Genomic DNA, 132,251 nt, shown 5'->3' with positions numbered 1-132,251 from the left:
CTGAGGCTGCATTGATTTTGTCCGGTTTTTATTGGAAATTAGATAATATTTAAATAGTGCCGAAACATTTCCCTTTAACAGCTCTATATAATATGGAAAGGTATTCTCCGCTGTGCTGGGTTATAGTGGCCCTTCTTCGTCAAACATAAATAATTCAATTTGATAAAAAAAACACCCTTTCTAGTTCTCACAACCGTGCAGTGCTTTCCTTTCCCCTCCCCCTTTTTCCATCAATTACAGGACTAAAAAAACTATAGGTCTTAGCTCAACTAAAAATACTAGGCTTCCCTTCTCCCCCCCCGCCCCGAGGAATTGCAGCTGTGTTAATTATCCCCTGGGAATTCAATCCTGGTGCGCATCCTCTTTTCAAGGCAAAGGGGAGCGCTACCAATTATTTAACCCCTCAGTAATGCGCTCGTGAAATGTCACCCCGAGTGCCAGCCTGGAAAACCATCTCAGCCTGACCCTCCGTCACGTGCCCCCCCTTACACTACGAGGCTGGGTGATGGCATTTGCTAATTAGCAGCCGCCCGGCGCTTTCGCCGCTCAGCGCCGGCAGCAAGGAGACCAGGTTATTTTTAGCAATCACCCTTGAGGTTGTTGGGTTTTGGGCTGTAAAGCTCAAAGGGGTTTTTTTTCCCCCCCTTTACCCTAAAATATCAGAGCCCCTTTGGCAAAGGAAGGTGCCGAGCACCTCTGCCGGACGCGGTGCCTGTGCCGCAAAAGACTTTCGGTGAGTGGCACGAGCAGGCACAAACCTTTCCGCTCAGTTTGCCTTAGATTTGGGGACGTGGGGGGCTCAAGTTCCTCCCTGCGTGTTTTTTTTTCTCTTTCTCATGTTACCCCTTTCTCTTAGAAGGCGTACGGCCGAACGCTTAAGGCAAAGCCATAACTTCTGGGTAGTGACGCTTCGAGGGTTGTACCCAAGAGGGTTTATCGCAACGTGAGCAGTGCCAGGGCTGGTCCCTCCCCATGTGAAAGCTGGTTTTGCCGCGTAACACCTCTTTTTTAATGCCCACCTCAAACTTTGATGCCCCAAAGCTGCAATCTAACCACCTGCCTGCATATGGCAACTATCAAAACCACCAGCCCTGCTCTACTTACACCTGGGAGGACTCAGGAGAGGAGAAGCAGCTAGGGATGAAGGAGATGGTGAAAAGAAACCTGCCCAACAAACCCTCTTCTGAAAAGCAGGGACAGTTTTCTTTTGCGAAGGTTGTGTGCAACGGGGAAGGGCGGGAAAGCAGCCCTCCCAAGGCACTTGCCCTGGAGATGCCACCGACCTTGACACCATCTCTCAGAAGACAAACCCAAGAGGCATCTCTTGAGTGCTCAGAAAAAAAAAATGATCTGTTTCTCCGATTAAAGTTTCAAAACTGCTGGGTTTGGCAGGGGATTGGGCTCCACCAGCTGTTTAATGGCACCAGGGCATCGTTTTCCTTTTCAGTTTGCCTGCCTCTGGTGAAAAAAAGAGGAGGAAAGGAGACACGTGAAATAACATCGCCCTATATAGCAGGGTGGCATGGAAGGACAGAGCAAATATCTTGTTTGACCGAAGCAGCTCATAGGACAGCACAAGTCGGTGAGGGCTCTGCGCACCCCAAAAAATGCTACCGGGGTCGTGCGGGCATTTTTGTTGGTGAGCTGAGGCGGGGGAAGGTTTAGCATCCCCGCAGCATGGGTTTGCTCTCGGTTTAGCCAGCGCTGCAGTCGATGCTCTCCCATGGCTGCCGGGGCAGGGGGGTGAAAGGTGGGTGACCCCCCCAACTTGCCAGATGCCCTGTGGCCAGTGGGTCCCACCATGGCATCCCTGGGGTGGGGGCTGTGGTCCCGGGGAGGAGGAGAGAGGGTGCGATTGCAGAGGAGGAGGAGGAAAGGGGAGGAGGAAGGCAGAAGGGTTTAGAGGCTCCTCGTAGGGTCTGTAATGCAGGACCCCCTCCCGGGATGGGAGACATCAGGGGTGTGATGTGCCACGTGTCAACACCACCGCTCATAGGCTGACCACCTAAAAAGGGACTTAGAAATGATGATAGTGGTGAGGATCCAGTGCTGGGTTCCCCAGGGCTCAAACCCCATCCTGTTCCCCAAACTCATGCAAGCTGAAGCAGATTCACCCCATTCCCTAGCTGGATCTCCACCAGGAGCATCACTGCCATCCCACAGGCTTTTCTTTGCTGAAATGCTCCGGGAGGTAGAAACAGAGGAGCTGGATGGCACCACGAGCTTCAACAAGCCCTTCGCTCGGTTTCATGCCGTCCTGTGCTGTTTTGTTCCTGAGCAAAATTAGCTTTTGACACCTGAAAGTGTAACCTATTTGTGGAAGAAAGGCATTTATGGATCGGAAGACGTGTTTCCCAAGTACACCCTAACTAGAAAGTTATGGAGATAATTGCTTGCCCTCTGGGATGCAGAAGAACAAACTCCACTCTCCCTCATTGGCCGTATCCATTTCTGGGGGATTGATTTATTCCTTACCAGTGGACACATCTGAACTTCGCTTGTCAGCATTAATTAGTGGGGACTCAGCCCGATTCATTACGGCTACGACCTCTCTTTGGCGCAGCTGCACTTTAACGAGAGAGCCATCTGGTTTGCCTGCTCGGCTCTGCCTTCATTCCTGCCCCCGCTTCCCATCACTCGCAGGGTACGGGTTGGAAACGCCGCCTCGGAAATTACAGGTTGCCGCCGCGGTGGGACGAGGCAGCCGGTTCTCGGGGCCCGGCCCCGGCACCTGGGCCATCCGTCACGCCGGCAGTGCCCGGCGGGGCGAGCTGTCAGCACATCGCCCCCGCCGCCACGTCCCCTGCCCTCCTTGAGCTGCGACGCCGAGGAGGTTCCCCGCTGAACGCGGGAGGGTGGCTCGGGTGGGCGACGCGGGGGGCGGATGGGGCTTTGGGCTGGCCCCAACATCCACCTGCGAGGGGCTTCGTTAGCGGGCGGAGGGGGATGCGTTGCCTGCCGGGGCGGCGTGGCACATCACCGGCGGGTCAGGGACATCCCCGATTTGGGAGCTTTATCTTGGCGATGGAGTGGGGATGGCTTTGCAAGCCTCAAATGAAATGCTGGCTCAGGGCAGGACCCCGCTTGAGGGGCTCAGGGACAGAGGCATCTCCTGGGTGGGTTGGAGAAGACGATGTAAGGATGGGGCAGGTTTTTGGGCCATGAGGTGGCCCCACGGTGTGCCCGCACGCGTAGCCCCTCCAACCCACCCCGATGGGAGAGGAGGGGTTGCTCCCTGCTGGTGTTTTTAGGCTAACATGGGTGGTGGGATGGGGGACCACCACGCCAGCACAGGCTTCCATCAGGCTTTGAAATGACACTGCCGAGATCCCAGATTTCAGGCTGGCCTGATGCATTTTAGCATTTCTCCCTGGCCATCGCTCCCTCCCAAAGGGCACTGCTGCGAGAGGCTTTTCGGGAGCTGAGTGCACCTTTAATTAGAGCAATTATGGGTGTAACTTAGCCAAACTTTGTGCTGAGCAGGGCTATTGGCTTTGCTGGCCAAAGGGCTCATTTGCATGATTTCCATCTCCTCCTGCTAATCCTCCAGTCTATTCACCACTCCAATTACTCCTAACGAGCTGACAGGATTGCACCCAACCTTTAACCTCTCGTCAAGCTTTCACTGGGGCTTGGCCCATCACGCTGTCTCTGGTCTTAATGGCTGATGACTAGAGTTTCCCTTGCTCTCCAAATAGTCTTTCTTGGTGTTTTTCCTCTTGTTTCAGCCCATTCTCTTTCTCCTCCCTCTTTTTTTTTCTTCCCGGAGTTTGATCTTGAGTTATTTTTACTTAGAAAGCAGAAGTCCCGCTCCATTAAGGAGCCCTTGGGTGGGCAGGCTTGGTGGCTTCTCTTCGTATGACTCAGGATACCAGGAGCTGGGACAAATAACAATGTGCCTGGGATTGAAAACCAGCACCTCTGGTCATCTTCTCTAAGAGCTTGTTGCCTTGAAATGTGGATGAAAACACTGCTGGAGGTGACTGAAGCAGCCTTATTTCATCCCAGACCTCAACTGCTTTCATCTGGGAGAAGAGGGGAAAGACCCAACTGGTCCAAGATCAACTCTCGACTCCAGGGAAGGACAGGGATGGAGATCCACAGCATGAGGGAGGAGGAGGGACTGCAGGTGGAGGAGGTCCTGTACCCCCTTCCGTGTCTGTCCCTGCCCCATGTGGCAGCTCCACGTGTGGCCGCTGCTCACAGGGCCTTTCCCTCTTCTCAAGAGCAGGTCAATGGGGCAGCAAGGACTTTGGAGAGACCCTCACACCCCCTTGTCCCACACACTCAGGACCTGCCTGCTCACTGCTGTCACCAAAACGATTTTTGCTTTCAGACCGCACTTTTGGAAGAAAACCTCTAGAAAAAGATCTACCCGGTGCTTGACCCAGCTGAGATGCTGTGACAGCCCGATGCGGATGCATCACCTCACCCTCAACACCTTGCTAGAGAAAATGGTGGAGGAGAACCAGCTGTGGAGGAGAACCAGCTGAGGACCCCAGGCTTCATGGCCTGCTTACCCCCTTGGCTTTGCTAATGGCCCCGTTGCAGCAGCTGAGGAGTTTCTCCTGCGGTGGGGGCAGCAGGTGGGCTGGGTTTCCCATTAGCAGGTGATCCACTGAGTCAGATAAAAGCCTCAGCCCCAGCATTCCTTGGGGTTTGTTGGCTGGCTGTAGGGTTTGGGCTGGTTTCTTGGGCAGTTGATGGACAAAGCAGCGCTCCGCGCCAATTATATCTGTGCAGAAGCTGTGACCCTTCAAGAGAAGGTGAGTTCCTTGTGTTAGCTTTTTTCATGATGTGGGTATCTGGCTCTCCCCTGTAGGTCCTCCTCGTTCCAGTTCCTTGCTCGCTGATGCTCATTTTTGGGCTTTGGTGCTGCTGTTGCCTGTGCTGTGAGTTGTCCTTCACCCTTTCCCAGTGTTTGCATTAATTCCTGCCTCGTGTTGCTGCCGGTTGCCTTTTCCCTGTTGGGGAAACTGAGGCAGGGGAGAAGCCTGAAGTAAGGGAGTTGGAGAAGGGGTTTAGGAAATGCCCTTTAATTTGCTCCTGGCTTGCGGCTGCCCTCCTGTGCGGCAAAGAGCTTTATTTCATGCCTCTCTTCCCCTTTGCTGCTGGGGGCACTTAGCTGTATTGATGAGGATGATTTTCTTGCTAGTTTGAGCAACTTAAAGCGTGAATATTTTTAAGGAGAGGAGCATCCTGCCTATGGGAAACTGCGCAGCGTTGGCCTTGCTTGCAGCTGCGTGGAGGAAATCAGGAAAGTGTTTAGCCTCCTTTAGGCGGAGGAATAGGAAAATAGGAAAGGGTGGGAAGTTTGGGTTTCCCATCCTTTGGCCTCAAGGCCACTGTTCAGGTGGGAGCAGAGCCTGGCAGTGCCCTGCCCTGGGATGGCACCTGGTTTGAGGGGTCCAGGAGCGGGGTGGGAGCCTTTCTCTGCTCCCATGCTGCCACAACCCCAATTATTTTCCCCTGCCTACCAAGAAAGGGGACTCCAGCTGAGGGCTGTAATGCTAAAGGCTGAGCGAGGCTGTGCTTGGTGCTTTTGCAGGAGCCAACTGCGCACAAAACGGGCTGGCGCTCGCTCTGCAAAAGAAACGGGGCCCCTCTTCTGCAGCGTTCTCCCAGGGCAGTGGCCTTTCAATGTGGAGCTCGGGAATTAGCCGGAGCCACGTAGGCACTGTGCCTTCGATTGCACCACAGCCAGGGACATCCCAGGGCAGCGAGCCGGGGGTCCGGCTGGAGAAACCCCCTCTCTTTTGAAGAGAACAGCCCCACGGATGTCGTGCAAAGCTGCACAAGAGCCCTAAATGATTTGGGGATTTTATGCAGCTTGTTATCTTAGGCTTGGCTTTTCTTTTTTTCTTTTTTGAAATCCCAGCAAGAAATAATCCTCTTTTTCTGGTCGGAATAGAAATGGCTTGATGCCACGAGGCAAATAATAAAAGGAAGCTCTACCCAGTGCTGTGATGATTTGCAAGGCTAGTGAGAGACTACATAAGGCGTTTTCAAATAGACTCCAATATTTTCAGTGCTTAAAGAGGGCCCAACTACGTGACACCTTTTTTGAAGCCCTGATTTACAATAGACCCAGGCTGAGTGCATTATAATTTGCTGCGCGAAGTTCCAAAGTCGCAGTACTTTCAATAATGAGGAGAGAAACCCTAATATGATGAGACTTTTTTTTGGCATTGTGCTTAATGAAAAGCTAAAAATGTGCTAATTTGTAAGTCCTGTTGTGGTAGTGGCATCGGAGGCTTTTGAAATGCATTACTGACTTAGGAAGTATTAAGAAAAAATGACATTCTGCTACTAGCAGAAAAGTCAATTATAACGTTTCCACACTTTAGAAAATTGCTGATGCAGGATGGGAGTTAATAGAACAGTCAGCTTCACTTTGTATTACCAGATTTGGGGGGTTTTGCTGAGAAATGTTGTTTGTGTGTGGGTTTTTTTTTAATTCCAATGGCAACTTAAACAATAAGCTACGACAGGCGCTGTGTGGTTGCGCCTCGTCTCTGGCCAGGGCGCGCTGGAAGGAGATGTATTCCCTTGGGCTGTTCCCACCTGGAGCGGGACTGTGTGCCAGCCTGGCGTGATGCAGACTGCCCAGGACTGGGGCAAATCATCATAAATAAAGATTTAGCAGCGTTTTGCAGTTGGGCTGGTCTCTCCCTGACAGTGGAGGAGCACATGCCAAAGCGCTGAGACCGGTGCAATCTGTTCCCAGTGCTTTGCAAAAGAGCCCTGACAATTTATGAAAAAAAATATAAACCAAGAGACTGGAGAAAATAGCTGTCCTTACCCACTGGGCTCTCGATGGAGCTTTTTTTGTCTCCTGGAGAAGAAAACAGCAGTAAACTTTTCCTAAGCTCCTGGGGAACGGAGGGGGTGGGAGCTCCGGGAGACACGCTGTAGTTGCCAGAGAGCTTCAGTGCTGGTTGTAAAAATCCCGGTGCTGGAGGAGTCGGCTTTCGGGAAGGCAGCGGCACTCCCAATAACCCTATCTCTAAATCGGTCCGGGCTAGCAAGGCAAAATAGCTCATGCAAAATTGGCAGGGATCAGAGACAAGGGCTGGCACTGCTTTTAACAGGAGTTACAGTGTCTGATTAAAGGGCTTTGGTCACAGCAGCATAACCTGAGCACTTGAAATAAGCCAGGGACCTAATAATACCCAAGGCACATTGCAAAAGCATGACTTCATGGCGGCTGCTGCCTTTTACCTAGCGAGGGCCGGTTTTCCTCCCTCCTTGCCGCGAGGATGCAGCCCTCCTGCCCGGCCGCGTGGGACTGGGGTTGCCCTCGCTCAGCTGCATCCCCGAGAGCTCGCTGCCGGGAGGGAGATGCGTCTCCTGCATGGATGCCCACAGGGATGGTGCCTGGGGTCTGCAAAGAGAACGGGGGCTCTTCCCTGGGGTGCTTGGTGGGTGCTGTAGAGCGGCACGGAGGTGATACCTTGTGACTTAAGGCTCTGCTTGGTTTTGGTTTCCTGTTCATCCTATTCCAAGTGCTATGGTAACCTGCTTGTGTTTCTCAGGCTTACTGATAGGGTTTAAATCAGTTGACAGATACCCTGCCTCATCTGAGATATCCACTACACACCTGAAATCCTGATTATGGCACTTTTTCTGTAGAGAACCTTGTGGCAAATTGGTAGCAGCTTATTTCCAACTGGAGCAGGAGGTTTGTCAGCTGCCACCTGAGTTTGTGCTCTGGGTGGTTTGGCTGATGCCCAGGTGGTGGGGATTGGGGGTTACTGGTATTTTGGGGAGGCAAAGGTGATGTGGGGGATTTGCACACCAGGGAGGTGGGTGAGGATGGCTCCCAGGTGCTTTCCCTGCCTTGGAGGGAGGCTGAGCACTGGGGCTGTGCTCCTTGCCCACCACCCCGGACCTTGCAAAGCTGGCACCGAAACCTGGGCTCCTGCTCCAAGTGTGGCCTCGGGGGCTATATTTAAATCACATTAAAATCCACAGGGCAGGGTTATGGCAAGACTTTCTTTCCCCTGGGAGAGCGAAGTCATGCTTTGCTCCCTCCTTCTCGGCTGCTCCTCCCCAAGGGTTTCAAGGAGGGGATCCCACTTGGTGTGGTTCAAGCAGAAAGATGGGGAGTGAGCACGAACGCTTTTAAGAAGTCATGTCATATGTAGTTCTCCTGGGTTTGGAGGAAGCAATTAAGCCAATTAATTTATTGGTAAATTATCTTATGATGAAGTACAAAATAACTGCAATGAAACGCTGACATTCACATTAATACCAAATTAGTTACTGTATTATGACTGTTCTTACAATGAATGCCCAGTAATTTAATAGTAATGGGACATTTAAATAATTTAGCCGATAATTCTCTAGATCACTTACATATATAAATGAGCATGACAGCTTCTTTTCTCAACTTTGCTGGTGCTGCTGGATTACCTCCCACCACCACACCAGGAGGCAAAGCAGCCTGGCACCCCTCTCCACCATGCCCCAAAACTCGCCTCTTGCTGGAAACCAAGTGGGGGACGGGGTGTAGTGAAGGGGATTTTCCTTCCTTGTGATATTTTGGGATTGCTGTGGCTGGAAAGCAGAGCCCAAATGCCCTGTGGCTGGGCTTAGCAAAACCACAACCTTCTTTCTTTTTTTTTTTTCCCCTCATGGCGATAGATCTCTGGGCGGATGTCCCTTACCCAGGCCCGGTAGAGCATCTCTAGCGGTGTTGCTTGCGAGAGCACTCTTCAGCCTCGCAGCTGGACGGGCATTGGAGATCCAGCCAGGGCCACTTAATTGAATAGTTCAGCCGTTGACACCGGAATTGCTGTGTGTTGGCTCTGCTTGATGCAACGGCTTCACTTTCAAGTAGCTGCGCTTTCTGTAATAATAATTATGAATAGCATTAAAATTGCTCCTCGTTCTTCCCATCCTCCTGAGAGGACTCTCTGAAGGAGAGCGAGGGCTTGGCAGCGACGCAGGGTGGAGTTTGTCTGCTTTTCTGCTCCTTCGTCACCCCCCGCACCCACGGAGCTGTTTGCAGATACACCAGCTGTGGCTTCCAGATCCCTGTGGGGAAAAAAAAAATGCAGTTTACACCGAAAGCGGCCACCGTTGCAAGCTACACCTAGAGGTTAAACTGCCCCAGTGCCTTTTTTCCCCATAAACTGGTGAATACTGGAGGAAAACCACAAGCTTCTGCCCTGCTGAGCAGACCTGGGATGGTGAGAGGTTCATGCATCCTTTCTGCATGGGGTCAGCGTTGTGCCCTAGAGATGGATGTTGCCAGTCAGCGTGTTACTTCGCTATTGAGATTGCACTGAACCTGCTGAAATATTAGTTAATGGGTTTGCTTATGTCCAACCTAAATGCGGTCTTTTCATCACATCATGTTCTGCTGTCAAACCTGTTGTGGAGAGGAGTATTCTACTGTCGGCAAGATTGAGGGCAGAATTATCCAAATTAGTTTCCTTGCAGATGAGAGTAGAGATGAGGTTTTTGACACAAGCCCTGCTACCTCTTTGGGGAGAGTCTGGCTCTTCTCACTGAGGATGAAGTTGAAGAGTACCTTTTTTTAATTTGGATGTGCTGCCAAATTCGCGAAGCCAGCAGCCTGCTGCAAGTAAGCCTCTGCAAAAAGAAAGACTAAAGAAAGGAAAGCCAAAGTTTGTAGCTGCTCTGTTGCAAGCAATGAAATCCAGGGGCTGGCAGCTCCTGTCTTGCGGGGTCCCTTGTGTGGGTCATGACGAGGCTCCAGCAGCCGGATTACTGCTGGGATGGCTGGGGGAAGGACTTGCGTGCATCAAATGTCCCGAGGCATTGCACAGAGGGGATCTAGCAAGCATTTTGTCTTCTGTTATTTGGATTCCCTGGGCAGGGCTGGAGATGCAGCCTCAAGGTTGGAAGGCTGAAATCCAGGGGAGCCCTGTACAGGACCGCAAAAAGTAGCCAAAGAGGACCACAAAAAGTAGCCAAAGAGGACCACAAGAAGCCTGAGTTGGGGCTTTTGAAATTAACTTTAACCAGAGCATCCAGTTCCTTCTGCTGTGCTCAATGATAGGAACACTGGAATAACTTTCTGTGCAGTTAGTTGCCTTGTTAGGAATCTTTCCGGGCTTTTGTTCAGGCTTTGCCATTTCCAGGAGCATATTTTTCTAGTGGATTTCTTCTTAGGAGCAGGAGAGGCTCAATACCATCCCCTTCTCGGCAAGCTTTGTGGAGCAGCTCCTCAAGCAGGTTTTTGGGTGGGCTTTGGTCTTTCTGCAGAGTTTCTGTGCTAAACCTTGGTGTGTACTGACCATCTGGGTAAGAGTGCATTTTTTGGCAAGTCACTTGCCGCTGTGTTTTTGGTGGAATGACTCTGTTCTAGTAGGGGAAGCTGGGGGAGTAAGGGGTTGGGGTAGTACAAAGACACAGAAATGTTTAAAATGTGATCATTCCCTTTTACATAGAAGATGTATCAGTAAGATCTTAATAAGTAGTGGGCAGCACTTATACTCAGAGTTGTAACTGGCAGAGTATACGTGATGCAGGTGTGATGTACTGTCCTCAGCCTGCCTTCCCCCCAAGGCAGGTGGGCCTGGTCTGTGCTGGAGGGAGGAAACCTGAGCAGCTTCCTACAGCAACCCAGCCCTCCTCGTACCTCCCACCCTGCCTACAGTGATGGTATAGAGAAGTCCTTCGGCGCCCTGGGGATGGTGTGCCTTGTGTTTCCAGCTAAATCACAGCAAGAGAGGGGTTGGAAGGGACCTCTGGAGAGCATCTAGTCCAACCCCCCCACCAGAGCAGGGTCACCCAGAGCAGGTTGCACAGGGATGTGTCCAGGCAAGTTCTGAGTATCTCCAGAGAAGGAGACTCCACAAGCTCTCTGTGCAGCTTGTTCCAGGGCTCTGCCACCCTCAAAGGAAAGAAGCTCCTCCTCGTGTTTAGGTGGAACTTCCTATGACCGAGTTTGTGCCCGTTACCTCTCGTCCTGTCACTGGGCACCACTGAAAAAAGACTGGCCCCATCCTCCTGGCACCCACCCCTGAAGTATTGATAAGCATTGATAAGATCCCCCCTCAGTCTTCTCTTCTCCAGACTCAAAAGACCCGAGTCCCTCAGCCTTGCCTCCTAAGAAAGATGTCCCAGTCCCCTAATCATCTTCATAGCCCTTTGCTGCACCCCCTCCAGCAGCTCCCTGTCTTTCTTGAACTGGGGAGCCCAGAACTGGACACAGTACTCCAGATGCCCCTCCCCAGGGCAGAGTAGAGGGGGAGGATAACCTCCCTCACCCTGCTAGCCACACTCTTCTTGATGCACCCCAAAATGCCGTTGGCCTTCTTGGCCCCAAGGGCACATTGCTGGCTCATGGCCATCCTGTTGTCCCCCAGGACTCCCAGGTCCCTTTCCACAGAGCTGCTCTCCAGCAGGTCAGCCCCTAACCTGCACTGATGCCTGGGGTTATTCCTCCCCAGGTGCAGTACCCTACACTCACCTTTGTTGAATTTCATAAGTTTCCTCTCTGCCCAACTCTCCAGCCTGTCCAGGTCATGCTGAATGGCAGCGCAGCCTTCCGCTGTGTCCACCACTCTTCCCAGTTTTGTCATCAGTAAACTTTCTGAGGGCACACTCTATCCCTTCATCCAGGTCATTGATGAATATATTGAACAGGACTGGACCCAGTTCTGACCCCTGGAGAACACCCCTTGTTACAGACCTCGAGACTTATAAATAGGTACAGTGAGTTACCTGCTGTCAAGTCAACATAGGTATGCTGCAGGTAGAGGTGAAAACAGGTATTTGTGGCTCTTATTTGTAGAAGACTCTGGTGAATGAGATCCTGCACTTGATGTAAAGGCAGTGCTGGCTCCATCACTGTCAAGTAGGATGTCCCAAAGATTTAGGGTGTTCTAACCACTGTTTGTAAATAACTTGCCCCCAAAATTGCTGATTTGTGAGCAAACAAGATTGATTGCCTGTCAACAGAAACACCATCAAATGCTGTTGTGGACTACTTGGCGTGTTGTGTTTCTGAGAAGGTTTAGTTCCCTGCACTTGCTATTTGTGATGGTTGGCTATTAGGCCTAATGCACCCTATTGAGTAGGAGACGCATCAAAGCACAAGACCAGGAAATCTCTGTCTCCAAGTGTCTTGGGTCCTTTTGTGCAGAAGACCTTCCTGCTTCACGTGTTGCTGCTCAAGCACGTAGAAATAGCCGCTGCGATCGCCCAGGCTGCATCTGTACAGGGCTTCACGTGTGAGGTCTGAACGTGATGGGGCAGACTTTCACCAGTGGGCTACTTAAGCAGAGCTTGCAGGACTGGATTTAGAAGAAGCTGAAGCAGTTCTAGGTGGATTGGGTTTAACACAGCATGAAACAACCTTTTAGAAAGCTCAGCAGGCCTCTACCAGAACATCATTACAGCTGCTGTTCTGCTATATATGGTTTTATAAGCAACAGGTATACTGCTATTTGTGCAAACAAGGTAATTGGGCGTTGTTTTCTTTTGCAAAATAGATTCTCGGGACATCCACCCAAACGAACACTGCTCGACTGCTTTGCTTTTGTTCTGCTTATTATGTTTTCTGCTAACGTCCACATATATGAATTTGCCCACGATGAGGCATCAAAAGGTGAAACAGTGCTGGTCCTCACGCGGCTGTGTAAATATTCAGCTTGTGGTGGATTGTGTTAAGTGTCTTATAATCAATCCCAATTAAAAAGCAGTCTTTATAGCTATAATAGTTTTATTGAGAACTGTAACACATTAGACCTACAGATATATAAAGCAGTTAGTTTTATAAAGCATATAGGATATTAAAGTAATGAAAGACATTAATGTGACATCAATTTTTAAGGAGAGTTACTTGCTGAAATAAATGAGTATAGCCTAAAAGTTGATGGCATGTTACAGTCCTGAGTAATGAACCCTTCTGCCCCCTAAAATCTCTTGGAATAAATAATGCTTGAGCAAGTCAGTGGTCATTAACTCTTCATCCTTGGAGAGCTACGTGTCACATTGATGTCTCATCCCATTCTGTAACTTTCTGAAATTTATTCAGGAAGGAATTATCTTTCCTGGAATAGCTATAACTTGGGGCGCATTATGCTGACGTGTCTGCTTTCCTACCGTCTCCCTCTTTTCAGTGAAGTAGGGGTGACCGGTACTGCCAGATGCAAAGTTCTCGAGGAAGTTAGTTTTTCCTTTTTCCTTTATTTCCTTCTTTTGTTTTTCCTTTTCCTGTGTTCTTGCTGTCTGCCAGTGCTCTGATGCATGCTTTACCCAGCGGTGTCTTGGCATACCAAGCCTAGAGAATCAAAAAGCATGGCTATGTTTTAGTAATACTTAAAATAAAAAAAGAAAGACCATTTAAGAAACTTTTTACTAGTACAATGGAGCATTCCTTAAAAAAATAATCTTAAAATCCTGGCTGGCTTGTGGAGAAGCAGAAATGAAATCCTCAGATCTCTTGAGTACATTATTATATCAAGAAGTATAGCAATTGCTTGCTTGAAGTGTGTCTCATTAACAGGAATACTTAGCTGGGCCATTTGTGTTGCTATAGTTATGGAAATGTTAGAACTTCTATGATCAACCCTATTTCTGAGGTATATAGCTCTTGTCAAAACTCCCTCTGGTCTGAAACTTGGCAATAGACAAAGCATATCCTTCTCATGGCTCTGCAAATCAATCCAGACAGTTTTTATTTCAATGAGAGAGCTTAAGAAGCAAAACAAACCCCGAACATTAAAAACCTGTTTATTGCTTTCAGATGCCTGTTCACGGGCCTGTGACTTGTAAATGATTTTGGTATAGTCGCTCTGCAAACTTGCCAAGCTCCTGGACTGTAATGTCAACCAGGCAGTTGTAGGCCATGTGAAAATAATGTAAAACGAAGGAAAGGGTAATGCTTTAAAGTTGGGAGTGTGTAGGAATTAGTCTTTCCCCATATGTACATACAGGAACCTTTATCAACAAAGTCCTGCCTATGCCGGAGATTAAAATGCCACTGGGTGTTGACGTGATTGATAGAACACCTTCCCTCTTGACCGTATTCATCCATGCGCTGCCCCAGGACTGAATGTCTTTCCTCTGACCGCAGACCGCTATTTAACGCCACAACCGTGTCTCCTCCGCCCTTCGCTTGGGGCCCCTGTTGTCTTCGAGCTTTCTACCGATGCGGCATTCTGTAAGGTCTGCCTTTTCCATACGATCCATCCAGAATGCTGCCTGGTAAGGCTACCCCTAGCAATTTGCCTTGTCTGGTTTCCCAGTATGTGTTGGAAATTTAAAGGGAGGTGAAACCCCTGCTGTTCTTCTCCTGGTCCCAGATGGTCCTTCTTGGTGTCATGCTGCTTAAAGGCTTTGACAGCCACCCTATTGGGATCTCTTGTCTTGCAGATTAAATACTGTCAGCAAGGAAATGAAGTCTCACAGCTGTCAAACGTGGCTGCTGGGCAGCCCTAGCACTCTGATCTCTGCTCTAATTGCCCGAATTAACTGAGCTTCCCTCCTTTAAGAACCCTGACTCCACTGATTAAAACATCATGCAACTTCTCAGGCATCTGCATCTAGGTGGTGTCATGGGAGGTGTTTGGGAGGAAGCCCTGGGCTTTCGATGCAGTGGCCTGGGCAATTGAATTTTGCTGTCCTAAAGGTGGTCTCTGGCCAAGCTACTCCTGTGTTGGGGTGAGCAGACACAGCTGGGACAACATGGGACAGGGAGAGGCCTGGAGATGGCTGTTTATGGTCCTTCACGTGAGTGGGATAAGAAAGACAAGATGGTGGTTGTGGCTACTGGCTCGGGGAGGAATTGACTTCCCCAGCAGTAGCTAGAAATCAAGCAATGTCTCTGGCCTTCCACATGTGATAGGTCAGCGAAATTCTGTTTTCCCCCCAGGTTTGTTGTCCTGGGTATGATGTTCTCCAGACCTTCAGTGGAAAATACCAACTATATCCTGGCCTGTATCAGAAACAGTGTGGCTAGCAGGAGTAGGGAGGGGATCGTGCCCCTGTACTTGGCGCTGGTGAGGCTGCACCTCGAATCCTGTGTTCAGTTTTGGGCCCCTCACTCCAAGAAGGACATTGAGGTGCTGGAGCGTGTCCAGAGAAGGGCGACGAAGCTGGTGAGGGGTCTGGAACACAAGTCTTCTGAGGAGTGGCTAAGGGAGCTGGGGTTGTTCAGTCTGGAGAAGAGGAGGCTGAGGGGAGACCTCATCGCTCTCTACAACTACCTGAAAGGGGGTTGTGGTGAGGTGGGTGTTGGTCTCTTCTCCCAAGTGACAAGTCTAGAGGAAATGGCCTCAAGTTGCACCAGGGGAGGTTCAGACTGGATATTAGGGAAAATTTCTTCCCTGAGAGAGTGGTGAAGCATTGGAATAAGCTGCCCAGGGAGGTGGTGGAGTCACCATCCCTGGAGGTGTTCAAGGAACGTGTGGCCGTGGCACTGTGGAACATGGTGGGGTTGGGTTGGTGGTTGGACTTGATGATCTTACAGGTCTTTTCCAACCATAGTGATTCTGTGAAATGGAAAGAATAACGAACGCCTGCTGGGAGCTCGGTAAGATTGAAAGCGCTGTTTGGTGGGTGCAGCCTGGGGAAGTCATCTCATTGCTTGGTCTGTGTTGCTGATAAAGGACTCTGCTACATGTGGCAGGAGGAGCTGTGTGACTCGATGTCTTCTCTTGGTCCCTTCCCATTTCTTTGTGCATATATTTCAATGCAGTAAATCTACCTGCTGTTGGCAAGGGATGACGGCCGCTTTTGACTCTTTGGCTAGTGGAACTGCTACGTGGGATTTACAAAGCCAACTCCTCAGATATGGTTAAAAGAAAAGTAGATTTATCACTAATGCACTAGCATCTGAACTAGGGATGTAAGTCACTGACAGTAAGCGGCTGATCAGAGTTAAAAATCTTCGCCTGTTAGAGGAATCATGTCTGCAGTTCCCTGGTATGGGCTTTCTTACATGTTATAAGCATTCTGTACCAGTCGCTGCCAGGCAGAGCTACTAGTGTGCTAGCTGGACTACCCTTTGCTTCTCTAGGACTACCGTTATTTCTGTGTAAGGATTTGTATCAATCACACTGGTGCAATAATTTATAACTTCAAAAATTTGAAAGTGTAATTGGGGCAGAAATCTGAGTAAATTGAATGAAGAAATCACATTATCGCAAATTTTGCATTATTTATATTCATTTTGGAACACTGGCAGAATATAAATGTCAAACAGGGAGATTCATGTTTCCAGTGAATAAAAATCAAAGATTCATCACAGAGCTAATCTTCACTTTGAATACTGCGTTTTAGCTGCCCCACTTCAAAAAGGACAAAGCAAAGCAACAGAAAAGGTCCAGCGATGGTAATGATTAGAGACTCAGGAAGAAGGGGCTTCTGTGTGAGAAGAGATGAAGATACCGGAGCTAATTAATGCACGAGGCCATTTTGACAGTCCTCTTCCCCTGTGCCATATTACAGGTGCCGGGGCAAGGTTCCATGACATTTAAGAGAAACAAATTTAAAACAGATAAAAGGAAATACTTTCTTAAGGGCTGTAATTAATGCAAGGAAATGATTGCCATGGGACGCTGAGGACAGTATCATTTTAGCTGTGTTCAAAATGAAGTGCTGCCTGCACACTTTGTGCTGTACAAAACAGGCACATTTATACTAAGTGGAATAATATTTTCAAGTTAAACTTGTACTAAATACTAGCTCTCGTGTTTCAGGGTACAAATGGATTACTACTTGGAGCTGGGAACGATAGGGATTTTTTTTTTTGCTGCAACACTGAACCATTAGCCTTTCCCTGAGGAAAGATATCGGTTTAGATAGGAAGCATGAGGAAAAAAGAGTAATTTGCCAAATATCACAAATGCTGCCTGTGTTGAGTGAGCCAAATGGCTCTAAATGGAAATTGGAAAGTATTCAACTAGGGCTGGGAGAAATATGCACTATCATTAGGTTAGCAGTGGAAGAAGACTTGGACGAAGTTGTTAGAAACTGCATCCTGTTTATTGTGCGAGGCGCGGCGGGGATTCCAAACCAGAGGGGATTCAAAGAGCAGAACGAAGAGGAAACCTTTTAGCCAGGAGAACTTGATGGTTTATAAGCAGGTCTGGCTAGAAGTTGGGGTTTATGGGACTGAGAAAGCTCTTTGGGGGTCTCCTGGCTTCAGTACAGAAGTCCTATCCTGCCTGGAGCCCCGGGTGTGGGCTGCCTGCACCTCCTTGGTACACAGCAGGGTTTTGCTGTTCGGTGGCCAAGGCTTTTACTAGCGTTTAGTAGGCTTGAAGTGCTTTAGTCAAGCGTTGTGCTATTTTCCTGGGGTGTCAGTGCTGCTAAGCTATAGTGTTGCACTCAAGGAGCTAGTTCAAGTCCAGTTCAGCTGTCCCTAAGCTGCACTGAAGTCACCACAGTAAATGCAATGTAGACCTGTACTTAAGCCTGATAAACTGTTCCCATCAATAGGAAAACCAAAAGCAATACAGTGAAAGCAGAATTAACCACTACATAAAGATAATCCTAGTCTAGGGAGAGAAAGAGTAATTATTACTGAGCTACATGTGGAAAAAGTAGTTGTTTGCAGGGTGATGCATGTATATTCGAGGTACGTGTAATGCACCTCGAATGCACTAGGTTTTGCCTTAAGGATTTTATGGCCCTGAGGGTGGGGAGAGGGATAGAGTTTGAGGCAGAAACTAATTTTTTTTGAACCCTGAAATGAAGAAAATTCTTGTTTGAAATAATTTTACATAAGGACTTAAAACTCGATCCCTATGTGGAACACCCTGCAGACCCTGCGTGTCCAGGTTTTTTGCCTTCTCAAGATAACACAGCTGGGCTTGCTGAACATATCAGCTCTGAAAGAAAAAGGATCAATGCGTTGCACTAATGGCACCTGCATAATTTACGCACGCGTGTAAAGGCCACCCTGTTCAACATGAGCTGGGTGCAGGCGGTAGGTTCAGCAAAGTAGTGTGCCAGGCATGTTGCCCGTGCAGAGCTGCTGCCTGTAATAATGACTGTTTGCCTGGCATGTCCAGCAGCCCACGCTGCCAAACATCCCAAAATGGGGGAAATGGGCGCTTGGTGCCATTGAGCCATACATCATCGTTCAAATAGTGATGTGCCAACCCATCAGCGGAATTAGCAGGTCTCTAGATCAAGTGTGCCCGGACAAGGACGTGGCAGGGGACGATGAAAGACAGCCAGTTAACATAGCTCTTAATGTCACCTTAAATGTTTCTTCCTCCTCTTTGTACACTGGGTCCTGTCTGGCCAGAGAAGTCACGAACTCGGCAGTCCTCAGTGGCTTCCTGGTCATCTGCAGGAGGCGTAGCTCGCTCAGGACAGCTTGCACCGCCTGGACGATGTGTCCCTGGGTGAAACCATCAGACACCTTTGCGAGGCAGCTTATGTTCAGCAAGTTGGTGATGGCTCCACCATTCTGCAGGATGATGTGTTTCCATAACACTGTTCATCAGGACCCAGAAAAAGAGAGAATGCCAAAGACATGCATTAAGGAAAGCAGGAGAAGAAATATTTTTGCATTTTGAAATTGAAACAGGAAAATGAGGGATATCAGTCAGGAAAGCCAAGATTCAAATTTTTTCTTGTTTGCTGTTCCTTTCGTCTACAGATTTGTAGCATGGAGGCCTTGAGGCACATCTGTTCTTAAACCGTTAGTGGTCATTTGCTGGCTGCCAGTCAGTACTTTTCAGAAAGCCATTGAGGGCACATAAAGTGCGGTTGGATACGTGTGTAAAAATGGAAAGAACCGCTTAAATATGCCTCTGTGTACACACGGAAAGAGAACCTGTCCAGAACGTTCTTATTTGGGTGTGTAGAGCTAAGCACCTATATTAACAGCCTGGTTTTATTTCTGTGACCCTGATCACAGGTTACTCCTGCTGACCTGAGGGCTGCTATGGGGACTCAATGTCTGGTTTGGAAGCCAAAGGCTTCCAGCTATGCAGGCACATGTTGCAAAGGCCAGGTGTAAATTTCTGTGATTGGCATTTTGCTCGTTAGTCAAATGGTGACCCTGTTTGTATCTTTTAGCTGTGAACCTCTGTGACAGGAAGGTGTTTTTAATGTTTGTGAAGCACCTGAGATTTTGCTTCCAAACAACCAACTTAATAGGAGTAATAAATATTTTATCCTGTGTAAAGTAACGGTCTGTCTCGGAGAAACTTAGGAAAACTTTCATGCCATCTCGCCATGCTTTCTTTGAAAGCCTTACATGAAAACATTTGGAAGAAATAAGTATTATGCATAGCAATTAAAAAGGTTCTTGAATGAGACAAACAATTTGCGGTTTGAGTATCATGTGTTTGAATGCTCATTCAGAGTATGAAAATGTTGGGGGGAAAGTTAATGGTACTGGATGTCAGGGCCGTTACGCCATGGAGGAAACCTGCCTTGCTCTTGCTTCGATTGTAGTGTCGATACTATGGGCTTGTGCCCATAACTATTGACAACTTTGTACTAAATTTTTCACTCGGGCGAATTGTGATCTTTCATTTGAATTATAAGTATGCTCAATAATTATTGGCCAAATCACTAATTCATAAAAGAGGAATTGACGCACACAACAGCGAGCACTACTTCTGCACAGCCATATATCGCGTGCTGCAGCTTCTGTTGCAGGCAGGATCATGCGTAATACGAGGTACTGACTTGCTGGGTGATTAAAAGGAAGAAATCGGTTCAGGATCATCAATCTCCCGGTTTAATGATTTCCATTGTATGTTGTTTTCCCATCATGAGTAGATTCTGGCTTGTAAGAAAATGGAGGATTGTGGCAGACAGGTAGCTTGTGCACTGTGGCTATGAATATCTCTTATGTCATGGCTTTTCTGTCAAAACAAGTTTCTTTAGTTCTCAAATGGGGTGTCAGGCACTGAAAACTGTCAATATTGGAAGATGAGTGCTCTGTACTGTAAAGATCACATTTCCATTGAACTTCAGGGAAGGTTGGAGCTAAAGGACAAGCCTGGCACTGTCTTAAATGGGACAATGTCAAAGAAGTAAAGCTGCAAGTTTAATCTGCTCTAAAATGCCAAGAGTTCACTTTTGGGGGCATTCTTAAGTTTGCAGTTGAAATCCCTTTGGCTGGCCCTTTTTTTGACTCCAAATTAGCGCTGAGAATCCCAGAATGTGATGGTTCAATCCCCAGAAGTGAACTAAATTCAGCTGCTATCACCTCCTTTCTCTAGGTCTTATTCATGTCCCTTATCTGTTAGCAATTCATCAGAGCTGTAACGTAACATGAAACACATGTTAGCTTGCTTAGAGACCATTTCCCATCCACACTATGAAAATTATTGAATGTGGGAGAGATTTACAACGTGCTAGGCAGTCAAAACCTGTCTTGAGCTTGCCCAAACCTGCATCATCTCAGTACCTTGGCTCCCTCCATGAAAGGCAGCACAAACTGGACTTCACAATACAGTTGCATGGTTTTTGTAATAAGGTGATTATGTAGAGCAATATTGTAGTCAAGGTACAATTGCGTAGCGGGGTCCCTGAACTGAATGTGGTTTCCTTTACCACTGTATTCTTCTGGGACATGATCCACCAGAGATTAGTGGCATGAGGGGAGTCTGTTTTCCTCGATACGGTGATCAATAGGGATACTGATGCTAGGAGCTGCTGGTAGAAGAAACGCACCCTTGAGAGTCCTAACTCGAAGTGTTTGGTGCCACCCTGAATAGCCCAAAACCTCTTTTTTCCCTGCATTATCTTTAGACTGAACCTAAACAGCCCTTCTGCTTATGAGTCACAACATCCAGACTCCTTAGTACCCAGAAAAGTGTATTAAACCACATGGTATCTGTGATAAAACCACAGGAAAAAAGATTATACTTCTGGGAACAAGAGTCCTTCCGCCAGCCAATTCTGAAGGATGTGGAGAAACTACCATTTTTCTTGCGGTAATTGATTTACATTATCGTGCTTAATTTGGAGCATTTCTTCCTAGTCATTGCTGAGCTATTGCAGGCTTCAAGGTGATTCAAATCTGAAAACAAACTTGCATGCTTGAAAGTTTGTCTTTGTGTTCTACCTGTGTAAGTTGGTCTAATAAAAATAAGCTTTTCGTGACAAGCTTTGCCTCTCGGTGTATGGGGTCCTCAGTGAATTTGTCGGACTTTGGGGAGGGCCTGTCTATCACTGCTTGATAGATTAGACATGCAAAATCCTGGATGCTTCTACAATTTCTCTCAGGATCTGTAAGTACAAAACTGGAATTTGATAGTGACAAAACTCAATTCTCCAGATGTGGTTCTGTTTACGGAGAGGCCCTGAAGCATATTGTTTAGAGTATGGAAACTGGATAGGAATAACAGAAATTTGGAATCCTTGTGTAAAAAGAAAAGCTTTAAATAGAGAGTGTGTATTGAAATAGGATCTTATCCTTCCTACAGTGAAAAAACAGCTTGGGATGAACTCGGTGCATGCTAAACAACTCACAAAGAAATGCTAATCACCGCAGAACAGTATTTTAAACCCTTCTCCCACCTTCCGCTTTTACTATCTGATCTTTGGGGTAGTCTGCGTTAGTATTACCTAAACTTTCAGGAATTGAAAATTTAGGCAATACTGAAATTAGCTGAAAAATCATACCTGGGGTACGAATTGAGGTTAAAGTCAGTTCTGAGGATAACCAGGCAAATAAGCATAGATTTCAAACAGTAGTAATCAACGGGATCACTTGAAATACTTGCCGAATCTTGAAGCGTAGTCAGGTCTAGGAATCAGGATAATTTTTTGGTAGACTTTGCAGAAAGGTTTAAGATTAGCATCGAAGGGACGGTTGGTGGTTCCCACTAGCAGCACTCTGTCCTGTGCTTTCAAAGCCTTAAGGAATTTGGGGAGAAACTTTTCCAGTCGTTTTGGGTTCATCTTCAGCGCATACATGTAAATACAAGGAAGAAAGAGTTGTTACTGATGCTGACAGTCTAGAGTTAATGAGGTGAAGTTGCAAACATGCTATGTACAACAGGATTTTGTGCTTTTTTTAGTAGTCTAGTTGCATTTAGTATAAGCAGAGTAGATGCTCAACCTAAGTGGAAAGCCTCTGGCTTCTGAAAGTCAGGTAAATGCTTGATTTCTGTTTATGTATTTGTGGGTTTGTGCCTTTTGTTATTGAATTTGCTGGTCCTGTTACTAAAAAGCAGGAAGGAAACAATTCATTTAAAGAAGGAAATCCTGATTTCCAGTTCAAGGAGAAATATTGCTTGGACCTGTGTACCTGATGAACCTTAACAGGTAGAAAAATGGCCAGGGTGTGTAACCTGGTGTGGAATCCTCCTGGCTCTTGGATCTACCAACTCCTACTTGTGGTTTAAATGTGAAAAATACAGTCCCTAATTTTTGCTGTGGTTTCTAGCTTGCTGAGGCTCTAACTTGAGAACGCAAGCTCTTTGAACTCAGGATTCATTCTTTGCAAGAATTTACTATTTGACTTCATAACAAATACTTAACTACTATTTACAGAACAGATGAGTATTGAGCAAAACCCGTTATCAGATAGTTATGTTTGATAATGTTCAAGTGAATATTGGTTGGAGAAGCTTAATCAAATTGCTGTGGTGTCACTCTACTGTTAATAAAGCTCTAAGTGAATAACTGGGTTAGGATAGTGTGTCTGAGAAGTCTAATGACTTGGAAGCCTCTTTTCAGACATTGATTGAGATTTAACATCCAAGTCACCACCACTTACTTGAAAACTCTACTGTCTAGATCACCTTGTGACTCTTTTTTAACTGTATAGTAGGCACCTCCCTGAGAAACTTGAGCTTCAATTTCAGATCAGCCTTCCTTAATGTCAATGAGGAAGAAACCATGTCCTGCAAGCCTTCTCAGTTGGAAGGCAATAATAAACACCTGTGAATCCCCACTGCACATACAATCTTTGCGATCCAATTTTTCTGTTTGCAGTTGCAGACAGCTGACAGAAAGGAGACAGAGCTCTGTTCTTTGAGTGAAAGCTATGGAGGAGGGGAAATTGGGAAATCGATAAGAAATCCCAAAAGTCTTGGGGTAGAGTCACACAGTTATTTTCTAGCTAAACTTGTCTTAATTAGAATACGTCTGTTTTCTCATTCTTTTTATTCTCATGGTCATCCTAGGCCTCTTCCTAAGTTTGCCATTTGCTTAATCATGATAATGAGTTGAGCACGTCTTCACACTAGGGCTTAGGTCCCACTTTGAAGCACGGGCATGTTGCTTGCCAGGATGATACACCCAGCTCATGTTTTTGCTCTTGGATGAACTATTCCTATGGCCGTCCCTGAATGTCAGCTGCAGTCTTTTCATCTCCTCCTTGTTGTGCCTATGCACCCAACGCTCCCAGGAGATCGGGATGCCTGCACTGGCTCCCAAAAGAACATGCCCTGTAAGCACAGTAGCTCTGCCCTGGTGCAAAGGAGAAATCTTGTTTTTTTTCCTCTTGCTCCGAAAAAAGGACGTTGCTCTGTCCATACCCAAACAGTATGTTTGCTGTCTGAGGGCATGACTTCAAATCACAAGCTCTTACCTAAACTTTGCCGTTCCCTGTTTGGGAAGCTTTTGGTAATAGATTTGACTTCTCTGATGATTAAACAAGCTGCTGTTATATATCCACCTTGGAAGTTTTAGCCAACCTTGTCTCCTTTGCTTTGTCGAGGAGATCTGGTCACAGCAATGACTGAAATGTGGTTTTTACTTTGTTTTTTAACACACTTTATGCTGACTAAATTATTCCCCATGACTTTTATATTTGCTGCTGCTCACAGGCTTCAAGCTTTCCTCCTCTTCACGTGTATTGGAAGGAAGTACAAATGTTCTCTAATGTGTTTTGAGACACCAATATCGCTAGAAAAGTGAGCATTACTGAATTGTTTTAGGTTTGGAGATGGGTGAGTGGTGGGATCCCTTCTCACTAACTGATAGAAGATAGTAGTTGCTTCAAGTGAAACATGGTGTTTTCTGGGCTTGCAGTATGTGTCTTCTGCTGGGAAACCCCTGACTCTATTAGGAGATGCGGAGAATTGTTAAAACAATTGTCTGACTGCTATTTCACCTCTTACTTGTGAAAATAAGTTCTAATTTATCCCCAGCATTTAGAACATCATTTTATTTGGGTGACAAATGATATTCATGGATTCCCGCTGATCTAGAGTTGGTTACAACAGCTGCTCATCACTCAGTTTGCAAGAACCTTAATTTTAAACTTTTAAATGATTGTACTAGTATCAGAGATCAAGCCAAACACTCCACTGTCAAGTTAAGCCTACTAAACAGACTGGCATTTATGTGTCAGCAGCTCCTGATATGCTTGTGGAACTAATGTGTGTCCATAGCACGCACATCTTGGGGATATGTCCTGAAAGCTAATAATATCTCCTCCACTTTCAAAGAGATGTGTCAGTAGCAAGAAGGGCTGTTGAAAAGGCAAGCTATGATTTCAGCCGTCATGTGGACCTGAGCTGGAGAAAAGTGGGGTGAGTTGTGAAAGCGACTCCTATTTGTTTAACTGTGAGAGGCTGAACTGCTTGCACATCGTCCTTGGCAATTGGGTTTACCATAATGTATTTGCTATTTGACTACTTTGCATCCTTGGGGGAAGGACTAGAGGGGAGACTACTTTTCCAGCAGGTATTTGAAGAATTTAAGGCTTCTTTTTAGCAGGTTCTCAGTCATGGTGCTAGAAATGTCACACTGGGATGAGCAAAGTGACTTCCACTCGCTTTGGCTGCTGAGGGCTGAGCTTAGCTCGTCTCCGAAATTCTAGTGCTCCCAAGGAAGGCTCCCCAGACTGCCAGTTACCACTGCCTGTCCCTCCTGTTTCATGCTCTCTGGCTTCAAATATTGGTTATTCTGTGAACTATCTTGGACATGAGTGATTTCAAGCCCGGAGCCATCTACTCCCCCCAGGAACATGAGACCTTTTGTTAAATACCTGCAGATCTACGGATGCGATTGTAGGGATGGAGGTGATACCCCTGATACTGAGGTGGGCATGGGGAGAAATTTCTCCTTATTGGTGGCTATTAAAACGGACAAAGATCATGAGCACTCCAGGCAATCTTTGCCCCCCGGTCTTAATTTTAGTCCCCATCTGCACTTGCTGTTAAGGTTTGAGGCCAAGAGAAAGGTTCCCTGTTGGTGTGGGGACCACTAGAGGGCATCAACCACTGCACACCCATCAGCTCATACAGCCCTCATCCAAGGTGACACTTCATCGGTCTTCCAGAATACAGGCTTGTGTCCATCCCACAACTTAAATTCACACGACTCACCTTAAGAAAAAAAGGTTTAATTTTTCACATGGAGCTGTAAAAGTAAAATATTTTGCGAGCAGCATGAATCTAATCAGGATTTTGGGTGAATTGCTCTCTGCTGCGGTGGTTGAGTTGCTGTGCCTATTGGGCAGTGTTTTAATTTTCTTTCTAGAGGGGAAGCTGCACAAGGGAGGAAGGAATGGAAGCAATGGCAATGGGACTCCTGGGAGCCCAAAGAAAATAATCTGTAAACATAACTATTTAACGTAGGCGCTTTGTTTTCACAGTGGAAATTTATCCTTGTTACTTTATTGTTCACTTTGGCTCCATCCAATTTCTCAAATTAATAGAGCTGAACAATATAAGCTCATCTTAACTTTTAGTTTCTTGCCTCATATTTTGAAATTCTCCATTACTCTCTTCTACTTTTCAGTGCACTGATGAGCAGTGACTGGACTGTTTTTAAATAAAGCAAGTATAGGTGTGTAGGAGAGAAATGTGACCTCTTGGGGGCTCTTAAGAAGTCACAAGACTCTCTTAAAAGAAAAAAAAAAGTCAGTGAGACAAGTTATTATCAAGCAAGCTTTGGCAGGTCTGGTCATACTGGTATGTGCTAAGCTAAGAAATACACTTGCTCCTTTGTGTGGGCTGTAATGCAACAGGAGAAATTATCTGCACTGAAATAAAAGGAGCAACTCACCTCTTCATTGGCCTTTGGCACTCCTTTAGAAAATATTTTTTCTGTGTCTCCAATCCACACGACTGAAGGCTGCAATTGCTTAGCCACCTAAGAGAAAATGGGGGAGAGAAGGCAAGAAGTTGATTAAAATGGCTACAATTTCATCCCTGGGTGCTTACAGTTATGCTTTTGAATCCATATTTCAGCAGTTAAAATTAGCCTGGTTAATTTTTTTCCAGAAATGTTAAGCACTCATGGACAGCCCTGGCTCTGCTCAGCAGTCTTGGCAAATCAAGCAGTTTCTAGTTAAGAGCCCAACCCAAATTGGATCATTTTGACTGCTATGCTTATCTTTCAGTTCTCAACCCAAATTCAGTTGCAGTTCTGGAAAAAGGAAGCCTGGACTTGGAGTTCAACGGCAAACGACAGACCACCAGCAGCTTTAGTCTGGCTGCCCTGCTCGTGGGGATCCCTCCCTGGTTTTCCAAGGGCAAAAAAGATGGGGAGACAGGCAAGACACAGGTATTGCATGAGAAATGAGGGTACTGATCTTTAAGCAAAACAGGCTGGTATGCAATCTTCTGGCTTACAAAATAGCATTTAATTTGTGGTTAGCCCAAGAATTAAAACGGAACCTGATAAATTTGAAGGCGGGGGGGTGCCTATACAAATGGGCTTTCTGGCTCCGAAGTCAGAGGCACTATACCTCTGGTTCACAGCAGGATGGCAGCAATGCTACAGGCTTTTTCACGTCTTGCACTCTCCCTATTGCTATAGAAACGCCAGTGGTTTAGACATTCTGCTGCCAAATTTTAATCACTTTCCAGTGGCTCTCGGAGCCGTGCTAGTTTGCTCAGCAACAAAAGTGATGGCTCGGAGTCAACGGGTAACAAGAGAAAGAGAGAGACAGCGGTCTTCTGTCCTGCTTCCCCCCCGCCCCAGTTGAAACCGCTGCTTCCAGGAAGGAAGCTTTACAAAATCGATAGGTTGTATACATCATAAGCTCAGTGTCTGACCGACAGCCAGCACAGGGAGAATTAAGTCATGAACATCTTTCTTCAAAGCACCGCAGTACATTTTTATGGGCGCATTTCAAAAGCACCAAGCGCGTGTGTGTGTGTCTGTACAGTAAAAATGGATTGAAGATGGGGAAAAGAATAATAGATGAGGGCTGTTAAACTTGTTTGCTGTGCTGCTGACGGGGTGAAGTGGAAACAATGCCGCCTTCGGTACGTGACGCTTAATTTGCGGTAACTCATCAGTCCTAGAACATGTCAAGTGGTACCTCCAAGTTCGGAATGGTTTCACCGAGGAAAACTGAGCTTTTCCCTTTGTTAGAAGGCAGGAACTCAAATGTTTAGTGTTACTAATGAGGATTTAAAAAATAAACACCATCTCATGAAAGATAATAGGGAAATCCTGCAGAAATTGATGTGTGGACCGAGGTGGTTGTGTGAATGTTCATCTGCATGTACAACTTCAGGGGTAACTTCTCAGTCCAGCAGTGCATTGAGTATACAAGCTGGAATGAAATGACCAATTAAAATTGTACAGCAACAGTATCGGCCATTTTAAGGCCAGATGCTTTTTTACCTATCCTATTTATCTCTTTTCAGAGGTATGTTTGGCATATTCCTAAGCCTGCACACACTCTGCAAGGTACACTTGACAGGGCAAGCTTGTGGCTTTCATTGCACTAGGCAACGAAAGCCACAAAAAGCTGCAGCGGCCTTAGACTCGGGGATTTTCTGCTGAGGATCCTACTAGTCAAAGGCTCAGACACCTGCAGAAAATGCAAGTCAATCGTACTGATTGGCACTCACGGGTGAATTCAGTTAGCTCCTGCATGTCTGTAAACAGACTTGGAGACAAGCGGTGAAAGAAGTGTAATGTGGTAGCGTGATTGTATAGCAGAGATGGGATAACTGGCATTCTTTGTAAAATTAAGCTTTGGGAAGAAAAATATAGGTGTAGTTTAAGTGGCTAAAAGAAACCTACAGCTTCTTAAAGAACCGCGTTTGCATTTCGTGCACCCACTGTGAAATCTGTTGTGACATGTGGAAGCTCTGACTCAGAGACCCTTACCAAACTCAGCACCGCTAATGAATGGATTACCAGCTGGGGCTTTCTGATGTTTCTGATGGTGACTTTTACCTTCTGAGACATAAGATAACAACCATTTTTCACTCCTGCTCTGTGTGTGCATGCAGAGGATGTCAGGAGGGAGATGAGGCAGTGGGAGTCTGTTCCCCTCGAAGCCTGCCTTTCCCCCGAGTGAAGTTTGGGCTGGTGGCGTGCTGTCTACTCAAGTTTACAGACCGTTTGCACGCAATACCACCCCAATAAGACTCTGTCACGGTGGGATCTGCTTGTGGTGCTTTCTCCCTGCTTCGCTCGTGTTTACAACCAAAGAAGTGCTGTGCGTTTGCTTCGTAAGGAGAACAGTCGTCTTCTGGTATTGTTGCTTTGCGAGGTAATGCAGCTGTATGAAGTCTGGGGAGCCGCGTAGCTGTTCTGCAACATATTCTCGATACCTCTGTGTCTGATGCTGCAGTGCGATGTGACGGGGGAATAAGGGTGGGGGAGGTTAGAGAGGCTATAAAAGCTGTTGGCAATGGTTGAACACTGCTCGTGTACTTCAAAAGGAACCATGTCTGCCCTTCTTCCAGTGGGGCCACCGCAGTCAGGGAGGTGCCAATCTTCCCCATTTGGCTCAGAGACAGCTTGTGTGGTTAGCAGCCCTCTAAAATGGAGCCTTAAGTTTTAAATCAGACTATGCTTTCGGTTTAACTCTTAAGGAAGAACGCTCACTGTTATCACACCTGTCATTTTTTTTGGTCCCCTTTATTTCCCCGCCAAGAAAGTGGAAATGCAATGAAGAACCTCAGCTCTGGCTCTTTCTTAAAGAGATACTTTCCTGTGCTTTCTGTTTTGAGAGGTAAATGTATAAAGCGGCCTGCGTGTATTTTTCTGGTGTTGATACACATTAATATGACCAAATACAACATACTGCATTTGGGCCTGGTTGTTTGTTTCTTTTTTTTTTTAAAGACAGATCAGACACCCAGAATCCATTGGCATCTAATTTAAATTGTTGGCAGATACGTAGCAGACTGTATATCCCCCGTGAAAGCGCTTCATTTGAATTATCTGTGGACAGTTTGAATCCATGGATAATTAAATGCGCTGTACATAATTAATTTGTAATTGAAATTTTATTAGCTGTGCTGCACTCCACAATTTGTCGGAGGTGCCAGCAGATGGCTCCTTAACCCTTCTAATACCGCCTGCGCCGCAAACCGCGCTCCCATGGGTCACCCAGGCTTGGTGTGCTCTCCAGGAAAAGGGGGGTAAAAAAAAAAGCCTTCTCATCCTGCTTGTCTATCGACATTTATCAAAGATCAAATGGCGTTTGTTTTTTTTTTTTTTGAAAGCCTTGGGTTAAACTTTTCAAACCTGAGACCTGGGGTTTAACAGTTAAATCGCTACGCTCGCAAATACAGAAACCTGATTCTCGCAGGGGACATGTGCGCAAGGCTCCTCCAAACTTTTGAAGGCTTTGGTGGCATTTTTTTTTTTAAAGACCCGAGACTATGATTTTTCTGGAAGCTCGATCTGTTGCTGAAAGCTACTCAATCCTCTGTAGTTTATATTCAAAGCAGCAAGATGCTGAAACCTGTGATTAGACCTTCTCTGTGGCAGCCTCACCAGGCAAATAATCCAGTGCTACAGTGATGATGCCGCTGTATTCTGGTTTGTTAGACAGAAAATAACTATAAATACTGTCTTCTGCCAGGATGCATTTCACTTTTTGACATTAGAGTAATCACAGAATCACTAAGGTTGGAAAAGACCTGCAAGAACACCAAGTCCAACACAGGTAAAGCTGCTTTGTCGCAGAAATAACACTGTATATTTGAGCACTGGTGGTATTTAACGCTCCAAGGGTCTAGGCTTCTAGCAGGCTGAGCTGCACCAAGAGAAAAGAATTGCTCTGGGATGCCTGGAAGAAAGGCTGGCTGTACTGTTCCCAAATTTCAAGTGTAATGGAAGAGTCCTGTGCGGCATGGAAATGCTAAATACACAGCGACTTCCGTCAATGTAGTAGGGTAAACTGTACCTGGTTCTTCAGACTGCCAGAAAAATGACCTGTCTGAAGGGACAACACAGCAGCGGTTGTGAATAAATTAACCGGACTCAGTGGAAAAAAATTAATGACAGACTTCAAAATTAGGTTGCCTCTAAACACTGGGATTATATAATTTAATCTTAAACAAACCCCATCGTCTTCCTTTTTGGTATAACGCTTTTAGAGTCACCTCTGACTTGCCAAATAGCGTAACCAAATAGCCTGATACCAGAGTCCCCTGACAGTGATGGTGTTGAAATATTTCTGCGGCTCGCTGCTCTGTAAAACTCCTTGTTCAGTAGAGACTGCTGCACAGCACACGCTGAGCTGTTGATACGCGTACACGACTTCTCCGCTGGTATTTCCTCCTGGCCACCTCTTTCCCCCAACCTTTTAGCCTGGTCAGCGTTGCACTAATAACATTTTCCCATGTGTGGCTTTTTGTACAATGTGCTTTCTGTGTGCTGCTGCGGCCCTGGTAAAGGACCCGAGAGGGGTTGTCTCGCTCTGGTAACGATTAACCTGATGGCTGCCTTATGGTTGCTAATGGAAGGCCAGTGCTTGTCACTTTTATTGCCCTGGAGTTAAGCCTTATGAACTACCTTGCGTTTTTACACCTCTGTGTTGCGGAGTCATGCATTCTACCCTCTCTACTCGATCCATTCTGGCTTTGCTTTTGTTTCTACGCATCCTTCGCTATCCTTCTTTGCATGCTTTATATAAGTTGTTGCACTGCAGCAGCGTTTTGTGCCTTGACGGGAACAGGGGAGAGCCAAGCCGTCGGGTGGTACAAGCTGGCAGAGAGCTCCGCTGAGTTCAGACTGGCTCAACACATGGAAAATGTGGCTTAACTGAAATATTCCAGCATGTGCTGGTTCATGCTTGAAGGATGAGTTTTGTTTTGGGGACTGCTGGGAAGTGCTTCTATATTAGAGACAGATCCTCGCTTTTTCACTCCGAAGCAGAGCTGACCTGGCAGGCTTTGCTGTGCCTTTATGGAGAACACAAGTGCTTGGGCTTGGTGTTTGCAGCTTCTTTCAATAATTTTCCTATTCAATATTAATCTTCCTTACATTTCCTTTGAATAGGCAGATTGAAATGCTGGTGTTTTCCTGGTCTGGTATGAGAAGTCATTTCCTCCGTATGACACTTAAAATGCCTGCTTTGAGTAACAATCAAGCCTGTCTTTTGGATCAGGGCTGGTATGTCTCTTGCAAGTCTCCTCCCTGAAATAAGGGAGGGGAAAAAAAGAATTTGGCTCTTGCATCTGAAACAAATTAAAGTTTCATTTCTTCCAATGCTATTCACTTGTTTAGGGTGTCTCCCACGAAACTACTGCCAGCAGCCAACGCTCAGTTATGGACAGAAAGTTTCCTAATGGTCATTTTATGCTCTCCAGAGTTTCCTTTCATTACAGAAACTCTGTTGTTTGCAGATATGATAGGTAATCGGAAGTGCAAGGTTATTTCACCTTCATTACAGAGCACCATTAATTCTTACTTACTAAATCTTGGTGTTTAACGACGGTTACGTGGATCCTAAGACAACAGAAAAACTGTCATGTTTCCTGTCGTTCGCTTACGACTGTAAATGGAAGGTCTGTGTTGTGCTTGACTAACTCTCTATAAAGGCACTTCGGGAAAGCTGGAGCAGAAAGCTTGCTTGACAACAGTCACAGCTGCTGTTTGCAAAAACATGACCAGAAGCGTCTGATTATGGAGAAGTGGTGAATCTTTTGGTGACCATCTGCATGCAAGGCACTTTAGCAAGGTGTACTACGGTGTGTCAGAGAGTAGACTGAGAGCTGTGAATATTAAATACTACGTGTCAGCTGCAAGATACCATTGGCTTTCATGGCTTGTATGTGTCACTCTATATTGTAGTCTTACAATAATCCAAGTGTGTTCACGCCAGTTTTCTTACCACGGTGAAAAATAAACTTTTTGGGACGAATACCAGTGTTCGGCTGCCTCCTGTCAAGGAATTTGCTTGCAATTCGTGTTGCCCTTGTGTTTGCTTCAGCTTGGGTAACAGCAGATTGCTGCAAATCAGGATAGAAAAGATTCCTTATCCTTTGGTTCCTTGTGAAGCTGTTTTCCTAACACATAAACAATTTCCCTTGTTGCAACTTGTGTCTGTTGCCTCGTGTCCTATTGCTGGGCAGAGTCTGGCTCTGTTCTCTGTACTAGGCTTGTCAATGCCTGTCTTGTAACTGGGTAGTCCCATACTGGACACAGTGTCCAGTTGTGGTCACGTAAGTGCCAAACAGAGGGGAATAATTAATTGCTTTAAGTGGTTGGCTATATTCTTGCTGATAGAGGCCAATGTGTGGCTGACTCTTCGCTGTACGGACGTGCTGTTGACTCGTGTTCAACGTGCTGTCCTTAAGAACCCCCAGTCCTTTCCCGCAAAGCTGCTGTCTAGTCGGTGGGCTACAGCCTGGACCTCTTTGTGCTGTTGCGTGGAGTTACTTCATCCTAGGTGCAGGTTTAGATGCTGGATTGGGAGTATTGGATGTTGTAAGGAAGCAGCAACTGATGGCAGGACAAATGCAGTGGCTGGCTGTGCAGGGGACTTAAGAGTTCCCAGAGAGGAAAATGAGACATATTTGGCATTCTCAAGACCAAAAAAAGAGGGGTTGTAACTGCAGGGGTGAAAAGCCTATGTGGATGGAGGATTGCTTTTAGCCTGGCTCTGAGAACCTACAGAATCATCAACCTACAGTTGATGGTTGGACTTGATGATATTACAGGTCTTTTCCAACCTTAGCGATTCTGTGAATCCGAGTCAAAATCATCGGCAGATTGGACAAATCAGTGACTCGGCCACGGGGACGGAAGGTGGCAAGGAGAGAGGTGAAACAAGTGAAGGAATTAGGAATGGAAGTTGGACATAGCTGATTTGAATGATGGTAAGACAGGCCGGTGCTATGTCAGTAAGAGTTTGTAGAGAAATGAGCGTGCAGAGGAAGTATCCTTTGGGAAGAGATACTCCGTACTCTGCCATTTGCTCTGTTATTAGAGGAGCAGTTTGAAGCAGTACTGCTGTTGCAGTTGGAAAAAGTCACCTTTTGATAAGTGTCTGGACAGCCCTTATTCCATGTGATTGTGTTCTTAAGTAATGTGGAAAAATGTAAGGGTTTTTATATACCTATAGCTAGACTTATTTACATATATACATAAAGTGTGTATATAAACTTACATGTTTAAGGTGTATAAATATACATGTTTTATGTATGTTCCAGTTATTGTATATATTATATATACGCCTGCATACAAAAAACCTTAATATCTTCAGCTGGAACCTTCTATAGGAGTAAAAAAAGGCTGCCCTCCTTTCTCCTGTGTTTAAAGGCCTTGTGCTCGAGCAGGGACTAGATGATAGAAAGGACAGTGTGTGTGCACCGTGCCCGCAGCCAGTCATGCGCTTTGCTATTGATGAGGGCAGAGAAACTAAGTGGAGAAGGATGAAATGTGCAGAGGAGAGGGAGTATTGCTCAGTCTAATGGCACTAGCTTGTGTCAGGGAGGGCTAGTCCCAGTGTTAGTGTTACAGCGTCAAAGGTGCATGATCACAGCACCGTTGCTTTTCCTTAGGCGCTGCTCTGACTAGCAAGAAATGGAGTCCTTGGGGATTGCTTTGCTTTTAACTGTGAAACCTGTCTTTTCTGGGCACGGAGGCACCTGTCACAAAACCTGCTATAATGGCGGATTTAATAAAATACATCTGATAAATCCCAGAGAAAGCCAATTTGAATTCAGTCTTTCAGTAGGCCTCCGGCACTGGAAAAACACTAGAAAAAGCCAAATACAGTATATGTGCTGTGTTTCTTCTTCCTAAGAGTATTTCGTCTGGAAATGTTTACCAGCTTCCTTCCTTAGCAGAAACACTGAGGACTTAAAATGTGGAAGAAATCCTGCCAGGATAGTGTCTTTTTTTCTGAAGCGGATTTGGGATATGTTCCTCGCAGTTCATATGCCTTCTTTCATTTCCAGACTTCTTGTACGTTTCTGTTAATGTAATCCTGAACTAGGATTCCCTCTTTTGAAAAGCTTGCTGATAATAGGTAAACAGAGAGCTGTATAGGGGAGAGCTGTTTTACAGCAACAGTCCCAGAGAGGAAATTTTTGACCACCCCCAGCCTAGTATTTGATTAAATGCTGCATGGCAAGCATTCCTGACTGATGTGCATATAAACAGAGAACAGAATTTTCTTTATTTATAATGCTTTTCAGATTCAAGGTAACACAAAGCTTGCACAAATGTTAATGTGAAAAATATGGCTACTACGAGTGATTTCTCAAGGGGCATTAAATCCTCTACAGTGGTACACACGCTGGCTGTCAACAAATAGGTTTGAAAACTTGAAAGCAGGGAGGGAATTTCAAATTGGATTGGCAGTCCTTTGGCCCTTGGGCAGCTTTGCCCTCGTACGACTGGTGTGTATCTTCCTCGCTATGGAGGAACCGCAATTCAACTCCCTGTTTGATCCACAGAAGATGTGATGAACTGAACCGACTTTGTAGCAAAGTACACGAAACACAGTACCTTGAGAACCATGTGAAGCATCATTTGCAGGCCATTGCTGCCTGGATATTTCCCAGCAATGTTGGAAGCAGATAAGTTGAAGAGGTTGGCTCCTGTTTCTGTGCAGATGGCATGGACCAACATTTTCTTTCCAACACCAGCGGGTCCAGCTAGTAACAAGGCTTTCACCAAAGGAGCTTTCTCATGGACTGTTTGGGAACCTGTAAAAAAACATATGGCACTATTATTGCTTCGTTTAAGTCTGCCATAAAGATAATGGAATGATTCTTCCTTTTTTCTTCACGGTAAATAATTTATAAAGTGAATTCAGTGTTTCCTTAAAGTGGCACAAGTGCTCTCGAGTTCAATTCTGTATAACCAGAGCTGTGACCGTAGCGTGCGTTTGAGATAACGTCCCTGTTTGTAGCAAAACTCAGCCACCCTTATTTGTACCTTCTGACGGGCAAACTTCAGCTCTCGCATCTATGTGAGCTAAAAGAACGGTAATTCATGGGTAAATTTTTGAGGACGGACACAAGATAAGAGCACTGAAATGGAACGTGCTGGTGGCTACGTGTACAAACGAGCCTGGGGCTCTGCACAGGGACAACTGCCTTCCCTTGGCTGTCAGGCAGAGGTAGAGTTAGAGATGTACCTGTGGCTTTAAGCTTTGCATTTGTTGTCAGAGCAGGTCCTCACTTTCTGCAATTGGACAAGGGTGTAGATTCCTGCTGCATGTAGGACTAGCAGAATTCCTTCCTCCTGCTGTTTGTAATGACACTTCCCAGCTTCCCCCTCTTTAGAGAAAACAAACTAATGAGACTATCTGTTGGAGCTGTGTTTCTCAGTGATTTTGAAACCAGATGTTACCACGCGTTTTATTTTCTCTCCTTTAACTTCTGCATGCACCTCCCTTTTTGGGTAATTTTTCCTCTTAAACGTTACTGTTGTTCAGTGAGCGCTGGAGACTCTGACTGTTTGTCACTTTAGGCTAGCTCTGCTCCAAAATCCTTCACTGCTGTTATCCCCTCTACGCGGGCCTGCTGAGGGTAGCTTTAGCGTATCTGCAGAGGAGCCAACGTTATTCCCCAGTCTGGAATACGGCGGTTGCACATTGCAGAGCAGGTACGATATATCTGCTAGGAGAAGGAGGATCCTTTTCCGTTCCCTTCATTTTATTCGGGTGAGCAAACGCCAGCGTTGCTATGCTTCACTTGCTCTGCTGGCAGTGATGACTGCTCAGCGTTTCTAAATCTGTCTCTATGGCCGCTCCAGGTAAATTCATTCTGGGCTGTACGAAATATGCTCCATCACCTGGGAAAGCCTGGCAGAAATGCCTGCGTTGTGAAAACAGAACCACAGAGAGAGATTTAGGCGGCTGATGGTGATAGAACTTGTCTTCCCTGCAGCTCTGTCACTGTATGAATTAGGTACAGGTGAACCTCCAGAGAGGGAAGTAGCAGAAAATGCCAAATGCTTTATCCATACCCACTGGTAACATCACTGCCTCAACACCTAAAAATGTCCTGTGTCAGTAGTGGTCGTTGTTACAAAGTCAGATTTGAAAAATCTGTGTGAGCATCCACTACTTCTGATAGACAACTGATCTCAAAGACCTTCAGACTATGGGACTCGTGGGGGAAATCAGCCCCAAAAGTGACGGGCTGCGGAGGGAGCCGATGGCTTAGCCTGGAAAAGGTCTCGGGGTTAAGGGGGACAGCTAGGTAAGAATGGTATTTAAAAACAAATCCAATCAGGCTGCCTATCTGCGTCCTAATGGTTCGACGTCCCAAATGACAATGGACTGAGTGCTGAGATGAATGCCGTTATTTCAGCACTGTGCAGGATGTAGTGAAGTTGTCAGCCACCCAGGCTTTATTAATATTTGGTCATTTCATACCAATCTATTACTATTACACATAGATTTATTATGAGGGGAGCAGCAGACTCCTCTGTGGTTAAAGATGAAGTATATCTTCTACTATTATTTCTCCTTTCAGCTGCTTATAATTTTCTCAATGCCATTTAAGCTGCAGCTTTCCTTGCCATCAGGTGACTCTTTTGAGAAAAACTTTTCCTTCTACACATACACAATTATATAATGATTAACTAGTTCTGAGACCAATTAAGTAAAATGTCATCCATAACATATCACCCAAAAGGCAAAACCATTCCTGTGCCTTTCTTTTGGCTCATGCAAGATCTTCCCCGCCCCCAACTCAGAGGCATTTTTCAAACTGCTATTGCAAATATATTCTGTTTGCTTAGCTAGTCCAGGGTCTCTTCTCCTTAGGTTTTTAGCCAATTGTATAAATGGTGGAAAATTTATGGGTTGTCTTTCCTCTTGCCTTTGGGGTGTCTTGGGGCTTGATTTCACCAGATTAGATGGTGTTAAGGCATAACCTTGGAGGAGTTGTATGTGAAATACCACATTGCAGTTGGTGCAGACAGGGATAACTGCTGAGCTCTCTCAGCTGACTGTGGTCAAACTTGCAGCCAACCCCCGGGGGTGCACCCAAAACCAGCTTGAGAGTGTTTTAGATGGCAAGAGCCTCATCTAGGTTGAAGGCAGGGGTGCTGCTAGCACCCTGTTTGTTAACCTGACTGTTCGTGGGGCAGAATGAGTGCTTTTCCTGAAACCCCAATGAAGTAGACTCCTGCACCGTTGCACCAAGCTTTCTACAACACATCGAGCCTGCTTTGGGGACAGGGCGTGCCAGGCAATGCCCGAGGAGAACAGCCATGGAGCATGTACGTACAGAATAGCCTGAGCACCGGTCTCTCTGGAAGGCGTGCAAAGGGGAGGGAAAAGCAGAAGCTCTGTGTCATCTCTGCTCCGGTTGCCAGAGTGGGAGGCAGGGAGACGTCAGCTATTTTGCCCTATAAAGGGGACGAGCAGACAATGACACAGCTTGGGGGAGGATATGCCTAGTTAAAATCTCCCCGAAATCCAATCAGGAATGGAACAGGATGCAAGCAGAGTATGAGTAGAAGCCCTTGAGACAGGCACTTCTTGCAATCACTAGAGTTTGGCTTAATGCCCTTCCCAAGTAAAATAGGGGATAGATTTTTATATTAAAAGCAAACAACCTGACCCAGCAAAGCCTTGTTGGATATTGGCTAAGTTTGGCATTAGAACTGCCAGGACATTTAAGAAGTGCTCTCTCTGATGTACAAAATGTATTCAGACTAATTCCTTAAGTGATTGCATTGTTTAGTACTGAGTAACATTAGCCAGCTTGTAAAAGGTAAATTGCAACCTTAGCCCTTCCCTTAACTTGATTAATTTTGATCACTGGAGCTTGTTTTAGCTATTATCTTTCCCAAGTGATTTCCTTTTATGTGCTGCCATTCACAAACTGTTAACATGCAAACAGAGATGGTATGGAAATGCAATACCTGACAATAGCATGTGCAAGCTCCTTTATGCACTATTAAAACGATACGGTCTTCACTCAGAAGGCTTAATTGAAAAACAATTATACTGCAAAATGCTTTAGATTACGATTAATCAAGCCCTGTCAAAGCCGGTAAAAACGCACGTTACTGACAGGAAGCAAAGCCGTTGTATTCTGCCCTTTAGTAATTTTTGCTGTGCTCTTACCTAATGGCAATATTCCATACAGTGCTATTAGCTGTCTGACATCTGCGAGAGAGGGCATCGGCTCTACATCTACCTGACGAAGTGTGGTCCCCAGATAGCTGTACTCGCCTGTAGGGAGGAAGCATGGGCTTAATAAACATGACACTGCATTGTTATAAAATGCGTAAGTTAAGTAATGAGAAACTACCCTAGAATACCAATATAAAGTGCTCTCGGCAAACCCAGTACCGTCAAGGGACAGGGATTCAAACAGGGCAATATTGTTGTGGAATGTGGCCCTGAGAAGTTTGAAAGGTGAACTGCAAAGGCAAATGAAGTTAAACACGCTGCGGACTTTTCCTTCTAGACTGGAAGGTGTTCAGCAGAGCAGTTGGTCTCGAGTAACCTTTTAAAGAAACTTTGTGGAGAAGAATCATTAGTAGCATCGTAAATCAGACTGCTGGCAAAGGATTTCTAGATTGGGGATTTTGCAGGGCTGCGATCCCAGTGAACCACGCTCTATCAAAAGGATTTCAAAAAGGGGGAAAAGATATTTTAACAAGCGCTTCCCCTGGCTGTATCGCATCTCAGCTTCTCACTGTTAGACATTTAAGCGTGTCACCTAATTTGGTGGGGCTCTTTGCTTTGCAGTTCACCATTTTGTTCAAAAATCCCTCCACAAAACAACCCAAGAAAACTGAAAATCCCTGACGTGAACTGAAACAATCTAATCTTGCCTTAGTTCTCGTTACTGAGCCATAATCGCATTGCTTACCCTGTCAAAGTCCATATACGAGACATGTTAGAGAACAAAGATCCAGACGGATGGGCCGTAAGCAACAAAACTAGTTGTGACAATGTAGTCAATGATTATTTTTTAGCGTAAAATACATGTCGTTATGGTGAATATTATTGAGAAATAATAGTATATTCGGTTTTATTGGAGATAAAAAGGGAGAGCACTAGAGTTCTCTGGAGCAGAGGTAAATTAGCAGTGGTTAAGAGAGAAAGTGGAGTTGTAATTTGGGGGCAAAAAGGCAGAGAAGCCCTGGTGCAACCCCCCCCTCCCCTCTGAAGAATAAAATTCATTTCAGGTTTTATCTCTTATTTAAGGAGAAATCAAAAGAACTGGATAGGAATTAATCTTCACAGATTTAATTAGAAGGCATCAAAGGGTTTAATTGCAACTGAACATAAATCACAGTGGATATTCTCTGACTAATTTAGATAAGGTCACCAAGAAAATTAGTTCAGTGATGTCGTTTTGTCATAGAGGGGGCACATTTCAGTGCCTTTACTCGCTGCGCAGCACAATTCCACCCTTTGTCCTTTTCCCAGGAACTGGGAGTAAGTGACCTTCCTTAGATTTCAGCCCTGTAAGAGCTGAGCAGATGAGGACTTATTTTTCTGCAGGCTTTGACTGTGTCCTTGGACCCTTAAAGGGAGGGTTTTTTTGGATTAAAAAAAAAACCCCGAAAACAACTAGGTCCAGATCCTAGGCCAACTTTAAATGCCTTCTGTATCTTGTTCTGGCAGCTCAAGAAGCATGACTGAGTTTTGAGTGGGGAAGAGCTGGCTTTTAGAGTCTGGGCTGCCTCCGTGCTGCTGAGTCTGCATGGGCCAGCGTCTGTGCCGGGACACGGTGGGGACCTGGCATGGGTCTAGGCAGTCAGAGGAATACGGCTAGGCTCTGCACTTCTGTGCCCGCTATCTTCTGCTGCTGGGAAGTGAGTACTGCTAGTGTAACTTGGAGCGGCCCTTGTGTTGCTCTAGGCTGCAGAGGAGCCAAGGCTTCAAACCTCAGGGATGAGGGAAGGTGGCCCAAAGCCATCTCGGACTCTTTCCAAGTTTGATGTTACCAGCTGTTAATTATTATCCACTGGCTAAGATGTGCTTTAAAAACATCCGTGGTAGGGAATGTTTGTTGGACAAAAGCGACCTTGAATGGTACTGGTTGGGTGAACGAAGGAATAATGAAAATCTCCCATTACTCTACTTCATGATCTTTAATGAGCATAAAATGGATGGAATAGTTGTTAATTCAGCCTTCAACAGAGCGGGCAAAGACTCTGAAGGCAATAATTGGTGCTTCTAAGAGCTTATACAAACGTGGCATTTAGAGGTGACGTACGAGAATCTAGCTTTCCTGGCTCAGATATGTGCTGTGCTAACAGCCAGTGGCATTGTGGCTTCTGGATGTCCGCAAATTCAAATAAAGGTGGTCTTTGAAACAACTGAATCTTGGGTTTTTTGCTGCTAAGGTTGCTGTGATTTTACTGTATGTCACCAAGTGCTTTTGGAGAAGGTGTTAGACCCCCCTGTGCAGCCTGCAAGTGGGTTTGTTTGGGTTTTTTTGCTCTTTGTAGAGCGTAGGCAAGCATGTCTAACTGCAGCTGCAGGTAACAGAAACTGGGCAAGAGGACTATGAAATGCAGAACTAGCAGAGACCCATCTTGCTCAACTCAAGGGCCAGATATGCCTCAAAGCACCGCTCAAAGTTCATGGGCAGTCAGGGAGGTGGAGTTAAGGGGGTGAGTCTTCTCTGCTGAATGAATAAATGCTGAAGGTATGATTTTTTTTTTTTGCTGTTCTCTGGGAAGTATTCTGGATGGATTATGACCCCTAGTCTGATAGACTTGCACTGTCTGGCCTGATGCCTGGCCAGTGCTCCTTAAAGGATGTCCTGGTTCCACCTCAAAGTGGCTTCTGATAGCCAAAAACATTCAAGGCTTCCACGTGTTAGTGCTTGGAGGTAAGCACCAGCTTTACAAACAGGTCCTGGTTTCAGTAGCAGAAGTGAAAGGTACTAAGCAACCTGCAGAAACAGACTTGATTTGCATAGGTGGCTTTAGATACTCAAGTTTGAAAGTCCTGAAAGTGTAATTACTCTTGAACTCATTCTTGACTGGAAATAGGGGTCAGTGAACATTGAATGGCTGAAGGTTTGGTTAGATTAAACACCACATTAGCTGTAAAATATGTACTTTACCAACATAATCGGAGAGATTGACGGTCTTGGCCTTTATTAGTAATCCTTCTTCCACTAGTTCTGTGTACAGAGAATCGATGGTCCTACGGACAAGAGACATCACTCAGAAATTCTAGGGCACTGTAAGTAAAACCTCAGTCCTTCAATAACTGAACGAGCTTGAGAGTTATTTATGTTTCCTCAGCTTTATAAATGTGCTTTGTAGCTCAGAGGTAAAGGTGATTAGCTCCATCAATATGAAATCAATAAGTACCGTTTTCTGCGTTATGGCAAGGAATCTTTTATTACCTCATGCACCGCATGGCTCCCTCTCACACCAATTCCATTACCCATTTCCAGGTGATGCAAGATCAGTTATGACTTGTGTAATAGACTCATTCATTAATATCAATTACTGGGAAATTATTTTTAAATTATACAATAATAGCAATCCTAACACTACTATACCTATTCACTTAGCTCTCCAATTAGTAGTAATTCATTAATTCTTCTTGGAATTTATTCTGTTTGTAATAGACAGCCTCATCTTGTCAGGAACATACTGGGAATGACTCGATCAGAGCAACCAGTGGTCCACCTTCTGCAGTGCTAGGGTCATGCTGGCCAAAGGAGGATTGGGGGAAAACCGTACAGTGGAAACGGGCATAACTTCTCCAGTGGAACGGTTCCTTTCTATGGCCATTACTGGCTGGGAACAGCTCCCAGGAATTGAGGATTTAATACACTTACATTTGTATCCGGTTTTCCATGCTGTGGATGTTCTCCATGCTCTCTCTTTTGGAGTTCTATCTAAGCATTAATTTCAATGACGCTTTTGGCACTAGGTTCTACATATTGATACTGCTTCAAGGATTACATGAAATGAATAAGCCTGTTGGAAATTCTTGTTGTATTGTTAGTATAAACAATACCGATTTGAACCTTTTTTAGGTCTTTCACTGTGTGCTTTTCACATCCTTTTCCTTCAATATCTGAGCTTTTTTTGTCTTTGTCACCTGTCTTAATTGGGATGTTCTGGTATGGCTACAATAAAAATATTTAATGGCAACTCTCAGCTGGCTAATAAAACTACATATATAACTTGAAGTCTGCAGCCTTTTTCCATTTCAGCTGGGAAGTTTTATGTTTTTGCAGTGTTAGTGGCACAATTAATATAGTAATAAGGGGAAGACAAAATGTAACGCACCTTCACCAACATTGATTTTGCCACTCTTGACTCTTGCTTTCATTCTCAGTGATTTTATTTTTTTAAATGTTGAGTATGCATCATAAAACAAGCAGAAGGTAGAATGGGACTAACCTGACAGTTCTGTTGGGAGCATGACTTCTACTTTTCCTGTCTTATTATTTTTACTGTGCAAGCTTAATGATGCATGCCCTGAGTCTCCTCCAAGTAAGTGTGATGTGATCAGTCTCTGTTGACTAAAGCCCCCTGTGTCCCCTCCACCGTGCCAAAACAGAGATGAACCTGAGCTTCTCTTAGTTATTTCTGAAATGCTTCCTCCTTCCCTGCTCAGCAGGGAAGAGCAAAGCATGGAGCCAAAATGCCACATAAACTCTGATTAAAAGCCAGCTACTAACAAGCTTGTGTTCTTAAATGGCTGTATGTTGTACTAAGTTTATATACAAATGAGGAGGTATGTGCAAGAGTAATTTTAAAAGCATAGAATATATGCATCCTTCTTAGACTTTGGCACTGTTCTTGTAAGAGAGGTCGTGCTCTGTTACAAGCTACGACACATTTATTTTAAATATTTGCTTGGAGAGGTTTTTATTTTAAAGCAGGTAAAGAGATCATTAACTGATTGTGTAGTGCTAGCCCCCAAATGATCTAGTCCAGGTCTTGCTGTGCATGCCTCGTACAAATGGATTTGTGGGGTGAATCCCGTGTGCTTCCTCCCGCAGTGATTGAGTGTGTTTGTCTTCACGCTGTTCTCCAGCCCTGCTCTCTTGGGAGCTGGGTCTGCTCCTGCCCTGCACTGCTGTTGGGTCAGCAGGTCCCAGCAGTGAGATCTCTACGTTTGGTGTCTGTTATGTGTACGGCTGAAAAATGGCCAGACTAGCAGTGAATGCCTCACGAGCTCACTGAAAATGTAATGTCAAAAGAAGAAATCCTCTCAAATCCTCCAAATAAAAAAAGGGTGCTTAAAAGAGCAAGGGTACAAGAGAAATGGCTAGGTCTGCCAGTACTCTTATTGATAAGTAAGGCTGATTTATGACATGTATGTTATAGCTCAGACATGAAGGGTGATTTATAGAGTACAGGGGCCTGTCTGCAGCCTCCCTTATCAGGCTTCAGCTGGGATGGAAAATCTGACAGTCAACAAAACAGCCAGGTGCTTCTGCACCTGCAGAGAGGATGGGAAAGAGGCAAACAGGGCCAATATCCTGCCTAAATGTTACAGGTGCTGAGCTTTGCATACTGGAATTAACCTGACTGAAGTTACTGGAAACTGGCCCTAGTGCTGTTGCAGAATGGGGGTCTTAATTTGTATGCGTTGTTGAAGGTCGGGGGGGGAAAACAAGGTCCGTGCTGTGTAGCATTAAAGCAGTGGTTTGTTGCCCTGTTATGTGTGGTGCTGCGAAGCCATCGGTCGGGGAGGGGCAGTGGGAAGGTTGTAGTGTTCTCTGGGAATGCAAAAAAGGTTTTGGCTAAAGTGTGTGTGCTTCAAGTTTGTAAAAGAGTTTTTTAATGATCTAGGCTTTTTATGGATATTTATAGCTGTTAATAAAGAGGTTTTATGTATTGTAGGGCTCCGGATGCTGGTAAGCATAGCAGTGTTGAGATGTTCCTTGTGTAATTAAAAACTAAAAGGGTTGATAGCATATCTAATGCAAAGAGGATGCAGTCTTGTGGTCTGAATCTCAGGTAAACAGGTCCTCTCTACCTGTCAGGAGTTAGATCTTCCTCCATCTCGGGTATCTTTTTCCTCATGGTTGTCTTTTTTTTCTGAGGACCATAAAAACAGGCAAGAATTAGTGACATTAATATATATATGAACTTGAATGCACTGAAGCAAAGCGAGGGCCAGAATAGCAAATGTTTCAGTGTTTGAATGTGGCCCTTGTTACTGAAGGAACCCAAAGGGAAAAACCGTATCCTTGAATGCCTTGAGGGAAGGAAGTCATGTCCCCATTTATAAAAGCACAGGAGATGTTCCCATTCAGTGTCTCACCAAGGCACGGCAGAGAAGCACCCTGGGCTCTGAGGAGCTGTGTCCAACCTATGAATCTCGGGCAGCTCCTGTGGCTGGTGCTCTTGAGTTGGACTCTGCATGAAGTAACCTGGTGGCTGTTGGTTCCTTCTAGAATATAGCTGCTCAGGGAACCTATATGCCTCACCTGCATCTGCCACCTCCCCAGTGAGTGCCCAGAGCATCGTACTTTAAAGCAATCGCTCCTGCTCCTTCTGGTAGAGGTTTCATACAAAATGAAGCCCAGGGTCATTTGCCCCAAGAGAAAACTCTTCTCTCCTTCCTTTTTGGAGCACGACTCTGGTTGAGTGGGTATGGCCCTTACCCAAGAGGGAAGCGGGAAGGAAAAGGGTGTGGGGTCCAAGTAGTTGCTCCAGAGGCTGTTCATGTGTGCTGTTTTGTTTTTTTTTTTTAACATATAAGCAGCTTCCCTGAGGTCATGCAGGGTGCTTGCAGCTGGACCAGGACCTGAAACCATCCCTCCTGAGTCTCTGGCTAGCCTCCTTATCCATCAGATATCCTTTCTGCCCTTTCTTTCCTAATGCCTGGGGGAAGAAGCTTGAAGAGGTCAGAAAAACATGACCCGCTCTTCTCTTGATATTTTCACCACACTTTCGCTGTGGGAAGATTTTATGACTTGTCTGACTAGTTTCTTTACGTACTGCAAAAAACCCATGGAAAACATAAATAAGAAAGATGTGAGTAAGCAATGCCAAGTCTGTCCATTAATTATGGCTCACAAGCCATAAATCTGGTTAGGGATAACTCGTAGTGGAGAGGGCATCATTAATCCATGTTAGTGCCCACCACTGGTGTCCATACTTGTAATTCTGAAGTGCTTTGCAGAAGTTTTCAGTGGAACTATTTACACAGCGACATTTGTGCACCATGGGACCTCTTCAATGGCCTAAATTTAGGCATATGCTTAAATGCTTAGTTGATCAAGACAGCTTATTCTTTCCAAAAGTTTATGTTCACTTTCCTGGGAATACAGTCATTTATTTTTTTTAAGAGCGAATACTTCTGTAGAGCTCTAGAGGCTATGTTGTTGAGTTGAAAAATCCTATCCAATTATCTGGAAAATGCTGGGGTTTTTATTCCAGAATGGATCAGCAGTGTTCAGAAATATATCAATTGTAAGTTTTCAAGGACAGTCGCAATGTAAATAACCTGTGGTTCCATCACCTGTTACTGTTTACAATGCAACAAAGAAAATCTAGATGAAAATGTAAATTAAACCCAGAACTACATGGATAAGCTAACTGGGAAAAGGTGATGTTTTTAAGTTTTTGGATTAGAATAATGCAAAGAAATCTGTTTCTGTAGAACTACACCTTAGGTTTCTTTATGTAAATAAGCCTGGCAGCAAATACTTGTTAGAATGAGCCAGTGGGGTTTCCTTTTAAAGAAAAGGAATGGGAAGAACAAAGCATATGCCATGCTGTTTTAACAACTGAGGAAATATTGAGACTGTCAGTGGTTTATTTCTGGTGTTCCTCCAGCTTTGCCTCTTTAACATTTCTTCCAACAAGCCAGAAATTGCATATCATGGGGTCTGACTGGGAAGAAAAGCTCATTTCTACCTATGTAAAGACACTAAGCATATGTTGAATTTATTGGCCAACTGGTGTTGTCCTCAAGGCAGTTTCACCAATAAAGTAACTCAAGAGCAAAACAAAAATGAACTATGCAGGGGAAAAATGTGTTTTTCTAATTACCATCAGCATTTATGGGAAATTTGGCAAACACTGCGATGTGATAAGGGGAAATATGAACTGTAGACAATGGCTTTCCTCCAAAATGTCTTATTGGGAACTGCTTTTATTTAGAAAATGATAATGTTTAATGAATGTGAACATGCTCATCATTTATAATGGAAATCTCCTTGTTTCTATCTCTGAAATGTCAGTCTAGCTTCTGTGTAGCCATCCGTTTACTCGGTTATTTTCTGCTTTGGTAAGTCGCATGGAGTGAACTGCATTGCCTGTTAGTTGGCGGATGACAGAAGACGGTCTTCCGTGCTCAGTGTGGTACCTTGTCTTACTGTGTGGGCTCAGGAAAATGTTTTGAGTAGCTCAGAGGTTGCCATGAGCAAACACGGACCTGATTTCAGACCAGATTCCAGAGCAGAGCATCTCTGGCACCGGCAAGGAGAGGGTAGCCAAAAATGTCTCGTGGAGGGAACTGCTCCACGTTGGAACTGCAGGATCTGTGTCACCTTTTGGCTGTGATGGCACAAGTCCTGCTGCCATCAGCTGTCCGCAGCTACTGCCACCAAGTGCGTGGAGAAGTAACGAGAGGAAAGTACTCCTGGGGTTTAAGGGAAATGACAGTGTATAAGTAGCAGTCTATGAAGTGTTTGAGTAGATTCCTTGGGTCATGTGTGATGCTTGGATGGGAAGCTGAGCGAGTGCAGATTTGCACCGTGTGCGCATCTGCTCTGGATTTAAGAAGTCTTTTCTGGCGATGCTGAGATATAAAGAGCAGCTTCTGATACTTGTACTGAAAAAGTCCTTAGACAAAGATGTTCCCGCTGACAATTAAGCCCTTGCTAACCAAGGGGCTCTGATCTGTAATCCCAGTTGGATTCAGCTACAGCATCCGAAGAGGTTACAGTCCCCACAGCTGGCTGAGAGCTGTGGGTGCTAATCTCTTAATCAGCTACAGAAAATACAACAGGGATTGTGAATCGCTGTCCTCACACCTAGCCTCTCCTCAATTCTGACCCAGCCTGTCTTCTGGCCTTTGCTCTTATCTCGTCTTTAGACTAATGTCAATATTCTTGTCACAGCCATTGTTATAGTTAACCTCTTGCGGTTTTCTTGGCTTCTGCCTGGCTGCATCAAAAAGGGATAACCAAAGCTGGGTTGAGATCCTAGGGAGGCCTCTTTCAGAAGCAATTCTTACACACTTAGGTTCCCATGTCTCTTCGTACTGTTTTTTTTTTTTTTTTCTGAATTCTGGCCATGCCTTTTGATTATGTGTGGGTATGTTCACTTATAATGGGTTGCTTTACCTGCAGTTGGATCGGAAGCAAATCCTTAGGGGAGCAGAGCAGGAAAAGCAGCACAATGGGCTTGATAAAAAGCAGTCTGATAAGCTTTCAAACATAACTTCCAGGTCAGTAACTGCAGAGACCTGATCTGTTGGCTCTTACGTTGGGTGCAAAGCCTGTTTAAAGAAGCCAGGTCTGCAGCTGTGTATTTGCAGAGCCTCAACAGAAACACCCTTGGCTGCTAAGCCCTCTGGCTGGATACCATGATTGGGTACACAGTATCCATCTAGAAGAAACGCTTGTAAAGCTGGTGGGTTTGTGTTGAGCCACCCAAATCAGAAGCTTGGGCTGTCAGCAGAAAGGGGTGGGCTCAGAAGAACAACATTTCTCTAAGAAAAGTTTGCGCTGGCATGAGGATGTCACCAACTTTTTAGAAATCAGTTACTTGGGAAAATGCTAGCCCTTTTCTCTTTCACTTCAGGTGCTTTGTAACAGGCTCCTCTAGACTGGGTGGGGACTTAAACCTTCTGACATCTCTTTGCCAGCCCTCCTAGACATCAATGTCCTATCCCTCACTAGGAGGCAATCTCCCTTCAAATCTTTCCTCAGTCTGTCTTTACACAGGTGCTTACAATCGCAGTTTGCTGAACCATGGCTGGGCAGATGACAAGCTGCCGCTGTGCGTGGTGAAGAAAAATGCGATTTGCAGCAGAGCTGAACAACATTCCTTTGTTTCTGTTGAATCCTCACCCCCTCTCCTGTGACAGTCATCAGATCAGGAGCTATCTGGAGCAATCGGAGCCCAGCAGTGTGTCTCTGAAGGAGGACACTTGTGCTCTATATGCTATCAATGCTGGACCGTAAGGACAAGTAATAGTGGGCCAGTCTGTGAGGTGAGATGCTTCCAACACGGATACAGGCATATGAGATCTGTGCCTCAAATGATAGCAGTGTGGCTTGTTGCATGTTAGGTGCAATCTAATTAGTTTAGGTATTTCCAGATCAGCCTACTGGTCTGGAGACCCATTTGTAATGAGAAGAGCAATTAGCCTTGCCACCCGAGATGATTTTTCCACAAAGGTGGCAAATGGGCTTTTTATCTTCAGGGGCAGTAAGACTAATTCTTGGCAGCGTTAGCGTGTCAGCTTTTAGCATTAAGTGGTATTTGAAGGTTTGGGAGTCAGTGATAAAGTTCAGCCTAGAAAGTACAGTACATGGAAATAAAGGAGTGGCCTACCGGTATGCCTGGAGCTGTTAAATTTTGTTTATTTAAGACTTGAGCCATCTGAAACATCGACTGGGAGGGAGCAATTAGCTTCCTTATGCTTCCCCTTTGGAGTCTAATTCCAAAATGTCCTTGCTGAATTCCCCACAAAAGGGACTTTCAAACAGGATTTCAAACTCAAATTATTGCCTGTGGGTCAGGCAGATTTATTTTTTTTTAATATGGATTTGACAGATTTCTTTTTTTAGAGTTGTAAACTACTTATCCTAAGGTGCACTTGAAAAGGCAAAGGACCTCTGCCCCTGGGTAGTGACTGTTCCCTGACAATAAAAAAAGCCCTAGTTCTATTGTGGTGTCTTCTGCAAAGGAAGTAGAAGAAGTCCCGTCTTACAACAGACGGGATGGCCGAATGTGGCGTTGTGAATTGGGGTAAGTGACCCTAGACAGAAAACTCCACTTTTCACTTAAAGAAATTACCCTTGGGGCCCATTCCCCATTGATAGAGTGCAGAGAAAGGTTTGTATTTTCTGAAGAATGTTGAATCATTTTGAGAATGTTTGTCTTTTGAGGAATATCCCTTTTGGGAGGAAATAAAAAAAGTTTTACATTGTGCTCCAGACGTGTTCATGGCTACAATGAGAATCCAAACCCATGGTTATTTCTCATTGTATGGTTCAGAGGGCAGATGTATGGGACCTGGGATGTGGTAACACAAGCCTTGAAAACTAGAGGAGTTTTGCTGCGTAACAAATTAATAAGCTGCTTCCAAAACTTTACAAACCATTTTATCTTCCTTGTACAGACCAGGTTTTCGTAAAGCAGATCTGAAGTCTGTGTGCACAGGTATGCACACACTGTGTTGGTTTATGGGCTGAGATATTTATGCAAATACTAATTAGAAAAAGCCTTTGCCAATGCTGACTGGACGTTTCAAATAGCTTTGCACAGGGAAAGATGTGTTTTGACTAAAACTGGATACCTCCTTCCATTCCCCACCCCTAAAATAGAACTGATTTTTTTTTTCAGAGAAAATCTTTAGGGAGCTTGTATTATTTAATTAGTACTTCTTTCCCCTCTCCCCCCGCCTCATTCTCTCAGGCTACTGGCACAACTTGGGAAAGCAAAATTTAAATAACGTCCCTCCACCCAAAATCATTCCAACATTATATTAAAGGGAAAAACCCAAAAACCCTAACATAAAGCTTTAGAATTCCAATGTGACGTTTTGAAGCAGTTTTGACCAGATGACCTAAATGCATCGGCCCATGACAACTTTGGAAAGATTGTTGCAATATTTTGTCTGTGTGTCTTAAGCCCTCCCTATTTTTGAAACAGATTTAGCAATCCAATTGGGATCGGTTTTCAGAGTCGCTCCAGTCTTGAATTATTAAATTGCCCCTGCACCTTTGTCAGGTGAAAGAGCATTTTTAAAGATAATTTGAGCAGAAGTACTGCAACAGCAAGTATTTGCATGCTAAAAGGATTATAGAAATGAAATACAACGTGAGATTAGGGGTTGGCTATTTGCCCTGAGGATTTTAAGTGGATCTGCTGATTGAATGGTAGGGTCTGTAAGCTTTGAGTTATTTTGCACTGACATGATCTATAGTTTAAATGCTTGGGTAAGGAATTCAGGGAACGACAAGCTGTGGAATTTTGCATATGGTAATGCTCTGAAACTAGATGTGAACGTGATGTGTGCTGTGTTTCAGGGGGTAACGCACGTTAAAATAATGTACGTATTTAACCTATTTTATATGCTTAAATAAACTTGGCTTAATCGTGAGCTCCCAAACCCTTCAACAGTAAGGAGTCCCATAGCTAAACAATGTGTACCTGGCTCTATGTGATCTATGTGTTGCTACAGATAAATCACAGAATCACTAAGGTTGGAAAACACCTGTAAGATGATCAAGTCCAACCATCAACTAACACCACCGTGCCCATTAAACCATGAAATGAAAGGTTACACCAAGACATTCAAAGTTAATTTTTTTTTTGGTGTACAGTTTTGAAACACGTTAACCAGTCCTCATTTGGAAGGCAAACAGCCAGCAACTGGAAAACTTACTGGCGCCCAGATCCATGCCTTCCTTAGAAGACTGTATTAATCTGAACCTGTCACCTTAAAGAGAGGGACTGCTTGGATTTTCCTGTTTGACTGGATCAGAGGATTTCAAGTGGGTGTGTATTCCTCTTGAAAATCTGATCTATCTTATAATGATTTATCTCTGGAATAGTTCAACTTGTCCTAAGCAATATTTATGAAGGTTGAGGAATAATAATAGCTAAAGGAAAAGGCCCTGAAAAAAAGCCACAGGTGAACAGATTTTTTTTTAAATGCTTCTGACTTAAGATTCAGAAAATGTTTAGAGTAGACATTTTGATACTGGTATCTGTGAGACTAGGGCTTGCACTGAATACCACTGTATCTGGGCAGAGAACTGACATTTACTCTGAACTGGCTGCTCTTACCTTTTCACTTTTTCTTCCTTTTTTCTGTTTGTCACTCTTCTCTCCATCCACAGCCAGTCTGAGATTTTCCAGTTTCTGTTGCATTAATTCATCAACCTATCCAGACAAACACAGTGGAATCTTTGAGTCTTCTGTTCTGCCACCACACCTCAGACAAATGTTCAGCTAAACAAGCGTTAAAGCAAAGAACAGATCGTAGGGACTCTGGAAGGAGGTGTAAGGTCTATGCCGGGGCCAGTTCTTACAGCTGTAGAGAAATATACACAGGCAATGCACATTATTAGTGTCCTCTTACAATAGTAAGCACACCTGCACTCTGATCTCTTCCTCCACTTCTTCCCGTTTCTCTTCTTTGATTAGCTCTGGGTCGTGATCCTGGAGAAAATCCCATCCCTCGTCTCTGTTCTGCCAAACGGCTGTTATCCAAGAGAAAGAAAGAAAAGGGCGGGGGGGAAAGTTACAGAAGCCATTGGTTTCTCCAACTGCTTCTGGAGGCAAAAAATAGGTAGTTGTAGGCAGCTTTTATTAAATTATTGGCTGTATGAAAGTAGCAGACTCCAGGGACCCTTACCAAGCTTGGAGCCCTGTTGTGTTAGGATCTGCAAATCTTGAGGTTAACTTCTTTTTTGCCTTGGGCTGTGAATTGGTATCAGATTTCAGGAGGATAATGGGATATGGAGGTTGTCGTTTTCTGGTTGTAAAGCTGAACGCTCTTCGAGAGCAGGTGGTACAGTATTGGCTGAACCATGTTGTACCTGACGTTGGCATTCTTTGTCTCTCTGCTTAACAGCATCGTGCTTAAATCTTTACCATGAAGAAGTCAAAGATGACTCCGGTCCTGTGGAGTGTGGTCTCTACGCGTGCCTCTTGGCTGGCATAAGGCAGGCTTGGGGACCGAGGTTTAATTTAAACCGGGAAGCTTTACTTGGTGTCTCCTGCTTAGTTACCTAATGCTAAGTTAAAGCTGCAAGTTAGCCTTTGTAGTAACTCATATGAGGCTGAAATAAGGGGCCGGAGCACTGGAATAGGCATAAAAGCCTGCGTGGAGAACATGGAAATGGGAGTGTAAGGGGACAGTGAGTCTGACAGAGCAATAACCTGCATCCAACCCACAAGCGATGTACGATCACGCAGAGTTTTAACTCTGTCTGGGGAGTTTTAAGCTTGATGTAGTAATTGAGAGGTAGGCGAAGTCTTTTCCAAAAAGCAGCAAGGCCCACCTGATACAGCACCGTTATTTCTTAGCGTTGTGCAAAGGCTAAGTAATAAGGAGACCAAACTCCAGGAAGAAAACAAGCTTGTGCAAACTGATGATTAAAAAACCCTGCCTGTTTATGATAAAGTAGCTAATGATCCCAAGGTGCAGCTCTTCATTTTTGTTGAGGCAAACTGCAATTTGCTCTTTAGAAAGAAAACTAAAGGAAGTCTGGCAAGCTCGGTGCCTATCCGAATTCTCCGCTATTAGCAAAAGCTACCCTTTTTTTAAGGGAAACACCTCTCTTCTTTCTACGTGTTTTTTTTTGAGCTAATTTAAAGGAGGACAATTAATATATTTCACTTCCTTGCATTTTAAGCCCTGTTAGTATCTTTATAAATGACAGCTAATCTCCAGCAGTATTCGCTAATTCAATTTCCAGATGATTTAAAATGACAGCTTTCCACTGTAAGACATCGGCTCCTTTATGAATCTGTTTTGTACATGGTGCTCTTTCCTGTACCCAATGCCATTTCCAAGGCACTATAAATTCAGGAAGGTTTTCACAGTACCCATAGGAGATCATTCAAGTTTTAGTCCAGTTAATATAATACCGGCTGCTATTTCCATCCCCTACGAATTTTCAGAGTCCAATTACGTGCAGAGTATTTGTGGCTTTACATGTAGGGAATAGTTTTTGCAGGTGAGTAGTCTTAATTTCGTAACTGAAAACGGTAGAGATGGAGAAGGACAGTGGACTTTTTTGGTAAGGAGGAGAGAAACTCAAAGGTATAGATGCTAATTTCTTTAAATTACTTGCGAGTCATCAGGTGGCATGATGAATGTCACGTAATATTTCAAGAGAGAAAGCTGATTTGCCCTAGTTAAAAGGTACCTCCTACAGGGTTGCCAGCCTGGAATTTCAGCCTTGGGGAAAGGGGATATTAATGGGAGTTATGTCAATTTTAAACCACGCTCCTGACTGGGTCAACAGGTTGCAAGTGCTATGTTTTCACAGGAGTACTAGGCTTTAGATACTTATTTTTCGTAGATGGATCCACAGATTTCTTTATCCTGTTTTTTTTTTCATAATTGTTTATTGTCATTTTGTAAATTGATTAGCAGTTAATATCCACCGCAGGAAAACCAGCAACAGCCCCCACAGCTTAGGCAGCTGCCTTTGATATTACCTGGCAACGAGTATTCAGAGTGCTGTATTAGCCCCTAGGTTAGAGGTCCCTAATTTTAGAAAAGAGATCAATAACTCATAGGTGTTAGATACTATGTTGTTCTTTTATAGATCAACAAAATGTTTCAAAGTTATTTTTAAAGTAAGGTCAGGAGGCTAAGGATGTTATGGTTTCACTGGCTGGTCAAAAGAGCCTGGTATTGTGTTACAGACAGGGTGATCCAGCTATGGGAGCTATTTTTGCGCGTGTGTGTATGCAGTGCAATTTATATAGCTTCTTCTAAAATAGTGCATGCTTATCTTTTGGATTATTTTATACGCATACCTCTCTAGCTCAGGACTCAGAAGACTGCCCAGTCCACTAACGTGACTGCCAACATCACCATCTCGGCAGCGTTAGTTTTCGCTCTGCAGACTGGTAGGCAATTCCACTATCCTTGAATTTCTGAGAACAGCTGGTGACTAATAATTGAAATATATTTATCTGAAGCCATTCTTAAAATGACTACTTTCAACCTGCTGGCAAAAGGATTTGAATCTTTTGATGCTTGGTTAAAAATACACAGTATCAGCACACCTTAAAATTTGGGCCACGGGGTATTTGGGTTGAACTCAAATATCCTCTGCAACACCGAGCCAGTCAAATGGTTTAGATAGGGCTTGGCAAAGGTAGTTAGCAACTAGCAAAATTGCCAAATACAGTTCTAGAAGAATAAAAGTCTTTATGAATTCCAGTGAAGTTTAGGTAGTAGTTCTAGCTTCATAGAGGAGGAAAAAAAAAATGGGGTGGAAAAATCTGTAAGCGAAATGCTTAGGTCTCTGGGAAAATGGAGCTACGTATTTTGAAATATTTAAGTAACCTAAGAACAAAGCAATCGGTTTCAGGGATGGGAAGACTTTCTTAATTGTAAGTGTTGAGAAGGGCGTGTGTGACAAAACAAAAATGTTTGTTTGGTCAGCTATCATTTAGGTAAACTTCAGACACACTCATAAGGGTCTTTAAATGATTCTATTGTAGGCATCTGATATAAACCTTTCTTAATCGAGCGCTTATACTTCAACGATGTCTTCAAGTTTTATGCACTAATAAATTTGAACTTCTGTGCAAATTGTGATGGTAACGGAGCTATTTCTACATAAGAATAGAAAGACATTCCCAGTGAGAAAGATTAATCTCAAAAGTCTTTTTGTTCTAAACAATTCTGCTACTGAAGTGAAAGCAGGCTAAAATTAAAAATACAAGAAACTGCTTACACTGTTTGGGTCAGAAGTTGGTTTAGATTTGATTCTGGAGGCCTTGATAAAAGGAACCTTATCCATGGCCAGATTGAAAGCAAAATTATTCTGAACCACCACCAGGTAGTATTGTGATAAAGTGTCCTGCAATAAAAAGCACTAAGTGCTTGTGAATGAGGCAGGGGATTGTGCTTCATGGAGGAATGAACAGCTGTTTACTAAAAATAAATATGGTGTCGAGTAGACTTGGTTCCCTAGGAGGGGGAAAAAACCCCAACCCACCTGAAGTTTAACTGCACAGCTATAGACTCTTACTGTGCCCAGGACAGAACTGCAGCTATTCTTTGAAGCTTGCAAGAGACCTCTTTCCACTCTGAGAATTCCTGGTTGTGCTCTGTGCAGAAAACGGTTCCTTCTTATGTGCCTTTAGAGCTCAGGGAGTAGCTGTCAGCTCTGGCGGGACGGGCTGGAGATGAGCATCCGTGTTTAACTCCAAATGCTGGGCTGGAGTCTTTATCTACCACAAAAGGATGCTGCCCATGCCTGACCTACCCGAGCACATTATTGCAGCGTACCTGCAAGTGCTGCCAGTGCGTAATGGGGAGATGGAGGTACTCGCGCTGACTGGCTTGAGGCATCCAATTCAGGTGCCTGAATAGGAACAGAGCCTCCACAGACAGTTAAAAGGCTGCTGAGCTGCCCTTGGGAGGGCTTGTGAGATATACAGTATGCTACACCCCCAACTCATCACTCATCTTCATGCAGAGTTAGAATGAGTAACCCCAAAATGTTATAGACTTGCAGAGCTCAAAGCAGGTATCTCGTTAGGAATGGCAGTACTGGTGTTCAGATACAGTTTGGCTGACAAATGTGTCCCCCATCCTCTCATAACCCCCCTGACTTGTCATTACTTGAGCTAGTTATGAAATCTGGGAGTCTATTCCTATTAAACTAACCTGTTGACTTCTGTGGTGTTTTATTCCTAACGCTGGTACCCACTGCCATGTTGGGAAGCACTGTTTAAAGCCCCTGTGTTGAGGTTTACAGCCAAACATGTTTTCTACAACCTGGAGAGGAGAGTTATTTGCACAAATTCAAGGAGTTTGTGAATTTGCAGTTCAGCAGGGTATTGAAACCTGTTTGACCGCAAAGCCTCAGCAGGGGATCCAAGAAGCCCTGTGGAAAGCATGATTACTATATCACCTATTCGTTAGCGGAGTGCCGGATGAGCATATTGCCAAGCCCACATAGCAACGCAAAACCCTCCTGCCGCCTTTTTGCTACTTCGCAACCGGTTGGGCCTCTATGCTTCTCCTTCATTGCTCCTGGGACTTGCTGGATGGGAAACACTGGTCTTGCTATCACTGGTTTTGCATTGCAAAGCGCCACATTACCCTGAGCGTGTAGAAAAGCACAAGTAATGTTCTTGGCCAGTTAAGGAAAGAAGCACAGATGAATTTGATCCTTATCTAAAACTCCTGCTGACTTCGGTGGGGTTTTGATGTAGCATTCAAGACTAGAGTCTGGGATGAACTCTTTAGCCAAAAAATTGCCTTATGATTTATAGTGCATAAGAAAATCCTAACTGTTAGAAGTCAGAGGTCGGGCAAAACTGTGGTGATGTATATTTAGCAAGTAAGTATGCTTCTGTCTCTCTAGCCAACCCAAACTGGGCAGAAAACTTGATGCCAGTAATTTGTCAACAGGAGGGAATAATGGATATCTTTCGTATGAGGAATTTTAGCAAACCACTAACTCTGCAGAGGGGGGAGCAGAAAATAGATTTTTAATAATGGTTTGAGAAGAGAATCTGCATGAAATACAGCAAAAAGAACCCCTGGAAGCTTTGATCAGGCACACTTTTGCAACGAAGGACTTCAATTGGGCTTGCCTGACCTCTCGAGTCCTATTGTGCTGTTCACTTATAGTTCATGGGCCAGGTGCTCCTTTCCATTTTAGACAAGTGCATGACTTCTGTGCTCACTTCCAGGCCCAGCACAAGTCATTGCTAACTCATTTGTATATCGAGAGTGCACGGTGAAGGCAAGTGTTTAAGAGATAGACAAAGGCATTGAGTGTAGAGGAGAGGATAGAAGAGATATGGAAAAGAGTAAGATGTCCTTCTGTGAAAACCATTTTTTAAATTTGAAAACCCCTACTTTTGGATGCTTTCTCAAAGTAAAAAAAAAACAGCCAGTCTCCTAGCTATTAGTTTGAGTTGTCTAAGTTGCACAGACTTTCAATGAAGCAAGTATATTCATAGACCAGCAGCATTTCTCATGCCCTTGCTTTGAAAAGATGATTGTCCTATTAAAACATGTAATAAAAAATAATTTGATTAGCTGTAGACTGTATAGGTGAATGAATCCGTGGATGTTTTCCATGAATGAGAGGAAGACAGGATAAAGAATTACAGGAATATGAAAACATCGATGCTGAAGCCTCATCTACAGTATAGTGCTTTTGAATTATTTGTTATTCGGATGTCATTTTTGTTGCCCTCAAAAGCCAAGAAAGCCCCTGCATGTACATCAAAGCCCTTTGGTTCTAGTTCAGTCACTCTCACTCATATAGGAATGTACCTTCCTGTAGGATTATCTTGATTTTGAGAGACTCCTACGAAGACCTGAGAGACTCCCTAAATACTGTTTTTACCTAATGTCCTCATTTCTATAATGTTCCATAGTTTGGGCAGCTGCGCTGTTTGACCTTCTAGGAATGACATTCAGGTTAAGCTGAATTAGAAGAATATTCCAGCTATAATTGTTATCTTTTTCCACTGACCTTTGTATTGACTGTTGCCTTCTTCCATTATTGAAAGGAAATTACTGGGAGCCATTTTCCAGTCCTCCTCTTCTTCCTAGATTGGGGGGGTGGGGTGAAAAGAAAAGTCAGAATATTAATATGTAGAAACTTTGAAAGTATGAAAAAATATCATAATTTTAATTGGGTTTTTAAAGATTTGTTTTAATGTGAGGAATAAGATGATGTTGTCTCATCAACAAAAACCTTCCTAGCAGGCTATAAGGAGGTTTTATCCCCTTGAGTGAAAAGAGGGGGTGTCTGTTCATCGGTTGACCTACTGAGGTCACAGGAATTAAATTTAGGCTTGTTTGAACATGTAATGTAGGTAGAAGACTTGGAACATGTAAGTGAAATTACCTTGCTATTTTTTCAGTTACTCTTATTGTAGGGCTGCTCCCTCCCCCCCGAAAAGGAATTCCCAACTTATGGGTAATTCAAAACTGTTGAAACCTCATTTTGATCTGTAATCAGAAAGAAAAATAGTGATCCTGGTGTACCTTGCAAAACAAAATATTTTGCTTCAACTTTATCAAAAGATTTTGATGTTTTCCTGTCTAAAGTAAACGACATTGACAGGTTCCTGAAATAGTTTGATTTCATTGAACCAGTATTTCTGACAGAAAAATTTGTCAGAAAGTTATGAAAGCTTCTTCATGTTGTGTTCAGTTGTAAATCCTCAAAGTGTTATAAGCTAATAGTTATCAGTGGGAAATTAGATCATTGTTTGGGGAGGTGGTGAATGTGGATTTATGCGAGAAAACACAAGTTTTATTGGGCTTTGCTAACCAGTGTGCAGTCTATAACCCACTGGTTATTGATAAGATATAAAGTGCAGCTCCTGGAATAATTAATATGAAACTAAAACCCTAAATATGCCCCCGCAATTAGGTGCCATTGCATACCTGCTATCAGCAGATACTGTTGCGGCCAGGTCATGTGAATTATTGAGTATCTGTTTTTAATTAAAGTGTTATTACAGTAGTTAAAGTTTGGGGCCAGAAGGACACACGAAACCTAAGTACATTTATCACTTCTACCCTAAGCTCTATAGACACATTTGGAAGAGATTCAGGAGTTTCTTGACTAAACATCAAGAACTGTTTGGGTAAAGTATAAACAAGAATTGGAGGATTTGACACCCAGAGCTCAAATTCCTGATTACTCTCACGTATTCTCAAATTTTTCTAGGGCGTGGCATTTTGAGAGTCATCCTTGGATCTTTTGCAGTCGACGCAATACATTCCTTTTAACATTCTCCCATGGCATTTTATAGAAAATGATTAAATCATGATGTACTAAGAGGAAATACTGATAATTGCTAGCTATTTAAAAAAAAGCCAGAAAAACCCCACCCCAGAACAGCCTAAAAATGGGCTATTCATTTTTAGCCTCTTAATAGCATAGGACACATTAACGTTTCTTTTATTGCTACAAATAAGCCAATAAATCATTTTAATTACTAGCTTAAATGATTTTATACACTGATGTAAATAATATTGTTTTGTCAGTTTCATTGATTTTAATCAAAACCACTGTGTGTCTAAAGGAGAGTTGCAGAACGCTGTATTCCCTCTTGCTTCTACTAACAGCGTAAGAGTCAATGTAATATAAAGAACTTCTTTTCCTTTGAAGTCAGTTGACGTATTTTTCTACGTTCGGTTGATTGATTCCATGCTTGCTCTGTGCTTAGTGTGCTACGGCACCTTGAACCAACAATATACATTTCAATCTAAGCAGGGATATGGAAATAACAGTTTGAATGTACTTCCGAAGCTCTCCAAAGCCTTGCCCACACTAGGTGATTCTTCCCCAAGAGCAGGAAAAATGTTGAATCAACTCCATTGTGCGCTTTTGCTATGGAGATTTTGCTAATGGGTTTCGCTAAGGACAAAATGTGTCTCGCTCTTAAACGTTTCTGGGTGAAATCTAGGGGTGCGCAGCCTTGTTCGTGTTCGGTGAGGCAGGCGGGTTGCAGGACGTTACTGGGTGAAGCAGCCCAGACTGGTCTAACAGGTGTTCTGATATTGAAAAGAGGGATCCTATGGTGCTGAAGTTTTATATATATATAAATGTATGTATTTTTTTTTTCTTAGGCACCCAATGGGAAATCAAATCAGCACCTTACAGAGAAAAGAAAACAAAGTTACTTTGATATCAAATACGCCTTTTTAAAGATTGCTATCAGGCTTTTCAGAAATATTTAAATTTCCTTCTGGGATCAAACTCTTGTTTTCTTTAAGAACTGAAGTTAAAAGCAGGGCTTTCTTCTGCCTGCATCACTATGACTTATAGCCTATACTTATTTTAATAAGAGTCCTGCTGTTAGAGCTCTTCCAAATACTTCTCAACTGGTCTTAATACTATTTTTTTTTTTTCCCCTGTCAGTATTATAACCTTGGAGAGAATGTTCCCTTTGTTCTTTCTCAATGAACCATAGAGAACCTGATGTAATGGCTCAGAATTTTACTTGCCGGGACTTGTGATGGCTGAAGAGATGAGAACGACATCAAGTTATAAAGCCCCAGAGCTCTATATTGGTACTTTCATCCCATTGCAAAACAACCTTGCAGAGGCTGTGAAGGGATTGAGGTTAATTTTTGGTATTGTTGGTCCTTACCTAGTGAAATGTGCAAAACCAACAAGGAATCAAACTTATCCCGTGAAAGTCAGGTTTTTAAGCAGATGAGTGAGCTGCTATCCAGTTTCGGAAGTTTGGGCTGGGTTTGGCATTTTCGGCGTGCCTGAACATTAATGTTTCACTTTGACTCAGACTGAAGTGTCTGGAACAGCCTTTTGCATCGCCTGTGCGAGCCCAGAGGCGTCACAGGGTTTTGTTCTGGGCCGGCTGAGTTGGGCAGGAGCGAGGACAAGGGCAAAGCCATTAGAGGACACCCTCGTGAACGTTCCCCACGGGAACTGGTCTGTCTGAGATGCTACAGGGTTCCATGACTGTGAAAGACAATGGTGTTTAAAGTCTCTAATTTTGAAAGCTTTTCTAAGCTATTGCCTTTGTACGTGTACTTCTATCTGAACTTTCCTGTCGAGTTCTGCAGTGTATGTGCTGATTTAAGGGGTTACACCATAAAGCGGTCCCACAGAGCTGAACTCGGCACTAGTACAAGTCGCCAGAAGTCATGTGGACAACTAACAACTGGGTATCGGTATTATTTGGCTTAGGTCTGCAGGCATTACACTTTCTCCCGTGTCGCTCCCCCAGGTTGGCTCTGCTCTGCCACTAAGATACAGTGAGGTGGCACCAGTAATCACCTTCCACTGCTTGCAGCATTATGCCTTTGCTGTGCTGTGACAGTGCACCCCGTGATAGCGTCACCCTGATGGCAAACAACTGCCTGAAGACATGTGTGACCAGAACTTAAAAAATTTCCTCTTTGCACAGGCACAACCACTACCCTTCCAAGTCGGCAATGCAAGATCAGGCTTAAAGAGCTTGCGAAACACGTTTATGTATGCTGCTCCTTCAGCCTCAGCCTGCTGTGCATCTTCATTTAGAAAGGAGAAAAAACACCCCAAGAAACCCAAACTTTGTTTTGTATGACCCAAATAGCATCTTTGCTGGTTGAAAACACTATCTAAATTACAAGTTAACACTAGGTATCTACCTCGCAACTAGATAGACTGATGCTTCCTAAGTTCATGTAGTTTAGGTTCCTGGCTAGCTGTTATGAGAGCTTTGGCCAGATTAATGGATGTTGTCCAAGAAAAGCATCTTTTTTGTTATATGGTTATTCTAGGGTTAGGACTTAAAATTAATTTGTGTAAAACTTGCGGTGAAGAGTAAGCTTTGCCCTCGAAAACTCACCCTTCTCCTCCACATACTTGGTGAGAGATTAATGACCCTTATTAAAAAAAATATATTGTTTCAACTTTGTTTATACTATGAAGTTTTTTTTGCTGCTTCAGCAAAAGCCTACAATTTCTGTTGCATAGCTTGCTTTTGAAGACGCCCTTTGGTCTGTTTCACAGGTGTTTTCCTCAGTGAAGTTGCTTCTGAAATAATTTGGAAGCATACCTTCTGTGAAACCAGCCCTTAGTATATCAAAGATTTCGGGGAGTATATCGTACATTAAGCGGTGTCCACTGTGACTTGAAGCGAAAAAGAGTTCATACCCTAAGAATGTGGCCTGAAAATGCATGACTGCAATTTACAGGCTTACAAAATATTGGCTTGCAGTACAAAAGACGCAGCTGGCCTATAGGGAACTCTACCTATAAATTAGTTTGAAATGCATGTAAGCTCTGATGCAGGTATCCGACTGAGACTAAGGTTCTCGTTCCCTAGTTCTTGCGTGAAGGGGTGGTGGTAACTAACTTCTCTGTACCCAATACGAAAAGTGGAAATGCTTGGTGAGATAGCTGGGCACCATTTTATCATCTGCACCAAAAAAAAAAGCAACAGTGCTTTGGAAAGTGTGCGCACACTGTCTCGGCAACAATGTCAGAAGCCATAAAGTGTATTTTTCCCCTCGTCTATGTCTCTGGCAGTGTGCACCTACATCAGCTCTTTGCACCGAGCTAAGTCACGGCCATGCGAATGGCCATTCCTAAAATACGAGAGCTAAAATTCAGTTCCCCAGAATCATCAAGGTAATTGAAAGGCTGAGAGGGACTGGCCTCAGCCAGTTCCTCTGTCTTCTGAACCGAAGCCTCAAGCCTCGGTGACAGCTCTAATGTAAATTAATAGCCTCTGCCCACACATGGCTGAATAAGCTGGACTTTGGCTCTGTTTTCATAAACTGTTTTTACTGCAGGAAGACTGACTTTCTTTCCAGCTCTCTGTGGGTTTTTTCCTTTCATTTTGTCCTTCCCTTCTTCTTTTTCTTTTTTCCCCTTTTGGGCTTTTTTCTGCAAAGCCATCTCCTTTTTGGCAGCCAGTTCTGCAGCAACCTGAAAGAGACAGAAAGGAATGTGAAGAGTTGGTCAAATATTTTCATGTGCAAGGTGTGTCAGACATGTGCTGTAGGAGTTATGAAACAGTGTGTATTTTTCCTCCCTTGCTTTGGGCTTGCCAATATTGGGGAAACATGATATCCAATACATTGCTTTGATAGCCCTCTATGAACTCTGGAGGGGCTGACCATTACAGAGAAATCCTTTTAATTTATGCTGGGGGCACTCCCACCTGCAGACTTCAGCGTAGGTGCTAACTCTCCCAATATATCATTGGGAAAGAGGAGATTTCTATGTCCTGAACCACGAGGGCTTTTATGGAGTAAGATCAATTCCTGAAACCACCCAGAAGCACGATATTCTAATGACATACGACTTAAAGGTCCCTCTGGACTTGGACTCAGGTTATGAATTTGTCCTAGTGTTTCTAAGGCAGATTGATTTTATAGAGATGGATTTTGAGAGATTGCCCTGAGGCATGTCTAATTTCAATATGTGGCTAAAGACTGAGATTGTTCTAGCGGGTGAGGGAGATTGGATAGAGATATTGTGACAACCTCTGACAGATATACACGGATAGCCCAGCATCTTTATCCCTGCAAGCTAGTAGCAGCTGATAACTGGGTACAGCTACATCAATTTCCGTAAGTTTAGTTCCTGGCCATTTATACTTTATTATCTGAAAAAGGCAGAGGGTGAAATTTGCTTTTTTTCTACCATTCTCTTGTTCCCAGGCACCTTTCACTGTGTTCTCTTGTCCCTGAGAGGAATTCTAAGATCATTTACTGCTGAGTGTAAATCAGAAAATCTGCGGCCATTGAAGTTTATTAATGGACCATTAATATTGGCAGTACCATGAAAGAGTAGAAAAATAAAAAATTTTCAATGGTAAGCCATGTTTCCTGCAACAGGAGAAATATTTGATTACTAAAGAATGCCTTTTAATGCATTGAAGATTGGACAGTGGAAGGGGGGGGGACAAGGGCTATACTTTGCAGCCAGTGAAATTTCATTAGTAGATTTCCCCAAGCATTTCAGTATCTTACATTTAATTAAATATGGTAATTTAAACCCCAAGCACCGTTCAGTCATATCTTGCGGGTGATAAGCAGTGAAGCATTTCATTCCCTGGGATAGATTAACAGATTGACTGGAGTTCAAAATGGGTTTTTAGTGTCCCAGCAGGCCTGTTGTATCCAAAACCAACAGAGCTACTCAAAGTGTATCCTTTTACTGTAGCGCTAGTACCCTGCCAGCAATCCAACCTCGCCACCTCCGCCTCCTCTGACTGCCTACCAAGGGGTAACCGTAACCCTTCCCAGCATCTCAGGGGTGGCTTTATCCAGCAGGATACCTGTAAGCACACATGCGATCGACAAAAGGTTTCAATTTTAAGCGGTGCTTCTGAGTTCTACCAGCGATATTTTAAGTATATCCAGACTCTGATCGGAATGATTTACTTTCATGTTTTTATACAGATGAATGATACTGAAAGGGGTTATGTAGAGTTTCTGTTCTCATGAGCCTGCTATAATTGACGGAATTGTTGAACTGTCCGTATTCTTCTGTCTTGCCTTCATCTGTTTGGTAAGGTGGCAAGAAAAATGCTTGTTTTACTATTTTCAGAACCGTAGCACAAGCTACGGTGCTAAGTCTTGAACTAACTGCTCGTATAGGGAATGGAAAAATGGTGCTTGCAGTTAGCACTGAGCAAAATGTACACTAACACCGGAAGCCACATCTAGAAACACGCACAGTGGCTGCAGGCAGAGGTTGCGCGCACCCAAATAACACCTGTACAGTTTCTCTCCTGGATGCCTTGGCAACATATAGGTAGTCTGAGATGCCAAGGAGTTTTGGTGAAATGCTCCAAAGCCATGCAGCTGGCAATGCTGTCTGCGTGCAGAGCCTGACTTTTCTGAAGTAGCTCTTTGCTTCCCAAAAGAGAATGACAGTGCAAATACAATTTTTCTTCTTCCGTGTCAGATGCACCTTCTCCATACTCCTTCAGTGCAGCTTCTCCAGCTCTGCTTTCACCTCTGCTCTAAGCAGCTCCGTAATTGCAGAGGACTGGGAGCTGGGGTGAAGCTGGCTGTATATCTAACCTTGAATGGTTTGTACTCTTCTATGCAGAACAATTTCCCCTTCAGCTACAAGAGGGTGCCTAAAGAATCTGACAAAAGAAGAGGAAAGAAAGGGAAGGGCAAGCAAAGGTTAGTTTGAGATACTAAGCAATTCACCCATGTTATAATACATTTTTTTTTTCCCCTGAAGAAAACTTCATAGTGGAAGTAAAAGCAGATGTCTTCCTAAATTATTTTAGACTGCCCTTTTCTTTGCTAGGTTGCCTCCTTTTGAAATGATGCTGAAAGCACTTAAAAAACTCTTAATATTGGGGAAGAGAATGCACATCAGTAAGAACAGATGAATTTTAGTCTCCTTTTTTTTTTTTCTCTAGTCTTGCTGTAGGACTCCTGTCATGCTAGTGATGACTCTTCTCCGGTAATGTTTTTTTCTGAGGCTGAAAAGACATTTTCCTCCAAACAGACATCACACAAAAGTCAAACTAACTTTTCTATTCGTACACCAGTTCAAGTGTGTTTCCAAACTCTTGCAGTGCAAATCCCCTTCTCTGGGAGAAAGAGGGGCACTAAACCGGAGTGCAGCCTATGAATGGAAACGCCTGATGCTGGTTTATGAGCCAAGCATATGAAACCCCCCAGCTGTCAGTAAGACTCACGTTCTATGTTTCTCAGCTGTAGAAAGCTTGGTGTTGGCTCAGGCAAGCTGATGCTTGAGGTAAATTTTCTTCTTCAAGAATAAGCCTTTCCTTCATCCCTTGGAAGAAGACCTTACTTGAACTTCTTGTCTTTATTAGTGTTGTGGGCATAAAAGAAATGCAGGGATAGATCGAGTTTGGGAATTCTGGATCTCCAGCTGCGGCGGATTCTGGCTTTAAAACCATTTTGAACAGAAATACTTTATACGCACGTAGGCTAGTGTTCCTGGAGAGAAAATGTGCTCTCTTTGAGTACTCTACAGGAAGAAACTATTTTGAAATCTAAGACAAAAAAAAAAGTTTCTTCAATAAAACAGGACTGTTTGAGATGGGAAGAGATCCCCGTGTCCCAGGGTAGCATGTCAAACACCAGACTGCCCGTTTGCATCGCTTGAATCACTTCGCAATATGGGTTGTGAAGTTTCCATCCTTGGAGATGCTCAAAAGCTGTCCGGAGGCAGTCTGGGCAACCGGCTCCAGGTGACCCTGCTTGAGCAGGGGGTTGGACCAGATGATCTCAAGAGGTCCCTTCCAACCTCAACCGTTCTGTGATTCATTCTGTTCTGTGATTGTACGTTAACATGCAGTATGCTGTAAACGTGCTTCCCCTTATCCTGCTCCCCTAGCTTGAGGATGTTTAATTACCACTGTTTCTATAGGCTGATTGTTTCTGTAAGGCGATATTAATTTTTGACAGTTGGAGGAGATGTTATTTTCATCATGGTGGGCCTGGGACTCTGTCCCATTGAGCTAGCTGAGGGCTGGTGTTCTGGATTTGTTCCCTCTCACAGGCAAATCCATTTGTGTAGCTTTTAATAATGTAGTGTTCTCCTGGCAGGGCATTTCTGAGCATTTACTTTTGGGTGTGCACCTACAAGCAAAGCTTAAGCTGTTAAAAACATCCCCAGTGATCTGTTTCTTGCAGGAATGAATTCAAAACGTTGGGTGGGATTTCATAGCTTTACGGGATCTTGCAAAACTTACAGCGGGCTTTAATAGTCACGCTTTTCAGCCTGTGATTGATATATGCTCTAGTCTTTTTTCCATCTGGCAGACGTCATCCAAACGTAGTTTAACTCACCGGCTAAACTCACTCGCTTGTGTTAGTTTCCTGGCAAGCACTTCAAAATGTTAGTCTCCACTGAATGTGTTTATGAAAAATCTGTTAGCTTTGCTCGGTGTAGGGTTGTTTTTTAGGGAAGGTGGGTGGTAGAGGTGAAAAGGGGTTGTTGATACTGCCTGGCTTTAGGCATACAACCTAGACTGCTGACTTCAGCCAACAGAGATCATGTCCATAGGCAGCGGAGAGCTGCTGGACTAGGAGCCTACCCGGTGAATGGCTTCGCTGCAGTGAATAGTCATCTGGAGGTGAACACATCTGCCCGTTGTGTAGCTTAACAGAGACCGAGTACCGCTTCATCCTCTTGCGTGGTTAACTTGAAATAATCAGAACATTTTAAGGCTTTGAGGTGCCCAGCTCCAGCTGATGGCACTGTGCGTTTAGCAGTTGCGAAAATCCAGCCTACTAATTTCTAAAAGGAGCATCCAGAACAGTGTGGAACAGAGGAAATAAAGGTGAATATAACTGTAAGCATCTACTTCTACTACTGAAAAATACAGTTGGTGTATTTGCTGTCAAGATAAAAGCGTATTTGCAAAATGCTGAATACTAGAAAGTACAGCTCTACATAGCCTCTTGAATCCTTCTCTGATGCCTTAAAGCGATTTGTGGTCTATTCATTTGGTAAAAGTGAGTAAGATATTATGCATGGGGGCGTGCATGTGAATATTGCAGTACTTGATTGCATTTTACTGTCCTTACCTGGGAAATAGTCAGGGATATTAATTAAGTATGAACTAACTACTGGGGATCTCTTGTACTGCCATTCATGATCAAACTGATTACTGGGATTCATGGGGATCTTTAGCTGTTGGTAATAATGAATACTAATTAGCAGCATAGTATTGCACGGAGTGCCAAGGGAGGATCAGGAGCGTATGTTTGCAGAGCAGCTAACACGTACTTCTTTTCTCACCCCTTCTCTAGATGCTGCTGGATCAGATACTGCGATTACAGTAACGTGGAAATGACTCTGTTCTCCATGCAGCAATTGAAGGCACAACCAAAATCTGGGTAAGTAAGTGTCTTTTTTCTGATAAGTTATTTAATATTGGAAATGAGGGGGAGTTGGGAGAGGGGGGAATGTGCCTGCTAAATGGCAGCTCTCTTGGCTTATTTTCATGGTGATGAGACTTAATGAACTACAGGAAGAGATCGTAATTTTGTTGGCAGTAGTATAAGGGCAAAGCTAAAAATTGTCACATTTGATGATTATCTTTGGAGCAAAACATAAAAAACCATTAGGGATAGACATCTGGAACAGACGCAGGGAGATTACACTGATGTCTCAGAATCTTAAATTTCTCTTGAAGAGTATGTGAAGTAGAGAAAAGCTGCTTTTCAGTCAAGAGACAGTACATGTTTTTCTGACTAAACCACCAAGTACTTTGCATCGGGATCTCTTTGGCATATCCTTTTGAAAGGTATTTGGAAAATGTCATGAAAGCAGTTTGTGCAGAAGGCCAGCTACATTACAAAGTCAAGTAAGGTCAGAGTTGTCAAAGGATAAAGAAATATAGAATGTATAATAATGCAGCAATGGTTCGTGAAGTGATTAATTTGTATTTTATTTTCCCCAAAGTGTCTTTACCTAAGTCTTATAAAATGCTTGCTTTTTAAATACAGTTCAGTCCTGACTTTTCATGGAGTTTAACTTGGGACTAACCAACCCATTCACAGAAGCTAATACATACAAGAGGCGAAATCTTGTCTCCCCTGAAGTCAAGGGCAAAACCCCCATTAACTTCAACGGGGCCAGGATTTCATTTACTATGTTGCCCAGTAGACCAGTGTGGAACAAAACCAGTTGCGTTTAGGGATTTTTAATATGCAGCTGACTCAGTCAAACAAAAGATGTTTTACTTGTCTGACATTCAGGTAAAATCACGAACGTACTGAACTTTCTTTTGCCAGCTGCGGTCCAGATATCTGTTGAGGTTACGTGACGTACATTCTGCTTTTGGGTGTGCTGGCTAAAAAGGGAGAAAAAACAGGCCCCAAAATATTTGGAAATCAGATAACTGCTAGTGAAAATTTGTTGGGAAAATAGCTGCGTTTTTTTCCTACAGGTTTTTTTAAATGCAGGGAAAAACAGGTAGTAAAACAATCTCTCTAGGTTTTTGGCTTCCTTTTTATATATATTTTTTTTCTGCAAAGAGAAAGCAGATGCCCAGGAAAGACAGCAAAATAGCTGAAGGTGGGAATTCAAAGCTGGGAGTAGGACAGGTGGAATATATTTCTCCAGAATCTATTACCATATCCAGTTTTGCTCAGTATAGATTCTTATAACGTTTTCTTTCTGAAGGGTGTTTATCCTTGTTGGTAGCAGGTCTAATTAGCTTAAAGTCCCCTGAAGGCTTCTCCAGCAATAAGCCATACTTGCTGGGTGGCTCAGAGCAGCCAACAAAGCCTTCTTGACTTTGGCATGTGTTTCTACTTTAGAAGCTGAAAACTTAACCGACGGGTCTCCTTCACCCTGTCTGGAACTGAACAACAGAGTGGCTTAGGTACAGAGGCCGGTGGGGTTGACCTTAGCGTACTCTGAACTTGGCTAAAACCAGGAGTATGTCCTGAGCTCAGTTTTAGTGAGGCACAGAGAGCTGTTTGTAGCTGACCTCTTGCATCAGATGCAGGCAGCGAATGAACACAACAGTCTGTCTCAACAGGGGAGGTTTAAGGACCACAGAGGTCAGTCCTTGACAGTTTAGTTTTCCTAGCCCACTAGTAGCCACCACGCCTGGTGCACTCGGGGGCCCAATTCCGCTCCTGTGTGCAGGGCTTCCTGTTTATAAATTCTCTCAACAGGCTCTTCATCCTGCTCAGATCATTGTGGAGGGTAGAACTGGCTCTGAGTGACAACCACTGGCCTTCACTGCTTCAACTGGCATTAATCACTTTCCCTATGTGACACCCAGATGATCAGGGGATGAGATTATCAGCCACTCCTATTAGCTAGAGAAGTCAGAAGAGGGATTTTACAAGGAAAACCATCTGAGTTCACTACAAGAATACATAAGATAAACTAAGATACTGCCTTCCCTTGAATGTGCCCATTGTTCGAGCCTGCTTATAGGAAGATCCTTGGCAGTAAATCAAGGCTTAGACCTACCTGCATAAGAAACCCTTCTCTGCTTAAACTAAATTAATTATTGCTAGACTGTGCTGATACTGAATGCGAATGCACTGGAACCAATTTCAGCCTCTGGGGTAGCTTTCCATGCCTATTTTTAAACCAAGGCTCTTTAAACTGTTTAATATGTATTTCTCCTAATAGCCAGCACCAGTCTAACTACACGGATTTTGCAACAGGAGAGCAACTCTGTAGCTGAGCTCCTTCCTCTTAGCTCCCTCAGACCTTTATCTTATGTGTAATGTGCACGCCTGAACACCTTCCGCCATCGCTAAGTGGCTGCACGTCCTGAAAGGGAATAAATTTTGGTACGTGAGTTTTGTGGTTTACCTTGGAAGAAAACAATCTTTTCACTTGCAGCAAAAAAGCTCTTCAACAATCATGTTACTGGAGTGCTAGAGGCCATTGTTATGAAAAATTACGTGCAGACATGTTTTGTGGAGATTCCTTCCCTAAACCCGTTAACCTTTTGTGTTAGAGGAGTGACAGTACCTGCTCTGGAGTTTTTTGAGAAAGAATAGCCTTTGAACCTCCTGCCTCTTCAGTAGGATAGTCAGGAAACTTGCCTATGATATGCCTGTGTGAGAAACAAAAGACAGAAAAGGAATTAAAAGCCATAATTTTTCATCTGGTTGACAAAGGCGTTAGATGGTGGGGAAGCATACCCTCCCTCACCTTCTATTCAAAACCAGTGTGCTGTATTCCCTCCTGGGATAGTAGCTTCTTGTCCAGTAAATTCATTAAAACATTTACTACCCCATGTCTCTTGTCCTGTGGCCCACCAAACATTGAAAGTTCTCAGGGAATTTCTTAGGACTGCACATTGCTTCACAGCTGAGAGACTTGGCTTAAAGTGTTCATGTTTACAGCTCTGCTCTCCGCTTTCAACATCTAGCTTTTTAAAAAAAACTCATTTATTTATATCAGTTTTTGCTCTACAAATTCCAGATCATATTTTCATGTGAGGATCTCGCCCTTAAAAATTTCCAATGTACTTGCACAATTAGGCAGTGATGGAAGCTGGGGAGGGGGCGATGAGGGGCTTTGTGGTAAGGTTTAATGGATAGCATGGAAAACATCGGGTGCTTCCAGACCTTTCAGAAAGAGATTAAAAGATATAAATAATAATTACAATCTAAAGGCCATTTATGTTGATAAGAATGTTCCACTTCTTACATTTCTGTAGCTTTTTGGGTGACATCAGTGAGACTTTCTGTTTGTTTGGTAATATCAGGAAGATTTTCTGTTCCAAAGAAAATTCTGACACTTCAGAAAAATCCTTGTGCTTCTTTCAAGCAGAATGGTAACGTTTTCCTCTAAATGAAATGAAATTTCCCTTGAGAAGAAAATGGCTCAGAAAGGTCAATGTGATTCATAAAAATGGCTTTCATTTCTTTAAAACAACTGGTACCTTAAGGGATTTTTCTAGTCTACTGTTAAGCAGTAGATTCAATTTTAAACTGAGAACCTTGGAACAGAGCATCGGTTATGTTTCTATAGTAGCATGTGTACGGTTTGGATTCCTAGCTAGTATTAATGTAATACAAATTACAATCACGGACAAGTGTTTTTTATTCTTTTGTAAGCTCTGACTTGCACGTTTAACAATTACTATTTCTATATGCAAACAGATGCAAAACTTTGATCACTGCATTCCTCGAAACCAGTTTGCATGAACAAAGGGATGTCATTGTTAGCATATTTTTTAAAAAAATAATCTAGTAAGAACGGGATTTTGGCCTCAGAAACCTGCATAGTCTAGTTTATTTAATGTTAGATCGTGTTTCATTTTTTACAAACAGCCAGAAAATAGCCCGATCTGACGTTTAATGCAGTCTTGTTTTAAATGGTGCCACAAGTCTGGCTTACAGCAACAAATTTCTCAAAATCTGATGTTAAGGCTGTTGCTACTTTACTAATGCCAGCTGGGAGGAAGGAAAGACAATATGCACTGTGGGTGAAGAATCAGTTTAGAGTCGACCGCCCATTGAATATGGTATCAGTGCCAGCTTTCAGTATTTATTAGCGTTACATGTGGTATTTGTGTTAGCTTTTTGCTTTTAAATCATTTACAGCTCTTGGAGATGGAAATATTTACCCTTTGGATATATATGATGAGTGTATGTCTGAGTGTTGTACAAATTCTATCAAATTCTCAAATTTGGAAGTGGGTTCCAGTTTGTTGATAATTTGTATTTTGTGTGATCCTTCTGCTTGCAGCTGGTGCAGCTGTTTGGGATGACATGGCTCATCTCATCTTTTTGTAGGAGCTACAGCAAGCACTTAGGTTGAAAAATAACTTGGGGTGAAGAGAAGTTAATACTGATCCTTTCACCCAGTGGAAGAAAAGCGTCAGCCATTTACTAACCAGTCAGCTGTCCGGGGACTGGGTCTTCGGTTGAGGGCAATGCAGAATGTAAGTTCCCATGGTCATCAGTGACCTGAGAGCGGACAGCTACCACACATTTCAGTCATGCTAATTCTTCAGGGACATCTGTTTTTCTTTCTGGGTTTCACCCTTTCCTGTGTACTGTTGTTCAGCATATCAATCGCTGTCTGATGGTCAGGGAGCAGTATTCTTAAGGCTCATTTCCCTATCTGACCTCTTGTGGGTTTTCCTCTTTCTCTTCTAGGTTTAAATGACTACAACTTCAATCTTGTAATGCCTGGAAAGCATGCACATTCATGACCCTTACGGACAAATTCCTCTCTTTATGAAACCCTCTGAGTTCAGAGGTTAAACCAGGGATTCATTTGGCCTGTAAATCTGCACAGAAAAATGCAGTCATTGATCTTCCTGGTCAAAAGTCCATTTGAAATGTAATGAATCTCAATTTTCACTCTCCGTTCACTTTTTGGCAGCATTCTACTCAGAACCATCACAATGGGTTGTCTCATGCATTTGTCATAAGATGCTAATTTGGATTCAACTGCACCTGAACTATTTTGTATAAGCTTGTTTTACAGTTGTTGATACTGACAAAACACCAGGATAAAATGAGCAGCCAGCACGCATTCGCTCTGCGAACAGCCAAGGATATTCCTGTGTCTTTGCTCCATCAGATAAGCTACAGGTCATCTATGGCTCAAGAGGGTCCCACCAGGCATATGTCCCACCTTGAACAGTGAACAGCTCTTGAATTAGGAGGATCTTCCAAACATGTAGAATGATTTTGAGCTTGCTTTACAATAATAATTGTTCAAATAATTTTAAACTGCCCTCCCCTTTTGAAACTGCCTAGAAACAATGAAGTAGTCATGCATTAGAGCCAGTTCTAAAGCAATAATACTTGAAAGAAAATTAATCCAGATGATGTAAGAACTTTCTCCAAACTCAAGCCTAGCATGCTGTTTAGTTTTGCTGGAAGTGTAGAGGAGAGCTTTATGGTGGAAATCCTTCTTGGTTCCACCTGTGCGGCTCTAATGGCGCAACCACACTGTAAACCAAGACTTACGGAAAGTGGAGCTGTAGAGGTTCCCATAGTCAGCAACTAGGCTGAAAATTGAACTGGGGAGTAGAAGAGCATTATACCTGCACCTGCATTGTTCGTTGACTCCAAGAGTTGAGTTGCAACTACAGTCACTATAAGGCTTTAGCCCATTAGAGATCACCGAGTGTGAATTTCAGACTGGTGTTTGTTAGATTGCTCTCTTGGTTGAGTGAAAAAAAGAAAAACTACTTGGTCTGCATTTCCTCTAATCTGCCTAGCATTTATTTTCGATATTCGTAGTACTTTGACAGCTTCTTTGCATGTCAGTCACTATAGCTGGCAGGTTACCCACAAAGTTCACACACCCTGATGCTTTCTCTGCGTGTCACTGAAAAGGCAGTGCTATGCAAAAACTAAACCGGTGGTCAGGAAAGTCTGAAAGTCTTGTTGCATGTTGATGGGGAGAGGAGACTGTAAAAAGCTTAAGCTCTTGGTAAGAAGAGTACTGGAGTGTGTAATATATTTGAGAGACATGGTACATGTCAGAAACACCTGGTTTTGAGGCAATGAATGTTACTTATTATTGTCTCAGCATTTGGGGGGGCAGGAGGGGGAAATCCAATTGTGCTTTTCCAGCATCTCATAAAAATGTGCAAATGCCAGAACTGGAAGAAGCAACTCTTATTTTCAACACGATTGCTTCAGTGGGAGTGTTGACAACGTGTTAAGGACTGCAAGCAAAAGCAGAAGCAAATTGTATCGTAACCATCAGATTTCACATGGAGGATGCAGTTCTAATAAAACTGCCTAAATGAACAAATGAAATTTGTAAAAAGTATGGCTGCTTGGTAGGACTGGACTCGGTGGCTGCAGAGAAATCAAATAAGGTGAGATGGAAGGGTAGGGCTGGGAATAAACCTCTACCTTGAGACAAACTTCAGCAGTACCCTAGGGAAGCCCTTATAGACTAAAGACCCCAAAGCCTCCTGGTTCCCAGTCTGCAGGCAAGGAGCTGAGGATGGTTCTTGTGGATGACCTGCTCCGCGTCGTGTATTTGCAGGCCACCGAACAGAAACTTGTGTTTGGGAGCCTTGCTTACACTGCTGCAAATCAAACTGAGGAGTGTCAAACAGAGTTCACAGCAGGCAAAGTATCTTTCTTTGGGTCAGAGCCACTGCTTTAACAGAACTACTTAAATGTTTCTATGCTGCGGAGGACATTGCTGAAGAAGGGATCTTTATAAACTGTGGTATGTGAGAAGAAATCCATTACTTTTCTGGAAAGCAGTGAAATCCTGTCAGTGGAAACATAGCATGGGTTTGGGAAACAGCTTTGCAGAAAAGCCATCTAACTGGAAAGAATGGGGACCCTAAATCTGAATCAAACCCGCTCAACCAGAAGAATGAGGGGATGAACAAAGATGGAGGATTGAAAAGAGATGTTCTTCCACTCTTGGCGAAGAAAAGGATCCAATAAGATTCTTGCACTGTTTCTGGAGTTACATTCTCTTCTCCGGTTCACTGTTACTGCTCTCACCTTTTCCAGACTTATTCCTCTTATAATAACTTAGCTCTGTCAAATGTAATTGAAAAAGAATGATCTTTTACGGTCTGCGTTGCAAACCCTTTTGTCTCCGATCATGTAGCATAGAGTTTTGGCTCTTCTGGGCTCAATTTTTGTTTTAGCGCACAACCTACATAAATGTCTAGGTTTTAACTAGGTTCAAATGGTTCTTTAACATCTCCAAATCATCACCAGACTTGGTATGAGTCGGTGTGATTGGCAGTCTCTGCTCAGCACCAAATGCTGCGGCACCTCAATTCTGAGCTGTCAAATAAACTCTTTGTCTGTGTGATGACCCTACGCTGTGCTCGTCTCATCTGCTGCTTCCTCCCCTCCTCACTTCAGGAGCATCATATTTTTTTTTTTAAGTGTTTTCTCTCTATTCCACGTTGCTCAGGGATGGTTATAGTTAAGGCTAAATATGGCTTTTGATTTATGAGAACACGCCATCGATTTAAACATTTTGTCTGGTAATAGACTCAACAAGTTACTACCTACTCTGTTCTCTGGCATGATTTTTACATGTGTTATTCTTTCTTTTTGGCCATGACTTCTCTAGCTAATTGTATAAAAGGCCTTGTCAGGAAAAATAAAAAATTGTTCTTTGGAGGAAAAAGAGTGTTTAGCTCTTTCCAGGGTAAGAAAGGATGTGGGCTGTGTGCAGAAAAGGCATGAATGATGGCTGTACGCTCTAGGCGGAGGGACGGCAGAGTGTTCTGCACAGAAAAGGAACAAAAACAAAGGCGGGGGGGAAACACTTAAAAGAAATAAACCCCTCGTCGTTTTCTAGTTCTTGCCTGTTTCTGTAATCCCACCTGATATGAGTTCTCTCAAACTACTTAACAGCAGGTTTATTTTAGGTGTCGTTAGGCATTTTCTTTCCTTTTGTGCATGCTTTCTTTAGCTCTTTGAAAATCAGTTCCAGGAAAAATAACCTATGTAAATATAGAATTACTTATAAAGCAAGATTAATTTCCACAGATTTCTTGTCATCTTTAATGGGTTTGGACAAGGGCATATTACAACTTAGGTTTTATCTAAGGTCCTGATCCTCCAAGCGTTTGCTTGTATGTGTGGCTGTTATGCATGGAAGTAATTCACTGGAGTGATTTGCAGGGAGAAGTGTTTGGAGGACTGGAAACTTTATTGTTCTGGACGAATATTAGGCTTTAAAAATTTAAGATCAAGTGTTGTGAGACCAACAATGTGCAAGAAGAAACATTCCCATGGAGGAATGAGTGTGAAAGGTTTGTGGGGAAAGGTGATCTCCTTTATTACAGTAACTACCATAATTAGAAACAATAGATGGTCTTTTGGGTACTCAGTGCCTGCCTTAGATCTGAAATGGTAGAAGTGAGCTTCAAAGCCAAGTAATAGTTGGGAACGGTTGTTGGAGGGGACAGACCTAAAAGTGGAATCTGGTAATTCTCTCTGATAGTTTTATTACACGTAGTATTATTGGCCAGGAAAGGTAGACCTTTGGCTGACCCAGTACAGTTGTTCTAAAGCTTCTTGAGTTCTAACAGTGAAATAGGCTGTTCTGCTTTGTCATAAAGTTATTTTACCTTTTCAAGGATCCTCCTGGTCTTTTAAGGATAGCAATAGGTAAGTAGTGTACTGGAAAAAAGGGAATCTCTGTTCCCCTTCAGACAGACTAGGGCATGAGCTTTCTCTGCCAGGACTCCTGCTTATTCTGCCTCCTGCTGTAAACTACAGGGGAAAAGGATTTTTTTGACCTACTGTTTACTTCAAAATTCTGACAAAAAATTATTCCTGGTTTAAAATGGCAATAGGTTTTCTCCTCAAAATGAATCAGAGGCATGGGAAGGTAGCGCTGCAAATTACTGCTAAGTTTTTTTTGAATAGAAATAAAAGGCAATATGGGCATGAATAACACCAAGGAGAAACAATAAGGTTTATTTTACAGTTCCAATAATAGCTTAAAAAAATATGGAGAAATCAGAACAAAAATTTGGCAATATCAACACTCAGAAAATGTTCTGGTGCTGCTGATTTTGCATGTCCCTCTCCACCCCTAAGAAAAGATTGCAAAACATTTTCTCAGAGCTCAAGCCTGAATTAAATCAGCCCTGGGAGAAGTCGCATCCTGACCTAAGTAACTGAACTCTTTTGGAAGAGTTAGTTGCATCCAGCCCATACTGAAAGTTTAGACAAACCTAGAGGAGTATTAAATTGACCCACTGTGACACACAAATGGAAATAAGATTGAAGGGACTGGAAAGCAGATTCCTATAAGGTTATTTAGGTTTCTTTGACCTGACTCCTGCCATGCAGAACAATCTTGGGCAGAGCTGCTGGTAAGCCTGGTGTGAGGCTCTCTGCAGTAACAGTGAAAGCATCTCCTGGTTGGACCCGAGGACATCTGGATGTCCCACCCCTGTCCTTGGAGGGAATGGTTTCTGAGCTAGGAGCAGGGCATGTCATGGTGTCACACAGCAGTCTCTAGTTTGCAGTATTTCTGCCGTTGGCCTTGCCTGGCCTACTGGTTAACTGCCTTGTTAGCGAGGAATTCATCAAATTGACTGTACCTACTTGTGTTGGTGTAAAATCTTGCTTATCAGAAACAGGCCTGAGAGAACCAGAAATCCTGGTTTTGCTTCTCTGAAAGTTACAGAACAGATACTGATAGCCAACACTGCACCCAGGTTTTGTTTCCTAGGTCTACGCTTCTTTTAGTCCTTGTCCTTCTCTTCTGGTGTTGTTCATCATCCCATGTTGACCGGAGCTGTGAAGCAGGCTATTTCCCTTGAGGGGCTGTCTGAAAAGGTGAAGGGCTGCTCCCCCTTTTTTGCAGTCAGACTATCCCTAGGCTTATTTCCAGGGACAGCTTCCTGTTGACTGTCTACAGCCTTTCGAGGAATGCGATCCCGTCAACCCGGCTGTAAGGGGAGTGGGTTGAGCAATCCTTCCTGCAGAGGAAGAACTCCCCTCAGGGCCCAGCACCATGTCTGGGGGACTTGGCTGACGGAGTAATGAGTACTCTGGAGCGCGCAACGCTCGTAAACTCTCATCTGTTTTGATTTTTCTTCTATCTTTCCATTCTCCTTAGAGCAAGGTCAACAATACAGAAGCCGGCTCAAAGAAACGCCAGGTCAAATTCCCCTTGCATTTACTGAATTCCTTACCTTTGGTCAGCTTATCCCGCCTTCACAGAATACCGAATCCTGACTCAAATTGGCAATATTTCCTGTACTTAGTATTAAACTTGAGAGACTGAAACAATTATGGCCAGTTTTAAGCAAGATTACTTTAACTCAGACTAGAAGCTTTGCGAGAATGGCTTTCCTGCAGAGTCAGCCAGAGGGAATCAACAGTACTTTATTAACACAATATGAATTCTGTAAAGAGGAAAATAAAGCATGAGATTTTTGTAGCAAGGCCAGCCAAAAGAAATAACTTGCCCTCCAACATCACAAGTTTCTCTGGGATTTGGAGTGAAATGGAGTATAGAGAGCATTTAGTCTTACTGGAGTCGTTTGGGACATTCGAGCAATCACTTTTTGCTTCTTAGAAGTCAAGGTGTTAGCAAAACAAAATGCATCCCTATGGAAGGGAAAGAAGGCTGTAAACTGGGCATGGCTGCTTTAAATGGTTTTGCCATGGCCCATCACTTCAACCGGAAGATAAATGCTTTGGGGAGGGTTGAGAAATGGTGCCCTGGACAGGTCGCCCACCTGGAAAAGTGCCACTCGCACCTGAGCTCTGTGTCAGCTCTCTCAGGACTTTGCCCTCCTCCTTGTTCTGAAATGGTTTTGCATATGCCGTATTTCTTCTGCCACCACCTGACTGTGAAAGGTACTTGAAGTATTTCAAGGGTATTAGCGGTATTAACTGATTAAAAACTCGCTGAAATGACTCTGCTCTCCCTGAACCTATTGCTCATACGCTGGATGGATAGTTGTGTGCATGCATAATAAATTCAGTGCACTTGGGGCATGTCAAACTTCCTCTACGTGCGATGCAGCATACGCACCCTTTATATCTGTCTGGGAAGCTGGGGACTAAGAGCCTGAAACTGAACGGTGAAGCTTTGTGCTTCGATCTACCCTTATTTAAATATGGGAATAAATACAGCGTGGCATTTAAGAGCAACACGTAGCCTTTTGCGACGGTGGTTAAAACAACCTAGCCTACCTGATGCAAGTGCAGTAAAATGATGCAATTCTGGTTTGCAACTGCCCATGTTCTCTCACAGTGTAATGAAGATGGGTAAACCTGAGGTGATACTGAAGGCGGCGTCAGACATGTTTCAGTAGCTAGATCTCTGCCTGCCTTATGCCTGTGATATCAATGCAGAAAGAAATACAGTCCAGTCTGGCATAACTTTAACTTGCCTTGTGTTTTGCCTCCCTGGATTAAAATGATCTGTATGTGCATGCTGTCCTCTCTAACCGCTATATCACGGCTGTCCCATTCATGGATCACTGTGCCTCTGACCTGCTGCCTACCCATGATTTGACTTTAAGCGTTTGTAAAGGACAATGTGCAATCAGCATCTGTCAGGCATCACATTACTGCTTGGGAGAGTGGCTTGCTACTTCATTTAAGACCGATATCGTAGTGCTGTGCTAATGACACTACTTGTAGCTAAGACTGTGCTTCCTTGAAAAGCACTTGTGATGCGGAAGAAAAACTTCTTCAGTGGGGAATGAGAAGCTGAAAATGGCACATAGTACGTTCCTAAGTTTTAAAGAAGGCAACCAAATATGCTGCTCTCTATTTCACTGCTGCTAACATTTGTGTCCACTTCAAGAGATCCAGTTCTCTGTGGTTTGCATGAGTGTTTAAATGAACTATTTAATGATAAATCTGAGGCAATTTCATGCATATGAAAGCAGTCACAGTGCTTGATTTTTCAATGTTCATCCCAATTGGCTTGTGCAGCCTTATTTGAATAAATCACAATCAGGTGTACACAGAGTGGAAAACCAGGAAAAAACTGAGACTGATATTGAAGAATGTTGCAGAGAATCCCTATATGAAGTTAAAGATGTTTACAGACTCCTGGTCAATGCCGATAAACAAATAGCTCAGTAGCAAGAAAAATAATTTACCATCTCTGCTTTGGCAACTTAAAAAAGCATGAGAAAAAGACAAGGAGAAACATTCCAGATGAGCTCAACATAGAAGCCAGTGTCAGGCTGGTATTAAGAGCATCCGTTTATCAATGGTGTTAACTGAAAAACCCAGTTATCTCTGCAGTCCAAGAAACACATTGTAATGCCTTGAGATGCCAAGTTCATTAACTCTCACCTTTTAGTTTTTTTGAAAGAAAAATTGGAGTGCCGTATTTCTGTACCTGTTTGGTGCATCTCTGGTGTATGATCTATAGTCTCCTTAAATTGGCTGAAAACGTGGACGGTCTTAGAGACCGATAAAGAATCAAATGCCTGGCATTGCCTCTCTAAATGGCTGAATTCTTCTGCACGTGCTACTCGCAGTGGGATGTGCTCAAATTTAATCAATTATAAGCACAAAATGGAGCTTTTTTTATTATTGTTTGTTTACATGACTGTTTAATAATGTGCTTTTTAAGCATCTCTTTGGTAGATGGGGCTAGTGCTGCAGAGAGTTGCTGGCATCGTGGCAGAAGGGGAGGATACCTGGTTGAAGACCCAGGGACACAGGCATGGGGATGTCCTCTGGGAATTTGGAGCTGGACCTGCAGCCCACCCTCGGTAGAAGCGAAGTGCCCAAAAGTCGGTAATTTTCTTCTCCCAAAGTAGCGTAACAGGTAAGGTGGCGTGGGAAGTGCAATTTGAAGGTTGAGACTTGGAGGGCGGGTTTACTCACTTTCTAAATCTTGGGGCTCTCTTGGATTTTTTTTCACTACTGGAGATCAAAATGTATTGCTTCACAGGCCTGTATAGAGGATCAGTTGTCTGGAATGGCCTTATTATAGGCTAGCAGAGCTCTCCCGGGCAAAGAATGTAAAGATTAGGTTTGGACAGGAATGAAATACAGGCACATACGTGGGAGAGGCTACAATCAGCTGCTCCCACCTTCGCTCCTGCTAGTTCCCAGGCCTCCCGCAATTGCAAACTGGCAATACATAAAGAATAAAACCACGCATTATACATGATTTCCCAGAAGAGGATGAAGGTGAAACGATATTTTGGGCATAGCGTTACCCCCTCTGCAGCAGCTATCAGAACTGAGCCAATGATGGGAAGCACATGTATGCAATATGAAAGATGGCAGAGCTCCGGCTCTGGAATTTGCTCCCTCGGAGCAATTGTATTTTGACTTGGAATACTTTAAGGACTCCTGCAGCTACACAGACTGCAGCCTTTAACTTATAGCCATGCTTTAAACCAATATCTTCAAAATTGGTTGCTGGATTAGATGCTTTCCAGAAAAATCTGCAGGAAAGAGCCAGTCTCCCCGTGGGATGGGGAATACAAAATAAGAGAGTAAACTTCCTTTCTAAGCCACCAAAGGATTACCGCGTCAGTAAGATGCTCTAAAAAGAGACGGGGGAGTATTTGAACAGATTTTCGTTAAGGTTAATGCAGGTTCCTGGTATTACGTAACTATCTCGGTAAATACTGAACCAGCTCTTTTGATATGCTCTTTGCCCAAGTTATTTGGTACAGTATCTTGCTGAATGGTACTACGCTGATATAGTTAGTTTGTACAAGTAGAACCAAAGGAGAACTAGCAACCCCCCTTATATGTGCTGTTAAATGTCTCTTATTATTCAACCTAGGATGGTAAGTCCTAATACTGCTCTTGCATAAGTCCTAAGGATGCCTGACACAGCAGACAAAACATAGCTAGTTTGTGATGCTCATAGCTGGGCGTGTTTCAAGTAAATTACTATAAATAGTTATATTTTCTGTTGTACCTGCACAGGACTGAAATGTAGCATGACTTAAAAGCTCTGCACTCTGACCTGGATAATAAAAACAACCTGCTTGATGGAGTCTGACTAATCTCCCCTGTGCTGAAATTCTCAGTAAAACTGAAACATATTGACTCTGGAAAGGAGTGGATGAGATTCAGGTTTCAGGCAGGTTCTGCCCACAGAAATACTACCTTCAACCCTTTCCAGCGTTAAGTCAAGATTCAGTCCAAGTATAGGATTTGGATGGACCAACTTAAATGCTAATTTTGCATTGAAAAGAGTTGACCTAGGTGCTTGCCAAACCATGAAGCACTCTGCCCACCTAGCAAAGGGGTAGTTTGGTGCTCTCAAGAAATAATAAGCTCAGTAGAAAAAACACGCCTTGCCTCGTGTGCCCTTGACAAGCTTGCCAACCCTGGGATGGCAGTCAGCGTACCGCTGTCACCTGGAGCCTGTACCAGCTAGTCCACTCTGGAGATGTAGAGGCTGATGGGATAACCTGTTTCTGCTGCCTGTGTCGTTCTCCCCCCGCAACTGCCCATCACTTCTGCTTAACCCTATCAGAATTTGACTTATGCTCCAAATTGAAAAGCGTAAGTTCATCCTATTTAAACGCTTCTGGGTGTTTTATTAACCACCTAAGAACCTACTTTCACTGAAGCTGTGCTCTCAACCTTAGTGGTACCTTATGGCAGCTGAGTTTGAGACTAATTGCGTATTTGACTCAAAAAGAGATGAGCTGTTTTGCCCAAGGTACGGGCAAGGAGAAATGAGACTGGAGGGGAAGTGCTCTCAGCAGCATGGTAGATGTTACACCGATTTCCAGCGTAAGCCTGGATTTTCTATACGAGATGATGCAAGTCTCCTGGGTGTGAAGTTCACTTGAAATTCAGCACTTAAGTAACTTGTCAACGGTTTGTTAAATGAACACGTTGGCATACTGAAGCCACAGTGCCCTGAATCAGCCTTATTCCATCTGACTCTGCTGCCATGGCCCCCAGCATGTCAACTCTGAAAAACCCACCGCCAGTGAGAACAGTGAAACAACTGTATTTCAGAATTAAATACATCCCTCTTCTTGTGAGAAAGAGTAACAGGCTGTCATTCCCAGCCGTAACTTGCCTACCTTCATCCTCTCAGTAGTCAAATCTGATTTCCTGCAATCAAGTATTTTTTTATATATCCACCTGAGCTTGCTTGCTGGCATACGCATTTGGGGACTGCTCTTCCGTCTTTGCCTTGGACATGCTTAATATTTTCTATCAATTTTTGGTTCTAACTGTCCCTATTTTTCAAATTGCTAACTTATAGGGGTGTTTTTTCTCCAGTTATATGCCTCTTTCATCCCTCCTTTTCTGATTCTGTCTCTCCAGCTCCTTGTGACTGTTTCTGCTACCCCTTTGCTTGTGTCAGTCCATGTCATGTTTCTTTTTTCCCCACTTGCCTCCTTTCTTCTTTGCACTCTACAGAGCCATGGCTGAAAAATGTCTTTTCTACCTCCTCTGCTTGCTTCTCCAAAGAGATCGTTCTGTGGAGCAAGGGCTGTAGCTCAGGAGCCACTGCTCTGTGCTTCGTGTTCATTTTTATTCTCCTTACTTCTAAGCTTTTCCTTAGTCTTTCTCTTCCCAGAATATCCCTCAAACACCTCTCCTCTGCCAGCCACTGGCTCTTCAGTGCCTCTCTGTCCTTCTACCAGGCACCAGTGGGACTCCTGTTTCTTTTTTCTCTGCCTGTTTCTTGTTCCTCTATCCCAGCAGATCTTCATTCAGTTTGCTTGTTGGAAATGGGCAAGTGGGAAAATTGGTTCTTCTGCTGGCTCTGTATTAACTTGCTGGAGAAGATAGCTCTCCCTGTCACAGTGGAGTGAAAAAAATAGCTGCGCTGGGTCTCCTCCCCTTGGGATGCATTCCCTTCTTCCTTTCTCATTGATTAGGACTAAGCTATGCTGGTCAAACCAAGAATAGATCAGATGGTAGAGCAGGCCCCTCTGGGCCAAGCGTAGTAGGTGTCTAGCTGGATTACTGGAACGGAAACCAGCTCTGAGGTGAAAGTCGGGCCCTAGTTATCAGTGTTAAACACCCCATTTGTCTGTTTCTGCCTTCAGAAATCCTGTCTGCTGCTTTAGGACTCTGCTTGAGAAAGGAGTAAAGGAAGTGCAGTGTGGGAGAACTGCAACCTAACACGTCCACTGAACAGGGCACACTACTGCAGCATCTTTCAGAAAAAGCCCGACTTCAAAACACGCGGAGCTGTATTATAATAAGCTGCTGGCAAGTGTGAGTCCCTGAATGTAACTGATGTTTGTCTGTGTGAGTATCTATGACAACAAATAAATCTAAAGTTTGGAAAGTGTCCTTGAGACTATCAGTGGGGGGTTTGTTGCATTATGTTGGTAACACTTAGCATTTTCAGACTTTAAATTCCGAAGTATGACTGTAGATGGGTATGAGTACTTGAGGAAAATGAACTAATTATTTACAAGATTTTTTTTTCCTTGTTTGTGAATGGGACCAACTCAGAGTAATGCTATTTACTTTAGCTGATTCCAGACTTCTAGACATAGAAAGGAGTGAATATTTTTAGGAGCTTTAATGCTAAGCAGGAGGCTTAGACTCAAGGTCAATGGGCCATGGGTCACTTTAAGCCATTTCAGGAAGGTAGAAAAGGGGATCTAACCTAAATTTTTCAGCGTTGCTTCTGTAGTGCTACAAATCAGAAAGCAGAAGGCAAACGAAGCCAGGAATTCATGCTACAGAATAGTGCTCAGGATGGGTTTGTCTGTAAGAACAGGGCTAGAAATGACTAGCAGGATAGGACAGAGCAACTTGCCTTTGTACTAAGACTGCTTTTGGTCCTTTAATTTATCCTTGCTGAACAGCAGCTGTGCCACTGAATATGTGCACTGAGACTTTATTATGGTTGGACTCGATGATCTTACAGGTCTTTTCCAACCTAAATGACTCTGATTGCATCCATTTTACTCCTATGTTATACTGTGCTCTTAGGAATGAGAGCGAGAATAAAGAGGCGTCCTGTTTGTATGTGCAGAACTACACCTGTGGTGTGGAGACAGCCATGCTGCCTAACTGGCTGGAACTGGGCCTCTGATGGGGAGGCTATGGATCCCTGTAAAATATTTGGAAAAGTTATGCACCAAAATGGGGACTCGGAAAGCCCAGTCATTGGCAGCACTGCAGGGGGGAAGGTGGTGCAAGATCTGCCTTCTCTCATCTATCGCTGCCTTATCTGGGGCTTCGTGGGGGATGTCTCTCATGTGTGCTCAAGTACCTGCTTGCTGTTGTTCCTTTTGCGTTCTAACCTCTGATGACTAACCTTATCCTGGCTCTTGTCTTGCACGAACAGCGGTACGCACTCTGCAGTGCACTGGGCAGGGATTGACAGCACCAAAAAAGCTGTGCTAGTTTTCCAGCTCCGGTTTTAGCACTTCCCCAGTGTCACTGCTCGACACTACCCATTACAAAGCTCTGCTTTTCAGTTGACCATGGATTTGTCAAGCTATTAACCACTTGGGCTGAAAGTTTAAATACTGAACGTTCAACTTATGATATATATGTCTGAAAATACTGGCCCATATGATTCAGGTCTTTCCAAGATGGAGACTAGTTAAAGACATAATTTTGCCTATCCTACATAAATGAGAATGTCTTTTGCTCGTTGTCCTTTTGCTCCCCAGATATAGAACAAGGAGTTGAAACTTGCCATTGGTCTACGGTCACCAGAGTGGTTAGAGCTTTATGGTTGAAAACTGCGGAGACAGAAACTGGGACTGTGAAATGGGGTGGGGAAAAGGTTAAGTCTTTCTGGGCAAAGTGATTTAGAAGCAAGCAGGTTGAGGAGAAAAGTGGAGGAGGAGAGAGGGGTCTGAAGAAGAACCATGCTCGTTATGGCTTTGCTAATGTGTGACTGTTCAGATCTGAATGAGCTTTTAATGTCGCTAATGCATAATTTATATGCAAGCATGGCAAGAGGTGTGCAATGCAAATCATGCTTGATGAAGAGATGAGTAGGTGCTTGCAGATGCTTGAAGTTCTGAGCATTCCTGCAAGATGCTAAGGAAAAGCCCTGTCACGGGCAGAAAGCCTATGATTGGGCTTTTCAGCAGAAAAGCCCAAAGTGCCATGGCACTGAAATAGTTTTCTCTGATCTCGCACTGGTGGCGAACTGCTTCGGGAGCAAGAGTATGTGCTTCTGCCTGTCTGTAACACCCTTGAAAAAGCCCTGATATTGATAAACTTGCTCAGAAACAACAGTGTCTTATTCTATAAAACCCCTTGGAAGTTGATGGGAGTCTGCTTAGAATGAGGACTTAGCTCTTGTTCAATAATATCAGGACCTGACCCTCTTTTCAGTAACAAAGTCAGGAAGCAAACTATCAAGGAAAGGAGAGATCATTCTGGGAAGTTCACTAATGACTTAGACATTCAGGTATCTCAAATCACAATCTGGAAGGGAATAGTAGAGTTTGGAAAGCTAGTGAAGATGTGCTTATGTGCAGCATTAGTACACTTAGTGATTAAATCATAGTTCATGAGGATGACTTGTTATGTTGAAAACCCCTTGGGAAGCTTGATTTGCACTTGCGATATTTTAAGAATTTTCTTTTTGTTCCTGAATTATTTCAAACTGTTGATAGTTCAATGAGCAAAATTAAGGATCAGCAGCAGAGTCCTTTGCATATGTTTTTAATCACCGCATAGAGGCGGCAATCGTAAATTGAAGTGTAAAGTCAAGGAGCCTTACAAAACTGGAAAGGCAACATATTTCAGAGTTTGTGGTGATTTAGAAAGCAGAACTAGTGATGTTATCAATGCCTCTCTGGAGGCGTGACACCAGGGTTCAACTGATCTGCTGTTTCAGATACCCGCCACCAAGATTTATCTGTGTTTCGCCAAGTATGAGAAATATATGAATCCAGGGGCTTCCGGCTGATCCCCCCCAAAAGCCATCAAGCCGCCTCCATTAATGTCAGCGCACTCGTAAATTTTTAGCATGCACTGAAGTAGGCAACTTCTGCCACTGCACAGAAGCTTCCAGAGGTGTCCCCTGCCTCCTGTAAATCCACAGACACCCTGTAAAGTAGATTAACTGCAGATGGACTTAATAACAGTTGTCCCTCCTTTGGAATTAGAGGGGTTCACACTTTTAAAAAGAGGACAATGTGGTGTTCCCATAAACAAGAAATGAAGGACTGAAGGTTTGTGGTTTTTTTTTTTTAATGGCTGTTAAAGCTAGATAGTTTATTCCAATCGATAAGAAAACAGGTTGCAGAACTGTGGGCTCCACTCTCTCCCACTATACACAAACAATCCTTGTGTTTATGACAACTTATTTTCCCTCTGTTCAAAGAAACCTGGTGGGCTATTTGCTCTAATACTCCTCTGGTAAGCTAGTGATGCATTTGCATTCCATTCCCTTGCTCCCTCCAGCCCTAAAGATGTCTGCCAAAATTAGTCAATAGATAACTACTCAGTGAAAGCTTTAAGAATGTGTTAGGAAAGGCTTGAACATTACCCATTAATGTTTACAGCTCCTAATTATGTCAATTAATCAGTCTTAGAGGTTGCCTCACCCGGGAGCCCGAAGGCAGGATTTTAGTTCCCACAGATGTACTTGAACTCAGCAGCATGGCTGCTTGCAGCGAGGAGCTCAGCATGGTCTAGCTGCCAGAATATTTACGCAGGGCCCTGGACAGGTTTTGCTGCCAGAGCTATGTGCTGTCACGGCTGCGGTGTTCCTGTTGGGTTTTGAAGCTAGCTTTGACTGTCCACACGAGGTACAGTCAAACATCTGGGAGCAGGCTGAGCCACGTTCAGAAAGATTGATGTTAAATGTAAGCTGTTCCTGCAGAATGGCCTTTTGGCATGGGAGAAAGGCATTCAGAGAGCACTTTGTAACAGCACTGGTTGTTATGATACAGAGATCACTGCCTTCACAAAATCTGAAGTTGTTAGCTCTGTCAAAAAAACAGAGGCGAAACTACAGATAGGAAAAAACGGACATGGTCTCTTCTATTAATGTTTCTGTAGTTTTGCAGGAAGACAAAGTATTCGGGCAGAGGAGGACACCCAAGCCTGTGCCATCCTCTTTCAGAGCTTTATTTCCACAATTCGGATCTTGTCTTCACTCTCCCAAGGAAAACAAGAAGACTCTGAGAAGAGACACAACCCAGACTGGCTGCAGAGTGATTCAGAAGGAGCTTCTATAAAGAATTTGCTTTGTGTAGGCTTTCAGTGCACAAAGTACAAGAGGGAAGGAGAAGATATATTCAACTCTGGTGAACAGGTAAGGACAGGAGAAACCTGTGGTGCAGATACAGACCTCTTTCTAATTTAGTTCAGCTCATCCTCACCTGGCGGAATTAGCAGACAATCACTTATTTATCCCCACTTGCAGAATATCCTGATCTTTACGTTGAGCTCACAGTTGCTTCTGGCTGGTAATTTTTGCTCCCGAGTGGAATGTCGCATACAAGTGGCTTGTGAGTGTGTGACAATCCTTTAACAATGACAGGGAAAACAAGTAATGACAATATGGATTAGGTGAAAGAGAGCGGTTCATCACCCATCTCTAAATGGCTCCTCTGGGCAGTAACTCCTGCTTGTGCTGAATGTAAAGCACCAGATACCAGAGAGGCATTTTTTGGTAGGTTCCTACAGGGGAAATGCCCTTGCTGGGCCGTCAGGGAAGAAGGGAATGCATTTTGCAGAATAACGGGGCATTGTATGGAAAGAGGACTGCGATTAAGGGGCTGGTGATGTCTCTGGTTGGTTGTGTTCCAAGGATTTCCAGACTGGAGCTCGCTCTTTAAGAGAACTGAGATTCATTGCACTAAAACTGGTTATTAAGCAATTTTCCTATCAGATGTTTCGTGAACTGTTGCCATATTGTGTAGAGACCGCACTTCATACTCCTTGGTTACTTGGAAAGAACTTCTGGCAGGCTGAGGGCACAAACGACAAGCCAGACAGAACTGACAAACAACACAGGTCCGGATGGACTTAGAGCAACGATTCCTCTGAATCAGAGCTGAGGCGGTACAGGGAGGGGGTGCCGCTGCTTGGCACTGCCGAGGTGTCATCTGTCTCTGTCCTGTTGGCAAGACTTCAGTTCCTGATGGATTGCCTGGCAGCTTTCACGCACGTTAACATTAACTTCATAAAAAGCAGTGTGTATGGAGTGTGAAATGCGATACGGGCAGTGCCTGACACAAATGAATACTTTCCCTATTCGGTGGAGTTTCAGTGCAAAACCCCTCTCTCTCTCTCCATTCATCTTCCTCCTGCCTCCTCCTTCCCCACCCCCTGCTACCTAGGGAGACCCGTGAACAGGCGTATTGGCAGTAAACTCAGCTCAACAAAACACTCTTGTGAAAAAGGGAAATATAACATGATCACTTCCTATTTCTTTCTCCTTTCCTCTGCATCAAAGCCTGGGCTGGCTGTCAGGAATGTTCAAAATGAATAAATAAAGCGCAGGAACCCCTGCTTCAGGAGGAGTCTCATTCGCTCACCATGAAGCTCGGCCAATTCTTTTTCTGACAGTACTCAAGTCAGCAGGCAGAGCAAGAAGATCATTCAAAGCTAATCAGTAAAGTGTAAACCTATTAGGAAAGCACATTTACCCCTCGCCTCCTCCTTCCTCCAGAAAACCAATCCCCAAATCTGTGGGAATAACACATAACGTACATAAAAGTTTCTATTACTTAGATCCCCTGTTATTAGGTCAGCAATGCCACTGATGAAATGCTCCCCAGAGCACTGAGCAGCGGCATATAAATCCTCCAAGAAATTCACAGCATAATTTGTTACAGCTAGAGGGCACAAGATACATTACAGCAAAGCCTGTGTATTAGACTCTCCCCTGTGATTCTCGAGGCAATCTCTGCTAATAAAAACCTCATCTTGATTTCTTATCCTTCGTATTGATTTCTGTCAGAGAAGACTTTTCTTAGACAAAGATGCTACTACGTTTCTCCGTATAATAAAGGGATCCTTCTCCCCTTTTCTCCCCACCCCTTTTTAAAATTTATTTTAGGGATGACTCCAAGGAAGATTCGTAATTTGGGAACTGTTGGTATGTACAGTGGGTAAAGAGCGGAGAAGACGGCTATGACTGTTTTTGCACATGCAGTGCAAAACCCTAAATGTGAAATTAGAGAAAAACGTTTCTGGTCTGGAATAGTACAGAAAATTGAAACTAAAACCCTAGCTATGCAATTGCTGTATTTTAATATGAAACTCTCTTGTTAATGTAATGGATGGAATATGTGGGAGTCACATGATTAAAATCCAGGCTCAGAGGTATATAATCATGGCAACTGTTAATTGTAGGAACATTTGTACTCCTGCTCTAGGAATCATATAGCTATCTTGGAGAAAAAAAAAAGGGAGGCCTATAGGTATGCTGCATGATCCTTTTTTAAAAAAGCTTTCAAAAAAAAAAAAAATTATCTGTCTTTTCTAGTATGGTGCGTAGGTGCCAAATAGAAATCTAGAAAGCTTTACGTGAATAATTTGCAAGCCAAATAAGAACAGCTCCACAGCAGTCAATACAGATAAACAGAACGGCGGATGGTAAGGCTGAAAATGCACAGTGTTATATCAAAAATATTTTGTCTTCTCTGCAGTGGGATTGCTATAAGCGACTGGAACGTTTTCATTTAATTTGTTCCTTTGGGTTTTGCTTTATTTTGTTATTTTAGAACCGATCTTCATATGAAGTTGTCTTGGGTCTTGAAATGACTCAAGCTATGCCTGTTCCCTTGTGCAAAGAAAGTGGTAAATATTTATTAGCAGTTCTTACAAGTGGAGAAATTTAATAGGTGCTCATTGCTTTTGTAATCTAATAGCAGCTGTGCTGAAAGACAATACCTGCTAATTGTATTTCCTATCACATCCTTTTCCAATTGAAGGATAAAATATGGAAGTTTGGGTTTATTTTTTCAGTATATACGGCAAAATTTATTCAAAAGAACCTTTGTTCCCCTTTAGCTATCTGTTTATTTAATAGACTATGGAAAATGGTAAACCCTGTCAAAAAGCCTAGTTAAAGAATAATTTATAAACTACATTTAGCTGTTGATCTTGTAGACTGGCTTAGTGGAGAGCCAAAATATATCCTGGCAGGTAATAATTAATGTAAACCTTGACACTTCAGATCTGGCCACTGTTCAGCAGGCCAGGAAGGAGCAGGACACAGCTCCTGCTAGCTCTGCAGTGTCTCTGGCATGCACCGCACGGAAAGCTTGACTCCGCATGACACATGCTCCCCATGTGTAGAAATTTGCTGGGTTTTTTTTAACCTATTTTGGATGCAAGGGAATATGTCTGCAGGGAAAATTATTTTGATCACTTAAATAGAGGCCTCCTGTGAAGAGCAGGATGGCAGGCAGCTCACTCTGACCCCTCTCAGTCCTGTAAATCACTGCATCACTCAGCCAGATTCAAATGAACTAAAATATTGGGTGATGTCCAGCCTTTAAAGCTGATGGCAGCTCTCCCACTGGCTTCACTGGGGGTAGGATTTTATCTACCACACTGCTAAATCACCAGAATAGCTTTTTATCAATGAGATCTCTCTAGTCTTGGCTGAAATGTGCCTTACTGATTTTTAGAGATGATGCTGGACAGTTAATTTAAAAGAAGAAAGTAACAGGGAGTATGATCAAACTCACTGCTCTGCCCATACCAAGCCTGTCACTGCCCCTCTGCCATCAGAGGTGACCCAGCACTCAGGCACACCACATAACTGCATATGCAGCATTTTTTTAAACTGTGCTCTATCAAAATGGTCTGATTGAGCTTGAAACTGCTTTTTGGTTAATTTCTTGAATATCAGGTTGTTTTAGACAGGTGGGTAGAGAAGCAGCTCTGCGGTTATTCTATAAGGTTGGAGGAGAGCTGTTTTCTCAGTCTCTCAGCTGCAGCGCAATATGTCTGACTAAAGGCGTATCTATAAGCAGTGGTGTCATTGATTAACTGTGGGGGGGTATATCTTAGTCTCATTTGATATAACCACTTGCTTGGGAAAAGCATACCCATAAAGCTATACAAGATCAGTTAATGTGGTGCTTATATTCTAACATCTGCTTTAATCTTTATTAGTTTTTCAAGACAAGATGAGATTCAAGCCTACTGAACCTGACTAGACCAGATAAAGGTTAGCTAAAGAACTCCTTATAACTTGTTTAATCACATATTTATATGCTGGGATACTGACTATGTCTGCCTATAGCCTTGGAGTCTCACCTAAAGTTGGGCCCCTGGGCACATCTGGGATATAAATGTAGCAATGAGGTCCCATTTCACTTGTAAGTGCTACTGAATAAAAAAGCTCAGCATTTACGCTCCACCTTACATCTTCAGGGTATTTCATAGATGTATGAGACTGAGGTCGCTTATACATTAGGTAGCGAGGGTTTTAATGAATTGCTCATTCAGCCATTCCTCTCCACCTCACTCGATGGAACCATGGCTTCGGCTTCCTCCAAATGATCCTTTGGATTGGTTAGGCTCTTGGTTGGCTCTGCTGTTAAGTGTCTCCGTGGAGTGGATTTTACTTCTAATAATGTCTCATAACTGTCTTTAAAGAGGTTTATGGCTCAGCCTTATTCTCTGAGAGATTGACTGTTCTCTGCAAATCTCCTATAGAAACATTGTTATTGGTTCACACAGTATTTCAGTTAGTTCTCCTCAAGCTCTAGAGTCGAGTTAATTGGACACGATTGACCTATGTTAGAGAATTACTATTAGATGAGTAATATTAAGCAAAGGAAATAAGATCTTTCTGTACCTCAGAACATGCTGGGAGTTGTGTGGAGCGGCAGGAAGCGGCAGCTCAAGAAGTGTGCAGACCGGGCCCTAGGAACGGGCTTGATTTAGGGAATGGGGAAGTGCTTTGTAATAACTGAGGTTTGCAAAACCAGCGGTTATTTCTCCAAGGAGAGCTAGATGGGGTAAAAATATACTAGAGTGTCTATATAAGAGGCAAAAGTACAAGAAAGGAGAGAAATAGATTGTGGCAGATCTGTGAGAGTGCTATTTTTGATTTGCTTTTTTCTTTTTAACAAACACTACGTTGTCGTATAGCTACCAAAACCTCATTAAAGTAGTCAAGGAATAAATAGAGCAGGATTTCATCAGAATGCATTTGTGTTTCCAGCTGGAATCTGCATGCTGAAGGCAGGTCCAGTACACTGAAAAAAGGCTGAACGATTAATGGACATGACACTAGTCCACAAGACAAATACAAGCCCTGTAACATCACCAAGCAGCTCTAGACACAAAAACACTGGAAGTGTTTTTGCAGAGCAGCTGAAACCTTGTTGCTAAATCCTGGAACTTTTGGGTGCTGCTTCCCAATTTACTTTTACATACTAACCTGCTTGGATGGGGTAAATCCTGCGAAAAAAAAAGTATCTATATCATAAAACCAGCCTATATTCCTTAGTACAAAGCTTTACAGTATTACCATATTAAAATTGCCAGTCGCGAAACTTCTTCAACTAAAGTAAACTTCCTGAGAGAACTATAGGTGTCAGCACTCAGTTTAAGAATGTTTAAGTATGTGCTTAACTCTACTGAGACGTGAAGTTTCACTGAGATCAGCAGCCCTACTTTACTAAAGTTACATTTGGAAGAGTGTCTTGAAGGTCAGGCCTCAAGTACAAAAGTACTTCAGATTCATATTGGCTGCTGGACAACGCCAGCAGCAGGCAGGCACCTGGGCTGCAGTACCAGTGATGTGATGTGATTTGCTATAGCAAATAATTATACTTCCATCTCATGGAAGACCGTGTTCTTTCTCTTAAACCTCGTGTATTCAGACAGGGGAAAAAAGTCAGCGTGCCTAAACTTTAAGCATGCTGCTTATAATTACAAAGCCGGAGCCCAAGCTGATGTGCAATCTGAACGTGTTCCCATTTTTATCTCTGTGGACCTGATTCTGCAGTCAGTCTTTCAAGGTGCACCTCTGACCCTGCTGGACTCTGCAAGGAGTGATGCACTATTCTGATTTCCCCGATTAGGAGTCCTACCCTTCAGGAACTTGGTTCTGCAGCTGGGTCTGGGATCACCACTGTAAGATGGACTTTGATTCTGCAGTTCTTACAAATTGCAAGCTCCTTGGGGCAAATGGATTTATTAAGGGGCAAGTGTTTGCTCACCGGCACTCGATGAAACACTGTCCGATCTGATCCTGGAGAGTTTCCTTGATGTCGAGCCCCTCCATTTCTCTCAGCTTGTTCTTGATGAATACCTCCTCGTGTCTCTCCTGGGCGTCACCTTGCAGGGCGTTTATTTGCCCAGCATGCATCTGCGAACTACTAGTTGCCTTTAAGTGAGGAGGTAGGCTCTGAAAAATGACAAGAGGAGAAAATGAAAGGTACGAATTAGAAGAAACTTAATATAAACTGGAATGCCAGGTTGACAGTGAATCCGAGCTTAAGCCTTAATTTATTTGCGGGAAGCCAGGAAAAAAACGCTGTGCTCATAAAAAGTGCCTGGATGCACACAATGGTCTATTGTTAGTGTTTCAGCATTAATTAACAACATTGCAATGTACAAAAACAACCCTTCCAGCGTGGGATCCTGGAATCTCAATGAGACAGGTGAGAAAGCTGCTGTTCTGCAAATGCCAACTTTATCCATGTCAGAAGGGTGCCAGAGGTTTTTTTAATTGAGTTTTCAAATGTTTGGACTTCCCATTGGTACTTTTTAATTAGCCAGTATTGTTTTTAATTCGTTCACTTAAATTTTTATATGCACTGCTTGGTCAGTGGTTTCCTGGTATTTTGTTGCAGCTGGTCATATTCCTTTAGGAAATCAACTTCCCTTGAGGAACAACAACAACAAAAGACTAAACAAACCCCCAAACACTGTAATAAAAATCATAGCTCCCCAAGTTTCCCATGATTTGATAACCTTGGCAAGAAGGACTTCTAAGTCAGTTTAAAGTCTTACAATAGTTTCTGCTTTGTGATTGATTTTACATGTGTACTTTGAGAAAGAAAAATGAAAGTCTTTCTGGTATGCAAATACAGAAGCATGAAAAATACCATCTGTGTGGGTGGTCTGAAACTTTGCATTTTTTAGTTTGCAATGGTGGATAAAATTAAGATGTTCCTAGTGTTTTACGAGCTATGACTACCTTGTAAGCGTAGAGAAAAGTATGTTTTAACAATTAACTTGTAAATTAGCTTTGGGGTTTTTTTTTGTAATTCTAGAATAAAATATTTTCCGCGTACTTGGGAAGTAGTAATCATATTGTCTGATAGCGTATGTCAAATTTAAGAATGGAGAAGAGGAGAAATATGATATCTGTTTTTATAATATGGTGTGTTTTACTCTTCAAAGTTAGTGAGTATCTGACATATAGGTGGCAGCATATGTGAACAAAAGCCTGGGAGTGTTGGTTTGCATGAAAAAACCTATACTATTCTGCTCTGGCCTTCCACCTTCAGAACGTACAGAAATTGTCCTTAAATCAGCACATTTCAGACTAATTTAGTAATACATTCTTCTTGCTCTGGTCATGTATATTCTAGTATGCTCCAAGTCTTAATTCCAGAGGTATCCCGCAAAGACAAAAAAGCTTCTATCAAAGGTTTGGCTAGCTTTATATTTAAGACTTGTTATTCGGTGTTTTTCCATGCTTCAACCAGGTTCCAAAAATCACTAACAAGTGCCAAGCAAATTTGGTTTCAGAAAGTACACAGCGGGATTGCACGCTATCCAAAGTAAGCGCAGAGGCCCTGTTCAGGAAAGCAATTTACTGTCTTGCCTGCATCTGGGATCTGACTTGCGCTATGCAAAAGGAATTGGTCAAGGCCACCAGTGAGAAAATATTCAGGAGGGAACAAGAAGAGCAGCGTGCTTTTGAAAGGCGGCTGCACATGCGCTCTTCCTGAATATATGACCCAAAATGTTGCCTTTCACCCTGAGATGTTACCCTCACTCATGTTCCGGTTTCCATAGAAGTCAAGTGTTTCCAACCTTCCCCTTCACCAGCGCCTATTTTTTAGTATGGCACAGCTAATGCTGTTTATGTGTATTTCACCTGGATTTCACTACTGTCTGCCTTACTAATATTAGATGAACCTCAGAATAGCCAGATGCAATGATGCTTTCTCAGGGCTTGTTTGGAAACCAGAGGAGGACCCACGGGGCTTGCTTCCCAGACTGAGATCTAGAAACAAGATGCACTTCCCTCGGGCAGTTTCCCACTCAACTTTTGCTTCACTACAGCAATACTCAAGGGACTGCTTTTCTGAGAAGTTCCCATCGGAGTACTACTGCTTAGAGGTATTGGTGGCAGGGCTGCTACCGAAGAGATGAGCCAACTAGAGCCAACGTGACTCTTCCATGTCTTTGTACGCTGCCGTAGCGCAGTCTGAACAGACGCTGCGTTATGCACAGAGGACAACCTACTAGATTTCCTAACTAGATGCTCACCGGGGAAGGTGCGGAAGGGCTGTTTTGTTTAGAAATACATTTTCCAGCGTTTTCTGCTGAAGACATGTGAGAAGAAAAGGGATAAGGGAAAGCAGGGGAGCTTTAGATTGAATATTAGGAAAAATTTCTTCACTGAAAGGGTTCTCGAGCATTGGAAGAGGCTGCCCAGGGAGGTGGTGGAGCCACCATCCCTGGAGGTATTTAAAAGACGTGGGGATGAGGCACTCAGGGACATGGTTTAGCGGTGGACTTAGCAGGGTTAGGTTGGACTTGATGATCTTAAAGGTCTTTTCCAACCTAAATGATTCTATGAAATTTGGGAGCACAAGAAAGGAACTGAACGAGTATTTCCATGAGCAAAGGTAGTTGTGAATGCTGAGGATGTCTGGCTGGGTGGGCAGAAGGCCTCCCCTCCTGTCTCCTTCGGGAAGCGACAGAATCCGTATTCAAGCCTAGGCAACTTGGTGCGAGGGGCACAAGGATATCTCCAGCTTTAGTGAGGCTGATCTGCAGCCGATGCAGAAAGACAGGCTCCTCTACAGGACGCATCTTAACCGTTTAAGGGTGAAATGTTGTGAGATAGCTCACCAGATGAGCAGCTTATTGATGCTGGGAAAGGGCAGTTCTCCCTCCACCCTCACTGGTGGATGTGTGGTCCCTCCCTTATCCTGCACAAGCTCTGGCACTCACCTGACCCTGTGGTGAACCAGTTCAGCTCTCTAAGAAGTGGAAAATAATCCCTTTTATCTTTTTTCCCCCTCCCACCTCCTCAGGTTAATTGTCTCCTGGTATGAGGTGAATCAGCCAGCCAAAGAGGCAGCTGAGGGCCAGAGCCACAGCAAGGGAAGTGGTGGGTGAGCATGGGACCAGGACAACATGGACAGCTGGATGGCCTGTGCAGCAGCACGGGTAGGAGAGCTCCTCTTCACTATTTCTCAACGTTTACTCTGTTCAGCTCCTCCTCTGAACCGCTCTCCGCTGAGTCCTGAGGAAGCCTTTGACGACCAGCTACTCATCGCTGCAAATTTACTACCAGCATATCTTTCATCACTACCAAAGCCGGAAGAGGTAAGAACTGTTTGAATTGGCAAGAACGTGCCCACATGAGCAAGACCAGAAGCAGGAGATTCTTATCTTTAAGTGAATTAATACAGACCATATCTACACTTGAGTCCAGAGTCATGAAGTGGGTATGGACACAGTCCAGGTAGCTCTAAACCAGCTGGCTCAGAGGCTGATAGCAACAGGGCTACAGAACATGCTCTGGGCTGCAAAACCCAGCCAAGCCCTGAGTAAATATTTATGCAGCTACCTGTCTGAGCACCATACAGTTATCAATATATCTGCTGATACTATTTTATGAACTGTATGCAAAGCCTTAAAGCTGAAGTACAGACATAACCTTGTAGAACAGCTGATGAAAAGAAGGCTCTGTTTATTTGTCCTTCATATTTTTTCATTTTCTTTTCCAAAGACTGTTTTACTACAAGAAAATAAAAGAAACAGGAACCACTTCTACCAACAAGAGTCTGGCTACCCACCTTTGATAACCCAGTAAAGAAAGGAATGAAAGAGAAAGGGAAAGCTGGTAAGACTGTATGCTCGTTTGACTGTCTTTTTTCCCAATCCTATTGATTCCTTGTCATTAATATTTTCTAAATTAAGGTATGTGGAACAGGGTTTATTTACATGGAGGAAAAGGCCGTTGCTGATGTGAAATGTGGTGTTGCTTGATTGCTTCCAACGCTGAGAAAGCGGAGCTGGCTCAGACCTTAGACAGCCAGATAAGCTGGGGAGGAGGGTAGGTGTTGGAGAGGATCCAACGAGATAGGGTGACACAGCAGGTACAAAAAGACCCTTGATCAGAGCAGGAGTTGGCGCTGCCAGGCAAGCTGTTGTGATGAGTAGTGGGGAGATACGTTAATAACAAATGACATCCTTTGAAGCTGGCCTAGCGGTGGACAGGCAATTGCCAAACCAGAGGCTCCTCCTCGAGTGCAAAAGCTTTGGCAATAACACGCTCTAGCTCAGATGTGCGAGGGAGAGTATGAAATGAAGAGCAGAGCTGGCTGTGATAAATGTTTCCTGAAGGATCCGTGGTCATCTAATGTGGAACATACGCAGCGCGCCCTGTTTGAGCAAAGACAAGGAAGCTGACACGTGTCAGGAACTGAAGGCTGGCTTCTGTTCTGGGGGAGGAGGAGGCGGCAAGCGCTGAACAGCAGTGAGGAAATCATGCCATGGTAACTTTATTTTTTTTCAGTAAAACGTTACAGATGAACGTACAACTGGCCTGACTTTCCATTCGGTTACTTTGAAATCACTGCAGTTATGTGAGCGAAAAATGAAGTAGACTTGAGGAAATATCAAAAGAAATTATGTGTACACGGGTAACACTTAAAATGGAGACTATCTTAAAAACTGCTTCCCTGACCTATAAGAACTGATCCAAGTATACTTAAGGGTGTGAACGATCAAGAAATGGAATCAGTTGGTAGAGCATAGGTAGAAAGCGAGAAGACGAACTAGATAAAAGCTGAGTGTGGAAGCAGTCTTGGGTCTTCAAACGGAGACAGAGTCTATGACAGCCCCAGTGGAGTTTGCATTCTCTCGTCAAGGAGCAGACTTCAGAAGAAAGTCTGTCTGAAAAAGCTTTGGCTATCTGAACGATGCAAGAGAAAATAGGTACCGAAATGGCAGAAAGAGTGCCAAGACAGGTGGTCAGTGTGAGAGGATGGTCTCAAACAGCTCCAGCAGGAATGCCTCCTCGCTGGCCAGTCTTTGACCTGTGCGTACCAGCATTGCAGGTCAACCTTCCATGTGCCTACGTGCTTGTTCTGGAGCTCTGAAGAGTTATACTGAGCCAACATGATGAGTGCTGCTTTTATAGCCCTCTATACTTACTGTGCACGTTAAGGAAGACAAAAGCCAATTTATTTCTAACATCACTTCTCTCAGCGCCTCTAATGTCCCTGCTTCTGAATCAAAGGGAGGCATTCTACAGGAAGACACTAATAAATAGCATTTCCTTGGGGGAAGAAGCATTTTCCCATCTTTAAGAAATTTCTCTGGCCATGTGAAATTCAAATTTGTTAACTTGCCCTACAAACAGCAACTCATTTAGAAACAAATTACAAATATTAGATGGAGACAGTGAACTTGATAATGCAATGCTGCCACATCAGTTGTAGAATAATGCATCTTAATGAAGGCTTCCCATGTGAATAAACCATTATATTTACAAGCTTTTCACAGTTAATGACCCAGAACTGGATAACGAAACTCACATTTTTAGTGTGGTCCTCTGTCAGCAAAAGTATACATATTAATAATTGATGTTGCTGTAAAAATAGGACATAATATGAAGATTCCTCAGTTTGTGGGAAAATAGGACTACATGGTCCATTAACTTAAAATGCTTATCTAATGTTTGATGGGCTTTGTCTTTAAAATCCTTGTTTAAATTAATAAGGCAAAATGGACATTTGTCTAAAAGAGAATTTTATTCCAATTCATCAGTCACAAGTACGCTGATGAGAGCGCTGTTTGATCCTTCCGTTCTTTACTCCTTCTCCCCCTATCCTCCCCAAAGAGAATTTAGGTTTTATGAAAGCAGAAGACCCACCAGCAGAAGGAAGGGAAGAATTTCCCTACACCTCCCAGGTAAGCCGATGTGATGAAAGCCTCTGTACGTTTTCCCTTTTCGACGTAGGAACTCAATTGCATAGATCACTCTTTCCCAGCTTGAAAAGCCTGCCTTTCTGCTTAGTCAGCTCAACAGCTCTTTTCAACACAGACTGCTTTATTGTTCATTATAAAACACTTAGAGGTGTGCAGGCTGGCTGAACATGCTTAAGGCTACAGTTCTACGTATAGGAGGCCCCATGCTGTGGAACTAACTGCTCTTCAATTGTTCCATTACGACTACACTTACAAGGAAAGATAGTCTTCATTTCAATGAAATAAATACATTTCATCTTACTTCACGTTTTAAGGCTAACATTCATATTATGCCTGAAAGGTGGATTTACTGCAGCTTTTTTTACTGGGTACGTAATTTAGGACAGCTTCTTCTCTTAGACCTGAAACAGCACAGCTGAAACACACACTAAACGCTTTTATGGGACTTCTTCAGTATATGTTTTGCTACAGACAGTATTGTCCTTAACTGTAATGTTTCGATAGACGTACTAGCTGTGTAGCGTTTTGCTGTAGATAGCTTTTTTTCAGAAGTAGTAGAGTTTGCTTCTCTGGAGGACTCTATTTCCTAAGCAAAGGAAGCATTTTTAAAGTAAGTATTTTTAATGGTCACTTTATTTTCACCAGTAGTGAAAGCGAGATTTTTTTTTTTAATATTTGGACTACACAGGCGAGCAACTCCTTACTAGTAGACTAAAGGAATTTACCACTAAAACAACTGAGGTCCTGTTCTTTACTCATGACTGTTATTCTACTGCATTTTAAACGGTGATCCAAATTCTCTTTAAAAGTTTGATACAGGAGTTAACTATGTCTTCGCTTTCTCATTTCCTCAATGCATTTTGTCTGTCTGCGGGAAGAATGGATTTTAAAGAAGTGTCTTGTCTTATGAAGACTGTATTCATATAGGTTCACGGTACACAAATGGTGATAGCCACATCAATTATATGGCTGAATTCCTAAATTAGGCACAAAAAAGGAACAACTAAGCAAAATATATTGCATTCATTAAAGCTTCCCTACTATATGATTCACTTCAATGGCTTTGCCTATTAAAGTAATTGTCGTATGCATTCAAACAAAGCATTTGTAGTAAGAGGCCTTGTTAGAAAAATATTGAAAATGTCTGTTTTATAGATTTATATTATATACATACATATAAATATTGACACACAAGGCTTCTTAATAAGATAAAAGAAAGAAAATGTGAAGTGAAGAAAACATTTATATTCATGACCATGTAAGTTTATTTAATGTTGGTGATGTTTATTTCTGATATTATACCTGGGCATGGTATCAAACTTCTTCTAAAAATGGCAAGTACGTTTTGGACCCTGAAAGGCAGTGATTTCATTGTTAGTGTGACTCCAGCCAATGAAAGCCAAATTATACAGCAGGCTTCTTGCTTCCCAGCATCTTTCTATTTCAAGAATAAGCAGGTTTAAGAATTCTATTGAAAACAGGACAGATTAGTTATCGCTATTTAGATGTATATGTACGCCTGGTGAAATAATATATAACTGTGTGCTGACATCTAAACGTCATCTAGGTTGCAAGTAAAACAAAAGTCATTTTAATCTCGTGCTTGATAAAAACAGGCCTGGTGTGTACCACCACTGCAACTACCCACTTTCCAGAGCCGAAGAAATATTTTAAAATTCACTTATGGAGTTTGCAGTTTGTTAAATCCCATATAATATTTATTTAGCCATACCCTGTAATGTTTACACAGAAGGCTATTCTGGGAAATGCTAATTTTTTTCTGACTGGATGAAAATGAATTATATTTATCAGGAATTCAAAGAACAAGGAATGTTTGGCAGACTGTTTTCTCAGATATAAATAACAGCATTATTCAAGACAACATGCCTAAATTAGGGTATGTTTAAAAGAGGTAAGAAGGAGGGAACGGGTTTTTATTTAAGACCACGTAGATCCTTTCATGTGAAAGGATACAGAAGGAGGAAGAATGGTGGAAATGCTATGTGAGAAAACTATGCATCCGCATGTATTATGCCACTAACTCTTTGGTGAGGGCTGAAATTACGGAACAGAGCAGTGTGAGAGCTGTGTAACTGTAAATCAGTAGATCTATCTGTGAGACAAGAAGGCATTTACATGTGTGCATGTCCAAAGCATGCAGGGCTCAGTCCTATAAATTGTTTAGGCATGCAGAGCACTTGGTTCCAATGGGATTGATTACTTGTGCTTGTTAAGTGAAAACACGAGCAAGGGGATGTCCCGGCCTTCGAAGTACTCCTGCCTCAAAGTTGCAACAGTAGGCTGAGCCCCTAATTTGGGATGGATTTTCTCTTGTCTTTTTGTATTCCTTGTTCCTAGGCTCCTCCCACCATTCCATAAATCAGTCTGATGGCAAACTGTTTATCCTAACATTTTTTTACGTTAAAAACAGCTTTTCCTCTTTCCAGTAGCCTGTGTTGTGAGATTATAAGTATAACTTCCTGCATGGTCTACCCTGTTAGGAGAGTCTGTTAGTGAGAGCGCTGAGTGTAGATCCATTCTTAGGCTTGGGCTGTTTTGCACCACCCTGAGACAAAGCACTTGCCAAAAGCCAGTTCACACATCCAGTTAACGCCAGGCTCTGATAGCTAGTTTGCACTGCAGCAAAACGAAACGCTCACAGCAACCTCTGGCTGGGGTGTTTAGGGACAGGGAACTTAGAAATGCCAGAAACAGACAAGCAGAATTACGCACCGGTTTAAAAACTGGAAAAATGGTATGATATAATTGGGTTGTAACGGTAAAATAGTCAGAGCAAGGAAATACAGATTTGTCTGGACGGCACGTGCATGTTTTCAAGACAATTTAATGAGGGTTTTTTGCAACATCAGTGCGGTCGATGTGGCTTAACCACAGACCTATGCCTGGAACATTGGTTATGGTGGTCGTGCTGGGAGCTGGTAGTAAACAGCACTGTGGCAGCAATGTGAGGAAGATCAGGAAACAGGTCAGGATACAGTTATCAAGATATATTGTGCTCTTAGTAAGGCTTGCTTCTCTTTACAAATTAAACCGGTATTGCAAATTGTGATTTATCGGAGATTTAGAAAAACATGTGCTGAGGGAATCGTGCTGTTTCTGCAATTAAGCTTTAATAAATAATAATAATAATGAGGCTTTACTTTTGAGCCAAGAAAAATCTCTGGAACATAGGCTTCTACTCTGTCATCAAGCAGAAGATGAAACAGAATCAAATTCCAGAAAAGAGAGATAAATTTTTCTGAGGTATGTAGACAGTAAAGAAAATAATGCTGAATGAAATAAAAGACTAGACAATTCCTGGTCTTTGTTGCACATATTTCCATACTTTTTAGGCAAACACAACTGAATTTAAAAAAAAAAAAAAAAATCATTATTCAGAACTTCAAATGGACTAGCTCTTTTTGCAAAGCAGTCTTTATGCGAAAATAACATAGACATTTTAAAAATAGCTATAATCATAAGAGAAATTGTATTTATTGCAGCAAAAGTCAAGTCTCCTTTGGGATGGACTTGAAGTAATGGATGGCTAGGTCTTCTAATTTATCTAAGTCGTGCAGCATTAGAAAAGCAAATTCAACATATTTACACATGAAGATCTGTGGTCATTTTTTAGAGGGCTGACGTGATCATACATCAAAGGGACTTGACCTTTGGAGCTCACTGCCTATCTATCAGTGTGAGCCAGTGCCTGCTTGCCACTCGCTTCCTTTGGAGACCATGGAAGGGAATGCGGCATGAAAAGTAAAAGGGAAACACAAATGGGGAATATAAAAACACTAGAAAGATGAACAGGTTTTTTTCTTTTTTATTTAGAGGTATCCATTTCTTCCCTACCTCCTTTGATTATATACTTGATAAAGAGTAATGAGTCTGAGTGCAAAGTTGCAAACATCAATTCTCTTGCTCCTAAATGGAGGTCAGGAAACAAATACACTATATGTGTTTGGTTTTAATTCCCTTCATCCCTATGATCATATAGATTCCCTCCCCATAAACCAGGCTATTTACATCCCAGTTATCAGTTACTCCTACCAGTGGCCACCATGAAAAGAGTGCTTGGCTGTGAACCCTCTGATAACTGGTACCAGACTTGGATTTCCTTCCTAAGACTCTAGTCTTAAGACTCGACAGAAACTGTCATGGGATTTGATAGGAAACGATCCCTTGTTTTGCTAACGGTATAATTTCTAACTAATTTTCGGTACATCCCAAATATTCACCATTTTAGGTCCGCACTAGGTAAAATCTCTGGGGAATATTCTTTGCCTTAAACAGAGGCGGAATCGGCACCCAAAGCTCTGTTCAGCTATGCTGACCACATTTACTGTTAATGACTAGCACATATTAAAGACAACAATTCATACAGTGTTATCTGTATCTAACATGGCCAAACTTTGGTAAATGTACATGTTGATTCCTAAGGATTTGATTTTAAGGTCATTCTTAACTGATGATACATATTTGTCAGGTGTATGCTATAGGCACAAATAGTTTTCATAAACCTATAATGTAGCTAAGGACAATTGCATTGCTGGGTAAAAAAATCATCCAAATTGTCTGGGAGAAGCGGAAAGCATGTTTTAATTCAAAAGGAAATGATTAGTTTATAAATTATCATTTAAGAACTGTAGAACATGAAGGTATAAATAAATCTGCCAAACACAGAGCACTGATGAATGTTTCTGTAAAGTGGTGCTATGACGCAGCTTTACTAGAACTTGGTACAAGGGCTGCGCTACTGTACCTAGAGTTGGAGAGAGCTGTGAGGTTTGACAGCTGTTAGTGCCTAATGAAGGCACCCAAAGGGCTGGTGGTGGCCAAAGGAAATGTCAACTGTAAAGAGTTTATCCTCTTTCTCAAGTACTTGCTAGGAAGGAAGATGGTGGTGGGAGGAGATGTACCTTCTCTGATTGCGGGAGGAAGGGGTTCCTTTTTCTGCAAGGGGTGCTTTCATTTTTTTCTTCACCCCACGCAATCTAACTGACCACAGGCAGCTGTTCATTTCCCTGTACTTTTGCAGTATGATGTGAGGAATGTTTTGCTTATTTCCATATGGACTTATGGAAATACTGATATATTAATATGGCAGTTTTAACATCCCTTTTCCCTACTCTTGACATACGTGTACGCTGGCTTGCAAAGGGGTGGGAGAAAAAGACACTGCTGCTTTAATTCTCCTTCAGGAATAGGGCAGCTCAAGTGTCTTAGAATTATGAATTAAAAATTGATTAATAAAATTTCCTTGCTCTGTCATGCCTGGGTCAAACTCCCTAGAATCTGAGGCAAATTCTACACTGCCTGTTTCCGCATCTGCCGTATACATTGGACTATGTATATATAGCGCAAAAGCATGCAGCTTAAGACAAATTGTGCTACTTCTGTGCCATCTATCATTTCAGTTTAGCTCTGTGTTCCTTAGAGACTCCTTTTAAAATAGGAAGAACCTTAGAAATTAATTTCTCATCTTCTGCTAAATTACAAAAGTCTGAAGAATAAACAGAGTGTGGCATTTTATATTCTCTAGGCAGCACTACTTACCATCCCCAGAAATATCATTTCCTCTTCTCTCATTTTCTCTGTTTTCTTGCGTTGGATATATCCACGCCAAACCTGAATTGTAAACAAAACTCTAATGAGATAAATGGGCCTTGTTACAGCTTCCTTTACTGTGGCAGACACAGGAAAAAACAAATAGAGGAAGGAAAGGCACAATATACCATTGAAACTATTGCTCTTTAACAGGTTGCCATCTGCTATTTTTTTTTTTTAAAAAAAAAAAAACAACTCAAATTCTGAGGTTTGTTATCCCCTCACACTGGTATATCTAGCTTCTAAACACAACAACATGGGGGTTCAAAAAGTGTTCAGACTTCAGATTTAGACTTGAGCTCCTATTCTCATCAGGCTGCATTGTCTGAATTGTTCATGTGCACAGACTTCTTCTGGATTTTAGCAGTGATCTCCCTTTCTCATCTTTTCAAGATATGGAATGAACTCTTTCCCTGGCGATCACAGGAAAAGGCATGAATTCCCTGAGATGCACTGGGTTCCAAGGGGCTGCCAGAAAGAGCAACCGAGGTCACAAAAATCAGAATGGAAAACCAACATGTAGGTGTTAGTCATTCTGCATTGCCAATGTAGGACTGTTCCCGTTGATCTCGCGTCTAGGGTCCTGTCTCATTTTGTGAAGTGGTTTAAATGATGTATTTCACCTTGCTAGACACCCTGAAAGCTATCATTTCAGAATGCTTCCCATCCTATGAGCTCTGTCTCTGTCTACTGCTGTTCTTCTGAACAAAACATTGTTATTTGGTTCTGCTAGAACTGTTGTTAAATCGGAGACTTCACCTTTTGAATGCAAGTGGCAGCATCATCTGGATTTGGACCCATCTGGACCTGAAGTTTAGTTTGTCTTTCTCTCTTCCCTTCAAGGTAAATTCGTTTCATGAATGCTGCTCGACAACGGCCTTGGCGAGCCCGTTCTGCAATCTGGATCACTTTAACGGCTTCTTCAAATGTCATGGCCTTGAGGGGTTTCTTCAACAGTACAGCCAAAAAGGAATGGACAAAGCGAAGTATTAGTTACATATTTTGTTAATTGCCTACCTCAGTTAGCAAACGAAACAACCAACAAACTTCTTGTGGAACCTTCTAAGACAAAAAAAAAAAAAAAAATCCCTGTCTCAAACAGCAGAGACTCCTGTTTCAGTGCTATCTTGCTATATCTTGGAAGTTTGATATCCTGAGAGATGTGTTTTTCTGAGGACCTTCAGGAGAAAGCGAACCTGACGTGTTGATGTGTGCCAAGGAAAGCCTGATGCTATAGTGGCAAACAAGAATGGCTCTATATGGCTTTATGCATCCTGCTGAACTTTATTCATCAGAGAGAAAAAAAGACAAAAAGAACCATAGGGCTTCATCCTGTTAAAAGGAGAATTTCTTAGGCTATGGGATGTCTTCCTTTTGCTTTTCTGAAGGGGATAGGTTTCTGGATGTGCTGCTGGAATCCCCCAGCTATCTTGCTGAATGGAAGGACAGGCTGTTCTGAGCCAGCCCAGGCCTGGTCAGCTCAGCCCAAGTAGAAGAGGCTTGGGGAAAATCACATCGGAACAGTGCAGCTGGAGAGAGGGATTCCCCCTCCTCACTCCAGAGAACTCTTGTTAACCCCTCATGCTCCCCATGGAAAAGCTGAATTATTGTTCTTGACATTAATCCCTCTATGGGAGGCAGTTCACATTTGATGCTTCTAAATATATTGTGTGGAGCTCCCTATACCACACTTTCAGCAGGGTTTTCTGTAACAGAATTACATAGGACAAATGATCTGCAGAGCAGACTCCTCTGAACTCCACTGTTTTTGCTTTATGTTAGACCGCTTGTAACAGCACTGCCGCGGACACTGAAGAATACAGTAGTCTGTTACACAGCAGTTAGGATTTCCTGAGTGTACAAGGCTTGCTACGATGCATGCGGAAGTGCTGACAACCCTCTAGCAATCCCAGCGGTGACTGAACTGCAAGTGCAGCACAGGGCACTGGACTCATACTGTGTGAGATTATTTTATTCACGTTTATTGAATCCTGTGCCTCTCTTGTGGCATCCTGGCAAGGGAGACCTGGACCCTGCCAGTGTCCAAAATGCCAGAGCCTGGTGCTCCCAGGTGAGCTGTCTGCATACCAGATAGTCTCATCTGTTATGGATGCCACACTGAAAAGGGGTGAGGGCAGAACTGTGGGAAACAAAAAGGCCTCGAGATGTAATGTGCTAAAACAGAGGATCTCTACGGACCAACATCAGACTACTAGAAGAGCAGGGAATTTACCCAGAGATTTACTGCAGAGGCCAAGAGGACTGCAGCTGCCCATTACAGTAATCTAGCAGAGAGCCTGCGCTCTGTCTCTGCAGACTGCCTCTGTCTGGTCCCGTTTCTTTCCCTGGGAACCTTCCCTCCGTTGCTTTGTGGGATCTATACGCAGACTTCTCCCGCCAGCACAATTACTGGTGGAGAATTCAACGCTTGGGGCAGTGCAGCAGTTTGACTAAGTGGTCTGATCAGGACTGTCTCTTATGGCTACAACATCTATGAATTTAAGTTGTCCAGACATGTAGCCACAGTTGTTTATTTCCAGGGGTTAGCGGCGACTGCTTGTAGGCAATGCGCCATTTCCAAAAGGTCAAAAGTATATCAAATTCAGAACAATCTTCACTGGAGCGCTCATGTACTTCTCTGTAATGACTTTTGCTCTGCCAAAACTCAATTTTCTACTCCTCCTAGCAGCTGCAGTTCTATAGCTGTACAGAAGAGACTGCAGTCATTGTTCGGAGGTTATAAACAACTGAATGCTAACAGTTGTGCTGACCTGAACTCTGAGTTTTGCCTGTTCCAGTTAGGAATCCTCGTTCAGTAAAACTTAAGGCCAGCTTGATTTCAGTAGGACTAATTATGTGATGAGAATTAGCTAGACAAATAAAGCACCTACTAAACTTGGCCAAAGCGCTGCCCTTTCTCTGACACGCTCACACGCATAAAGCGGAGTCGATTCATTGCAGTCTTAACCAGGCTCAAGATGTGACTGGATATTGTGAGGAAAATTTAATGTTACTTTCTATTTGTGCCTTATCTATAAACAGACTTTTACTTCCTAACTGCTATAAAAGTACTTTTCACTTCAGTGGCTCGTGTTCAGACACGTGTGGCTATAAACGCAAGTTAAGCATGTTATTATGTAGGTATGTGGTACGCTTACTTGTGTTTGCAATCCAGTATTAAGCAAAATCTGATCAAGGATTTTCTCCCTCTGCTGCAGGACTTCCAGCTTTTCTTTAACGAAGTACCTTGGGATAGGTACTTCTATGTCTTCCTAGAGGAAGAAATAGTCATGAGATGCTTTTTAGAACTGCATTAAAATCACATTATTTATTAATTGAACACCTTTACAAAGCAATTAAATTGGACTGAGATTGTTGAGTATTTTGGAGTGTTGGGGAATTTGACCTCTGTAACAGCTGCCGAGCTGTTACTTTGCAATTACTTAAGGCCTAATTAAAAAAACCCAAATAAATCAACCCAGCTTCTGAACCATGGCAGCCCAGAGATCTTCCTTTTTATAACAGCTCAATTATATTATCAAACCGTTAAAATATTTGGCAGGGTTGCCAGAAATTTAAACGTGATTTCCACCAAATTGAATGCTTCTGGTTGTATGATCATCCCACTTTTTTCTTAATCAACATTAAAAATAGATCTGTTATCTTGCATTTTTTTTTTAACTATTATAAGGAACCAAAGCACAATTCTGTTCTACCTGTAGACAGACTGTCACTGTCTGTGACACTGATATCTTGGTCACTTCTCAGAATCGGGTGTGATTAGAAGTGGCTGTCTTTACTCGTTTCTATCATTAAAAAGATGTAACTGATTCATATTTCTACTGATTCTTCTCTTGTAGAATTTCACTCTTGTTGAGAAATGAAAAAAAAGACAAAGACAGGCAGACAAAAACACCCCGAAAGTCAAGATGCTGAGGAGTGGTATAACTGCTTCTTTGTATCTGTTGAAGACTGGAGATAATTCTCCAAGAATATTTACTGGCAAGTATATATTAGGTTGTTTTGGTTTTTATTGGGGGGGGGGGGGGGGGGGGGAATGTGTCTTCACAGGTCTGCTTCATGCTGGTGCCATGTTCCCTATACTACTCCTTCAGGAACATCTAGGATATCTCTTCAAACAAATCATTTACCCAGAAGGATAGAAGGAGGGCTGGGGGTGACAGGCAGTAGTTACCCTGTTGTGCTACTCGTGAGGAGTTGCATAGTCAAGTTACACAATAATTTGTCCCCAGGTATATATGGACACTTGGTCCTTTTCCCAGGGAGCCTAAGATAGGCACAAGACTTGATGCTGCACTATCGGTGCTCTCTGTTCTGTCTGATATGGAAACTGCTGGGCTTTGACCTGCTCAGGAAGATCTCTGACTTGATCCTTTGCAGCCTCAATGTGGACAGATACAGAGGAGAAAAGTGCTGGCTGTAAAGAACAGGCACTGCTCCTGCCCTGACACAGGCACACGGTAAATGTGCTGTTTGTGAGGTCTAAGGCCTTCCAATTCCTAGAGCAAGAACTTGCAGGGAAGGCTGTGGCCAATGAAAGCAGCTCCTGTGAACTGCCAACTTAAAGATTTCATTACTTATTCCCTCAGTTGCACGCTTTGCAGACTGGGGCATCCCTATTACGGCACGCAAGAAAGCTTCTGAGTAGGACGGTGTTTACCACTAGTGCTTTTATCAACGCAGAGGCCTGGTCTGCTAAAGTTTCTAAATACTTGTCTTGTTAAGCTCCCCATTTGCACCTTCTAACATCCTTGAGTGTTGATGGAAACGATTATACTTTGTACTTGAAGAGTGTAAATCGCTCTAGGATGGATTACAAATCTGGCTGTCTTTAGGTATAAGAAATCAAGCGGTTTGTCTGGACACCCTCACACAGGATGAGAGGGCTTTTACGCTGTCAGGTAGCAGTGTGAGTACCTCTGATGTGTAACCGTGGCTTTAATTACAAGTCATTCTGGATTGTGACTTTTACTGACTGTAAAGATGAGATCCAAGCCATAATAATGGAGCTGGAAGGGGTGGGGAGTAGGGAGACTACCTCTCCTCATAATCTCTTTTTGGGGTCTGGCATTGAAAAGTTAGGTTTGTGATGTTTGTCCTCAAGTCAAATTTGCAGCTTTTTAGTCAATCCTGGCTCCACGTGGGATTTGTGTATCCAAATACCTTTATGATTACTCCAGGAAATGGAGTGACTGAGTATTGGAAGGCAACTGTACAAAAAAGATGAGGCCCAGAACTAAAGAAGGATGAAGCTTACCCTTACAGTGACATAGTAAAAAGCATACAAACATCATTGCGTAAGATATAAAATGAGATTACTCTGCTGTGTTCTTTGCCTACAATCATGTTGGATTTTAGCCCGCGATAATACAGTGAAAAGAAGGACCAGAGATATTCTTCGTGGGCAGATTCTTTAAGAAACAGAAGTTGTTTGTCAAGTACTGGCCAGTAATTTTGGTTTGGAACCAAGAATATGTGATTATTTTATTAAAGAAAACCCCACATAAATCTGTGTGCCTATTTACGATGGAAAATAAAGTTTGCTTTGGAAAAGCCTGAAATCTCTTCAGTGCCTTTTTTTTTTTTGCAGTAGGTAGGTATGCTATGCCTTCTTAAAATTAAGGTGTGGTGCAGGAATTTGAATTTATACTTGTTTTTTAATAGATGTCAAGCATGACCTTTCAGACTTGCCAACTTTTTGCTCCAGGAGGATTTACTGATAAGTCATGAAAACAGCAGAGCTTAATGATTTCAAAATATGATTTGAGGGATCAGTTCTCCTGGAGATGTGTTTATACTCTCTAGTATGCCTTCTCATAGTTTAAAATAGTTCTATGCTATAGCTAATGTAGAAGGTAAAGAGCTGGTGAAAATTCATGGCAATTACTGTCCTAAATTTGCGGAGTGAAATACACGTGTAATTGCAAACAGAAACATGTTCGCAAATCTCAAAATAACACTCTAAAGATATTGGGCAATTCATCCCAGTTATAACTGGGATCCTGAAAACAGCAGTAATTTAAGCTCCAACTCTCTTTTTCTAGAAAAGCTGCAACCAGCGGTACCTAAATTTGACAATAGGTGGAGCTGTCTGCGAGAGAAGTAACCAGCTTTTTGCAGCTCATTTTTCATACTGCTTTTAGAGCACGGCTGCAAGATTTTGCCTTACTGTCATATTCATCTGGTTTAGTGGGTTGTCTGTCAGGGGGCTGCTTTTACATCAGGCAGTCCTGAACCCTGGGCGTTGAATATGCTCCCAGCTCCTGCCCCCTTCACAATAACTTGTCTCAGATTTCTCATTTTAGCGGTTCGTTGTACTACAAACTAGTAGACCAGACCATGCAAATTTTAGCATTGCCTGTAATCCCTGGAAGAGGCCTGAGGCCAGGCTTATTCACAGTGATGCAAAGGGCGGATTGTATCTTGGTTATCAGTTGCCCATCTTCTATTTAATCCCACACTAAAATCAGGCAGAGTCAAGCTGCTGACATTAACAGTGAAGCTGTCTAAGCTAATATGACTTCATGTGCAAGAGAAAGATCCACAGAGCCTGTGCTGCTACAGAGATGCAGAAATGCCATGTGTTGATCAGGCAGATCAGCTTTTAAAATCTGGCTCCAATACCTAGGGCTCATCATAGATCAAATATACTCTGATCTTTAATAAAAATGCCATAATTACTCATCACCCAGTACAGTAGTGAACGTGCAGGAAGCTAAATCACTTGGTGTGGAACTTCACAGACTGCAAGTAAATGTGACTGTCCTTAACATGACTATGAAGTTGCTCGTAACAGAGGTAGACCTACCGGGAGAAGCTTTAGGTCTTCCAGGATATTATCAATGTAATGAAACTCTGACTTCTCCAGCTCCACCATCTCTTTTTTAATCTCCAGGATCCGGCCAATCACGCCATCTAGCACTTGCCGAATCGCTGACCGTTTCTGCCGGTGAACGAGTTGGTCATGGGCCGTCTCCAAGTTACGGAAGATTTGCATGTATTTGATGTAGCAAGCGGCTAACATCTTGAATACTTCCACGCGGTCCTTTTCTGGCTGGAGGAACTCTTCTCTTTCTCTCCGGAGCTGGATGTCAAGGTCTTTCTGGGCATCTGTCCACATCTTATTGTAAGTCCTAATTCAAAAGAGGAGACTATGTTAACTTGACATGAAAGCAAGAGTTAGCCCACGATGACGCCAGGGCTCTATGTGTGTGGATTTCTCAAAGACGCAAGCCTGGAAGCGTGAGCCATTCTATTTATAAAGAGATTTTAACTACAATGTATTTTAAAAACCATTAGCAAACATTTCTCTTTTTGATTGTTTTATAAATAGGAATCTTAAAATGCTGGTTTGTTAATGAAAGCTTAAAAGTTAAAAACTTTTCGACTTCACCCTTGATGTGCTTGAAGCGTCCTTCAAATGCTTGAAGCTACAACCCCCAATAGTGCCACGAGTTTCATTCAGTTGTGCTAAGTGAGAAGATAGTTTAATAGTAAAAGGTGTCTTCCCCCAAACGATGGGCGAAGGTCTGTTTTAGGGGTCTCCGTGGTTGGGATGAGGGCCAACTGATGTTTCTGAAGTGTGTGTTGCTTTTCTGTCTTTCGGAGGCGGTTGCTCGGAACTAATTGTAGGGTAAGGACTGTATTGGTGCCGATGCCAGAGCGTAGCTGTGGGCGCTATTTCAAACGTGAAGTGAGAAAAATAATTTATTTCTATGGTAGCAGCTGTTGCATTCCAAGCCACTGCTAAACGTCCGGTCTAGTGGCTAAAGGACTATGTGATATGGAAGATGCCACCTAAGGCCAGCTTCATTTCCAGAAGCGGTAATGCTGTTTACTCTGTAGTGTTGGTAGGAATAGGTGGATACCTGGTGTGAACATGCACTGGCTGTCCGTGGCTTTTCATGGAAACATAGATTAGCACAGAGTATTGCGGGAAATAATCCTAAAGGAGCAAGGAATGGACTCTGGGCAACGAGGCTTTTATGCAGAGGAGAGCATCACTGAAAGGTGCTAACATCCGTGGTACTGAAAGACATTTTTATGTCCTGTTCTACTTTGTAACCTCTCTTTGCCAAGTGGACAGTGTCTCTTGGGAGTGACAGGCTTCAAAAAAACCTTACACTTTTTGAAAATGCTTCTCTACTAGCAAGCTGAGAAATTTCTTTTGCACTGCGACTCAGCTATGCTGGGAGAAAAACAGTTTCTTGATTCGCATTGCCAGGTTTGCAGGAGGAGTGGGCTAAGGTAACAGGGAAAGCTAACTTTTGTTTCTTAGACCTAGAAATCAAGGCCGTTGGCCTCAGCGGTGCAATCTAGACACATCCACGTGCTGAACCTAGCTATTGCTTGCTGTTCCTAGAGCCTCTCAAAGAAGGCTGGAGACAGTAAAAGGCCCTGCCTCCATTAGATGAGCTTTCAGAGCAGACCTCTTGCTAGTCTGAGCAGCACTGAGGGAGTGCTTGTGTATTAATTCCGACAAGCTGGGCAGCTGTTAACGTTGCTTGTGCTTGATAATAAATGCCTAGGTTGGAGCTCTGTCAGCTGATCTTATCATTCCCGATCTCGGAGTACAGAATGACCCGAAGCTTGTGCTGCAAGAGGGTCCAGTGGGGTGGACAGGACCAATTTCAGCCCACAAGTGCCCCGAGTGTGGGGCGTATGCTGCACGTCCAGGATGCTGATGGGGCTGCTGGGATGCCCTGTAGCAGTCAGCAAAATGACCAACAATCTAAACCCTGCTATTGAATTTGCACCGTTAACTTTTTAAAGTGCATATTATACTTTTCAGCTGATCTGGGTTTCTGCAGGATGCAGCTGCTCTTGCTTTTCCTAATGCCTCTGCAGCCCACCCAGGTCTTTCCCCTTCCTTTTTTCCAACTTCATTTACATCCCATTGCACCACCCAAATCACTCAATTGCAGCAATTAACCCAGGTGCAGAAGATAAACAAAATAAAACCAGCAGAGTGGAGAAGACTGGCACAAACAAGACCAGCATTAGCTTTGACCTAACAGCTCTGCCTGTTGATCAATGGGAGTTTTGTACGCTTCCTCTGAAGTCAGGACACGGAAGAACGTATACGGGCGCGAGGTTCACGGGGTTTTCCAGCACAGGAGGAAACAACGTGGTATTGTACTTACTTAGCTGTTCCTACTCACAGACCATTTGATAGCAGGGAGGTTATAAATCTTTGAGAAAGCCTGGGCCTGTAGGTTGTCCCCATGACCGTACCGCTGATTTATGAACAGTGGGTATCCTCGGGCTAGAGCGTTTCAAATGCAGGTTATTGCATGGAGACAAGAGACTGTACCGCAACGAGAACCGACTCCACGATTGTCCACTCCAATTTACAATAACCTCCCTTTCTGCCTCCTCTGACTGAGGAATGTCAAGTGGTTCCTCCTGCTGAGCCTGCTAATATCCAGTTTCTTTTTATATTTTGAATGACTTTTTGAGGGAGGAGGGGGACGGAGTGCTTTAGCCCTTCAGAGTACGTTAACATCAGGCAATATAGATGGAACGTAATTGCTTCCATAAAGCATTAGTTTATCAGATAAGCATTAAGATGATTGCAAGCACGTTGCAGTGGGTCAGATGTTAAGACTACGGCTATTATGGTACGTTTGTAGCTTTTGCAGCGGTGATGTTCTGCGTAAATGAGGGCGAAAGAAGGGACAGGCCTGCTGGAAAATGAAATATGGAAGAAAACCACTGACGTGGAACTGCTAAATTTCCAGCTGTGATAAGCTCATAGCTCCTGTGTATCTGTTGTGGTCAGGGTGACTGACACTGTGGGGGAACCTGGCCCTGGTGCTTCAGTTTGTTAGGCACGTGATGGGGAACAGCAGATACTTGATAATCAGAGAGTGCAAGCAGAAATGCGATTTGAGTGTTTCTTCGGTTCACCCTGATCAAAAACTAGAAGACACATGCCACAGCCGTTTGTTTCCCCTCCCTGAAACAGGATTAAAGTAATTATTTCAGGTTTTACTAGTGTCCAAACGGGAGCCCTTCTGGACTAGTTTGAAGGATCAGATGTGCTTGGTGCAGGACTTGCCAGAGCTGCTGTACTCCTAAGGAGCCCTTCAGCTTTGACAACAAACGTGTTCGAGGGTAGTCAGAAGGAGTAACGCATGTCCTCAAGGTTACGCGTTAAAAGCAAAGGACAGGACTGACTTTCCTTGCCTGTTCATCAGGCAGCATGCGAGTCCTAAACCCCTATTTGAGTTTTTGCCTATTTGCTTAGTCTCTCTCTGCATTAAGTTGTAAACTCCCTCACAATTGCTTCCACCCTCTGAAGGGGGGAGTACAACGCAGCCTTGAGTGCGCTGGCTTTTTATTTGCTCTTACTGGGTCATCTTGTAGGCTTGTTCCTGTTCTGTGACGGGTAGGTTGTGAGCTGTATCTATGCCCGAGGATGATACCGCATCAGAATTAGATTGGATTAGAGCATCTAACTAGCCTACCAGTGCAGGTAACCAGCAGGACTGAGCATAATTTTCCTACTCAAGGCATAAGATTATTAAATCCTGGAAAAGAAAGAAGTTTGTCTCTTGATCTCTGCATGTGTGTAGCAGTGTAAGTAATGCTGCAAATTGTCATAGCAACTACAAAATAGGAGTGTTATGGGGAAAATAAGCAATGCTGTAAAGGGATGAGGAAAAAAGCACATAAAGTGACTTAACTCCAGAGCCCCCCCGAGTGCTTTCTGGCAGCTTACAGCTTGGAGGGAAGGTCAAGGCCTTACCTCCTAATCAATGTCCCTTCTCTTTATTCCCATAAAGTAGAAACGGAGTCTAAAACAAGGGCTTAAGAAGAGTCTTTTGCCATAGGATGACTTCTAGTTTGAATCTCACTTTTATTGCTCAAAAAAAAGCCTGATCTGCTAATTTAGAGTGAAGCTTAAAAATACGTTTTTCTGCTCAAGTTACAAAGAGATATTTAAAATCCTACCAAATTATGCATCCCCTCATTTTAATATTCTAGGGCCTTCTAACTCTGCACGTTTGCCTGACCCATGGCTTCTTAAAAAAAAATCTGTCGGTTTTGAGTGCAGCTAAGGTTAGCTTGCTTACTTGTGTTGAATTGGTTTTGAGACAAGCATGCTTCTTGGAAGGATTTGTGCTGAGCATGCAAACTGTCCTTCAGGCCACTCTTGAGCCAGTAGCGGAATCTGGCGTCAGTGGGGTTACCTTTGTGTGTGCGGCTTTTCTTTTTTCCCCCTGAAGTGTCTTGGTGTTTTTACTTAGCTGCCAAAGGGAACGCTATTTCTGTTATTCCAGGACATGGCACAGTTTGCACTCCAAGCTGCGTCTGCCTCTGGATTTGCATATGGGCTGAACCCAGGCTTCTTTGATGCCTGGTTTTTCTGGGCTGTCCTCTGAGGACGGAAATATCTCGTGCTTTCACACGCCAACCATGTAAATGCAGAGTGAGGTACTGCATAGGCCCTGCTGTTTTTTCTGATGGATGGGCACATGTAAAGGGATGGAAGGGAAAATGCTTGACTCTGACTTGGCCCAGCTCTCTTTGCCTAATATGGAAACTCCCGATTGATTAAATGAGCGCTAAATCGTGTGCGTTTGTGTTAAAACATTTCTAAAGCACCTATGCTGCTACTACAAGCTACCTGCATTTCTCCTCTCCCAGAAGATGAGACTGCGCTGTGTTGGGCCATCTAACAGGGAATGGAGAAAGCACCGGCAGGGCTAATGAGAGCAAGGGGGTGTGGAGCCGGGCTGCAGCAGGGATGCGTCTGCTGGAGCAGGGCTCCTTCGGGCACAAGGAGCCCAGCACGTATTCACCGCTGCGCAGATCAAGCCACCAAGTCGCGGAGCAGAGGAGAGGTGGCTGAGACTTGGGTCTAGTGACAAGGAAGTGCGTGCAGGGGCCAGTCCTCAGGGTCTCCTCTAGATACTTGGGGCTTGACAGGTCAGCCATTGTGCTAAGCCCCGGGCAAACACGGGGGAGGGAAACCCTGCCCTGCAGCCTCTGTAAAATAAAGAAACAAGAGACAAAGGTTGGGAGGGGAAAGTGAGGCCCCAAGAGGAAAAGGGCCTTGCACAAATGCTGCTGCTTTTCTTTTTTTTGTTTCCTTCTCTCTTTCTAAAAATCACTGGACTTAAACTGACTGCTGGCTAATTTAGGTCAGCAGAGTTACCTGTTCCCCCACTACAACCTGCTCGGGTATTGCGCAGAGATTGCAGAGCTACATATGCTACATGAGCAGCCCTCTCTTCTCTTTTTTTTGTCTTATTCTAGAGAAAACTTTTTGCAGACAGAAACAGAGATCAGTGCCGCCCTGTGACACGACCAAATTGACTGAAAGGTTGTCTGAATCAATTCCTGTTTTAAAAGCCTTTCGCCTGCAGTCTGGAGCAGCACTGACTCGTGCGTTTGAGCTTGGCTTACAATTATGCCAAACTTCTCTGCTGGTGGTGAAGGTAACGCTGCCAGATGACTTCTCTCAAGCATGTTTGCTCTAGCCATGTTTTTTTATAGAGTTTGAAGCGCTTGGGGAAAGCGAGGGATATAAACCTCAAGAGGCTTTGGTTGTGACGGGGGGAAGAAAACATACAGCCTGCTGGCATTGTTAACGTGAACAGCTCTATGCTTCTGTTGTCTCTCATGGCAGTCTTTAGTACTATGATAGAAAGCGAACAGGAGATAAAAGATTTTTGCGGCATAAATGTTAACAGGGAACCGCGGGGAAGCCTGCTTTGCTAAGCAGCAGTGGCAACACTGCACCTCAGCAGGTCTCAAGCACCTGCTCTAGCCAAACTCACAAGGCTGATTGGAAAAATGGCTGTTTTCTTACAGGATGACATTGCGAAGCAATTAAGTTGGGGGAGATGTTATTCTAGGCTGAACTTTGCTGTAGCGTGCTCCAAGGGCCAGCCTTCTGTCTGTCAGGCTGCAGCTCCTGCATGGGCTGGAGGTTGCCCTTTGCGTTGAGGTAAGGAGGAGAACAGCAGCCTCCTCTCCTCTGCCAGCAGTATTCCTCCTGGCCAGGGAAGCATGAAAGGATGGGGGAGAGGGAAGGAGACCTTTGGTAACTTATATCCAATTACTGTGTAGCATTGCTGCGGCACATACTGTACTGAGCTCTTTGGTGAGAGGCAGATAGCCAGAAATAGGCCAGAGCTGAAAAGACATTACCTACTCAAGCTCTAAGCAGCATTTGCCTACACCGTATTTTACTGGGTGTGGTAATGAATTTTATTTCAGCATTAAGCACCTTATGTGCATCTTTTTCTTTCTTTTTTCTTCCCTTAGAAAAGGAAAGAGCAATTGCCCGTCCAGCTGCCTACAGCTGCATGCATAAAGGGCAAATGCTGCGTCTGGGTGCCGCTCTGCCTCTGCTCGGATCAGGAGGCTTTAAGCTCAAAGTTAACACCGTCTACTCAGTTTGCTGAAAACTGTTAACCTCTTCTTTCACTATTTTCTAGCACAAGTGCTGCTGGGATAGTTCCACTGACAATGCTTTTTTCCCAAAGCAGACAACGTACGAGTAATGCGCAAGATCTTTCCCTACCTGCTCGTCAAGGATGAAGGGAGGCACGGGAGGAAGTTTGCAGCTTTGAGTCTTAGTTGTGATCATTTTGATTCTGTCTCTGTTTCCCTGCTTTAACATAAGCAGGATGATACGCTAATGCTCACCAGGGGTGGAAAGGAGGAGGGACAAAGATGAATCCGTGAAATGTTTGGGAGATGTATGAGAGAGAACATGCTAGGAATGCCCAGGAGGAAGCTAATAATTGTGGCGTTTGGATGGAATTTGAAGAATATGGCCTGGGGCCATGTGCTGAATGAGGGGATAAAAAGAAATATTCAGCAACAACCCAATCGCTGAAGGAGGCTGGGGCCCCATGGGAAGACAATAGGATGTGATCGCAACGTAAGAAACTGCATCGTAATGCCGCCACATAAAGTGGAGTAGAGAAGAGGGGATTAAAAGTTGCACTGACATTTTCTTATGTTTTGGTTTTGCAACCTTAACTTTCTTTAACTGAGCTTTGGGGATGTGATATAAAATACAACCAAACTCTCCTTTGGTTGTTTCTGTCCGAAGCAGAAGGGAAGATGCTAAAGATCTTGTCTTAGATTAATATTTAACCACTGACTTAATCTCATGACGCAAATGGAACTTATATTACATTTTAAAGCTTTTTGATTGTTTAAATCTCCTTGGTGGCAGTGGCAAACGTCTCGTAGCTGATGAAAACCTGGTACAAATGGTAGCAGTACCAAGACTCAGCTTTGAACGTGTCTGCATTAGGGCTGTTAGGGTAAGCGAAGAAATTGCTGGTCAAGATCCTACAGGTCAAGTAAATGGTAAACAAATTCATAAAACAGGAGGAAACGCAGCAGGAAAACATAAATGCAAAAACATCTACGTAAATCTCCTGTTCAATGTCTGGAACAAAATGTACATCTGTATGCAAATGCTGGGGTTTGAGTACTTTAGGAAGTGCGATATGTCCGGCACTTCTTAATCAACCCTACAGCAAATGCAATGGGCATGCTTTCTCGCGAGCCCTACAACTGTCCTTAGAAAACGTCAAGCATGTCTGGACACGCTGCCTTTTCTTTTGGCTGGCTGCTGGAGCTTACTGGCCCGAAGAGAATATAGCTGAGCGCCTTCCGAGTGTCCTGTTTCTATCCTGATACAAAGCTTACTAAAGCAGTGGAATAACATGCTTCTGTGAGCTTTGGACCACACCTCTGTTACAATCACAGTACCTTGAGGATGGTGAACACGCCTCATAAACCGACTGGAAATACCGAAATCCCAGCCGCGGAAATAGCACGCAGCGTGACTCTGTGCTGCAAAAGTTGCCGGTCTGACCGCTCCGACTCGCGGTGCGTGCAAGACAACTGCCCTGCGTGCACGCTTAGTACGGCTAGCACGTCCAACGGGCTGCACGAGGTGCAGGCCCATTTCTCTCTCTGTGTGTAGCAGCTGTTCTTCCAGATGTCTAAAAAGCAGCTGTTTACCTCAAGCTCAAAAAAGCTATGTGCTGCGTAGCACTTCTATACAGGACACAGGATGTGACTGTGCAGTATTGGAAAATCAGTATTATAGACTCGGCTGTGACTTACTGATGTGCCTACTTCTTTGCAGGATGGCTCTGTCTTCTGTGTGACAGGGCAAGATAGGCAACCATTCCCAGGCAAATAAGGTGGTGTCCCCTAAAATATTTTTGCCCACAGTACCGAAGTTCTTTCTCATAAACCCCCTGCATTATTAGCTCTTTGCTTCACTGCCTTCAAGTAAGGCAGTCTGTTGTAAGACATTTTTGTCACGTGCCTTTTAAAATACTCTTAATTTAGCATGATTTACGGCACACAGCCAGGACAACCTCACTACATCCAAACATGCAGCAGTAGCCTCTGTAACTTACTCAAGAAGCAACGCAGCTGTACCTTGCAAAACAAGATAGCCTAGGACAAGAGGAAAGCGTGATCCTATTTCGTAACTACTGGCATTGATTGCAGTGACACTCTGTGCTGGGGAGGAACGCACAAGGCTGTGAACAGTAAAAGTTAAGATAAAATTTTAATGGATTTGCCAGCACTGTCAGCCCCAACCATTGAAAAATAATAAAATTAAACCTTTAAGGCCACGTATGTTTAGGTAAGAATTTAGTACTTTTTATTTTCCTGGGGGTTTGGGAGCATTTTTGAGTCACCTTTCTTCTAGGTTTTTTAAAAAATTATTTATTTTTTAAAAGGAATGCTGAGATTCTCAGGTGATAACCTGAATCCAGTTGCTGGGGCAATGAAAAAAAGCACAAACTGTCCAGAAAACTTAGTATACTGACTGAGGCATAGAATACAGTAAACAAAACTATCTAGCCCGTTGCTTAACTCGAGCTCTATAGATGCAGCGGCTGATGAACTGGTGTATATTCAGACTTGTGTTTATGGAGGACTGGATTAGCCTAGCTATAAATGCTGTGCTGTGCACAGCTATAGAGCGATTATAGTTAAGTGAGCCAAGTAGCATCACTGTCAGGTTAGAGTCCCATACCAGCATCACTGCCTCGTTTGGAAACAGAACTGTATACATTTTTGTCATGTGGTGTGGAGGTGCATCTCGTGTTCATATGGATTTCCTGTTCAATGCTGGCAATGCTATAGGAAATGCTGAAGAGCCCTGTCTCTATTAAAATTCAACTGAGTTAAGCCGAACAGTTGAGTATAGTTGGAAAATACTTGTGCTTCAACTTTTAATATCTTTTGTGTTAATCCAGCTCAAATAAGAGCAGCCACGATTCAGACTCTCAGTAGAAATGACAAATTCTGAGATAACTCTCTCAGGAAGAGGTCAAACACTACTTTTGTGGGGGTTGTTTTGTTTTGTTTTTTCTTTTAAACAATGCGATTTAAATAACTATCCATTACTTTGTGAACTCTTAACTGAGTCACCGTGCTCATGCAAAGCACAGTTAGTGCTTTTAGAATCCAAGCCCTGCACTGGATTAGCCAGGGACCTAACCAAGCATTCCTTAAACTTGGGGCTGCCGGACGCTGTGCTGCGTCTGTGTCCTTGGACAGAGGCCCCAGACACTTTCTTCTGTGCCTTTGGTGATGTTTTGCTTTATTCTTCTCAGCTCAGCTTTCTCTCCTGAGCCAAGGAGCAAGGAAAAGGAAGCTGCCTGGCTGGAAAGCAGTGGAGTTTGGTGGTGGTGTCTGGCTGGGACTGTAAATGTGTTGAGGTAAGGAGGCTGGGCTAGGGGAAATTCGGCGTGGGGGTGACAAGGAGAGCTGCTCTAGTTCTGAGGCTGGAAGGATGTTTTAGAGTCTGAGGGTTTTTACCTGGTAAAGAGTTGGAGTTTGGAAAGATGATATAGAGAAAAAGGAACAGGCGGCTTTGAGGCTGGTAGCACTGATGCCTAAGGAGAAGATTCACAGGTGAGAAGCCAGTAGAGACTGTGCTCGCAGCCTGCTGGGGCAGCGGTTTGGATACAGTCAGGTTTGACCAGGTCAGACCTTGAATGTGCGGGAGAAAAGCGGCAGCAAATACTGCCCCAGGGTGTGTTTTTTTTCCTCCCCCCCACCAATGTACTATTATTTATTGAACTCGAGCAAGCCCCATCTAGCTCAGAACTGGGACCAAACTGGCTTAGCTGTGCCTAGGATTTCCTATGGCTGGACCTGGAGACAGCAAAATATTAAGGGATAATGTCACAAAAGATGCCCACAGTTGGGTTCCCAACTTTGTAGTCCAGCAATATAATGCTCTCTTAATAGAGGGGCTCGGTATCTTAGTAGTATTTCTGGAGAAATGAGTAGGGCTCCTTGCAGGCACTTTGAGACAACGCCATGATCAGTGTCTGCTTATTGCGTATAAACCGTCAAAGCTTTGTATTGTGCTGAGAGCATGAGGAGTTCCTTACAGGGAAAAAACCCAACAGTACATGCAAATCTTGGGTTGTAAGAGAGGAAAAAGTATTTTTTGCACTCAGAGAAGGGCCTAGTGTCTGAGTCCGGATAATATTGGCCTGCTGAGGCCTGCTATATATTAATATCACGCTGCGGAGGTGATGCGATTCCCTTGCGGGGCTGAACCCCCTCTCCAGAGCCCCCCTTGGGGTGCCCAACCCCCGCCGCTGCCTGAGGGGAGACCGCGGGCCGCCGGCGCGGCCTGGCCCGGCGGGAAGGGGCGCCCGGGCCCCACGCCGGCGGACCGGGCCCGGCGGAACCGGTTGTACCGCGTTTGGAGTGGCAGGTGCTTTTCCTCGGGAGGTAGGTGGAGGAGGGTGGTGTATTTCTTTACCCCCTTAAACGGGGGTCTTCGCCCGGGCACCTGCGGCCCCTCGCCCCGCTTGGCCCCCGCGCCCCGCGCTACTCACGCCTGAGACATGCCGAGACGCCGCGGGGCTCCTCCGCCGCCGCGGGGCTGGCCCGCCCGGCACGGCCCGCCGACACCGACCCCCGAGGCCGCCGCGGAGCCGGCCCGGCACAGCCCGGCCCGCCCTGCCCCGGCTGGCGGCGGCGGCGGCGGCTTGTCCGCGGCCCGGGCAACCGGGCGCCCTGAGCGGGCCCCGCCGTTACCGCGGAGACCGGGGGGGGGGGCGGGGGGGGGCGATCTCCTCCCTGGTGCTGCTTCAGGGCTGGTCCTGAGAAGAAAGTGGGTTTTAGTCTTGTTTTTTTTCATTTATTTTTCCTCATGTTTCCTCTATTTATTTTCCTTTTCCTCCTAAGAGCTGTCCTACTTGCATTTGCATCTGTCCTCCTTTTTTTTTTCCTTTTTTCTTTTCCTAAGTGCCTCTCAAGACAATTTTCTGGTGGTTTTCCATTCCCTTACCGCTTAAAAACCGGTTTATTATTATCTTTTCCCCTCACGATAGCTGGAAACCTGCCTCATGCGCCGTATCCCCTCCATCAGTTGCATCCCCAAACCGAGCGCGTCTGTAGGCCAAGGGCTGCCGGGGACGTCCGTCTCCATCCCACCTATTGCCATTTCATCTCTCCAGCAGGACTTGCTCTTCTTTTTTTACTGTTTCCCTCTTTTTATTTTTCCCTTTTACATTAAAAGAAGCCAAACCCAGCAACGGGGGGAATGGGAGCGCGTTGTGACGTAGCCTGTAAAATCGTACCCCTGATTTCTGAGCCCTGGTTTGGTAGGAGGCTGTCTTCGAGGGCGATGCACCTCTTTTGCCTCCCTGTAAACGATGCTTAGCTGGTAGTAAAGCTGGAGTTTTTAAAAATAATTGTCGCAATTTGTAGCCTGCGCGCAGAGCGCAAAGCTCCCGTTGCAGAATGTTAAAAGGCTCCTTTTTTAAAAGGGGGAAAAATCAAAGCTGGTGAGACAGGATTACAGCAAATCACATTTTTTTGGGGGAAAAAAAGCACTCCTCCTTCGAGCGGGTGGGGAAAGGGAAAAAGCAAGAAGTTTGGGACAACGAGTGTTTTGTGAGCGATAGTGTTTTTTGCCATAAATCTCTGGGTGTCTGCGTTCCTTTGCCCTTTTTTTTCCCCCCCCTTGAAGCCCCAGCTCTTATAATTAGGTGAGACTCTTGGCTATCGAGTTTTCGAAATAAAGTTCCTAGCCCCCGTGGTTTTGGAGGAGAAGCTTAAAAATATGAACCTTGAAGGATCAAGACTGTAATAAAAAACATTGAAGGCGTATTATTATTTTGAGCTGTGCGATGGCTCTGCCCATTGCATGATTTCTTTTGGCGTATTGGATCGGTGGGGTTTTTTTAGGAGTAAGTGAGCTTGAGTATCTGTTGTTTTTTCTTTTGGGGGGGGGAGGATTGGAAAATGGTGTAAAATCAGCTTGTAATTAGCTGCATGAATAGGAAAGTGGTTCTTCATGCTGGTGCGGCTTACATCAGAAATTTGTCTGCTTCTTTTTAGTGCCCGATTCTCATCCATCTGCCGGTCGGGGGGGGGGTCTTAAAAGTGGTAAGTATCTGGTGTTTTGTTCTTATTAAATACCTTAACTGAGTCTTTGCAGCCTGGATGGGAACCTCACATTTTTATTTCCATTAATACGGGCATTTCTACATCGCTTTTTTTGCCGCACTATTTTTTTTTCAGCCAAGAGTTTTACCCGCAGAGTCCCAGCAGTACCGTCTGCATCAGTGCGTGTGGTTTTAAGGGCCAATTTGGCCATAACCCTTAAGCACTATATATTTTCCCATAGGCCTCAAGATACCATTCCCAAATCTCTAAGAGAAAGGGAGTAACGTTTGCAATTCAATAAGTAAATTCAGGAATTGGAGTTGGAATAGAAAATAACTTTAGTTCTTTTGTTCTGCAACACATCACTCAAACATAGCTTCTAAAATTAATAGCTGAGCAACTCACTGCATGCGTTTGAGACAAAAAAGTAGGAAGCTTTCTGAAGCGATTGAAATTAGAGCAACAAGATTGCTTAATATGATATGGATGTTAATTATTAATCTGAATTTATTGTTCTCTCTTAGCACCTTGGTGTTACAATGCAAAGGATGGTCTTTATTGTGCTAGAAACTGTATTAAAAATGAAGTAGGCCCATTGCTCACTTCCCCCCTCCCTTTTCCACCCCCCTCAAAAAAAAAGTTGGAGGAAAGCAAACATCTTCCTTTTAAAAATGGGAAATTAAGCCACAAAAAAGTGATGTGCGTGAGAGCGTGCAGTGAGCCTGTGCGCGAGCTGAGGGGCTTTTTATTTTCATCAGTTTGTAGGGAACTTGAAAAAAATAATGAATCGTGTTGCTGGGGAAAGCCGTGCGGTAAAATTAATTATGAAATGAGCGGAATTGATAGTTTTTTTCATGGGAAAGGAGCCTGCTTTGTAGCTGAAATGGGAGTAGCATATGACTAAGTGATTGGTTTAGCCTAAGAAAATAGATGTTTATAAACAGAAACTGGGGAGTGTGAGATGTTCTGGTTTGCTGTAGGTTTCCAGTTGAATCCTTGAGCTTTCAAGTAATTTGAAGTGAGAGGATGAGGGTTTGCCTGGGCTGTTCAGACAGTGCTATCCTCAGAGGACTGCCCTGTGATATATTTTCTGCTGTGGCTGCATCTACGCTTTGAGTTTGTCACAGCCACTCTCCATCCCCACCTCCAGCATTCTTCTCCATTTCTTTCCTTTATCTCCCTTCTCGTCTCTTCCCCTGGAGCATCGCAGCCTGAATTGCAGCTGAGCTCCAGCAGACCGTTGACGGTCAGTCAACACCGTGAAGTATCTCAGTCTTTCCAGTCCGGGATCACACGCCTCCGATAATCCCTGCAGGCACCAAACCATCTGAGATCTCTAGGTACCACTAGAGATTAAAGGGATTTGTAGTTGTTACTCCACACGTTGTACAATTTTTGTATAGCATCGATAGTGACTTCCTTATCCAGATCATGTTGCATTAAAAAATAAAACTATGTTATTTAATCTATCCAGCAGGAATAGGTGATGGGTTTTATATGGCGTGTTCTTTTTGGCATCCATAATTCCTTAGGCTCTTGCAAACATGGGCTTAAAAGTTCTGCTGCCTTGGAAACTAGGTGCCATCATTTTTCAAAAAAGTCTTTTATTACAAGCTTAAGAGGTGACTAGCGAGCTTACAAGGGGATAACGTATAAAACTGGAGGACCTTGTTTCTGTAAACACAGGTCCCTGGCACAGAGCTTAGTGCACCTGTCTCTTATTGAGTAGGGGCTTAAGCAAAGCAAGGAACATAATCGGAAAAACGTTCTGCCTTTGCAACTCGTATTTCAAAGTGCTTACAAAGGTCTGGATTGTCCCTCAAGGCACAGGACGGAAGGTGAAGTGGGGTTTTTTTTGTGTGTTGCTGGCCCAAAGAGGGAGGCTGTGGGTCAGGGCTTTCTCCGTCACATGGGACGGATGAGCCGAAGCTTTGGGCCACTGCTTGGGAGTCGAGGATCCTGTTGCTTGTTTGGCCGTGGGGATAGGCGTGAGATCTCTGTGCTGCGCCTCCCTGGGGTGTAGGATGTGATGTCCTCTACGAGGCACCTCTTGCTGACACGAGGGGTTGTTGAAGGGACCTGTTTGCATGCTAGTTACGAGCTGGATGAAGCTGGCGTTGTGAAGAAGTGCCAGGAGGGTGCATTTTGCTGGACGTCTCACACTGAAAACCCCACCTTGCTCCGTAGCCCTACCCCGGAGTGCCGGTGTCCCTCTCATCTTGGAGGGCTCAACAGAGGAGCTCTCCTGCAAGGGACAGTGGCCGTGACAGCACTTACAGCAGGGCAGCTGTCCCCAAACGGGGACCTGGTTGCAACTGAGTTGCACAGCAGACCTCTGAGTCCAGGAAAGTGAGAAGTAGGACCTTGGATGGGCAAGCCTGGGGAGATGTTGCTCAGGGCTTCCTTGTAGATAGGTGTTTAGTTTTCCTTTAGGCTTGGATTAAAGTGTGTAAAGGAGCTCTGGGTGGCTCTTCTCTGCAGGCTTGGGGACTTCGGTCTGCCTTACGGCTTCAGCGCCGGCTTTCAGCTCATGCTGACACCCAGGAGGGATGGCTCTGCTAGCTGGGCTGCGCTGACCAGTTCATTTAGACTTCCAATCAGCCGCTGAGCTATTTTGCCAGTTAACATTTACTACTGGACCTACAGGACGTTTGCTGCTTAATTCAAGGCTAAGCGAAGGGGGTTTGTCAGTAGTCAGGTCTATTAGACTTTGATATAGCACCAGCGTGTTCATCAGGCCTGAGCACGGTACATGGAGGAGGAGGATTGGAGCAGAATTAGAAGGTATAAAGTTCAAATCTAATTTGAAGAATTTTTCCTCTATCACTTAAATGTGGGAAATGTTCCTGTGGTTTCAGGTATAAAATGTCATACTTCATAAGGAGCGTGCGTTTTAAATCTCAGCCAGATATTAAATGCCATGCCACACTCCACTTCTCTCTTTGTTAAAAAGTAAAACCCCAAATCATCTCTCCTGAAATAATGTTGTTCGATAAAATTAAAGCTTTCAAAAGAAGCCGGTTCAAATAGCGTCGGCTCTCTATCATTAGGAAACATTGGGGAGCGTATTGATTTTATTCTGTATTGACGATTGTTCGTTGGTGTTCGGCTATTTAATGATCTAGGATGCTGCCCTTGAAGTTGCCTACCAGCATAAACCTAGCAGTCGATACAGATTGACAACTAACATGCACCAGATGGTTTTTTTGGTGAGAAAGAAATAAGAAAAGGGATCCAACTCGGGCTTCTGGCAATTATCCAAGTAATTAGTTAGCAGAGGTTTTGGAAAACTGGTTGGCTTGAACGTTTAGCTTCGGCTAGCAAAGTTTTAATAAATTAACACAAACACTGTGTCAAGCTTTAGTCACTTAGGAGGGCAAAGGTAGCTTCTATATTATTCTGCAAAACAAATATTGGAAATAAGTAGCATTTCTTTTGGTTGTGTAATGTGAAGATGTATTCAATATCGCATGTGAAATGGCACTTCTGGACAGACCCATTTCAGTTCTTTTAAGATATACAGATCCTCTAACCGTTTAATCACTTCATGGCCTTACCAGTCAGCAATTTAAAGGGCTGTATGTGTTTCTCTCTTATGATTTTGATGGGAAAATGATAAAAAGTTTGACTGTTAATACTGGCTATGTGTGCACGTGCTTTGTGTGCGCCAAAAACTTCAAAAATTCTCACGTTTATAAGCAAACGAGGAGAAAACGCTACACGATATAAACCGCTATCTGCTTCTTTTGATCGCAGTGGGATTTTAGCTGACCTGAGCCGCCATGTCTCATGCTGTGGTAAATGGGTGGGAGGTTTGGTGGGACCAGCCTGCCGGGGAGCGCTGGGGTTGGTTGGTGAGAACTCAGAACAGTGAAGTGCCACTTGCTTTCCACAGCGGGAGGGGGACGAAGATGCTGGTCTCTGACGTGGTCAGTTTATACGTGTGCTGTTTGATGGTCTTTCTCTTTGTGGGGAAAAAATAGCTGTGAAGTGTTACCATGAATTTACGGGGCAGCAGTCTTGGCTTCAGCTGTCCTACTCAATGCATGAGATGGAGCGGCGGTTGGAAAGTCCTTTGCTTTTCAACGGGAGAACTGGTGTTTCTGAGGATGATCAGGGTGGAGAAGACCATGAGTAAGGGGCAGGGGAGGCAGCTCAACCTTGCAGGGGTCAAGTCTAGATCAGGAAGATCCCCTTCCAGACACACTGTCTGATTGAAGAGAAGCATTTGAGCTCCGGGACTTCATGTCTTTAAAGCCAGCAACTGAGAGTGACTTGGGCCTAAAGGAAAAGGGGATGTTAGCCATCTGCTTTAGCAGTTCGTCGCCCAGAAGAGGAGGAATTAATCTGTTATTTGTGCACGTAGGCTGTTGTTTCATTGTGTTTTGTTTTGTTTTCCCTCCCACTCTCAAGAAAAGCACCTGTTGAGTTAATCCTCTTTGATTCAACTCAAAAGCAAGGAAGTCAAACTCCTTGAGAGGCTGAGCAGCTCAGCTCTCATTTCCCCAGGTTTCTGTGGGGGGGCTCTAGTTGGTGTGTTTTGAAGGCTTCCACAAGCAAAACTATTAAAGCAGGGAAGAGAGGATACGAGGGGAGGGGATACTTAATTTTGCTGAACGTAAGGATGACCTGAGTCATGAAACATCAGCCTGGAAAGGGGAGATACCTTAAAGCTTCCCAAGTCATTGTTGAGGATGGTGAGAAATGTTCCAGAGGTTTCATTTTGGTGCATCTTTAATGAAAACGAATTTGATTTTTTTTTTTTTGAAAAAAGCCTCTTACTAAATTGGGTGCTTCCTGCTTTGTGCTGAAAAGTAAGAAGGAAGCAGAACAAAATGTCAGCAGAAAGTAACCCAGAAACACAGTGATTTTGTAGGGAGCCACAAGCCACCAGCAGCTGAGATTTGGTGGCAACCTTTGGTTCTGCAGATGTGCTTGATGCACTGTGTATTGTGACCCCGAAGGCTGGGCAGCCAGTGCTGCCTATGGAGGGAAAGAGGTTTCTCTAGAAGGGTGTCTTGGGAGAGGACCCTCTATGTCCTCTCTAAGCTCTGGAAGAGCCTCTCTTACTCTGCTGCCCATCAGGATCCAACCTTAAGTGCTGAAGGCTAAGGTGGATAAGCAGTTGCCATGATCCCTCCCCCGTAATTGCCCATCTCTTTGCATTTAGGCTCTAGGGACGTTGCATCCAGTACGTGGGGACTCAGGTTCCATCTGGAGTGTCCCAGGATGAGTTAGGTTCAGCTGATGTGGTTGCATGAATGAAGCAAAACCAACAACTTGTGCCTGACTAATTCATGAGTTACAGCAAGAGCTCAAGGGTTAATGATGCCCCACCTAGAGCTGAAGGAACAATACAAGCCGAGCGCTTGGCCGTCAGTCCCTTCCACGTTGCACGTCCGTCAGTTCTGCGTGGAAATGAGTGTGAAACTTCTTATTTTATTTTTTTTCCTTCTCCCGGTTCAACTTCTCGTGCTATAAATAAACGTGCAGTGTGAGAGAAAAATGAATAACAAGGGGCTGTAGTTTTTTAGGTGCCTGTGGCAGGATGTTTTCTTGACTATCCTGTTTCTTGTAAACACTGCGATGGCTTTTGTAGCCCAGATGTAGAGGCAGCCTGGGTTCATTGTTTGAACACCTGCTGTCCTTTCAAATGGACCCAACGCAGCCCATTGATAAAATTCAGACTCAGAAACCCGCAGCACCAGGCTGAGCTCCTGTAGATAGCTCAAAAAAGAAAAAAAAAATCCTTGAGGATCTGACATCCGCCCTGTGGGTTTTTTTTTTTTCTCCATTATATTTGATTGGGAGGGGAAGGGAAGCTCAAGATTATTTTTTTCCCCCTGCTCTTGTTCCCATAATAGCAATAAAAACAATACTCCCTGGCTTCAAGGTGGTAAATGGTGAGAAATAACAACAATAGCTCACGTTGCAAGGATGCAACCAAATTTATGAATGAAACTGGTGGCTGCAATTTAGTTTCCATGCCTGTCTCTGCTTTTGGTATGATGAGATGAAATAAAAAAGCCAGAGAAAAAAACAGCTCGTAACTATTGTGGGGTTGTAGCTGGGAGTGAGCACAGGGAAAGATTTTGTCTGAGTTGGAGAAGGGTAGCATGGGATTTTTCTGCTTCCTCATCAAGATCAAAGCATGAAACAGGTGAATTTGCTCTGTTTAAACAGAGGCTTTGCAGCATTTTCTTTATCTGATGCTAATGAATGGTGGTGTGTCACATTTGAGACTTCAGTTACAGTTGGCTATGTGAGGTAAATTAAGTCAGGGAGACCTTCACTGGGACAGGACTGCTTTACAAGGTGCACAATAATTTTACCAGCCCTTGGAAGACAGGGGTAAAAGTTAGACCAAAGGCACCAAGTACACTTGTTTCTGCAGGTACGGGTCAGTTATGCACCTTCTACGCACCTGAATGCTTCTTTGGTTGGGACTTGAAGGCTAAAACCTGTGTTTTGGGGAGGTCTCTTGCAGGAGGGGAGACCCTCCCAGGCTCTGGAGCGAGAGGTCAGAGAGATGAGGTGGTCAGTCAGGGCAACGTGTGGTTTAGCAGCCTCTTCTCAGATAGGAGACTTGTTTTCCATGGTGGTGTTCAGAGCAGGAGAGATTTTTCTTGCGTTGAGGTCTCTTTCATACCTCCCTTGTTCCTCGTGCGTCCCCCACCTGTGCCTTTGGCTGCAGGAGCAGAGGAGACGTGCTGCGATTTATTTACTGCTACTTTGAGCAGGGGATTGGACCAGATGGCCTCCAAAGGCCTCTTCCAACCTCAATGACTGTATATTTATCTTGCCGAGAGAGTTGTATGCCAACAGTGTGTCCTTTACAAAGGCTCTTAATGGGTCAAAGGCTTTCTCCCTCCACCTCTGAAAATGAGATCTGGGACTGTAAAGGAAGCAGTCCAGCCCCAAAACAATTATTTTGCCTGAGACGGGTGAAATCAGGTGGCCGGACCTCCGTGTGCCGTGGCTTCATCCTGCATGAACAGATGTGGCCAGCCCCTTGGCGGCCCCAGATGTGTGCAGAGCAGAGGGCAGGGTTTGAAGGACTCCTTGCTCGGAGCATCCCATGCATCCTCCTTCACTCCCTGGGCTCTTAGGGGTGCTGTAGGAGAGAAGACACTGCTCCACCCATGGGATGAAGCCATGGAGAGACCCATAGGCTGTTGGGGAGGGGGCCTGTCCTTCTGCTCTCAGTCCTCGGCCCCCAGCCTGCGAGCGGGGTTCCAGGGAGGGAAGCACCTAAGGATAAACATTTGTGCAAACCGCCCTTTGCATCTGCCTTTAATTAAGCCACACGCAAAAAAAAAAAAAAAGCAGAGCGGCGTGTTGGCACGTGTCGACGTCCACGTGCGAGAGGAGCACACGCTGTCCCTGGACTGCGGAGCAAGCGGCACGTAGCGTGCGTGTGGTTATCCAGCTGCGGGAGGGTGCCACCCCATAGGCACCGCGGGCAGGAGAGCTGGCACGAGCTGACCTTTGCTGGAGCATGGGATGCACAGGGACCCTCCTGGGCTGGAGGTGGGACACAATAACCTCTCAACAGCCAGCACCCGGGAGTAATTTGGCTCTTAAATCCAATTATATTTGTAGAGTGAACTCTTTTGTACTCATTTCAGGACATGGCTCTGTCAATGCAAAGTCCTGCATGTGCAGCCTTTCCTTTTTACTTGGTGTTTTGGTTGAACTTTCTTTTTAATGGCCATGTTTAAGAGCAAGATAGCAAGGAGCTGGAAGGTGCTTAATGTCCTCAGCTTTCTTATGCATGTGCTTTCTGAGAAAAATGCCTGTTTGCTGA

At 43.8% G+C, this 132,251-nt stretch overlaps 1 protein-coding gene across 1 annotated transcript; it reads right to left on the bottom strand.

Moving 5' to 3' along the window:
- Positions 1-13,147: 13,147 nt before the first annotated feature.
- IQCA1 (IQ motif containing with AAA domain 1) lies at positions 13,148-121,875 on the bottom strand. The gene is made up of 19 exons (XM_059820797.1): positions 121,850-121,875; positions 111,834-112,158; positions 108,163-108,276; positions 105,764-105,952; positions 104,954-105,025; positions 93,427-93,614; positions 69,873-69,957; positions 62,223-62,348; positions 57,423-57,498; positions 51,328-51,434; positions 51,019-51,114; positions 44,018-44,079; positions 41,130-41,212; positions 38,162-38,269; positions 34,579-34,778; positions 25,924-26,010; positions 21,684-21,861; positions 18,191-18,429; positions 13,148-13,261 (listed from the first exon to the last, which is right to left on the bottom strand). Exons 2-19 carry the CDS (start codon positions 112,143-112,145, stop codon positions 13,148-13,150), a joined length of 2,436 nt encoding a protein of 811 aa, XP_059676780.1. The 5' UTR covers positions 112,146-112,158; positions 121,850-121,875.
- Positions 121,876-132,251: the final 10,376 nt, after the last annotated feature.

This window comes from Gavia stellata, chromosome 8 (genome assembly GCF_030936135.1).
Source record: "Gavia stellata isolate bGavSte3 chromosome 8, bGavSte3.hap2, whole genome shotgun sequence".
Taxonomy (NCBI): Eukaryota; Metazoa; Chordata; class Aves; order Gaviiformes; family Gaviidae; genus Gavia; species Gavia stellata.
The sequence above is the reverse complement of the archived record's forward strand: the minus strand, read 5'-3'. Positions and strand labels throughout refer to the sequence as shown.

Excerpts from the sequence above, each read along its gene's own strand:
- IQCA1 (XM_059820797.1), bottom strand. The coding sequence starts at position 112,145 with ATGTGGACAGATGCCCAGAAAGACCTTGACATCCAGCTCCGGAGAGAA. Across the intron at positions 62,349-69,872 it reads CTCAAAAAACTCCAGAGCAG|GTTGCTGCAGAACTGGCTGC; the intron begins GTACTGTCACTC and ends TGTCTCTTTCAG. Across the intron at positions 38,270-41,129 it reads CAATCTCTCCGATTATGTTG|GCGAGTACAGCTATCTGGGG; the intron begins GTAAAGTACATA and ends TCCTCCCTACAG.